At 45.0% G+C, this 121,655-nt stretch overlaps 2 protein-coding genes across 7 annotated transcripts; both read left to right on the forward strand.

Moving 5' to 3' along the window:
* Positions 1–9,612: 9,612 nt before the first annotated feature.
* Positions 9,613–84,415, forward strand: LOC138640768 (NACHT, LRR and PYD domains-containing protein 3-like). Of its 5 annotated transcripts, XM_069728859.1 has the most exons (10): positions 9,613–9,722; positions 10,576–10,609; positions 12,239–12,388; positions 13,508–13,679; positions 14,268–14,333; positions 56,099–57,794; positions 61,689–61,859; positions 71,586–71,759; positions 80,024–80,194; positions 83,173–84,415. In XM_069728859.1, the coding sequence occupies exons 2-10, from the start codon at positions 10,607–10,609 to the stop codon at positions 83,258–83,260; spliced, it is 2,691 nt and encodes an 896-aa protein (XP_069584960.1). In that variant the 5' UTR covers positions 9,613–9,722; positions 10,576–10,606; the 3' UTR covers positions 83,261–84,415. The 5 variants fall into 5 exon arrangements, with proteins under 5 accessions (XP_069584960.1, XP_069584963.1, XP_069584962.1 ...); XM_069728862.1 differs by lacking the exon at positions 80,024–80,194; XM_069728861.1 differs by lacking the exon at positions 61,689–61,859.
* Positions 84,416–84,564: 149 nt separating this feature from the next.
* On the forward strand, positions 84,565–88,751 carry LOC138640825 (uncharacterized). 2 transcript variants are annotated; one of them, XM_069728866.1, is made up of 5 exons: positions 84,565–86,744; positions 86,824–86,898; positions 87,223–87,415; positions 87,583–87,745; positions 88,503–88,751. In XM_069728866.1, the coding sequence occupies exons 1-5, from the start codon at positions 86,700–86,702 to the stop codon at positions 88,732–88,734; spliced, it is 708 nt and encodes a 235-aa protein (XP_069584967.1). In that variant the 5' UTR covers positions 84,565–86,699; the 3' UTR covers positions 88,735–88,751. The 2 variants fall into 2 exon arrangements, with proteins under 2 accessions (XP_069584967.1, XP_069584966.1); XM_069728865.1 differs by having other exon boundaries at positions 84,565–86,898.
* The last annotated feature ends 32,904 nt before the right edge of the window (positions 88,752–121,655 follow it).

Here is a 121,655-nt window from a genome sequence, read left to right on the forward strand (position 1 = left end):
AGCATTCTCATTTTGTGTACCAACCTCTTGTGCGGCACGGTATCAAACGCTTTGGAAAAATCGAGATATACCACGTCCAATGACTCACCGTGGTCCAGCCTATAGCTTACCTCTTCATAAAAACTGATTAGATTGGTTTGACAGGAGCGATTTCTCATAAACCCATGCTGATATGGAGTTAAACAGTTATTCTCATTGAGATAATCCAGAATAACATCCCTCAGAAACCCTTCAAATATTTTACCAACAATAGAGGTTAGACTTACTGGCCTATAATTTCCAGGTTCACTTTTAGAGCCCTTTTTGAATATTGGCACCACATTTGCTATGCGCCAGTCCTGCGGAACAGACCCTGTCGCTATAGAGTCCCTAAAAATAAGAAATAATGGTTTATCTATTACATTACTTAGTTCTCTTAGTACTCGTGGGTGTATGCCATCCGGACCCGGAGATTTATCTATTTTAATCTTATTTAGCCGGTTTCGCACCTCTTCTTGGGTTAGATTGGTGACCCTTAATATAGGGTTTTCATTGTTTCTTGGGATTTCACCTAGCATTTCATTTTCCACCGTGAATACCGTGGAGAAGAAGGTGTTTAATATGATAGCTTTTTCCTCGTCATCTACAACCATTCTTTCCTCACTATTTTTTAAGGGGCCTACATTTTCAGTTTTTATTCTTTTACTATTGATATAGTTGAAGAACAGTTTGGGATTAGTTTTACTCTCCTTAGCAATGTGCTTCTCTGTTTGCTTTTTGGCAGCTTTAATTAGTTTTTTAGATAAAGTATTTTTCTCCCTATAGTTTTTTAGAGCTTCAATGGTGCCATTCTGCTTTAGTAGTGCAAATGCTTTCTTTTTACTGTGCTGCCGCATTTTTTTCTTCGTTGTATTCATATTGGAATGCCTGTTTTTCCTCATGCGAGCACCTCCAGCTACTGAAGTCTAAACACCCACAAGTGACTGCAGTTTATCAGTATCTTATTCACGGGCTGTGCAGCGCCACAATTTTCTCTTCATTGCCTGAGTATACTATATGTGGGCTGCATTATACTGTATCGAGGACTATGGGGAATACATTATACTATATGAGGAACTATGGGGTGCATTATACTATGGGAAGTGAATTGTACTACATGGATGACAATGGCAGGGCATTATACTATATGGAGCACTATGAGGAATGTATAATACTGTTTGTAGGACTGAGGAGTGTATTATACTATATGGAGGACTGTGGCAGTACATTATATTATATGGAAGACTCAGGAGTGTATTATACTATATGGAGGACTGTGGCAGTACATTATATTATATGGAGGACTGAGGAGTGTATTATACTATATGGAGGAATTGCAGTGTATTTTAATATATGGAGGACTATGAGGAGTGTATTATACTATATGGAGGACTATGAGGAGTGTATTATACTATATGGAGGACTGAGGAGTGTATTATACTATGTGGAGGACTGAGGAGTGTATTATACTATATGGAGGACTGAGGTGCACATTATAATATATGGAGGACTATGGGGTGTATTATACTAAACAAGCAAAATGCTATCTATTCATCGAGTGATTGGATTGTTTATGTGGGAACAGAAATCCTTGTTCTCAGCAGCACATCGCCGCTGTAAACTGTAGTTGTGCTGCTGATAACATGATACTGTATGGGGACATATTGATGTAATTGTGATTGTTCTGTTCCCTTCATTCTTTCTCAGATGGTGTAAAGAGGCTGGGAAACAAACGAACGACTTCAGTATTTACACCAATAGATTTCCTCAAACATATATTAAGGATCCCTTCAACTTATATAAGTAACAATCAATAAGAGAACATAGAAGGACCACTGATCCAATGTATAAAAATATATAAACAACACCTTTTATTAATCAATATAGTACATATAATGAGACAATAACAAAAAACATATACAAAAAATACATAAAATATGGATACTTGACAGATGGGATAGTGCATAGGCCAATGAGCGCACGGAACACCAACTGTCACCATGTAGGTAAAAGGAGGACAGCAGTATATAATAACAACGACAATGTCTCCCTATAGAGCATGAGTAATATAAATATGTCCAGATATAATATCAATAAATAACCACCCACCGCTCAAGATAATAAACCTAACTTGCTGCCCACCTCAAAAATTAATATCGAAGGTACAGTGGGCTGCATGTATGGTTGTAACTAAATAACACTATACACTCGGTGAACCAAAAAACGACCTGCCTCAATGAAAGAAACAGCCCCAGTGAATGACGCTATAATAGAACCGTACCTGTAGACATGGTGCCAGAGGAGTGCGTGCACAAAGCACCTCGACGCGCGTTTCGCTTTCTACTATAGCTTCGTCGGGAGGTCGACTTCAGTATTGTCGATCACACTTGTTTAGCGGCTTGAGATCAGCGCATGTAAATACAGCAGAAATGCTTCGCAGGGAGACCAGGCAAGGATGATGACAGTTGTAGTTAGCACCCGGCACCTGGGAATAGCGCTAACTCTATGGCTTTTCTCAGCCGCCAGAGCATTTAATTCTGGTATGTGTAATGATTTTTAGGGTTGATGTCAGCTGCGTAATGTCAGCTGCTATGAATCCCTGGTGCAAGTAATGGAGAGGAGTCTATCAGACCCCCCACTACTAGCCCAGACCTGGCGAGATCCAGCGACCCTGAAGAGTGGTGACGGTAGTAACAATACCACTGTAAGTACTCGGGCAGAAATCAGAGAGTGGACCCTCTGGGTCGTGACTCTAGAGCCCCCGGGGTCGAGCGGACCAGATGGAATCACCCCCTATACAGGGAGTGTTAGGAGCAGGACCTCGAGGGAATGGAGACACAACAGCTAGAGCCAAAGGGGCGACCCAAGATAAAGAAGGAAACCACAGGCTATAAGGATGGCAGGGAATAATAGGAAAACAAGACTTAACTGAAAATGACTGGAACACGGAACGGCAGAACACAGCAGGAGCACGGACTGGCAGGATACAGCAGGAACACGGACAGGCAGGATACAGCAGGAACACGGGCTGGCAGGACACAGCAGGAACACGGACTGGCAGGGTACAGCAGGAACACGGACTGGCAGGATACAGCAGGAACACGGACTGGCAGGATACAGCAGGAACACGGACAGGCAGGACACAGCAGGAACACGGACTGGCAGGATACTGAGACAAAGTAAAGACTGGGCTGAGAAAAGACACTGGTACAGGGGAGCCTAGGGCATAGGGACACTGACGGCAGACAGTGCACCTACAAAGCAAAGGCGTCTTACCTAGGAAGACGCCGGGAAGAAATAGCCGATGGGCGCCGCCATGTTGGGGCGGAGCTATCGGGTCGCGACCTCCCAGAGGGCTCAGCGCTGGAGGAGACGCGACCGCGCATGCGCAAAGACGCTGGACGCCGGGAGCCAGAGAAAGAAGCAGCAGAGCGGCGAGGAACGGGATCGCAAGTGCGCCGCTGGATGGAAGAAGATGGTTAAGTATGTGCGGGCGTGACAGTACCCCCCTCCTTAGTCCCCCTTTTTTTAAGGCTAGAAAGGAATCTTTTCATGATAAGGGGAGCATTGATGTTCTCTCGAGGCTCCCAGGACCTCTCCTCAGGACCAAATCCCTCCCAATCAATCAAAAAATAAGTTTTACCCCTAACTACCTTTTTGGCAAGAATATCTTTAACGTTAAAGATTCCATCAGAAGTACAGAGCTGAGGAGAGGGAGAGGTAGCGGAGTGAAAACGATTAAAGACTGCGGGTTTGAGAAGAGACACATGGAAGGCATTGGGAATGCGCAAAGAGGCAGGTAGCTTCAACTTATAAGAGACATCATTAATGCGACTCAAGATAGGAAACGGACCAATATAGCGAGGACCCAGTTTGCAAGAGGGAATTTTAAGCTTGATATAGCGAGAGGAGAGCCAAACTTTATCACCCGGAGAATATGGCGGAGCATCCAAACGCTTCTTGTCAGCAAACTTTTTCATATTAAGGCTAGCTTTCTCAAGAGCCACTTTGGTCTCATTCCAAATTGTAGAGAATTCCCGGGACAAGAAATCCGCTGCCGGTACCCCCGAGGAGAGAGAAACAGGAAGAGGAATGTTCGGATGTTGACCATAGACTACAAAAAAGGGAGATTTGGAGGAAGACTCGCTGGGAAGATTGTTGTAAGAGAATTCAGCCCAGGGGAGAAGAGAGACCCAGTCATCTTGGTGTGCATTGGAGAAATGTCGCAGATATGTAGTCAGAACTTGATTAACTCGCTCCACTTGTCCGTTGGACTGAGGGTGATAGGCGGAAGAGAAGTCCAAGTTAACCTTTAATAGACTGCAGAGAGCTCTCCAAAAACGTGAGGTAAATTGTACTCCACGGTCAGAGACGATATGATGTGGGAAACCATGAAGACGGAAGACTTGGTGTAAAAAGATCTTTGCCAACTCAGGAGCGGAAGGCAGACCAGGCAATGCGATGAAGTGAGCCATTTTAGAGAACCGATCTACAACAACCAAGATGACAGAACAATTCGAGGAACAAGGTAGATCAGTGATGAAGTCCATAGCTATAAAACTCCAAGGAACGGAAGGTACAGGCAGAGGATGCAGGAGACCGGAAGGGGGCTGCCTAGGAACTTTATTCTTAGCACAAGAAGGACAAGAAGCGATGAATTTGGTGACGTCTTGTCGGAGAGTTGGCCACCAGTAGTGCCGAGAGATAAGAGAAAGTGTTTTCTTAACTCCTACATGTCCTGCAATTTTGGAGGAGTGACCCCAACGTAAAATTCTCTCCTTGTCTTGATTAGCCACAAGAGTCTTGCCAGGAGGAGTTGAGATCACTCTTAGTGGAGCAAGAGTGACGATCTTCGTAGGATCAATGATGTGAGCCGGAGAATCCTCAATGTCCTGAGGCTGAAAGGATCTCGAAAGAGCATCTGCTTTGACATTCTTATTTCCGGGTCGGAAATGAAGCTCAAACTCAAATCGTCCGAAGAATAAAGACCATCTGGCTTGTCGTGGATTTAGTCTTTGGGCTGACTGAATATAGGCCAGATTCTTGTGGTCTGTGTAAATGGTGAATGGATGAAGAGACCCCTCAAGAAGATAACGCCATTCCTCCAAGGCTAGCTTGATAGCCAATAGTTCCTTATCCCCTATAGAGTAGTTACGCTCAGGAGCGGAAAAAGTTTTAGAAAAGAAACCACAGGTCACCAAACGTCCGGACGAAGATCTTTGCAAAAGTACTGCTCCAGCTCCAATAGAGGATGCGTCGACCTCAAGGACAAACGGTCTATTAGCATCAGGACGATGAAGCACAGGGGCCGTAGCGAAACTTTGTTTAAGGGACAGAAAGGACTCTTCAGCCTCAGGGGTCCAAAGACCGGAATTGACTCCCTTGCGAACTAGGGCAGAGATAGGCTTGGTCATGGAAGAAAAATGAGGAATAAATTGTCTATAGTAATTGGCAAAGCCAAGAAAACGTTGGATTGCTTTTGTTCCAAGAGGACGAGGCCAATTCAGGACAGCCGAAACCTTCTCTGGATCCATCTCTAAGCCAGATCTTGAGACAATATACCCAAGGAAGGGAAGAGAAGATTGTTCAAAGACGCACTTCTCAATCTTAGCGAACAGATGATTCTCTCTTAGCCTTTGCAGAACTCGGCGGACATCTCGCCTGTGAGTGGAGAGATCCGGAGAAAAGATGAGAATGTCGTCAAGGTAAACCACGACTGAGGAGTAGAGAAGATCCCGAAATACATCGTTCACAAATTCCTGGAAAACCGCGGGGGCGTTGCAGAGACCAAACGGCATAACCAAGTATTCGTAGTGACCGTCACGAGTATTGAAGGCAGTCTTCCATTCGTCGCCTGCACGAATACGAACCAGATTGTATGCGCCACGTAGATCTAATTTGGTAAAAATTTGCGCACCCCGCAGATGGTCGAAGAGTTCCGGAATGAGTGGCAGAGGATATTTGTTCTTCACCGTGATGTTGTTTAAGCCTCGATAATCAATGCAGGGGCGGAGAGAACCGTCTTTCTTCTTCACGAAAAAAAACCCTGCTCCAGCCGGTGAAGAAGACTTGCGAATGAATCCTTTAGCAAGATTTTCTTGAATGTACTCAGACATAGCTTGAGTCTCAGCAGGAGAGAGAGGATAGATTCTGCCCCTGGGCGGATTAGTTCCTGGCACGAGATCTATGGGACAATCATAGAGACGGTGAGGCGGAAGGCCCTCAGCCTCCTTCTTGTTGAAGACATCAGAAAAAGCGCTGTAGACACAGGGTAAAGCGGGAAGAGAAGAGGAAGGAGAAGAATTAGAGGAAGACCCCACAGGACGCACCGGCAGCAGACAACACTCCCGACAAAGCTCACCCCAGCGCAAGATATTGCCATTGCGCCAATCTAAAACGGGCTCGTGGAACCGTAACCAAGGAAGACCTAAGAGCATAGGATGAGACAGACCCGCTAAAACATAAAATGCAATTCTCTCCTTCTGCAGAGCCCCAACTTGAAGTTCCACCTCAAGTGTTACTTGAGTAATGGTCTCTTGTAAAGGTTTACCATCCACAGATGCAAGAACCACAGGAGCCTCTAAGGTTTTGACTGGAATGGAAAATTTCAAAACCTCTTCCAACCTGATAAAATTCCCTGCTGCGCCCGAATCCACATACGCATCTAGAGAAATGCCCTTGCCCGCAATATGCAAAAGAACGGACAAAGTAAGGGGTTGAGAGGAATCACATACACCTAGGGAGGCCTCTCTTACCTGACCTAGGCGGAGGAGTTTTCCGGACGTTTAGGGCAAGAGCGCAATAAATGAGCAGAACTTCCGCAGTAAAAACATAACCCCTGAGTGCGCCTCTCTTTACGACGTTGTTCGGACATCTTAAGACGGTCCACTTGCATAGGTTCTGGTGCGGACGCCTGAGAGGAGGTTCTAGGCTGAGGACTGAGTGGCTTACGGGTGGCAGAAGAAGGGCGAAGAGATCTCCGCTCGCGGGCGCGTTCTTGGAACCGAAGGTCAATACGGGTAGCTAAGGAAATTAATTCCTCCAAAACAGTAGGGGTGTCCCGACCAGCTAACTCATCTTTTATGCGCCCAGAGAGCCCCCGCCAGAAAGCACCCACCAACGCCTCATTGTTCCAGCCCAAGTCAGAGGAGAGGGTGCGGAACTGAATAGCGTACTGGCCTACGGATAACGATCCCTGATGGAGAGAAAATAGAGCTTCAGTTGTAGAGGCCAGACGTCCAGGTTCGTCAAAGACAAGACGGAAAGTCTCCAAAAATTCAGACAACCGGGAGACTAGGGGATCGTCTCTCTCCCAGAGTGGGTTAACCCATGCCAAGGCGTCACCCTCCAGATGGGAAATCAAAAACGCAACTTTGGACCGATCCGTCGGGTAATGCTGGGGCAGAAGCTCAAAGTGAAGACGGCATTGGTTTAGAAATCCTCGGCAGGACTTAGGATCCCCATTGTACCGAGGCGGTTTAGCCAAGCGGGGTGGAGGGTGGGACGCAGGAGCAGACGTAGAAGCGGCTGTCTGGATGGAAAGCAGCTGGTCGTCAATAGAAGACATATAACTAAGTATATGGGCCTGGGTGTCACGCTGCTGAGCTAACTCTTGCTGTAAGCCAACGAGTAGAGCGGCGTTGCCAGGATCGGAGGACTGGAGCGTGGACCAGCGAGAATCCATAGCTTTCATGAAAGACATCATGCGGGACTGATTCTCTCGCAAAAAGAGTAGCTCTTTCTGCGCAGCAGAGGCCCCAGCAGGGTCCATGGCCTTTGCTTACTGTAAGTACTCGGGCAGAAATCCGAGAGTGGACCCTCTGGGTCGTGACTCTAGAGCCCCCGGGGTCGAGCGAACCAGATGGAATCACCCCCTATACAGGGAGTGTTAGGAGCAGGACCTCGAGGGAATGGAGACACAACAGCTGGGGCCAAAGGGGCGACCCAAGATAAAGAAGGAAACCACAGGCTATAAGGATGGCAGGGAATAATAGGAAAACAAGACTTAACTGAAAATGACTGGAACACGGAACGGCAGAACACAGCAGGAGCACGGACTGGCAGGGTACAGCAGGAACACGGACTGGCAGGACACAGCAGGAACACGGACTGGCAGGATACAGCAGGAACACAGACTGGCAGGAACACGGACTGGCAGGATACAGCAGGAACACGGACAGGCAGGATACAGCAGGAACACGGGCTGGCAGGACACAGCAGGAACACGGACTGGCAGGGTACAGCAGGAACATGGACTGGCAGGATACAGCAGGAACACGGACTGGCCGGATACAGCAGGAACACGGACAGGCAGGACACAGCAGGAACACGGACTGGCAGGATACTGAGACAAAGTAAAGACTGGGCTGAGAAAAGACACTGGTACAGGGGAGCCTAGGGCATAGGGACACTGACGGCAGACAGTGCACCTACAAAGCAAAGGCGTCTTACCTAGGAAGACGCCGGGAAGAAATAGCCGATGGGCGCCGCCATGTTGGGGCGGAGCTATCGGGTCGCGACCTCCCAGAGGGCTCAGCGCTGGAGGAGACGCGACCGCGCATGCGCAAAGACGCTGGACGCCGGGAGCCAGAGAAAGAAGCAGCAGAGCGGCGAGGAACGGGATCGCGAGTGCGCCGCTGGATGGAAGAAGATGGGTAAGTATGTGCGGGCGTGACAACCGCTCTTCACAGTCGCCGAGCTCAGCGCAAGACCCAGAATATCTGAAGAGCGGTGATGTTACTAATGTCACCGCTCTTCAGAGTCACCGGGTCTCGTGTTGCGCAGTGGAACCAAAAGTGGCTGTAGGCAACGTTTATGGAGCATCAAATTGAGGTTTCATAGCCTTTGGTCGTCTCAATTCATTCATTATCTACGAGATACAGTTATGTAGGTAAAGTAGCGGCTTTTCTTGGTACTGCAACTAAAAGCAATAAATAGGACTGAGCTGTAATGCTGGCTACAGCTGTGATTATGTGTTATATAGTCGTGTGACACTCCCCTCACTTCTTGTAACCTACAAGTGTACAAAGATATTATACAGTCACCATGTGGCAAGTGGGCCTGTGTAACTTCAAATGCCAGGGCTGAATTTTAGTCCCAGTCCGGCCCTGCTCACTTATGTACTTAGATCAGATATTATTTCATCAACTAAGAAATTAAAATATCATTTGACCATTTCTGGATATTGCACCAGTTTCTTATCTCTGGCAGGGTCTTTATACTTCTCCGCCATAATCCTCCGATAACAGATAATCAGAAAATATTCGGATCATCGCCTTCTGGTCAGATACAGCAGCTGAGTAATGTGAAATCATGGCAGCTTTTCAAGGCGCCTCGGAAAGTATGTGAAATGTTTTTTTACATATTTATATAGTGGACTTATCAGCAGGCACATCAGTGTGGGGGGCAGCAGTGGTTTACAAGGCTGATTTTACGCTTACAGTATATTCCCTGAAGTAATAGTTTTCCAGGATTGATAATTTTTTGTTTCTTTCTTGTGCTGGAGATCAGCACGCATGACTGCCACCCCCCCTTGTAATAAACATATAAAAAGTTATTGGGTGAAAAACACCGACTATGACTATATAAATCTCAGGGTGAAACCGCTAAGGAGCGTCAAGAATGTTGCTTGTCCAGTTCAAGTCTTTCCTTTGTACCCGCTTCGTTTTTCACTTCTCTTTGTACACGCTGAGCTCGGCGTCCAGGTAAGACCTTCTTCTCTGTTGCATATACAAATGGGTCGCTTGTTTTTACCGTGGGTGATATTACACCGATTGGGTCACAAACTTCCAGACAGATCCAAATTAGGCCAAGTTCACACCGTTTCTTTTAACTGTAGACAGGACAGGTGGCGGATATATTACCATACAGTGACCCAGGACGCACGCAGCGCTAACGCAAAGTGTGAACGAGATTCTCCGACAACTCGAGAACTTATTTAACCTTGTACATAATTTCTCCTTACTTAAAATGGAGAAAACAGCAGCACAAAAAAAAGGATAATTTTAACCCTCTAAGCACTGTGACGGCAGCATTTACCGGATACGGCTGCAGTTTTGAGTCACTGGTCAGTTTTTCATATAGTCAGCTGAGCAGCGAAATCAGAGACTTGTTGGGCCTTCAGGAAAAAGTGGCTTCTTTGTTTTTTTACAAATGTTAAAATTCTTTTTTTTTTTTTTTTAACTTAAATGCAAGTTTGTTTTTTTGTTACTGAAGGCATTTTAGTTTTCATTGGAGTAAAAAGCTTCAATTTTGCCATAATTTTTCACATTTTTAATACCAAATACTATAAATATATTTATTTCATGCGTTGGGATGATTGTGATCGCCAGGTTTAGAGAATTTCTTAGAGAAATGCTGCAAGAAAAACTCTTCCAAAATACTTTAAAACCAGTTCAGGAACCATAAAACGCATCCAAAATCTCAGAGAAATCTATCTGACACGTTTCCAGACTAGTTGACTCTTTATTGTAGTCGACTAGACCCGAAAAATCTCGTAGGTACACTAAGTGTGATGATTTTATTTTCAGGAATTGTGCTAATTGTACTATTTTATAGGACCGAGGAATAAGCTTCAGAACTCCCAGGGATGGTAAGGATGCCTTTCTACATTATCACTGTATCTGGTGAATACTGCACAATTTCCATATAGGACATGGCTCCTATAGGTGAATACTGCCCTATAGCTGCTGTGTAATTTCCTGGATAGAGTCACATTATGGGTTTCTCCAGCGCCACTCACTTTTGCATTGTGAAGTGAGCAGCATGGACGACCTTGTGCCTGTATATACCTGCACCATATAGTAAACCCTTTAAGCAATAACAAGCCAATTAAGCTATTCTTTATGACTTGAATGACGTGACCAAGGACACGGCACAGGACTCCACACACATAGTGAGTATAATTATGAGGATATATAATTTTTGCCCTATTTTAGTTCATTTTTGGTCCTAATGGACTATTGGCTACAACACAGAGAGTGGTTATACCCATTAATACATGATATAGGCCTATGTTATTGCCTGATTATTGGAATATTTGTGTTTTGGGCTGACAAATCTTCTGGTATTAGCACAGAGCACTTTATTTAAATGATATGGTGAGCCTTCCTCTCAATTACAGATTCGTTATTTACTCAACAGTGTGTTTAAAGGAGCCAGCAGCCTTATTGTGTCCCTCACATCTGAGGTTACTATAGGTTTATTTTATTGTTTGTGTATTGAACTAAATAAAAATTGTCTACTTATTTGAATTTTTTGGATTTGTGCTAATTCTGTTCACTTCCTAATTGCTATAAGGATAAATAGTGTTACAGATGGGTATTTCTAAGCTTAATAAGCACATTATATATTTTGGATCATTAATTGATATAATAATCTGAATCAGCCAAGTCTGAACGTAGACCGAATCTGTGTCAGTAACTATTCTGTAGAAGTGCCAAAACTTACTAGTCTGAACGGAGCCCTAGTCCTTAGTTAGTGTCAGCGAACCTGACCCCTGGGGTCAGCAGCTGCAGTACCGGGATCTGCCTAGGAGGGGTACTTGGTGGCTACCTGCAGCCCAGTCTGTCTCCACCATCAGGAGCTCCAGTAAACACCTTGTAGCCGCTTAGCTACGCCCCTTCCTAGGCAGGCCCAGCTGGTCCACAAATCCACGTGTCCCACCGTTGGGCATAACAGACTTTGTCCTGTTTGTTTTTCTGTGGATCTCAATCTACTCCTGTCCTGCATCTGCCTGCGTTGGTTTGGACTTTCCAGTGTCATTATTTCACTTGTGTGTGGCCTCCAGTGTGTAGAGTCCTTGCTCCACACGTGTCATCTAGCTGCTGCATCAACTCCCAAGATCCATGTGCCCACCTGGACCTCAAGCTTAGAGTATCCACCTCACCAGGTGAGCCTCAACACCGAAGCACTGAGCATGGTGGCAAACAGGAGGAGGCTCATAGGACGAATCTTTTTGCTCTACTCTAGTTGTTTGCATCATGCAGGACAGGACAATTTCTCCATTAGAGGAAAACTCCCCAGCCCTTCTCACAACTGAATGGTCTATCTCTCATGTGAATACATCCTATTTGCACATGTAAATTATGTAAATTACAAAGAGTTATGGAGTCCTCATTGTTGGATCCTGTCAAGCGACAGGAAGGGCAGGAATATTCTACATAAAACACCGTCCATCTTCTGCAGGTTCTAGGAGATTTCATTCTTGTGTCTCCTTCAGGAGTTTCACCAGCAGCTTTGTCAGTATGAAGATCATGCTCTGCGGATGATACACGAGTATTTCCAGGATGATCTGCTCCATATCTTAGAGAACATGCATATTACCTCACTTCTGAGCGAGCTGCATGCCCGAAATCTCCCTGATGTTACGGTAAGACATGACCTGCCTCTGTTGTTTCCTAGAGCTTCATGTGTTACTGGGAAAGATTAGTTCATATTGCCATCTTGATGTTTCTGATGGACTGGATTTTATTTGTACTTCATATGAAGAAAATATATCCAAATGTACTTATAAGGTCAAAAAGTCAAAATTATCAACATGAAAGACAGATATTAAGATAAAACTTAACTTTTAATATGCCTAAAATTTAGGACACTACCATACATAGACCAAACAATCATGCTGGCTATCAACACCCTATATATTTGTTACCTATTTTCACATGCCTACCTATCAGCGGAGATTGGCACCCTAAACACAATACGAAAATGACGCCCCCGCTCCTCGGTGGCTGACCCTCAATCTCCTAGATATCCCTATGTTGGTGAATCACATGGTCACCCATTAAAACAGACATAGAAAGGAGTCTATAGGGATTGCCGTTCGAGGATTAATATTGAGGTAGGCAAAAATAGAATGTGCAAAAAAGAAGTGAGCTTAAAAACACAATAAAGTGACAAGTGCATACAACTTACCGGTAGTATCTTGCTATACTGTTCCCTATTTCTATGTAGCCTTCCTAAAACAGAGGTTGGCACCCTACTGGTCAGCGGAATGGCGCCCCCGCTCCACAGCTGTCCCTTGGGATCCCTAATATCACTCAAATAATAACATAAGGACAGCCATTGAACAGATGGTAAGGCAGATAAAACATTCAAAAAATGCCAAAAAGACAGATAAAAAAACCTTAAGTGGCATATATAGTACAATATACTGTAGGTGCTGAATGTTGATAATAGTAAGCTTAAAGGTACTTAAGATTTGTTGATGATCATGAAACCTCAACGCGTTTCTCCATAATAGATCATCAGGAGGTAAGATATAAAGATGCTGCTCCAACGTTCCCATACAATATTTTCCAGAATCTAATGCCCTCTAGTAATATCTGTTACTGGTGGATTCAGGAACGATTTTCTCCCTATTCCATGAATTTATCTTTCTCAGGATCCATTCAATAAGAAGTCAGACATGATATAACTGTGTATTAACCATTTGCTATCATTCATCTTAGTTTAATGACCCTTATGTAGGACCTTGATTTTGTTCTAGAAATACCAGTGTCTAGAAAATGATAGAAAAACCTTGGCCCGGACTTTACTACAGGATATTTATCAGAGAGGTAGGGAAGCTGTGATCGGATTGTGGGTCAGTCTCGATGTATTACGAAGCAGACATGGTTCCCCCATCCTGGACGCTGTACTGGATGAGCTACGTCACAGAGGTAACATTGTTTTTATGTGATGTCAGTCATTAATACTCTACATTACTTCAGTAATAAAAATCTTCATTATTCAGAGCAGTGTATACACATGGAGGATTTGTGCTAGGATCAGAAGAATGGAGGCCAGAAGGTTAATAAGCATTGGCACATTTCTTGTTGGTTAATGTCAGGATGAGACACTGAGCTTGATGGTTACACAATAATAAAAATAGTCTCTAATCTTGAGGCACAACATTTGGAGGTTACACTATGAGGAGGCAGAAGCTGGGCTGTTACTTCACATGAGCACAGTCGCTAGTTGGTTTGCACCGGCAATGACCACAGCCCTGCATGGTTGAATAATCACCACACAACTTGGGTGTAGTTCATAAACATTTTCATAAAAATTGTAGGTCTAGGGCCAAGTATTAATGAGCACAGATCTTAATGGATCAATCACTTTACTGGCTCTGTGTTCAATTCCTTGTGGTTTTTTAACAGTTCTTGCACTTTGCTCTGGTCACTGTATTTCATCATTTATATTTGTACACCCTGCACTGATGATGTGTGTACACTAGAAAAATTACTGAAAACTGTCATTTTTATTAGGTGACACTCTGGTGGAGCAAATCATACTGGATAAATATGGACACACACTTACCTCAGAAATAGAAGGTAAAAATTACAGCATATAAATGTAAAGAAATAATGCTCACAGTTTTCATGACGCTAATCCAATGTTGCCAAAAACAGATAAAACTGATAAAGCTGGTGGCCGGCTGTAATCAGGAGAAGCTGATCCATCTCTTTCATGGTTTCCAATATCTGCAGGACTCTTTCTCATAACATAAATGGATTAACATCCACAAAGTACTACATAGTGAAGGAGCACCAATAAAAAGCTTGCATGGTGGTGGCGGAGAAACAAACAATGGTGATTAAAGGGAACCTGTCAGCTTAGAAATGCTGCTGTGTATGTACTGTAAGGCTATGTGCACATGTTGCGGAATTGCAGCAGAAATTTCCATGGCAATTCCGCAACTTGCGCACATTGGCATGCGTATTCCTGCTGAGCACTAGCATTTTGCAAGCGTAATTAGCTTGCAGAATGCTAGCGTTTTCCAAGCGATCTGTAGCGTCGCTTGGAAAACTGATTGACAGGTTGTGTATACAATAAACTTGGCACTCAAAACGGTAGTAAGGTGAAGTTAATCAGCTTTATTGCAAGTCCCAGATACAGTTTCGACAGTTAAACGTTTTCGGTCCCACCGGACCTTCTTCAGAACAATTTCCAATTTATCTGGTTAAGCTGGTTACAACGTGTGGAAGGAAAAATCACCTTCTTACGCGAAACTGTGGAGTAATGCAATAAATGAGAAAACGAAAGGGCTCTAGGCGAACTAAGTCGCTAATGGAGTCTGTGGCCCATAATCAGGGTGAGGAGCTCAGATATGCGTGGCACCGGATCGCCAGAGAGTGCGTCCCTCTCTGGCGATCCGGTGTTTTGTTTATTTATTGATTGACAGGTTGGTCACACTTGTCAAACATAGTGTTTGACAAGGGTGACCAACCTTTTACTATTGATGCTGCCTATGCAACATCAATAGTAAAAATATATAATGTTAAAAATTATTTTTTAAAAATCGTGATATTCTCACCTTCCGGCGGCCCCCCAGCCTTCCCGCACCTTGCGATGCTCCCGTTTCCCAGTGATGCCTCGCGACAATGACTCCAGATGATGAAGCATCTCGCGAGACCGCTACGTCATCACAGTTCATTGCCGCAAAGCATCCCTGGGAACGGGAGCATCGCGACGAGCGGGAAGGCTGCGGGGGCCGCCGGAAGGTGAGAATATCACGATTTTTTATTCTTTTTTTCACAGGTATATGGTTCCCAAGGCCTGGGGGAGAGTCTCCGCTCCTCCACCCTGGGTACCATCCACACATGATCCGCTTACTTTGTGCATGGTGGGCATGGCCCCATGCAGAAAGTAAGTGGATCAATGCATTCCTATGTGTGCGGAATCGCCGCGATTCCGCACAGACAATGAGCATGCTTCGTATTTTTCCGCAATGCGATTCCGACGCAGAAAAATACGCAGCATTAGTACAGCATTGCAGAATTCCATTGAATTCAATGGGCTGTGTTGTGTATGCGTTTTCGCGGCAAAAACGCATACAATCCGTAACATGTGCACATAGCCTAAGGCAGCAGCGTTTCCGCCAGTGAATTAGCGAGGCAGTGACCCAAGTAGGTTCAACATAAAGGACTTTATTTGCCAACTGACAAAATAAAATCAAAGCTTTATAATCTGGTTCGCAGACAGAACTTCCGTATCCAGTTTGATGCCATGTGCTCCGTAGGAATCTCGGGTGCATAACTACTTTTCCCAAGTCTCTGGCTCTGTGTTCAGCCTCACACAGACAGGCACACACACACAGAACCTCCTTTTGCTGCACAGGAAAACAAACTGACACACCCAACCCTTACCTGCAGGATTTAAATGTGAATCGTGGCCATGGCCCTCTAGCAAGACCTGTACTGGAGGGAGAGATCCATCCCACTACCTTCCTACAGATCCCACCAAAAATAAAAGCCCACGTCAGGTTTTCCTAAATTTGACTTGGTCAAATATATTGACCAAGTCCACACTTACTTTTATTTTGCATTTATTTTGCATTACAATCCTTTCCTGCAGGTTCAGTATGCTTCCATAAACATCCCGGGGGACTCATAATGACCCTCGTATATGACTCCAATCACATCACAGTACTCACAAAGTTTATATATGTGTATTTTGAAGCAGATCTGTTTCACAATCCAAATCAGAAACTGCTTCAAATTCTCTTTGACTATTTTTTTATGTCATCTTTGAAACGTATCTGCTTCAAAACCCATGCATCTTGGACTTAAAACTGCAGAGCTGCATTCATCATGGAGCGGAAAAGATTTGTAAGCTAGATGGCGCCTGAGGTATAGAATGGCGGAGCTGAATCGGATAGATGGCACCTTGGTTATGGAATGAGGGATTTAAGTTTGCATGACTGCACCTAGGAACAGAAGAGCAGAAGCCAAAAATGCAGAGAAACACCTTAGAACAGAAGAGACAAGTATGCAGATAAGCACTTTGGAACAGCTGAGTCAAGAATCTTGAAAAGTACCTTAGAACAGCAGAACCGAGTATGCAGATGTGAGGGAGGGCCAGGGCCATAGTGGTTGCTGAGACTATCTGCTTATCCGCGCCGTGGCCTCCCGCCACATGCAAACAATGTCCCCTTTTTTGCGTACCTTCAGCCACATCTTCTGCACCATCAGGGTCCCATCTGAGCGGATGGAGCTCTACTGCTGGTGTTATTGCACAAAAAGAAACAGAGTTCACGTTTAACTTTAAACATCCTTATTAAATACAACATCAGCATAGAGTTCCAAGCAGTCCTCATTCTCCACTTTCCCTGCACTTCTTCCTACGGCCATCAGTATGTGCCCGGGTCCTACCGCCTCTTGCGGTAACGCAGCATCCTCCCTGTTCAGACTCACTGCACCTAGGAGTTCCCTCATCCCTTTCGCAACGGATCTGAGGGCATCAGCCCATGCAGTGAGCTGCCATATGATGAGCCACCTGCGCCCCCGTACTGCCTGGACCTTCACTGTAGCCTCCGCTCCACCACTGCTGTCATACTGCTGCTAGGCTGTACTTCTGCCCCACTGAGCCCTGGATGGCTGGGTTCCTTGACTTAAACGTTGAGGGGCCCACTGTGTTGCCCCGAGCCTAGGGCCCTCCTGGACTGTCTGGCCTCTTTGGCCCCTCCTGAGCTGTTTCGGCTCCCTGGCTCTTTCTGACTCAATTCAAAAAATGCACACTACCTTACCCACAGTGGCCCCTCCTATATTAACTAGTTCCTATCTCACTGCAAATGTATACTATTGTGTACTAATGTGTCCCCATCTAGTGTCCTAACTAACGTACTGCACTTTCCCTATTTACAATATGCAAATAGTAGCATGAAGAACATAATAGTGTAACAAAACACAACAATGAGTATACACATTGAACATACAGCATTTAGTACCAGCTTCAACCGGGACATGCTTAAAGGAGTGGGGGCATATACCAGTCTGTCACGGATCCCTTCTCCGTGGTGTCACTTATTCGTCACGTGCCTGCTCTCACACGTGACTTGGGGTTGTACCTGCAAGGGTTAATCTATCTCCCCACTCTCAGTCCAGCATTCAACCTCTGTCCTATGCTGTAATGGGAGCATAAATCACACACTGACCCAGGCCACACACCCACTCATACGCGCTGCCACCATTCATCGAATACACAGGCGATGAGTCCCAGAAATAATAATACTAATAAAAATATGTCTATCACTCATAAGGCTCACACACCTTTAGGCTATGGATTCTTTTAGAACATTCAAGGTTCAACTTGTTAAAGTTTTATACTTTAATAGCAAAAGTTCAATGCTTACAATAAGAAAAAGGTTTGCTTTCTGCTCCCTGAGGGAAGGAAGAATGTAGTTGGTGGAACACACCAGCTTCTCAGGCTGCCCTCACATGTGAACACAATTCTGTGCGCAGCCTAAATTTATAACTTTGGTCTGAGGTCAGGTTTCTAGACCGGCCTCCCAGGTTAATATCATAATTGCGGTCTGTTTGATTGGGCCACGACCACTCTACTAATGAATATATATTATTTTCCTCTTGAGACACTTGTGACCAGGTTCCCAGTAATACATCACCTCAGGCCGCAATTTAGCATCTCCCCTCCAAGACCTCAGAGGTGCCAAATGTTGCTTTTCTTCTCGGCCCTAGCTAGACCCCCTGCTGAGATATGGAGACAGAATTTCTACTAGTCCCAAGGAAGTACCTATTAACACCTAGGTGCGACTTGTCTTCAGGACAGATGTTACATTATCACTAGTCACACATATAACCCTAGACATATGTCCCTACACATATATATATATATATATATATATATACATATTTCACCACACCTCCCTCCTTATGAACGTGCATGGGGGTTGACTTGACTTACAGGTCAGCTCCCGAGCACGTATCTGGTTCTGCCCCATCTTTGCGAGAAAGGCCATCAGCATTGCCATGATCAACTCCCTTCTTATGCTGAATTGTGAAATCATATTGCTGAAGTATCAAACTCCATCTAAGCAATTTCCCGTTGTCCCCAACTACTCTGTTGAGCCAACTCAGTGGGTTATGATCTGTGATCACGGTGAAGTTGCGCCCATAGAGGCATGGTTGCAGCTTCTGCAGAGCCCACACAATTGCCAAACATTCCTTTTCAATGGTGGCATAAGCCACTTCTCTGGGCAGGAGTTTCCTGTTTAGGTACAGGCCTCTACTTAATTCCATGATGGTGAGGTACGATGCTTTAGCTAGCTGCTCTAACAGCTCATCTATCCTCGGCATGGGGTAGACCTCACATGTAGTCAGTACATTTAATTTCCTGTAGTCTACACAGAACCGGGTAGTACGGTCCTTTTTTGGGACAAGAACCACAGGCGAGGCCCAGACACTCTGGGATTTTTGTGTCACCTTGAGTTTCAGCATCTCCTCTACCTGTTCCTTCATGTGTGCCTTCACCTCTGCTGACACACGGTATGCAGACTGCCATACTGGGGAATTAGTACCAGTGTCCATTGTTGTGAATTCTGTGGCAGAGCTCCCTCCTGTGGTCACAAGTGGTACTTCGGCTGATTCTCTCTGTGAGCTTCTGTTGGTGGAGGGAAGTGGTACTGCGGCTTCTGAGTTTCCTCCCTCAGGTGATCTGGTGAGGTCGTTAGGTGCTTCTCTACTTAACTCCACCTAATGCTTTGATCCTGGCTTCCTGTCAATGTTCCAGTGTTGGACTTGCTTTTCCCTGGATCATTCCTGTGGCCTGCTGCTCTGCATAGCTAAGTTCTTCTTTGCTATTTGTTTGCTATTTTTTCTGTCCAGCTTGTCTAATTTGTTGCTGGAAGCTCTGGGACGCAAAGGGTGTACCTCCGTGCCGTTAGTTCGGTACGGAGGGTCTTTTTGCCCCCTTTGCGTGGTTTTCTTTAGGGTTTTGTGTAGACCGCAAAGTTACCTTTTCTATCCTCGATCTGTTAAGAAAGTCGGGCCTCACTTTGCTGAATCTATTTCATCTCTACGTTTGTCTTTTCATCTTAACTCACAGTCATTATATGTGGGGGGTTGCCTTTTCCTTTGGGGTATTTCTCTGAGGCAAGGTAGGCTTATTTTCTATCTTCAGGCTAGTTAGTTTCTCAGGCTGTGCCGAGTTGCATAGGCAGAGTTAGGCGCAATCCACGGCTGCCTCTAGTGTTGTTTGGAGAGGATTAGGGATTGCGGTCTGCAGAGTTCCCACGTCTCAGAGCTCGTTCTATGATTTTGGGTTATTGTCAGATCACTGTATGTGCTCTGACCGCTATGTCCATTGTAGTACTGAATTGCCTTTCATAACAGTACAGGAAGCCAAAAGTACTAATGATTCTCAATAGAGGGAAAAAAGAAGTTCTGAGACCATTTTTTTTTCTTTGCACTGTGTTTTGCCTTTTTTTTCCCCTAGACATTTGGGTGGTGCAGTACACAGGTGTAGCGATGGACATTAGAAGTCTGTCTTCATTTGTGGATCAGCTCTCGGCAAGAGTACAAAAGATTCAAGACACTATTGATCAGAAAGCTATGTTGGAACCAAGAATTCCTATTCCTGATTTGTTTTTTGGAGATAGAACTAAGTTTCTGAGTTTCAAAAATAATTGTAAATTATTTCTGGCCTTGAAACCTCGCTCCTCTGGTGATCCAGTTCAACAGGTTTTGATTGTTATTTCTTTTTTGCGCGGCATTTTCTCTTGCGCCAGGAGATCCTGCATTGAGTAATATTGATGCGTTTTTCCTGGCGCTCGGATTGCTGTACGATGAACCTAATTCAGTGGATCAGGCAGAGAAAAATTTGCTGGCTCTTTGTCAGGGTCAGGATGAGATAGAGGTATATTGTCAGAAATTTAGAAAGTGGTCCGTGCTCACTCAATGGAATGAATCTGCGCTGGCAGCTATGTTCAGAAAGGGTCTCTCTGAAGCCCTTAAGGATGTCATGGTGGGATTTCCTATGCCTGCTGGTCTGAATGAGTCTATGTCTTTGGCCATTCAGATCGGTCGACGCTTGCGTGAGCGTAAATCTGTGCACCATTTGGCGGTATTACCTGAGCTTAAACCTGAGCCTATGCAGTGCGATAGGACTTTGACCAGAGTTAAACGGCAAGAACACAGACGTCTGAATGGGCTGTGTTTCTACTGTGGTGATTCCACTCATGCTATCTCTGATTGTCCTAAGCGCACTAAGCGGTTCGCTAGGTCTGCCACCATTGGTACGGTACAGTCAAAATTTCTTCTGTCCGTTACCTTGATCTGCTCTTTGTCATCGTATTCTGTCATGGCATTTGTGGATTCAGGCGCTGCCCTGAATTTGATGGACTTGGAGTATGCTAAGCGTTGTGGGTTTCTCTTAGAGCCCTTGCAGTGTCCTATTCCATTGAGAGGAATTGATGCCACGCCTTTGGCCAAGAATAAGCCTCAATACTGGACCCAGCTGACCATGTGCATGGCTCCTGCACATCAGGAGGTAATTCGCTTTCTGGTGTTGCATAATCTGCATGATGTGGTCGTGTTGGGGTTGCCATGGCTACAAGCCCATAATCCAGTATTAGATTGGAAATCCATGTCGGTGTCAAGCTGGGGTTGTCAGGGGGTACATGGTGATGTTCCATTTCTGTCAATTTTGTCATCCACCCCTTCTGAGGTTCCAGAGTTCTTGTCTGATTACCGGGATGTATTTGATGAGCCCAAGTCCGATGCCCTACCTCCGCATAGGGATTGTGATTGTGCTATCAATTTGATTCCTGGTAGTAAATTCCCAAAAGGTCAACTGTTTAATTTATCCGTGCCTGAGCACGCCGCTATGCGCAGTTATGTGATGGAATCCCTGGAGAAGGGGCATATTCGCCCGTCATCGTCACCATTAGGAGCAGGGTTCTTTTTTGTAGCCAAGAAGGATGGTTCGCTGAGACCTTGTATAGATTACCGCCTTCTAAATAAGATCACGGTTAAATTTCAGTACCCCTTGCCATTGTTATCTGATTTGTTTACTCGGATTAAGGGGGCTAGTTGGTTCACCAAGATAGATCTTCGTGGTGCGTATAATCTGGTGCGAATCAGGCGAGGAGATGAATGGAAAACTGCATTTAATACGCCCGAGGGTCATTTTGAGTATCTAGTGATGCCGTTCGGACTTGCCAATGCTCCATCAGTGTTTCAATCCTTTATGCATGACATCTTCCGTGAGTACCTGGATAAATTCCTGATTGTGTACTTGGATGACATTTTGATCTTCTCGGATGATTGGGAGTCTCATGTGAAGCAGGTCAGAACGGTTTTTCAGGTCCTGCGTGCTAATTCTTTGTTTGTGAGGGGATCAAAGTGTCTCTTTGGTGTGCAGAAGGTTTCATTTTTGGGGTTCATCTTTTCCCCTTCTACTATCGAGATGGATCCTGTTAAGGTCCAAGCCATCCATGATTGGACTCAGCCGACATCTCTGAAAAGTCTGCAAAAGTTCCTGGGCTTTGCTAATTTTTATCGACGCTTCATCTGCAATTTTTCTAGTATTGCCAAACCATTGACCGATTTGACCAAGAAGGGTGCTGATTTGGTTAATTGGTCTTCTGCTGCTGTGGAAGCTTTTCAAGACTTGAAGCATCGTTTTTCTTCTGCCCCTGTGTTGTGTCAACCAGATGTTTCTCTTCCGTTCCAGGTCGAGGTTGATGCTTCTGAGATTGGAGCAGGGGCTGTTTTGTCGCAGAGAGGTTCTGATTGCTCAGTGATGAAACCATGCGCTTTTTTTTCCAGGAAGTTTTCGCCTGCTGAGCGAAATTATGATGTGGGCAACCGAGAGTTGTTGGCCATGAAGTGGGCATTCGAGGAGTGGCGTCATTGGCTTGAAGGAGCTAAGCATCGCGTGGTGGTATTGACTGATCATAAGAACTTGACTTATCTTGAGTCTGCTAAGCGGTTGAATCCTAGACAGGCTCGTTGGTCGCTGTTTTTTGCCCGTTTTGACTTTGTGATTTCGTACCTTCCGGGCTCTAAAAATGTGAAGGCGGATGCTCTGTCTAGGAGTTTTGTGCCCGACTCTCCGGGTTTGTCTGAGCCGGCGGGTATCCTCAAGGAAGGAGTAATTGTGTCTGCCATCTCCCCTGATTTGCGGCGGGTGCTGCAAAAATTTCAGGCTAATAAACCTGATCGTTGTCCAGCGGAGAGACTGTTTGTCCCTGATAGGTGGACCAATAAAGTTATCTCTGAGGTTCATTGTTCGGTGTTGGCTGGTCATCCTGGAATCTTTGGTACCAGAGAGTTGGTGGCTAGATCCTTTTGGTGGCCGTCTCTGTCGCGGGATGTGCGTGTTTTTGTGCAGTCCTGTGGGATTTGTGCTCGGGCTAAGCCCTGCTGTTCTCGTGCCAGTGGGTTGCTTTTGCCCTTGCCGGTCCCGAAGAGGCCTTGGACACATATCTCTATGGATTTTATTTCTGATCTTCCCGTTTCTCAAAAGACGTCAGTCATTTGGGTGGTCTGTGATCGCTTTTCTAAGATGGTCCATCTGGTACCCTTGTCTAAATTGCCTTCCTCCTCTGATTTGGTGCCATTGTTCTTCCAGCATGTGGTTCGTTTACATGGCATTCCAGAGAATATCGTTTCTGACAGAGGTTCCCAGTTTGTTTCAAGGTTTTGGCGAGCCTTTTGTGGTAGGATGGGCATTGACTTGACTTTTTCCTCGGCTTTCCATCCTCAGACTAATGGCTAGACCGAACAAACCAATCAGACCTTGGAAACATATCTTTGTTTCTGCCGATCAGGATGACTGGGTGTCCTTTTTGCCTTTGGCTGAGTTCGCCCTTAATAATCGGGCCAGCTCGGCTACCTTGGTTTCGCCATTTTTCTGCAATTCTGGGTTCCATCCTCGTTTCTCTTCAGGACAGGTTGAGTCTTCGGACTGTCCTGGTGTGGATACTGTGGTGGACAGGTTGCAGCAGATTTGGACTCATGTAGTGGACAATTTGACCTTGTCCCAGGAGAAGGCTCAACGTTTCGCTAATCGCAGACGCCGTGTGGGTCCCCGACTTCGTGTTGGGGATCTGGTTTGGTTATCTTCTCGTCATATTCCTATGAAGGTTTCCTCTCCTAAGTTTAAACCTCGTTTCATTGGTCCGTATAGGATTTCTGAGGTTCTTAATCCTGTGTCTTTTCGTCTGACCCTTCCAGATTCTTTTTCCATACATAACGTATTCTATAGGTCATTGTTGCGGAGATACTTGGCACCTATGGTTCCATCTGTTGATCCTCCTGCCCCGGTTTTGGTGGAGGGGGAATTGGAGTATATTGTGGAGAAGATTTTGAGTTCTCGTGTTTCTAGACGGAAACTCCAGTATCTGGTTAAATGGAAGGGTTATGCTCAGGAAGAAAATTCCTGGGTTTTTGCCTCTGATGTCCATGCTCCCGATCTTGTTCGTGCCTTTCATGTGGCTCATCCTGGTCGGCCTGGGGGCTCTGGTGAGGGTTCGGTGACCCCTCCTCAAGGGGGGGGGGGTACTGTTGTGAATTCTGTGGCAGAGCTCCCTCCTGTGGTCACAAGTGGTACTTTGGCTGATTCTCTCTGTGAGCTTCTGTTGGTGGAGGGAAGTGGTACTGCGGCTTCTGAGTTTCCTCCCTCAGGTGATCTGGTGAGGTCGTTAGGTGCTTCTCTACTTAACTCCACCTAATGCTTTGATCCTGGCTTCCTGTCAATGTTCCAGTGTTGGACTTGCTTTTCCCTGGATCATTCCTGTGGCCTGCTGCTCTGCATAGCTAAGTTCTTCTTTGCTATTTGTTTGCTATTTTTTCTGTCCAGCTTGTCTAATTTGTTGCTGGAAGCTCTGGGACGCAAAGGGTGTACCTCCGTGCCGTTAGTTCGGTACGGAGGGTCTTTTTGCCCCCTTTGCGTGGTTTTCTTTAGGGTTTTGTGTAGACCGCAAAGTTACCTTTTCTATCCTCGATCTGTTAAGAAAGTCGGGCCTCACTTTGCTGAATCTATTTCATCTCTACGTTTGTCTTTTCATCTTAACTCACAGTCATTATATGTGGGGGGCTGCCTTTTCCTTTGGGGTATTTCTCTGAGGCAAGGTAGGCTTATTTTCTATCTTCAGGCTAGTTGGTTTCTCAGGCTGTGCCGAGTTGCATAGGCAGAGTTAGGCGCAATCCACGGCTGCCTCTAGTGTTGTTTGGAGAGGATTAGGGATTGCGGTCTGCAGAGTTCCCACGTCTCAGAGCTCGTTCTATGATTTTGGGTTATTGTCAGATCACTGTATGTGCTCTGACCGCTATGTCCATTGTAGTACTGAATTGCCTTTCATAACAGTCCACATGGTGAATTGCTAAATGTGTCCTCCCAGGCTCCCCTGTGAAGACTTCAGTGAACTCGCTGAGCGCCCCCATCAGCTCAGACCTCTGACTGTGGGATGGCTCAGGGTTAAACTCTGCTGACTCCAGGGACTCCACATACTGAGTCCCGGCCCCCACATCCAGTAACAGATCAGCCTCCCCCTCTTCATGCAGGCTACAGACAGGTATACAGGAATACATCACCTCAGGCCGCAATTTAGCATCTCCCCTCCAAGACCTCAGAGGTGCCAAATGTTGCTTTTCTTCTCGGCCCTAGCTAGGCCCCTTGATGAGAGATGGAGACAGAATTTCTACTAGTCCCAAGGAAGTACCTATTAACACCTAGGTGCGGCTTGCCTTCAGGACAGAGGTTACATTATCACTAGTCACACACATAACCCTAGACATACTGTATGTCCCTACACACATATAGATATACAGTGGGGCAAAAAAGTATTTAGTCAGTCAGCAATAGTGCAAGTTCCACCACTTAAAAAGATGAGAGGCGTCTGTAATTTACATCATAGGTAGACCTCAACTATGGGAGACAAACTGAGAAAAAAAAATCCAGAAAATCACATTGTCTGTTTTTTTAACAATTTATTTGCATATTATGGTGGAAAATAAGTATTTGGTCAGAAACAAACAATCAAGATTTCTGGCTCTCACAGACCTGTAACTTCTTCTTTAAGAGTCTCCTCTTTCCTCCACTCATTACCTGTAGTAATGGCACCTGTTTAAACTTGTTATCAGTATAAAAAGACACCTGTGCACACCCTCAAACAGTCTGACTCCAAACTCCACTATGGTGAAGACCAAAGAGCTGTCAAAGGACACCAGAAACAAAATTGTAGCCCTGCACCAGGCTGGGAAGACTGAATCTGCAATAGCCAACCAGCTTGGAGTGAAGAAATCAACAGTGGGAGCAATAATTAGAAAATGGAAGACATACAAGACCACTGATAATCTCCCTCGATCTGGGGCTCCACGCAAAATCCCACCCCGTGGGGTCAGAATGGTCACAAGAACGGTGAGCAAAAATCCCAGAACCACGCGGGGGGACCTAGTGAATGAACTGCAGAGAGCTGGGACCAATGTAACAAGGCCTACAATAAGTAACACACTACGCCACCATGGACTCAGATCCTGCAGTGCCAGACGTGTCCCACTGCTTAAGCCAGTACATGTCCGGGCCCGTCTGAAGTTTGCTAGAGAGCATTTGGATGATCCAGAGGAGTTTTGGGAGAATGTCCTATGGTCTGATGAAACCAAACTGGAACTGTTTGGTAGAAACACAACTTGTCGTGTTTGGAGGAAAAAGAATACTGAGTTGCATCCATCAAACACCATACCTACTGTAAAGCATGGTGGTGGAAACATCATGCTTTGGGACTGTTTCTCTGCAAAGGGGCCAGGACGACTGATCCGGGTACATGAAAGAATGAATGGGGCCATGTATCGTGAGATTTTGAGTGCAAACCTCCTTCCATCAGCAAGGGCATTGAAGATGAAACGTGGCTGGGTCTTTCAACATGACAATGATCCAAAGCACACCACCAGGGCAACGAAGGAGTGGCTTCGTAAGAAGCATTTCAAGGTCCTGGAGTGGCCTAGCCAGTCTCCAGATCTCAACCCTATAGAAAACCTTTGGAGGGAGTTGAAGATCCGTGTTGCCAAGTGAAAAGCCAAAAACATCACTGCTCTAGAGGAGATGTGCATGGAGGAATGGACCAACATACTAACAACAGTGTGTGGCAACCTTGTGAAGACTTACAGAAAACGTTTGACCTCTGTCATTGCCAACAAAGGATATATTACAAAGTATTGAGATGAAATTTTGTTTCTGACCAAATACTTATTTTCCACCATAATATGCAAATAAAATGTTAAAAAAACAGACAATGTGATTTTCTGGATTTTTTTTTCTCAGTTTGTCTCGCATAGTTGAGGTCTACCTATGATGTAAATTACAGACGCCTCTCATCTTTTTAAGTGGTGGAACTTGCACTATTGCTGACTGACTAAATACTTTTTTGCCCCACTGTATATATACACATATTTCACCACACAGTCTATGTTACCCCTTACACAGACAAGCAATGTAGAAAAGTGCAGTAGAGTATGCAGACACCTTGGAACAGTATCAGTATCGAGTATAAAGACAGCCATCTGAAATAGTACAGTTGATTATGCAAAGCCAAGTGTGTAGATAGACACCTGGCAATTGCAGAATGAAGTGGAACAGCAGAGATGAGTTTGTATGCAGACTCACTTTGTTCATATGTAGTAGAGCGGAGACAGTCTAGAGATACACCTGTCACTTGAGCCCACCAGAATGGGTGAGCTAAGTCTGTTAAGGGACAAACACATTGTAAGAGCAGATTCAAGACATTACGATGAAAAAGGTAATGGAACTAGTAAAACTGTAGTGGTGAAACGCATAACTCCCTGAATACTCCGGCGGATTATTACCACTTAAGCTAAAGTCTATAAGGTTTAAGGGTGTGTCAGCAGAGGTACATGCCAATTCACCATATGCAATAAAAAAAATTACTACTAACCCCCTGCACCAGCGCCATGTCTGCTAGAATTTGCATGATATTGTTCTGCCACATGAGCATTCTGTAATATGCTGCTTATGCAAGATGTATGTATATATACTTTATATACAGTATGTCACAGATAGAAGCTGCACTGTTGACTTAGAATCATCCAGCAACTATAGGGGTTAAAATGGTTATAGCAAACAGGGAATGGTTAGCTCAGTCCCAAAGAATACTGGGAAAGGTGTTATTGTGTCCTGGACATCCAAGATAAAGGTGTGTGTTAGAGAGTCTCCTGAAATCAGACAAGCTGTATAGACCAGTATTTCCAGGGAACTGATTGCTGTAATTATTCTGCCACCGATATACATGGATGAGATGTGTCTGAGGGATGTGATCACGAATCTCTGTATAAACAATGGTGGATAGCGTTACTCGCCAACCTGTGCTCCCAGTCCTTATCAGCTGCGCGTGGTGGTCCAGAAGGATGATGCAATGATGAATTCAACAGGCTTTATTTACAGTACCTTGATGAGAGGATGTGAGATGTCAGGGAAGATGAAGGAATGAAGATGAGGTAGCGGTGAGGACTGTAAGTTAGAGCTGGTATAGAGCAGCACACTGCAGCGCCAAAACATGCAAACTTGAAAACACGAAATTTGAACTGCATTACTGCACTAGAAATATGAAAAATGAGAGCTTTTAGCGCATAAAAATGGCCATATTTATGTGTACCTCGTAGCCACTTTACGGCATCTCTCTTATACGAGGTCCTACGCTTGACCTACCTCACCGAGAATAAACGTCTCCATCTGAATGGGTACGTGTGAAACCTCTTCTTGGACTCAAATTCTCTCTTTCTGTGGAGGGGTATTGGACCTACTATAATTAAAACACCTGTGGCTAGGAGGCGGGGAGTGCACGATCAGAAGGCTAAAGAATACATTTCAAAAACCTGACCTGCACATCCAAACATAGACTGAGTGTGAACAGGTGCTGAACCCAGAGTCGCCAACTCGTATATAGTTAAGTAAAAAGGGCAGCACACTGCAGCGCCAAAACATGCAAACTTGAAAACACGAAATTTGAACTGCATTACTGCACTAGAAATATGAAAAATGAGAGCTTTTAGCGCATAAAAATGGCCATATTTATGTGTACCTCGTAGCCACTTTACGGCATCTCTCTTATACGAGGTCCTACGCTTGACCTACCTCACCGAGAATAAACGTCTCCATCTGAATGGGTACGTGTGAAACCTCTTCTTGGACTCAAATTCTCTCTTTCTGTGGAGGGGTATTGGACCTACTATAATTAAAACACCTGTGGCTAGGAGGCGGGGAGTGCACGATCAGAAGGCTAAAGAATACATTTCAAAAACCTGACCTGCACATCCAAACATAGACTGAGTGTGAACAGGTGCTGAACCCAGAGTCGCCAACTCGTATATAGTTAAGTAAAAAGGGCAGCACACTGCAGCGCCAAAACATGCAAACTTGAAAACACGAAATTTGAACTGCATTACTGCACTAGAAATATGAAAAATGAGAGCTTTTAGCGCATAAAAATGGCCATATTTATGTGTACCTCGTAGCCACTTTACGGCATCTCTCTTATACGAGGTCCTACGCTTGACCTACCTCACCGAGAATAAACGTCTCCATCTGAATGGGTACGTGTGAAACCTCTTCTTGGACTCAAATTCTCTCTTTCTGTGGAGGGGTATTGGACCTACTATAATTAAAACACCTGTGGCTAGGAGGCGGGGAGTGCACGATCAGAAGGCTAAAGAATACATTTCAAAAACCTGACCTGCACATCCAAACATAGACTGAGTGTGAACAGGTGCTGAACCCAGAGTCGCCAACTCGTATATAGTTAAGTAAAAAGGGCAGCACACTGCAGCGCCAAAACATGCAAACTTGAAAACACGAAATTTGAACTGCATTACTGCACTAGAAATATGAAAAATGAGAGCTTTTAGCGCATAAAAATGGCCATATTTATGTGTACCTCGTAGCCACTTTACGGCATCTCTCTTATACGAGGTCCTACGCTTGACCTACCTCACCGAGAATAAACGTCTCCATCTGAATGGGTACGTGTGAAACCTCTTCTTGGACTCAAATTCTCTCTTTCTGTGGAGGGGTATTGGACCTACTATAATTAAAACACCTGTGGCTAGGAGGCGGGGAGTGCACGATCAGAAGGCTAAAGAATACATTTCAAAAACCTGACCTGCACATCCAAACATAGACTGAGTGTGAACAGGTGCTGAACCCAGAGTCGCCAACTCGTATATAGTTAAGTAAAAAGGGCAGCACACTGCAGCGCCAAAACATGCAAACTTGAAAACACGAAATTTGAACTGCATTACTGCACTAGAAATATGAAAAATGAGAGCTTTTAGCGCATAAAAATGGCCATATTTATGTGTACCTCGTAGCCACTTTACGGCATCTCTCTTATACGAGGTCCTACGCTTGACCTACCTCACCGAGAATAAACGTCTCCATCTGAATGGGTACGTGTGAAACCTCTTCTTGGACTCAAATTCTCTCTTTCTGTGGAGGGGTATTGGACCTACTATAATTAAAACACCTGTGGCTAGGAGGCGGGGAGTGCACGATCAGAAGGCTAAAGAATACATTTCAAAAACCTGACCTGCACATCCAAACATAGACTGAGTGTGAACAGGTGCTGAACCCAGAGTCGCCAACTCATATATAGTTAAGTAAAAAGGGGCAGCACACTGCAGCGCCAAAACATGCAAACTTGAAAACACGAAATTTGAACTGCATTACTGCACTAGAAATATCAAAAATGAGAGCTTTTAGCGCATAAAAATGGCCATATTTATGTGTACCTCGTAGCCACTTTACGGCATCTCTCTTATATGAGGTCCTACGCTTGACCTACCTCACCGAGAATAAACGTCTCCATCTGAATGGGTACGTGTGAAACCTCTTCTTGGACTCAAATTCTCTCTTTCTGTGGAGGGGTATTGGACCTACTATAATTAAAACACCTGTGGCTAGGAGGCGGGGAGTGCACGATCAGAAGGCTAAAGAATACATTTCAAAAACCTGACCTGCACATCCAAACATAGACTGAGTGTGAACAGGTGCTGAACCCAGAGTCGCCAACTCGTATATAGTTAAGTAAAAAGGGCAGCACACTGCAGCGCCAAAACATGCAAACTTGAAAACACGAAATTTGAACTGCATTACTGCACTAGAAATATGAAAAATGAGAGCTTTTAGCGCATAAAAATGGCCATATTTATGTGTACCTCGTAGCCACTTTACGGCATCTCTCTTATACGAGGTCCTACGCTTGACCTACCTCACCGAGAATAAACGTCTCCATCTGAATGGGTACGTGTGAAACCTCTTCTTGGACTCAAATTCTCTCTTTCTGTGGAGGGGTATTGGACCTACTATAATTAAAACACCTGTGGCTAGGAGGCGGGGAGTGCACGATCAGAAGGCTAAAGAATACATTTCAAAAACCTGACCTGCACATCCAAACATAGACTGAGTGTGAACAGGTGCTGAACCCAGAGTCGCCAACTCGTATATAGTTAAGTAAAAAGGGGCAGCACACTGCAGCGCCAAAACATGCAAACTTGAAAACACGAAATTTGAACTGCATTACTGCACTAGAAATATGAAAAATGAGAGCTTTTAGCGCATAAAAATGGCCATATTTATGTGTACCTCGTAGCCACTTTACGGCATCTCTCTTATACGAGGTCCTACGCTTGACCTACCTCACCGAGAATAAACGTCTCCATCTGAATGGGTACGTGTGAAACCTCTTCTTGGACTCAAATTCTCTCTTTCTGTGGAGGGGTATTGGACCTACTATAATTAAAACACCTGTGGCTAGGAGGCGGGGAGTGCACGATCAGAAGGCTAAAGAATACATTTCAAAAACCTGACCTGCACATCCAAACATAGACTGAGTGTGAACAGGTGCTGAACCCAGAGTCGCCAACTCGTATATAGTTAAGTAAAAAGGGCAGCACACTGCAGCGCCAAAACATGCAAACTTGAAAACACGAAATTTGAACTGCATTACTGCACTAGAAATATGAAAAATGAGAGCTTTTAGCGCATAAAAATGGCCATATTTATGTGTACCTCGTAGCCACTTTACGGCATCTCTCTTATACGAGGTCCTACGCTTGACCTACCTCACCGAGAATAAACGTCTCCATCTGAATGGGTACGTGTGAAACCTCTTCTTGGACTCAAATTCTCTCTTTCTGTGGAGGGGTATTGGACCTACTATAATTAAAACACCTGTGGCTAGGAGGCGGGGAGTGCACGATCAGAAGGCTAAAGAATACATTTCAAAAACCTGACCTGCACATCCAAACATAGACTGAGTGTGAACAGGTGCTGAACCCAGAGTCGCCAACTCGTATATAGTTAAGTAAAAAGGGGCAGCACACTGCAGCGCCAAAACATGCAAACTTGAAAACACGAAATTTGAACTGCATTACTGCACTAGAAATATGAAAAATGAGAGCTTTTAGCGCATAAAAATGGCCATATTTATGTGTACCTCGTAGCCACTTTACGGCATCTCTCTTATACGAGGTCCTACGCTTGACCTACCTCACCGAGAATAAACGTCTCCATCTGAATGGGTACGTGTGAAACCTCTTCTTGGACTCAAATTCTCTCTTTCTGTGGAGGGGTATTGGACCTACTATAATTAAAACACCTGTGGCTAGGAGGCGGGGAGTGCACGATCAGAAGGCTAAAGAATACATTTCAAAAACCTGACCTGCACATCCAAACATAGACTGAGTGTGAACAGGTGCTGAACCCAGAGTCGCCAACTCGTATATAGTTAAGTAAAAAGGGCAGCACACTGCAGCGCCAAAACATGCAAACTTGAAAACACGAAATTTGAACTGCATTACTGCACTAGAAAGAGAGAATTTGAGTCCAAGAAGAGGTTTCACATGTACCCATTCAGATGGAGACATTTATTCTCGGTGAGGTAGGTCAAGCGTAGGACCTCGTATAAGAGAGATGCCGTAAAGTGGCTACGAGGTACACATAAATATGGCCATTTTTATGCGCTAAAAGCTCTCATTTTTCATATTTCTAGTGCAGTAATGCAGTTCAAATTTCGTGTTTTCAAGTTTGCATGTTTTGGCGCTGCAGTGTGCTGCCCTTTTTACTTAACTATATACGAGTTGGCGACTCTGGGTTCAGCACCTGTTCACACTCAGTCTATGTTTGGATGTGCAGGTCAGGTTTTTGAAATGTATTCTTTAGCCTTCTGATCGTGCACTCCCCGCCTCCTAGCCACAGGTGTTTTAATTATAGTAGGTCCAATACCCCTCCACAGAAAGAGAGAATTTGAGTCCAAGAAGAGGTTTCACACGTACCCATTCAGATGGAGACGTTTATTCTCGGTGAGGTAGGTCAAGCGTAGGACCTCGTATAAGAGAGATGCCGTAAAGTGGCTACGAGGTACACATAAATATGGCCATTTTTATGCGCTAAAAGCTCTCATTTTTCATATTTCTAGTGCAGTAATGCAGTTCAAATTTCGTGTTTTCAAGTTGCATGTTTTGGCGCTGCAGTGTGCTGCCCTTTTTACTTAACTATATACGAGTTGGCGACTCTGGGTTCAGCACCTGTTCACACTCAGTCTATGTTTGGATGTGCAGGTCAGGTTTTTGAAATGTATTCTTTAGCCTTCTGATCGTGCACTCCCCGCCTCCTAGCCACAGGTGTTTTAATTATAGTAGGTCCAATACCCCTCCACAGAAAGAGAGAATTTGAGTCCAAGAAGAGGTTTCACACGTACCCATTCAGATGGAGACGTTTATTCTCGGTGAGGTAGGTCAAGCGTAGGACCTCGTATAAGAGAGATGCCGTAAAGTGGCTACGAGGTACACATAAATATGGCCATTTTTATGCGCTAAAAGCTCTCATTTTTCATATTTCTAGTGCAGTAATGCAGTTCAAATTTCGTGTTTTCAAGTTTGCATGTTTTGGCGCTGCAGTGTGCTGCCCTTTTTACTTAACTATATACGAGTTGGCGACTCTGGGTTCAGCACCTGTTCACACTCAGTCTATGTTTGGATGTGCAGGTCAGGTTTTTGAAATGTATTCTTTAGCCTTCTGATCGTGCACTCCCCGCCTCCTAGCCACAGGTGTTTTAATTATAGTAGGTCCAATACCCCTCCACAGAAAGAGAGAATTTGAGTCCAAGAAGAGGTTTCACACGTACCCATTCAGATGGAGACGTTTATTCTCGGTGAGGTAGGTCAAGCGTAGGACCTCGTATAAGAGAGATGCCGTAAAGTGGCTACGAGGTGCACATAAATATGGCCATTTTTATGCGCTAAAAGCTCTCATTTTTCATATTTCTAGTGCAGTAATGCAGTTCAAATTTCGTGTTTTCAAGTTTGCATGTTTTGGCGCTGCAGTGTGCTGCCCTTTTTACTTAACTATATACGAGTTGGCGACTCTGGGTTCAGCACCTGTTCACACTCAGTCTATGTTTGGATGTGCAGGTCAGGTTTTTGAAATGTATTCTTTAGCCTTCTGATCGTGCACTCCCCGCCTCCTAGCCACAGGTGTTTTAATTATAGTAGGTCCAATACCCCTCCACAGAAAGAGAGAATTTGAGTCCAAGAAGAGGTTTCACACGTACCCATTCAGATGGAGACGTTTATTCTCGGTGAGGTAGGTCAAGCGTAGGACCTCGTATAAGAGAGATGCCGTAAAGTGGCTACGAGGTACACATAAATATGGCCATTTTTATGCGCTAAAAGCTCTCATTTTTCATATTTCTAGTGCAGTAATGCAGTTCAAATTTCGTGTTTTCAAGTTTGCATGTTTTGGCGCTGCAGTGTGCTGCCCTTTTTACTTAACTATATACGAGTTGGCGACTCTGGGTTCAGCACCTGTTCACACTCAGTCTATGTTTGGATGTGCAGGTCAGGTTTTTGAAATGTATTCTTTAGCCTTCTGATCGTGCACTCCCCGCCTCCTAGCCACAGGTGTTTTAATTATAGTAGGTCCAATACCCCTCCACAGAAAGAGAGAATTTGAGTCCAAGAAGAGGTTTCACACGTACCCATTCAGATGGAGACGTTTATTCTCGGTGAGGTAGGTCAAGCGTAGGACCTCGTATAAGAGAGATGCCGTAAAGTGGCTACGAGGTACACATAAATATGGCCATTTTTATGCGCTAAAAGCTCTCATTTTTCATATTTCTAGTGCAGTAATGCAGTTCAAATTTCGTGTTTTCAAGTTTGCATGTTTTGGTGCTGCAGTGTGCTTCCCTTTTTACTTAACTATATACGAGTTGGCGACTCTGGGTTCAGCACCTGTTCACACTCAGTCTATGTTTGGATGTGCAGGTCAGGTTTTTGAAATGTATTCTTTAGCCTTCTGATCGTGCACTCCCCGCCTCCTAGCCACAGGTGTTTTAATTATAGTAGGTCCAATACCCCTCCACAGAAAGAGAGAATTTGAGTCCAAGAAGAGGTTTCACACGTACCCATTCAGATGGAGACGTTTATTCTCGGTGAGGTAGGTCAAGCGTAGGACCTCGTATAAGAGAGATGCCGTAAAGTGGCTACGAGGTACACATAAATATGGCCATTTTTATGCGCTAAAAGCTCTCATTTTTCATATTTCTAGTGCAGTAATGCAGTTCAAATTTCGTGTTTTCAAGTTTGCATGTTTTGGCGCTGCAGTGTGCTGCCCTTTTTACTTAACTATATACGAGTTGGCGACTCTGGGTTCAGCACCTGTTCACACTCAGTCTATGTTTGGATGTGCAGGTCAGGTTTTTGAAATGTATTCTTTAGCCTTCTGATCGTGCACTCCCCGCCTCCTAGCCACAGGTGTTTTAATTATAGTAGGTCCAATACCCCTCCACAGAAAGAGAGAATTTGAGTCCAAGAAGAGGTTTCACACGTACCCATTCAGATGGAGACGTTTATTCTCGGTGAGGTAGGTCAAGCGTAGGACCTCGTATAAGAGAGATGCCGTAAAGTGGCTACGAGGTACACATAAATATGGCCATTTTTATGCGCTAAAAGCTCTCATTTTTCATATTTCTAGTGCAGTAATGCAGTTCAAATTTCGTGTTTTCAAGTTTGCATGTTTTGGCGCTGCAGTGTGCTTCCCTTTTTACTTAACTATATACGAGTTGGCGACTCTGGGTTCAGCACCTGTTCACACTCAGTCTATGTTTGGATGTGCAGGTCAGGTTTTTGAAATGTATTCTTTAGCCTTCTGATCGTGCACTCCCCGCCTCCTAGCCACAGGTGTTTTAATTATAGTAGGTCCAATACCCCTCCACAGAAAGAGAGAATTTGAGTCCAAGAAGAGGTTTCACACGTACCCATTCAGATGGAGACGTTTATTCTCGGTGAGGTAGGTCAAGCGTAGGACCTCGTATAAGAGAGATGCCGTAAAGTGGCTACGAGGTACACATAAATATGGCCATTTTTATGCGCTAAAAGCTCTCATTTTTCATATTTCTAGTGCAGTAATGCAGTTCAAATTTCGTGTTTTCAAGTTTGCATGTTTTGGCGCTGCAGTGTGCTTCCCTTTTTACTTAACTATATACGAGTTGGCGACTCTGGGTTCAGCACCTGTTCACACTCAGTCTATGTTTGGATGTGCAGGTCAGGTTTTTGAAATGTATTCTTTAGCCTTCTGATCGTGCACTCCCCGCCTCCTAGCCACAGGTGTTTTAATTATAGTAGGTCCAATACCCCTCCACAGAAAGAGAGAATTTGAGTCCAAGAAGAGGTTTCACACGTACCCATTCAGATGGAGACGTTTATTCTCGGTGAGGTAGGTCAAGCGTAGGACCTCGTATAAGAGAGATGCCGTAAAGTCGCTACGAGGTACACATAAATATGGCCATTTTTATGCGCTAAAAGCTCTCATTTTTCATATTTCTAGTGCAGTAATGCAGTTCAAATTTCGTGTTTTCAAGTTTGCATGTTTTGGCGCTGCAGTGTGCTGCCCTTTTTACTTAACTATATACGAGTTGGCGACTCTGGGTTCAGCACCTGTTCACACTCAGTCTATGTATGGATGTGCAGGTCAGGTTTTTGAAAAGAGCTGGTATAGAAGCACCAGATTAAAGATAGTAGAAGCTCCAGGTTAGAGGTAACAAGAGAATCCTTACTCCAGCTCTGCAGCACATGTGTGTTCTAAGATGGCACAGAGTACAAACAGGAAGAGAACGAAAAAGATAGGAGGAGCTATAGACAGAGAGGTATTATGGGTAAGTACCATAACAAAATATTACAGTGTAATACAGTAATGGACAGTAGATGGCAGCAAAGTATAACAAATACAATAGATGATAGCACTAAGTATATTACCATTACATAAATGTCCATGTATGGCTGAAAGTCTATCAGGATAAACTGAACAGCACAGTAATCATAGAAGCAGTCAGGACAACAAAGAGCATCTTTGATACCTCAAGGTATGAGTGAGATAGCTACAGCACCGGACTCATTCTCCTCATCCTACCCCACTGCATGAGGAAGGTACAGTTCTGCTTAGGTTAAGACACTGTGTGTGAAGAGAAGTTATCTGTGAAGAGAAATCTAATATATAAAGCTGAATGTGTGTATGTGTGTATGTATGTCCGGGATTGGCATCTGCACCGTCGCAGCTACAGCCACAAAATTTTGCACAGTCACACGTCTGGACCCCGAGAGCGTCATAGGCTATATTGTGAGGTGAAATTTTAACCCCGCGCATTCCAATTCACCAAACAATTTTGCCCCTATCTACATAATGGGGAAAAAAGTGAAAGGAAAAGTGTTGGAGGCATCAAAGCTACAGCCACAAAATTTTGCACAGTCACACGTCTGGACCCCGAGAGCGTCATAGGCTATGTTGTGAGGCGAAATTTTAACCCCGCGCGTTCCGATTCACCAAACAATTTTGCCCCTATCTACATAACGGGGAAAAAGTGAAAGGAAAAGTGTTGGAGGCGTCGCAGCTACAGCCACAAAATTTTGCACAGTCACATGTCTGGACCCAGAGAGCGTCATAGGCTATGTTGTGAGGTGAAATTTTAACCCCGTGCTTTCCAATTCACCAAACAATTTTGCCCCTATCTACATAATGGGAAAAAATGAAAGGAAAAGTGTTGGAGGCAAATTGACAGCTGCCAGATGTGAACAAGGGGGACGTAAAGAGTGAGAGCGATGGCGCCAAAGAGTATATACCGTACAGTTGCTAAGGTGGGGCCCCGACATGGGATACTCACCACACACGGGGATATGAACACACACACAATATGCGCCACACACTAGCACGTGCTTGAACACATATCACCCTCAGCACACAATTCACCACACATTCTCCAACCTCGCCACATAAAAGTCGAAACACAAAAGTCGCCGCTCAAAACTCGCCACGCGCAGAACTCGCCACATGCAAAAACTAGGCTCTTGCAAAACTCGCCACAAGTGCAAAACTCACCTCATGGAAAACTCGCCACACGCAAAACTTGCACACGCGGAAAAATTGCCACATGCACAAAAGTTGCAACACATGCAAAATTTGCCTCACACAAAACTTGCACATACTCAAAAGGCACCACACAAAACTCGCCACGCGCAAAACTCGCCATGCGCAAAACTTGCTGCACACAAGTTGCTACACTAACCTGTCACATGCAACTCGACACACAAAAAGTTGCTACACGCGTGTTGCCACACAAAACTCATCTCACAAAAGTCGCTACATGCATGTCGCCACACGCAACTCAACACACACAACTTGACAAACGAAACTCGCCCTAAAACAAACACAAGTCTGGTCTTATCCTTCAAAAATAAAAATCTGATTAATAAGCAGACAAACTACAACAAATGTACCATATAGGAAATACGGCAGCTGTCAGTCACATGACCTGTCTATTATGTGTATGTGTGAGCTAATATATACTGCCAGGGGGAGGGCTTCCTGTTGGCTGGGGATTTATCAGGCTGCCAATTTAGCTTACAAATACTGAGGTAAAAATACTGAGCAAATAACGTGTGAACGAGGTCTAAAACAGAAGGAGATGACACACAGGTATATACTATATACAGGGGAGATGACACACAGATATATACTATATACAGGAGAGATGACACACAGGTATATACTATATAGAGGAGGAGATGACATACAGGTACATATATATACAGGAGGAGATGACATACAGGTATATACTATATACAGGAGCAGATGACACACAGGTATATACTATATACAGGAGCAGATGACATACAGGTATATGCTATATATAGAAGATGACATGCAGGTATATACTATATACAGGAGGAGATGACACACAGATATATACTATATACAGGGGAGATGACACACAGGTATATACTATATATAGAAGGAGATGACATTCAGGTATATACTATATATAGGGGAGATGACACACAGCAGGTATATAATATATACAGGGGAGATGACATACAGGTATATACTATATACAGGAGATGACATACAGATGTATACTATATATAAGGGAGATGACAAACATGTATATACTGAGGTGATGAGGTGAAAATGAGAGGTGTGAGGTGAGAATGAAAAGGTGTGAGTGCAAAATGAGAGGAGTGAGGAAAAATAATGGAGTGATCAGAAAATGACAGATGTGAGGTTGAAATGACAAGTGTTAGGGGGGAATGAGAGGAGTGAGGGAGAAAATGAGAGATGTGAGGGAGAAAATGAGAGATGTGAGGGGGAAAATGAAAGATGTGATTGCGAAAATGAGAGGCGTGATGGGAAAATAAGAGAAGTGAGGTGCTATAACTAACCACAGATATTTACTATGCCCAGGGAACGCCGGGCTCTTCAGCTAGTCTACTATATAAAGCTGAATGTGTGTGTGTGTGTGTGTGTGTGTGTGTGTGTGTGTGTATGTGTGTATATCCGGGATTGGCATCTGCACCGTCGCAGCTACAGCCACAAAATTTTGCACAGTCACACGTCTGGACCCCGAGAGCGTCATAGGCTATATTGTGAAGCGAAATTTTAACCCCGCGCGTTCCAATTCACCAAACAATTTTGCCCCTATCTACATAATGGGGAAAAAAGTGAAAGGAAAAGTGTTGGAGGCGTCGCAGCTACAGCAACAAAATTTTGCACAGTCACACGTCTGGACCCTGAGAGCGTCATAGGCTACGTTGTGAGGTGAAATTTTAACCCCGCGCTTTCCAATTCACCAAACAATTTTGCCCCTATCTACATAATGGGGAAAAAAGTGAAAGGAAAAGTGTTGGAGGCGCCGCAGCTACAGAAACAAAATTTTGCACAGTCACACGTCTGGACCCTGAGAGCGTCATAGGCTACGTTGTGAGGTGAAATTTTAACCCCGCGCTTTCCAATTCACCAAACAATTTTGCCCCTATCTACATAATGGGGAAAAAGTGAAATGAAAAGTGTTGGAGGCGTCGCAGCTACAGCCACAAAATTTTGCAGTCACACGTCTGGACCCTGAGAGCGTCATAAGCTATGTTGTGAGGTGAAATTTTAACTCCGCGCTTTCCAATTCACCAAACTATTTTTCCCCTATCTACATAATGGGGAAAAGTGAAAGGAAAAGTGTTGGAGGCAAATTGACAGCTGCCAGATGTGAACAAGGGGGACTTAAAGAATGAGAGCGATGGCGCCAAAGAGTATATACCGATCAGTTGCTAAGGTGGGGTCCCGACATGGGATACTCACCACACATGGGGATATGAACACACACACAAAATGCGCCACACACTACCACGTGCTTGAACACATATACCACCCTCAGCACACATTTCACCACACATACACCAACCTCGCCACATAAAAGTCGAAACACAAAAGTCGCCGCTGAAAACTCACCACGCGCAAAACTCGCCACATGCAAAAACTAGGCTCATGCAAAACTTGCCACAAGTGCAAAACTCACCTCATGGAAAACTCGCCACACGCAAAACTTGCACACGCGGAAAAATTGCCACATGCACAAAATTTGCAACACATGCAAAAGTTGCCTCACACAAAACTTGCACATACTCAAAAGGCACCAGACATAAAACTCACCATGCGCAAAAATCGCCATGCGCAAAACTTGCTGCACACAACTTGCTACACTAACCTGTCACATGCAACTCGACACACAAAAAGTTGCTACACGCATGTTGCCACACAACTCATCTCACAAAAGTCGCTACATGCATGTCGCCACACACAACTCAACACACACAACTTGACAAACGAAACTCGCCCTAATACACACACAAGTCTGGTATTAGCCTTCAAAAATAAAAATCTGATTAATAAGCAGACAAACTACAAGAGCAACAAATGTACCATATAGGAAATACAGCAGCTGTCAGTCACATGACCTGTCTATTATGTGTATGTGTGAGCTAATATATACTGCCAGGGGGAGGGCTTCCTGTTGGCTGGGGATTTATCAGGCTGCCAATTTATCTTACAAATACTGAGGTAAAAGTACTGAGCAAATAACGTGTTAACGAGGTCTAATACAGGAGATCACACAGGTATATACTATATACAGGGGAGATGACACATAGATATATACTATATACAGGAGAGATGACACACAGGTATATACTATATAGAGGAGGAGATGACATACAGGTACATACTATATACAGGAGGAGATGACATACAGGTATATACTATATACAGGAGGAGATGGCACACAGGTATATACTATATACAGGAGCAGATTACCTACAGGTATATACTATATACAGGAGGAGATGACATACAGGTATATGCTATATATAGAAGATGACATACAGGTATATACTATATACAGGAGGAGATGACACACAGGTATATACTATATACAGGAGGAGATGACATACAGGTATATACTATATATAGAAGGAGATGACATTCAGGTATATACTATATATAGGGGAGATGACACACAGCAGGTATATAATATATACAGGGGAGATGACATACAGGTATATACTATATACAGGAGATGACATACAGATGTATACTATATATAAGGGAGATGACAAACATGTATATACTGAGGTGATGAGGTGAAAATGAGAGGTGTGAGGTGAAAATGAAAAGGTGTGAGTGCAAAATGAGAGGAGTGAGGAAAAATAATGGAGTGATCAGAAAATGACAGATGTGAGGTTGAAATGACAAGTGTTAGGGGGGAATGAGAGGAGTGAGGGAGAAAATGAGAGATGTGAGGGAGAAAATGAGAGATGTGATTGGGAAAATGAGAGGCGGGATGGGAAAATAAGAGAAGTGAGGTGCTATAACTAACCACAGATATTTACTATGCCCAGGCAACGCCGGGCTCTTCAGCTAGTACTATATATAGAAGGAGATGACATACAGGTATATACTATATATAGGAGGAGATGACATACAGGTATATACTATATATAGGAGGAGATGACATACAGGTATATACTATATATAGGAGGAGATGACATACAGGTATATACTATATATAGGGGAGATGACACACAGCAGGTATATACTATATACAGGGGAGATGACATACAGGTATATACTATATACAGGAGATGACATACAGGTGTATACTATATATAAGGGAGATGACAAACATGTATATACTGAGGTGAAAATGAGAGGTGTGAGGTGAAAATGAAAAGGTGTGAGTGCAAAATGAGAGGAGTGAGGGAAAATAGTGTAGTGATCGGAAAATGACAGATGTGAGGTCGAAATGACAAGTGTTAGGCGGGAATGAGAGGAGTGAGGGAGAAAATGAGAGGTGTGAGGGAGAAAATGAGAGATGTGAGGGGGAAAATTAAAGATGTGATTGGGAAAATGAGAGGCGTGATGGGAAAATAAGAGAAGTGACGTGCTATAACTAACCACAGATATTTACTATGCCCAAGCAACGCCGGGCTCTTCAGCTAGTCTAATATATAAAGCTGAATGTGTGTGTGTGTATGTGTGTGTGTGTGTGTATGTCCGGAATTGGCATCTGCACCGTCGCAGCTACAGCCACAAAATTTTGCACAGTCACACGTCTGGACCCCGAGAGCGTCATAGGCTATGTTGTGAGGCGAAATTTTAACCCCGCGCGTTCCAATTCACCAAACAATTTTGCCCCTATCTACATAACGGGGAAAAAGTGAAAGGAAAAGTGTTGGAGGCGTCGCAGCTACAGCCACAAAATTTTGCACAGTCACATGTCTGGACCCAGAGAGCGTCATAGGCTATGTTGTGAGGTGAAATTTTAACCCCGCGCTTTCTAATTCACCAAACAATTTTGCTCCTATCTACATAATGGGGAAAATGTGAAAGGAAAAGTGTTGGAGGCAAATTGACAGCTGCCAGATGTGAACAAGGGGGACTTAAAGAGTGGGAGCGACGGCGCCAAAGAGTATATACCGTACAGTGGCTAAGGTGGGGCCCCGACATGGGATACTCACCACACACGGGGATATTAACACACACACAAAATGCGCCACACACTACCACGTGCTTGAACACATATACCACCCTCAGCACACATTTCACCACACATACACCAACCTCGCCACATAAAAGTCGAAACACAAAAGTCGCCGCTCAAAACTCGCCACGCGCAAAACTCGCCACATGCAAAACTAGGCTCACGCAAAACTCGCCACACGTGCAAAACTCACCTCATGGAAAACTCGCCACAGGTGGAAAAATTGCACCCGCGGAAAAATTGCCACATGCACAAAAGTTGCAACACATGCAAAAGTTGCCTCACACAAAACTTGCACATATTCAAAACGCACCACACATAAAACTGGCCACGCGCAAAACTCACCATGCGCAAATCTTGCTGCATACAACTTGCTACACTAACCTGTCACATGCAACTCGACACGCAAAAAGTTGCTACACGCATGTCGCCACACAAAACTCATCTCACAAAAGTCGCTACATGCATGTCGCCACATGCAACTCAACACACACAATTTGACACATGAAACTCACCCTAAAACACACACAAGTCTGGTATTATCCTTCAAAAATAAAAATCTGATTAATAAGCAGACAAACTACAAGAGCAACAAATGTACCATATAGGAAATACGGCAGCGGTCAGTCATATGACCTGTCTATTATGTGTATGTGTGAGCTAATATATACTGCCAGGGGGGAGGGCTTCCTGTTGGCTGGGGATTTATCAGGCTGCCAATTTAGCTTACAAATACTGAGGTAAAAATACTGACCAAATAACGTGTGAACGCGGTCAGGGGCAGACACAGACAGCTTGGGGCCCCTGTGCAGGAAATGTGCCTGGGCCCCCCTCCTTTTAAGGTGACAAAGCTAAGGGACTGTGCTATACATAAGTGAGTACACTTTATACTAAGGGACTGTGTTATACATAATAATCGATAATAATGTCTTCCTCCACCTCCCCCTGTTCTTAAACCCATTATAAAATCCCCGCATCCCATTATTGCCCTCTCCCCCACCCCCATGATTTCTCTCTTCACAACCTACATTATTGCCTTCTCCCCCACCACCCCATATCATTGCCCATTCCACCACCTCCATCATTGCCTCCTCCCCACCACCCCCATCATTGTCTTTTCCACTGCCACCATCATTTCCTCCTGCCCCACCACCCCTATCATTGCCCTCTCCATCAACCCAATCATTGCCTTCTGCCCCGTCACCATCATTGCCCTCTCCTCCACCTACACACACACACACAGCACCATTCATCTCTCTGCACACACACACACCTCACCTCTGCTCGCACGGTATCCTGAAGCCGCACCATCGCTGGCAGCTTCCTGTCTCACACAGCCACGGCGCTGAATGATGATGTCATTTAGCCGCTGCTGTGTGGCAGGAAGCAGGATGGATCCATTCCCTGCAGCTCCGCTCCACTGCCTTTTTCTCTTGCAGGCAGTGGAGCTGCAATCCCATGATGGCAATCTGGCCAGGGGCCCCCGAAGCCGGATAAACTGACCAGTTTGCCCTCATTATTAGCCACCCTGCAGGCAGGGCCTGTTTTAGGCAAAGTGGGGCCCTAGGCAAAGTTTAAAATGGGGCATCAAATCCTAACATATCGCACATCACACAGAAGCATTTCGGTTGTATTTACAAGCGCTGAGTTCAGGCCACTAAACGAGTGTGATCGACAATACTGAAGTCGTTCAACGCTTGTTTCCCGGCCTCTTTCCACCGTCTGAGAAAGAATGATGGGGACAGAACGGCGCAGCCTCATAGTATACAGCACTGCCCGCGTAGTATACAGCGCAGCCTCATAGTATACAGCGCAGCCTCATAGTATACAGCGCAGCCTCATAGTATACAGCGTAGCCTCAATATACAGCGCAGCCTCATGGTATATAGCACCCAGCCTCCTGGTATACAGCACCCAGCCTCTTGGTATACAGCACCCAGCCTCATGGTATACAGCACCCAGCCTCATGGTATACAGCACCCAGCCTCATGGTGTACAGCACCCAGCCTCATGGTATACAGCGCACACAGCCTCATGGTATACAGCGCACCCAGCCTCATGGTATACAGCGTACCCAGCCTCATGGTATACAGCGCACCCAGCCTCATGGTATACTACAGCACCCAGCCTCATGGTATACAGCACCCAGCCTCATGGTATACAGTACCCAGCCTCATGGTATACAGCGCAGCTCCCCCACCCCCCCAGAATGGCCCCACAGTCCAGTACTCACTGTTATAGAGTAAAAAAAACAAACAACACATTCCTCACCTCACCTCGTGCCCGCGCTGCTTCCACTTCCTGCTCCTGTCGGCACACAGTGAGTGCGCGGCAGTGTCTGTCAGAGCAGGCAGAGCGGGGAATGATGGGAGAGGGAGCATCAGGTGACGTTCTCTCCTCCATCATTCATTGCTTTGAACTCTACCGGCAGACGCCGGTATAGTTCAACGTGGCGGGGGAGTCGGCGCTGGCGGCAGGCAAGCCCCCCTGCCTCACAGGGGCCCCATAGCAGCTGCGTGATGTGCCGCTAGCTGGGGGCCCCTGGGGGAGCGAGGACCTAGGCAGCTGCCTGCCCCTAACGCCGGCCCTGCCTGCAGGGGCCCCCTGGAGCCTCCGGGCCCCTGTGCAGCCGCACAGGTTGAACAGGCGGTATGTCCGCCCATGAACGCGGTCTAATACAGGAGGAGATGACACACAGATATATACTATATACAGGAGGAGATGACACACAGGTATATACTATATACAAGAGAGATGACACACAGGTATATACTATATACAGGAGGAGATGACACACTGGTATATACTATATACAGGAGGAGATGACACACAGGTATATACTATATACAGGAGAAGATGACACACAGGTATATACTATATACAGGAGCAGATGACACACATGTATATACTATATACAGGAGGAGATGACAACCTGGTACATACTATATACAGGGGCGATGACACACAGGTATATATTATATACAGTCGAGATGACACACAGGTATATACTATATACAGGAGGAGATGACATACAGGTATATACTATATACAGGAGGAGATGACACAGGTATATACTATATACAGGAGCAGATGATACACAGGTATATACTATATACAGGAGGAGATGACTTACAGGTACATACTATATACAGGATGATATGACACACGTATATTCTATATACAGGAGGAGATGACATACAAGTATATACTATATAAAAGAGGATATGACACATAGGTATATAGAGGAGGAGATGACATACAGCAGATATATACTATATACAGGGGAGATGACATACAGGTATATACTATATACAGGAGATGACATACAGGTATATACTATATATAGGAGGAGATGACATACAGGTATATAGTATATACAGAAGAGATGACATACAGGTATAAACTATATACAGGAGGAGATGACACATGGGTATATACAATATGCCGGAGGAGATGACATACAGCAGGTATATACTATTTACAGGGGAGATGACATACAGGTATATACTATATACAAGAGAAGACATACAGGTGTATACTTTATATAAGGGAGATGACAAACATGTATATACTGAGGTGAAAATGAGGGGTGTGAGGTGAAAATGAAAAGGTGTGAGTGCAAAATGAGAGGAGTGAGGGAAAATAGTGGAGTGATCGGAAAATGACAGATGTGAGGTCGAAATGACAAGTGTTAGGGGGGAATGATAGGAGTGAGGGGGAAAATAAGAGTGAGGGGGAAAATGAGAGGTATAAGGGAGAAAATGAGAGGTGTTAGGGAGAAAATGAGAGGCATGATGGGAAAATAAGAGACGTGAGGTGCTATAACTAACCACAGATATTTACTATGCCCAGGCAACGCCGGGCTCTTCAGCTAGTTATCTATAAAGAGACTTTCATATATGGTGATGAAGCATTGCATGAAGAGAAGTGATTCTGTGTAATGAGAAGAAGCTTGAATAAAATCTCTGTGATCAATTCCAGCTCAGAACTGTGTCATAGCTGTGTGCTTGCATAACGTTACGTCCCCCCTACTGTGAGGAATTATAATTAATGGTTGCCCTGAGTAAGATTTCCCCAAAATTCAAAAAAGAACTCATGTTTCCTTTGTATTGCCTTCATATACTAAATGGTATGCATGCAACATACAGTATACACTGCTCAGAAAAATAAAGGGAACACTTACATAACACAATGTAACTCCAAGTCAATCACACTTCTGTGAAATCATCCTGTTCAGGTACGAAGCAACACCGATTTTATATGTACAGTTATATGAAAAGGTTTCGGCACCCCTATTAATCATAAGCTTAATGTTTTATAAAAATTGTTTTGTTTTTTTTGCAACAGCTATTTCAGTTTCGTATATCTAATAACTGTTGGACACAGTAATGTTTCTGCCTTGAAATTAGGTTTATTGTACTAATAGAAAATGTGCAATCTGCATACAAACAAAATTTGACAGGTGCATAAGTATGGGCACCCCACCAGAAAAGTGACATTAATATTTAGTAGATCCTCCTTTTGCAAAAATAACAGCCTCTAGTCACTTCCTGTAGCTTTAATGAGTTCCTGGATCCTGGATGAAGGTATTTTTGACCATTCCTCTTTACAAAACAATTCCAGTTCAGTTAAGTTTGATGGTCGCCGAGCATGGACAGCCCTCTTCACATGATCCCACAGATGTTCAATGATATTCAGGTTTGGGGACTGGGATGGCCATTCCAGAACAGTGTAATTGTTCCTCTGCATGAATGCCTGAGTAGATTTGGATCATTGTCTTGCTGAAAGATCCATCCCCTGCATAACTTCAACTATGTCACTGATTCATGAACATTATTGTCAAGAATCTGCTGATACTGAGAGGAATCCATGCGTCCCTCAACTTTAACAAGATTCCCGGTGCCGGCATTGGCCACACAGCCCCAAAGAATGATGGAATCTCCACCAAATTTTACTGTGGGTGGCAAGTGTTTTTCTTGGAATGCTGTGTTTTTTGGCCGCCATGCAAAACGCCTTTTTGTATGACCAAACAACTCAATCTTGGTTTCATCAGTCCACAAGACCTTCTTCCAAAAAGAAATTGGCTTCTCCAAATGTGCTTTTGCATACGTCAGCCGACTCTGTTTGTGGCGTGCTTGCAGAAACGGCTTCTTTCGCATCACTCTCCCATACAGCTTCTCCTTGTGCAAAGTGCGTTGTATAGTTGACCGATGCACAGTGACACCATCTGCAGCAAGTTGATGCTGCAGCTCTCTGGAGGTGGTCTGAGGATTGTCCTTGACTGATCTCACCATTCTTCTTCTCTGCCTTTCTGATGTTTTTCTTGGCCTGCCACTTCTGGCCTTAACAAGAACTGTACCTGTGTTCTTCCATTTCCTTACTATGTTCCTCACAGTGGAAAATGACAGGTTAAATCTCTGAGACAGCTTTTTGTATCCTTCCCCTGAACAACTATGTTGAATAATCTTTGTTTTCAGATCACTAGACAGTTGTTTTGAGGAGCCCATGATGCCAATCTTCAGAGGAGATTCAAACAGGAGAACAACTTGCAAGTGGCCACTTTAAGTAGCTTTTCTCATGATTGCATACACCTCACTATGAAGTTCAAAGCTCAATCAGGTTAGAAAACCAAAAAAAGTGATTTAGTAAGTCAGTAAAAAGTAGGTAAGAGTATTTAAAACAAGAAAATGATAAGGGTGCCCATACTTATGCACCTGTCAAATTTTGTTTAAATGCAGATTGCACATTTTCTGTTAATACAATAAACCTAATTTCAAGGCAGAAACATTACTGTGTCCAACAGTTATTAGATATATGAAACTGAAATAGCTGTTGCAAAAAAAACAATTTTTATAAAACATTAAGCTTAAGATTAATAGGGGTGTCCAAACTTTTTCATATAACTGTATATGTATCTCATTTTCCGCAAATAAATACAAAATGTATTGTTTGTAACTTTGGAGACATTTATTTTCTGAAAATGAGAAATGGTCAAAATAACTAAAAAAATGCATTCTTGCTGACCTCAAATAATGCCAAAAAAACAAATTCATAATCATTTAGAAACAACAATACTAATGATTTAACTCAGGAAGAGTTCAGAAATCGATATTTTGTAGAATAACCATAGTTTTTAATCACAGCTTTCATGCGTCTTGGTATGCTTTCTATCAGTCTTTCACACTGCTTTTCGGTGACCTTATACCACTACTGGTACAAAAATTTAAGCAGTTCTTATTTGTTTGATGGCTTGTGAATATCCATCTTCCTCTTGATTACATTCCAGAGGTTTTAAAAGGGGTTCAGGTCTGGAGATTGGGCTGGGTATGACAGGGATTTGATATTGAGGTCTTTCATCCACACCTTGATTGACCTAGCTGTGTGGCATGGCACATTGTCCTGCTGAAAAAAAAACAGTCCTCAGAGTTGGGGAATATTGCCTGAGCAGAAGGAATCAACTGTTTTTCCAGGATAACCTTGTATGCGACTTGATTTATACGTCCTTCACAAAGATTAACCTGCCCAATTACAGCCTTGCTGAAGCATCCCCAGATCATCACCATGATCCTCCACCAAATTTTACAGTGGGAGCAAGACACTGTGGCTTGTATGCCTCTAACCATTAGATGACCAGGTGTTGGGCAAAGCTGAAAATTAGAGTAATCAGAGATTATCCTACTCCAGTCCTCTATGGTCCAATCCTTATGGTCGTTGGCAAACTTCAGCCTGGCTATCCTTTGCTTCTCATTGATGAAAGACTTTTTTCTAGCTTTACATTCTTTATTCTTTGTTTATTTTTTTTATATAGCGTTAACATATTCCGCAGCGCTTTACAGTTTGCACACATTATCATCGCTGTCCCCGACGGGCTCACAATCTAAATTCCCTATCTGTATGTCTTTGGAATGTGGGAGGAAACCGGAGTACCTGGAGGAAACCCACGCAAACACGGAGAGAACATACAAACTCTTTGCAGATGTTGTCCTTGGTGGGGTTTGAACCCAGGACTCCAGCGCTGCAAGGCTGTAGTGCTAACCACTGCGCCACCGTGCTGCCCATACATGACTTGAGTCCTTACATGACTTGAGTCCTGCCTCTAGGAGCCTGTTATGAACTGTTCTTGCCATGCACTTCACCCCAGCTGCCATTCCTTTTGTAGGTCACTTGATGTCATCCTGCGGTTGCTGAGTGACATGCGAATAAGATGATGTCATCCCAGTCAGTGGAGAGTCGTTTTCGCCTTCTGCCGGTCTGTAGCTTTGTTGTCCCCAATATCTGCTGTTTGACCTTGTTGTAATGGACTGCCGTCTTAGAAATTTTAAGGATGGAGGCAACATGATGCTTACTGTGTCCCTCTGCTAGTAAAGCCAGAATTGAGCCCTTCTTTTCCTCACTTGAGACTTATTTTTACATCTCCTTTGGCATGGTTCAGTTATTTTTTCATTCCTATTACTTTTGGGATATTACTAGCACTTGTTTTGCCATCGAGCTTGTCCTATTGCAAGAGGATTGTGAACACCGCAGCAGTGTTTTTTATAATTTCCGTCGTTAACTAAGATTTGGTTCAGGTGATCACCTAATCAGAAGTACATTAAGTAGAATGAGGTGTACTCTGGTTGGAATTCAAATGACACTGGAATGAAATGGCTGTCAGACATGTAGGGAAGCTGATTTTTATAAAACTGTGCAGTGGTCTCTTAATTTTTGCCAGAGCTGTATATATATATACAGTACAGACCAAAAGTTTGGAAACACCTTCTCATTCAAAGATTTGTACATTCACACAGAAGGCATCAAAACTATGAATTAACACATGTGGAATTATATACTTAACAAAAAGTGTGAAACAACTGAAAATATGTCTTATATTCTAGATTCTTCAAAGTAGCCATCTTTTGCTTTGATTACTGCTTTGCACACTCTTGGCATGCTCTTGATGAGCTTCAAGAGGTAGTCACCGGAAATGGTGTGCCCTGTCAGGTTTATTAAGTGGGATTTCTTGCCTTAGAACTGGGGTTGGGACCATCAGTTGTGTTGTGCAGAAGTCTTGTGGACACACAGCTGATAATCCTACTGAATAGATTGTTAGAATTTGTATTATGGCAAGGAAAAAGCAGCTAAGTAAAGAAATACGAGTAGCCATCATTACTTTAAGAAATGTAGGTCAGTCAGTCCGAAAAATTGGGAAAACTTTGAAAGTTTCCCCAAGTGCATTGGCAAAAACCATCAAGCACTACAAAGAAACTGGCTCACATCAGGACTGCCCCAGGAAAAGAAGACTAATAGTCACCTCTGCTTCTGACAATAAGTTTATCCGAGTCACCAGCCTCAGAAATCGCAGGTTAACAGCAGCTCAGATTAGGGAACAGGTCAATGCCACACAGAGTTCTAGCAGCAGACACAGCTCTACAACAACTGTTAAGAGGAGACTTTGTGCAGCAGGTCTTCATGTTAAAATAGCTGCTAGGAAACCACTGCTAAGGACAGGCAATAAGCAGAAGAGACTTGTTTGGGCTAAAGAACACAAGGAATGGGCATTAGACCAGTGGAAATCTGTGCTTTGGTCAGATGAGTCCAAATTTGAGATCTTTAGTTCCAACGACTTTGTCTTTGTGCGACGCAGAAAAGGTGAACGGATGAACTCTACATGCCTGGTTCCCACCATAAAGCATGGAGGAGGAGGTGTGAAGATGTGGGGGTGCTTTGCTGGTGACACTGTTGGGGATTTATTCAAAACTGAAGGCATGCTGAACCAGCATGGCTACCACAGCATCTTGCAGTGGCATGCTGTTCCATCTGGTTTGCGTTTAGTTGGACCATCATTTATTTTTCAACAGGACAATGACCCCAAACACATCTCCAGGCTGTGTAAGGGCTATTTGACCAAGAAGGAGAGTGATGGGGTGCAGTCACCAGACCTGAACCCAATCGAGATGGTTTGGGGTGAGCTGGGCTGCAGAGTGAAGGCAAAAGGGCCAACAAGTGCTAAGCATCTCTGAGAACTCCTTCAAGACTTTTGGAAGACCATTTCAGGTGACTACCTCTTTAAGCTCATCAAGAGAATGCCAAGAGTGTGCAAAGCAGTAATCAAAGCAAAAGGTGGCTACTTTGAAGAACCTAGAATATAAGACATAATTTCAGTTGTTTCACACTTTTTTGTTAAGTATATAATGCCACATGTGTTATTTCATAGTTTTGATGCCTTCAGTGTGAATGTACAATTTTCTTAGTCATGAAAATACAGAAAAATCTTTGAATGAGAGGTTGTGTCCAAACTTTTGGTCTGTACTGTATATATATATATATACAATCTATATATTGTAACGTGTCTCCACTATCTGTGGACGGGGAGTACTCACTTCGCTGGTCGTTGAGACACTCAGGGTTAAAAAGTCAATTTGGTTTATTTGCACAGCATAAACCTCTCAGGTACCTGGCAAAATGCAGCACCCTGTGCACCGTCCAGCAACCGTTCAGCTCTACAGTACCCACGGTCCTTGCTGAGCCCTGGTGTCCCTAATACGGTTTAGTGTCTGTTAAGTGTCCATGACGACCGCACAGGTTCCCGATACCTCTTATATCCTTAGAGGCATCCTCTCCGGAGATATATCACAGGCCTCCTCACTCTGGCTCACACTAGCCAGCACTGCCACCCATTCACAAACACACAGGCACCATCTTGGGAGTCCAGACACACCCCCTTGGGTGGGGTAAGTAGGTGACTGGACCCACCCATCTCTCCAAGTCACCTGGAAGCCTTCCCAATGTATAGCAAACCCTCAGCAGTAGATCTGCTGAGAAAACAAGCTCAGACTTCCATCACAGAGCCATCCACCTCTGCGATACATACCACCCATTAACCACATGACCAGTTACTATACCACATACGTCGCCCCCTGCCTAAAGCCGCTGGGCTTGGCTCCTTCTAATAACCGACCAGAAACCCTTCTCGGTCGCCTCTGAAAGTCACACCATCTGTCACAATTGGGCCCTGTCACTGGACCCTTTTGAAACCTTCTGTCAGTCGACTATGTCACCTCCTCCCCTTTGACAGACCACCCCCATCACTTGCAGTAAGTACGGTGTGATGATTCCCGGGCACCATATCTTCTGTCTGGACTGACCCTTTGTCACCACGTCTGCTATGGGGTCTTCCGCCTAGGTCACTCAGCACTGAGCTAACAGAGGAGTCAATACTTCTACCTCCTCCATCTAGCCATCTTCGATTGTCTCTCTGTTGGCCATTTCTCCTATTGTCTTTATTAGCCAGAGAGCAGTCATTCAATTTGTCTATAGTTTCCATTTTAGCCTCTGGTTGAACACTTCCACCCTTTAGAGAATCCCTTTGTCTCTCCATAACTCGGATTGACAGTGGCTGCCATCTTCTTTGCTTTTCCTGCAGCTGTTTATTGATCTGCAGCCTGTCAAGCCTTAGCTGCTCTACCTCTCTTAATTACGCCATGCGATATTCCAGGAGTATTTGAATATTTTTAAGGCTCTCCATTGGCCCGACAATGAAGAATGAAACCATCCTATATTCACCAGCTACCTGGGCTTCGGTGTCAGCTGGGATCCTCACACTCCCCGCACCGGACTTATTCACAATTTCTTGCATCACCTGTCCAAGTCTCCCAATGACTTTCCTCACCAAATTTCTGGGCACTTAAACGATGTCTTCCACAAACCCCAGCCGACTTTGAGCTTTCCTTGCATGCTCCAGACGTGGAGCAGCTTCCTTATTCCTCAACAGGATTATCTGTTTCGTTCGGAGACAGTGTAGGTGCATGTCACTCAGGATAGCCATCTACTTCAGTGTGTCTTTCCTAGTCGACAGTATAACCAACTGCTGAGTCTCTGGCACCCAGTTTACACTACATGCCTTCACCGCCTTTCTAAATACCTCATGCACAGCCTCACTGGCACACGCTTCTCGCACGTTCTCGGATACCTCTACCAGGTACAGGAAGAGTAAAATCTCATCATCTTCATGAATGGAAGGCTCCTGCTTTGCATTGGATATTTCCATCAAGTCATCTGCTTGTTCAGCTTTTAGCACAAGCTCTCCCTGAGCTTCACACCCTTCCAGACTCCACGCCAAGATGGGCATCTGCAGATCCGCCTCTTTACTACTCTGGCACTGCGGTTATAAATCTGCGACCACCATCTCCTTCTCCTGTAAAAGTCCTCTTAATGCTTCTCTGATCACCTCCATATTTTCCAATACGGCCTTGTTCACGGTTTGACACGTTGACAGGTGACCTCTGAGCTCAGAGACTGCCTTTTCCAGCTCCTCCACTTTGTACTCAGCGGCTTGTCTCAGGACCTTTTCTCGCTCGACATGGTCTCTTACTTTCTCTTTAAAGGGAATCTGTCACCCCAATTTGGCCTATAAGGTTCGGCCACCGCCATCAGGGGCTTATCTACAGCATTCTGTAATGCTGTAGATAAGCCCCGGATGTAAACTGAAAGATAAGAAAAACAAGTTAGATTATACTCACCCAGGGGCGGTCCCGGTGCGGTCCGGTCCGATGGGCATCGTGGTCCGGGTCCAGTGCCTCCCATCTTCATGGGATGACGTCCTCTTCTTTGCTTCCTGTCGCGGCTCTTGCGCAGGCGTACTTTATCTGCCCTGTTGAGGACAGAGCAAAGTACTGCAGTGCACAGGCGCCGGGAAAGGTCAGAGAGGCCAGGCACCTGTGCACTGCAGTACTTTGCTCTGCCCTCAACAGGGCAGATAAAGTACGCTTGCGCAGGAGCCGCGACAGGCAGCAAAGAACAGGCGCTGGACCCGAACTGCGAAACCCATCGGACCGGACCGCACTAGCAGAGGGACACAGTGAGCGTCATGTTGCCTCCATCCTTAAAATTTGAAAGATGGCAGTCCATTACAACAAGGTCAAGCAGCAGACATTGGTGACAACAAAGCAACAGATCGGCAGAGGGCGAAAACAACTTTCCACTCACCGGGATGACAGTCATCTTATTCAAATGTCACTCAGCAACCGCAGGATGACATCAAGTGACCTACAAAAGGAATGGATAATGGCAGCTGGGGTGAAGTGCATGCCAAGAACAGTTCGTAACAGGCTCCTAGAGGCAGGACTCAAGTCATGTAAAGCTAGAAAAAAGCAAAGGATAAAAAAGCATAAGGATTGGACCATAGAGGACTGGAGTATGGTAATCTTCTCTGATGAGTCTAATTTTCAGCTTTGCCCAACACCTGGTCATCTAATGGTTAGACGGAGACCTGGAGAGGTGTGCAAGCCACAGTGTCTTGCACCCACTCTGAAATTTGGTGGAGGATCGGTGATGATCTGGGGATGCTTCAGCAAGGCTGCAATTGGGCAGGTTAATCTTTGCCAAGGATGTATGAATCAAGCCGCGTACAAGGTTATCCTGGAAAAACAGTTGATCCCTTCTGCTCAGGCAATGTTCCCCAACTCTGAGGACTGGTTTTTCCAGCAGGACAATGCGCCATGCTACACAGCTAGGTCAATCAAGGTGTGCATGAAGGACCACCACATCAAATCCCTGTCATGGTCAGCCCAATCTCCAGACCTGAACCCCATTGAAAACCTCTGGAATGTAATCAAGAGGAAGATGGATAGTCACAAGCCATAAAACAAATAAGAACTCCTTACATTTTAGTACCAGGAGTGGCATAAGGTCACCCAAAAGCTGTGTGAAAGACTGGTGGAAAGCATGCCAAGACTCATGAAAGCTGTGATTAAAAATCATGGTTATTCCACAAAATATTGATTTCTGAACTCTTCCTGAGTTAAAACATTAGTATTGTTGTTTCTAAATGATTATGAACTTGTTCTTTTTTTGCATTATAATACACACACATATAAAACTATCCTTATTTTTTTCCAGCTCACTTGGTTTTGTTAATGTTTCTTACTTTGATCTTTATTTTCCTGTTTTGTTTAGATGTCAAGAACAATCACAAGGAACATTTATATAGTAAAACTAAGAAATTTGTCGAGTGCCAACCTCTAGGATGTAACCAGAGAGAGGAAAGTTTTCCATTCAATACACATTATGTGAACTTAATTATTCTCTCCGCCGACCACTTCAGGGAACACTCTGAGAATGAACTTATAGTAACCGGCGAAAGACAAGTTGAATATTTAAAGAAAAAGAAAAATGAACTCCAGTGCATTTTTACCAACAAGTTATTCCGCTGGTGTCACCGATCCAGACTCGTGCCACAAATGGTAATGGTGAGTGGAGTGCCAGGTGTAGGGAAGACCACCCTAATGCAGAGGATTGTCTATGACTGGGTGAAGGGTGATTTCTATCAAAGATTCTCCTTTGTTTTTTTCTTCAAATTTCGGGAACTGAACAGACTAGATAATCTGAGTCTGGAGACCATGATCCTCCACCAGTATCCACATCTGGCACCGCAGCTCGTGTCCATTTTACAGGATCCAGAGAAACTTCTGTTTATATTTGATGGCCTAGATGAAAGTCTTCATACAATGGATTTCTCATCCAATCACTTGTGCTCTCATCCTAAACAGCTCAAACCTTGTGGTCAGATTGTCGTTAGTTTGGTGAGAAAGTCTCTTCTGAAAGGTTGTTCTGTTCTGATGACCAGTCGCCCAACCAGACTGGCATCAATTAATTGTAATATTTTCGAGAGAAAAGTAGAAATCATTGGATTTTTAACAGAAGAACGACAGATGTACTTTGAAAATTTCTTCTCTAGCCCTGAACTGGCAGAAAAGGCTTTTAGTTATGTGAAGCAGAATGAGACGTTGTACACGTTCTGTTACCTCCCGTCCTACTGCTGGATCATCTGTACAGTGTTATCCAGGAGCTTCCAGACCACAAGTAGTGATCAGCCGATGTCATTATTACCCAAAACTGTGACACAACTCTTCGCCATATTTATCGCCAACATCCTGGCCAATCACAGTCTGCACAAAAGTGACGCTCAGCAGCTCCTGCGCTCCATCGGGTGGATGGCAGAACATGGGGTGATGAATCACAGGGTTATTTTTGAAGACCGAGATCTGGATTCTTTCCATGTGGACATTAAGTCAAAACTTTTATCAAGTTTTCTGATGGAATCGGACGAACCAGTGTCCTATTCCTTCTTACATCTCACGGTGCAGGAATTCTTTTCTGCCTTGGTACATTATGTTGATTATTCTCCTGAGAAGTTACAGAAATCACTAAAAGACGCCAAATCCTATTCTGATGGACGCGGTGAAATATTCCTCCGGTTCCTGTGTGGTCTATCAGACGGCTCCACAAGGTCAATACTAACTTCGTATCTGGACAGACTACCAGTTCAGGCTTCCATAGATGTCATCTCTTGGGTGAAGGACTTATTTTCAGAAGAGCAGAGATTGATGGAAATTCAGGACAGGCGACATCTTCTCAATATATTCTTCTATTTATTTGAAACCCGGAATAAGATTCTAATGCAGGAATTATTAAAATCACACAGAAGATTGGAACTTTGTTGTGTTCACATGTCATCTCTAGACTGCATGGTGTTGGCATTTATTCTGAAAAGTTGCAAAAATCTAGAAGAACTCATTCTATATGGATGTACTTTAGACACTGAAGGATTAGACAGACTTTTACCAGCGTTACACAACCTGCATAATCTAAGGTGAAATGCTAATTATATTTAATCTTTTGCAGAATTATGGGTCTGACAATCATCTGATAAACTTGTTTTATTATAAATAATCTCTGCCATGATCCCTTTAGATGGATTGATCCAGGCTATTTAACGACCCATCGGCTATATGCAAGCCAATCAGCAGTCATTTACTGACCTGTGTAGACAGATCAGTGAACTCTCTATGTGCTAATTAATATGATCATTCTGTGCCCATATAATATCATGTTTACGCACCAGAGAAAAGACAGAAGCAGTTTTAATCACTTTTGTGTCCCCTGCTTTACGATATACAGCCTCTGTCTTGGTAACTTTGTTGGCAGCAGATTCATTTCTGTACTGTCCAGCCTTTCAACAGTCAATATATATTTACTCAGGAACAAGGATGACACAGCTTACAACTGGTATTTCTTATAGCTTATGATTAGTGATTATTATTATTTATTATTATGATGTGATGAGCGAGTATGCTCGTTACTCGAGTTTCTCCGAGCATGATCGGGTGGTCTCTGAGTATTTCGTCATGCTTGGAAATTTAGTTTATGTGGACGCCTTCCCGACATGCACTGTGTATATACACGGCACCGTAGGAGCTGCGTACCTACAAATCACCATATAGGTATGGCGCCATGATCGCGATGGCTCACGCTCAGGGCCACCGCAATCAGGTGCGGGTGTAAGCACTATGTGAGAGCTGACACCTTGTAGCAACACCCATTATCGGTGCTAGCACTGATCGAGGACGTTTAACCCTTCTGATGCCACTGTCAATAGTGACAGCGACATCGAGAAGCATCGTAGAGAGAGTGTCGATGGGTCTCCATGGTGACCCAGGACCGCAAGATGACCACGGGGTCCTTCAGGGTCCTGCAGGGAAGGTGACCCGTGAGCACATGCTAAGAGCAGGAGCTGACACGCCTACCAGACACTGCTCTGAAAGTATAAAAAACAAAATCCCCAAATAAAGAGCAAAAAAAAAGAAAAATATTTATCCAATAAATACATTTATCCAAAACAATAAAAGTACACATATTTGGTATTGCCGAGTCTGGAATGACCCGACCTACAAAACTGTCCCACTAGATAACCCCTTAAGTGAAAAATAAATAAAAAACGAGGCACAAAAAACTATGCTTTATCATCACACCACCAAAAATGCAATAAAAAAAGACGAATGTAAATAAAAATGGTTCTTCTGAAAACATAATCTTGTCCCACAAAAAACAAGCCGTCATACAGCTCCATCAGTGGAAAATTAATAAGTTATAGCTCTTAGAATAAAACGATGCAAAAATAATTATTTTTCTATAATATAGTTTTTATTTTGTAAAAGCGCCAAACCATTAAAAAACAATATAAATGGGGTATCACTGTAATCATACTGACCCGAATAATAAAGTTTCCTTATCAATTTTACCATTCGCATAACAGCATAAATAGCAAAATCAAAAATTGATTCCTGAATTGATGGTGTTTGTTCATTAACATCCCAAAAATAGAATAGAAAGTGAAAAAAATATGTCATGTGCTCGAAAATGGTACCAATAAAAATGTCAACTCATCCAGCAATAAAGAAGCTGTCAAATGACTCTGTCGGCTGAAATATGGAAAAATTATAGCTGTCGAAATACTGTATGATGAGGCAAAAACTAATTTTTGCAATAAAAAGAGTATTTTAGTGTGTGAAAGCAGCCAAACATAAAAACTTGAAATAAATCTGGTATTGCTGTAATTGGCCTGACATGAATAATAAATTTGCGTAATCGCTTATACCGCACAAGGAACGGTGAAAAAATAAATAAAATCAATTCTTCACCTGCTGCTGATTTGTTAATTCTGCCTCCCAAAGATCGCAAAAAGGCTCGGCTCACATTTATCCTGCACTATACGCTGAGCGCTTACATCAGGGTTTCCATTTAAATCTCAGAAATACATGATTCAGATTAAATCCCCGGCAGAAGATTCCCTATGATGAGGCAGATGGAGGCACTGTGGATTCCATATGACCTGTGCATAATGCATAACACACTGCAGGGCTGGGATTCACAAGCTGGGTGGCCGCACAGGCGCAGTCTGCGAGACTGCATCTGAGGTCAGACGGGCAGTGCTCACTGCGCCTGCCCCAGGCAGAACAAAATAGTGCATGCGCCGGATTTGATTTGAAAACAGCGCAGAGGGGGCGGCGTCCGGCTCCGAAGAAGCCTTGAGTGACGGCAGTGTGGCGTGTGCAGCAGGCGGTTAAGACCTGCCTCCAAGACTAAAGACAAGTATTTTTGCGAAATTATAAAACGCTTTATTTCTGCTTTGACTGCACGAATAACTAAAAGAGCCACCTTGTCAGAATGCAGCATTACTGCTGCACAAGGTGGCTCTTTTAGTTTCTAACGGCTGGAGGGGGTGACAGAGTCCCTTTAAATTGTCTCGAAACTAGGATAGAACGAAGATACTTAGCTTACGATTGTTAATTCTTATAGCTTAGCATCTTGTCTGTCAGTTGTAAAGTGAAAGTAAAAATGTGAGCTCCAGATACACACATTGTGAACAGGAACTTCTTGTTTTTTTTTTTTTTTTTTTAACAATGCATTATTGTCAATATAACACTTTTTCTGGAGACAGAAACTCATGCACTATTAAACAGTATTAAATAGTAGTTGATGCAATATATACAATAATAAGCATTATTCCAACAAACTTTATTACGGGGATGTCAGTAGTAAGAAGCTGTTGTCCACCTAGACCAAACTCAATAGTAACAATATTCACAATAACAGGACAAATTTAGCTGATGACCCGTGACATATCAGCTTTATGTCTATTGTACATTACATGTGCTGCAATAGTCACTGATTTACAACATGCCATTAAATGAAGATATTGCTCAGGCATTCTGGAATTCTAGAACATGGATTTGGTGTCAGTGGACACATCTTATTTCTGCTGGCAGCCCTGACATCCACAGCACACAAGAGGCGGCATCGAGTGTGTAATGAAAATGCCATCATCCCTGCGTGGTCCCTCTCCCTTCGCCAGCAGATACACTGACATACTCATCGCCCTGGCCGCACAGCGGTGTCCTCGTTCCCTGCTGTGGCTTCCTGTCCTGCACACACTGTGTTGGTCTCCCAGCATCATGCCTAGTGCGCACACTCCCCAATTCTTAAGGAGGCAGAGCAGGCACTTTGGAAATTTCCCCAGCCAATAGCTGGGAGACATCAAGTATATAAGGCACGCTCCACAGTAGAGAGGTGCCTTAGCAACGCCTTTCGTTTGGTTAGTTAGTGTTGTACAACTAGTCAATTGCCCGGTTTCCCATGTTGTCTGAACAAGAACCTGTCCCTGAAACATGTGACTGAACCAGATCCTGTTCTAAGACCCGTGTTGACTGAACCTGAAACCACTCCGGTGGTACCCGTGCCTGAAGACGCTATGGTAGTACCTGAATCTAAAGCCTCTCTGGGGGTACTTGAACCATTACCAGTGTGCATCCTGTCTTGTGTTCCAGAATCTGCACTGTCTGAAACAAAACCAGTATCCGAATCCAGTCCTACCTGTGACTCTGAGTCCGTGACTGCGATCCTGACCTTAGAGTCAGTTGCTGCTGTAGCGAGGACTAACCAGGAATAGTACCTGGCGGCTACCCGCAGCACAAGCCTAGCTCCACCATCAGAAGCTCCAGCGAATAATAGGTATCGGTAAGCCATGCCCCTCCTGGGTAAGCCCGAATCGTGGCACAGTGGGTCCACGATCCACGTGTGTGACATAGTGATGACATTTATGGATTTTATTAACAGCAGAGGATAATTTATCTCCACATTCACAATCTACAGATTTTATACAAACATTCGGTCGATGCGTCACCAACATCTCATCTTATTTTTATAGTTTGGCTGAAAATAATCTACCTGAGAGTTTCTGCAACAAGTTGGCATCTGTAATAAGAAATAACCAGTCCCTGAAGACACTTGTCCTGTCTCATAACCGTCTGTCTGGTCATCAGTTCAGTGACTTTGTGGTGGCGCTGTCAAGTCCTTCCTGTATAATAGAGGAGCTACGGTGAGTATAAGAGACGTGTACAGGACGGAGATGTGTGGGTATAAGAGACGTGTGAGTATAAGAGACGTGTACAGGACGGAGATGTGTGAGTATAAGAGACGTGTGAGTATAAGAGACGTGTACAGGATGGAGATGTGTGGGTATAAGAGACGTGTACAGGACAAAGACGTGTGAGTATAAGAGACGTGTACAGGATGGAGACGTGTGAGTATAAGAGACGTGTACAGGACAGAGACATGCGAGTATAAGAGACGTGTACAGGACAGAGACGTGCGAGTATAAGAGACGTGTACAGGACGAAGATGTGTGGGTATAAGAGACGTGTACAGGACAAAGACGTGTGAGTATAAGAGACGTGTACAGGATGGAGACGTGTGAGTATAAGAGACGTGTACAGGACGGAGACGTGTGAGTATAAGAGACGTATACAGGGCAGAGACGTGCGAGTATAAGAGACGTGTACAGGACGGAGACGTGTGAGTATAAGAGACATGTACAGGATGGAGACGTGTGAGTATTAAAGACGTGTACAGGATGGAGACGTGTGAGTATAACAGACGTGTACAGGATGGAGACGTGCGAGTATAAGAGACGTGTACAGGACGGAGTTGTATGGGTATAAGAGACGTGTACAGGAAAAAGACGTGTGACTATAAGAGACGTGTACAGGACGGAGACGTGTGAGTATAAGAGACATGTACAGGGCAGAGACATGCGAGTATAAGAGACGTGTACAGGACAGAGACGTGCGAGTATAAGAGACGTGTACAGGACGAAGATGTGTGGGTATAAGAGACGTGTACAGGACAAAGACGTGTGAGTATAAGAGACGTGTACAGGATGGAGACGTGTGAGTATAAGAGACGTGTACAGGACGGAGACGTGTGAGTATAAGAGACGTATACAGGGCAGAGACGTGCGAGTATAAGAGACGTGTACAGGACGGAGACGTGTGAGTATAAGAGACATGTACAGGATGGAGACGTGTGAGTATTAAAGACGTGTACAGGATGGAGACGTGTGAGTATAACAGACGTGTACAGGATGGAGACGTGCGAGTATAAGAGACGTGTACAGGACGGAGTTGTATGGGTATAAGAGACGTGTACAGGAAAAAGACGTGTGACTATAAGAGACGTGTACAGGACGGAGACGTGTGAGTATAAGAGACATGTACAGGGCAGAGACGTGCGAGTATAAGAGACGTGTACAGGACGGAGACGTGTGAGTATAAGAGACGTGTACAGGATGGAGACGTGTGAGTATAAGAGACGTGTACAGGACGGAGACGTGTGAGTATAAGAGACATGTACAGGATGGAGACGTGTGAGTATAAGAGATGTGTACAGGATGGAGACGTGCGAGTATAAGAGACGTGTACAGGACGAAGATGTGTGGGTATAAGAGACGTGTACAGGACAGAGACATGCGAGTATAAGAGACGTGTACAGGACAGAGACGTGCGAGTATAAGAGACGTGTACAGGACGAAGATGTGTGGGTATAAGAGACGTGTACAGGACAAAGACGTGTGAGTATAAGAGATGTGTACAGGATGGAGACGTGTGAGTATAAGAGACGTGTACAGGACGGAGACGTGTGAGTATAAGAGACGTATACAGGGCAGAGACGTGCGAGTATAAGAGACGTGTACAGGACGGAGACGTGTGAGTATAAGAGACATGTACAGGATGGAGACGTGTGAGTATAAGAGACGTGTACAGGATGGAGACGTGCGAGTATAAGAGACATGTACAGGATGGAGACGTGCGAGTATAAGAGACGTGTACAGGACGGAGTTGTATGGGTATAAGAGACGTGTACAGGAAAAAGACGTGTGACTATAAGAGACGTGTACAGGACGGAGACGTGTGAGTATAAGAGACATGTACAGGGCAGAGACGTGCGAGTATAAGAGACGTGTACAGGACGGAGACGTGTGAGTATAAGAGACGTGTGAGTATAAGAGACGTGTACAGGACGGAGACGTGTGAGTATAAGAGACGTGTACAGGATGGAGACGTGTGAGTATAAGAGATGTGTACAGGATGGAGACGTGCGAGTATAAGAGACGTGAACAGGACGAAGATGTGTGGGTATAAGAGATGTGTACAGGACAAAGACGTGTGAGTATAAGAGACGTGTACAGGACGGAGACGTGTGAGTATAAGAGACGTGTACAGGGCAGAGATGTGCGAGTATAAGAGACGTGTACAGGATGGAGACGTGTGAGTATAAGAGACTTGTACAGGATGGAGACGTGCGAGTATAAGAGACGTGTACAGGATGGAGACGTGCGAGTATAAGAGACGTGTACAGGACGGAGTTGTATGGGTATAAGAGACGTGTACAGGATGGAGACGTGTGAGTATAAGAGACGTGTACAGGATGGAGACGTGTGAGTATAAGAGATGTGTACAGGATGGAGACGTGCGAGTATAAGAGACGTGTACAGGACGAAGATGTGTGGGTATAAGAGACGTGTACAGGACAAAGACGTGTGAGTATAAGAGACGTGTACAGGGCAGAGATGTGCGAGTATAAGAGACGTGTACAGGACGGAGACGTGTGAGTATAAGAGACATGTACAGGATGGAGACGTGTGAGTATAAGAGACGTGTACAGGATGGAGACGTGCGAGTATAAGAGACGTGTACAGGATGGAGACGTGCGAGTATAAGAGACGTGTACAGGACGTAGTTGTATGGGTAAAAGAGATGTGTACAGGAAAGTGACGTGTGACTATAAGAGACGTGTACAGGACGGAGACGTATGAGTATAAGAGACGTGTACAGGACGGAGACGTGTGAGTATAAGAGACATGTACAGGATGGAGACGTGTGAGTATAAGAAACATGTACAGGATGGAGACGTGTGAGTATAAGAGACGTGTACAGGACGGAGTTGTATGGGTATAAGAGACGTGTACAGGACAAAGACGTGTGACTATAAGAGACGTGTACAGGACGGAGACGTGTGAGTATAAGAGACGTGTACAGGGCAGAGACGTGCGAGTATAAGAGATGTGTACAGGACGGAGACGTGTGAGTATAAGAGACATGTACAGGATGGAGACGTGTGAATATAAGAGACGTGTACAGGATGGAGACGGGTGTGTTATGATCTGGTGGTTTAGGAACAACATGAGACCAGCTCTGAAGGAGGTGGTATCTGTACTGACCGCAAACCCTGAACCTAGCAGCGCAACTAAAAATAGCCGTGGGGGGTACCTGACGCTCCCTAGACCCCTCGGCACAGCCTAAGATCTAACTTCCCCTAAAGATGGAAACAGGAAACCTATCTTGCCTCAGAGAAAATCCCCAAAGGAAAGATAGCCCCCCACAAATATTGACGGTGAGAGGAGGGGAAAATAACATACGCAGAAATGAAATCAGATTTTAGCATAGGAGGCCAGTCTAGCTTGATAGATAGGACAGGAAAGGATACTGTGCGGTCAGTATAAAAACTACAAAACAATCCACACAGAGTTTACAAAATCTCCACACCTGACTAAAGGTGTGGAGGGTAAATCTGCTTCCCAGAGCTTCCAGCTAACAGAAATAATCCATACTGACAAGCTGGACAAATATAGAATGCACAGAACAATAAGTCCACAACATGTGGACTGAAATGAGCAAAGCCAGAACTTATCTTTGCAGAACTGGTCAGGAAACCAGGAGAATCCAAGCAGAGATGTGAATCCAGCCAGGAAACATTGACAAGTGGCACAGGCTGAAGAAAGAGCCAGACTTAAATAGCGGAGCAGAAGAGACGATAAGTGGAGGCAGCTGATGACAGCTAACTCCAAGGAGCAGCCATACCACTAGAAACCACAAGAGGAAGCCCAAGAGCGGAATTCACAACACGGGTGTGAGTATAAGAGACGTGTACAGGAAGGAGACGTGTGAGTATAAGAGACGTGTACAGGATAGAGACGTGTGAGTATAAGAGATGTGTACAGGATGGAGATGTGCGAGTATAAGAGACGTGTACAGGATGGAGACGTGCGAGTATAAGAGACGTGTACTGGACAGACGTGTGACTATAAGAGACGTGTACAACACGGAGACATGTGAGTATAAGAGACATGTACAGGATGGAGACGTGTGAGTATAAGAGACGTTTACAGGATGGAGACATGCGAGTATAAGAGACGTGTACAGGACGGAGACGTGTGAGTATAAGAGACGTGTACAGGATGGAGACGTGTGAGTATAAGAGACGTGTACAGGATGGAGACGTGTGAGTATAAGAGACGTGTACAGGACGGAGATGTGCGAGTATAAGAGACGTGTACAGGACGGAGATGTGCGAGTATAAGAGACATGTACAGGATGGAGACATGTGAGTATAAGAAACGTGTACAGGACGGAGACATGTGACTATTAGAGACGTATACAGGACGGAGACGTGTGAGTATAAGAGACGTGTACAGGATGGAGACATGTGAGTATAAGAGACGTGTACAGGATGGAGACGTGTGAGTAGAAGAGACGTGTACAGTACGGAGACGTGCGAGTATAAGAGACATGTACAAGATGGAGACGTGCGAGTATAAGAGACGTGTACAGGACGGAGTTGTGTGGGTATAAGAGATGTGTACAGGACAAAGACGTGTGAGTATAAGAGACGTGTACAGGATGGAGATGTGCGAGTATAAGAGACGTGTACAGGATGGAGATGTGCAAGTACAAGATGTGTACAGGTTGGAGATGTGCGAGTATAAGCGATGTGTTCTCAGGGCTGCCACTAGAATTTTTGGGGCCCCATATTGGCAAAATTTTCGGGGCCCCCTTGAGACTCCGCCCAGGCTGCACCCCAGACTCCAGGCTCCACCCCTTGAACTGTCCACAGTCCCACCGCTCTCTCTTGGGAAAATCTCCACTTCTCACCTATCACACATTGACAGTTCCCATCACCAGATCACACATATATCCGGCAGCTTTTGTTTTGGCCAAAAGATTTTTTAAGCCACCACCATAACACGGTAGACACTTTTGGCAGGGCCCTACTCTGCTGTAACCTATTAAATATTTGTTAAAATATGCAATACAATTTAGGTATATTTTTATTTATTTTTCAATTTTTAAAATTACCTATAATACCACATACAAGGAACAAATACCACAGCACTATGACCAGATGACATATTACCACCACAGTGATCGAATAATATCAAATACAAGGAACAAATACCACAACATCATGACCAGACCACATATTACCACCACATAGTGACTGAATACTACAATACTGATCAGTAATAAAAAAAAAAACCACAATACTATCACCATCAGTGCCGTTATACACAGGAGATCTGTACTTAGTATGCAGTGTCTGTGTACAGGTAATACAGTGATCACCGGTGAGTCGGTGACATTATACACAGGAGCTCTGTATATAATGTATAGGTAATACAGTGATCACTGGTGACATTGTACACAGGAGCTCTGTATATAGTATACAGTGTATAGTGTCAGTGTATAGGTAACACTGACTCACCAGTGACGTCTCTAGGTGAAGTCCTTCATCTTTCATCCAGCACAGACTGCCATCACTTCATCCAGCCAGGACTCGTCTCTGCAGGAAATAACACAGTTATCTCGAGTTCTGCTTGTAGAACACATTACTTAATTTTCCCAGCCCTTACATTACACCACATGAAGAAGGCGACATAGTATCACTCTACACAGTAACAGGACTGCCCCCCATTTAAAACAGTATACTCAAAATATAAAATAAATACATCACTGCAATAATAATATCCCTTAATTAGCCCCTATGGTAATATTCGCCATCCTAGCCCCCGTGTGTCTCATTCCTGGCGTCAGCCATATGTTCTCCCATCCTGCCCTCATGAGTATCCATTCTGCCCCATATGATCTCCCCATCCTGCCCCATCTGTCTCCATCGTATCCATCCTGCCCCATGATCCTGCCCCATCTGTCTCCAATCCTGCCCCCAGTGTCTCCAATCATGCCCGTGTCTCCAATCATGCCCCCATGTCTGCAATCATGCCCCCTGTGTCTCCATTCTGCCCCATCTGTTTCCAATCCTGCCTCATGTGTCTCCAGTCATGCCGCCATGTCTTGCATCCTGCCCCCTGTGTCTCCAATCATGCCCCGTATCTCCATTCTGCCCGTGTCCAGCTTTCTTCCCATGTCCAGCTTTCTGCCCCTGTGTCCAGCTTTCTGCCCCCGTGTCCAGCTTTCTGCCCGTGTCCAGCATACTGCCCCTGTGTCCAGCATACTGCCCCTGTGTCTAGCGTTTTGCCCGTGTCCAGCGTTCTGCCCATGTCCAGCTTTCTGCCCCTGTGTCCAGTGTTCTGCCCCTGTGTCCAGCGTTCTGCCCCTGTGTCCAGCGTTCTGCCCGTGTCCAGTGTTCTGCCCCCGTGTCCAGCTTTCTGCCCCGTGTCCAGCTTTCTGCCCCTGTGTCCAGCATACTGCCCCTGTTTCCAGCGTTTTGCCCGTGTCCAGCGTTCTGCCCGTGTCCAGCTTCCTGTCCCTGTGTCCCGCTTTCTGCCCCTGTGTCCAGCATTCTGCCTCTGTGTCCAGCATACTGCCCGTGTCCAGCTTTCTGCCTGTGTCCAGCATTCTGCCCCCATGTCCAGCTTTCTGCCCCTGTGTCCAGCTTTCTGGCCCTGTGTCCAGCATACTGCCCCTGTGTCCAGCGTTCTGCCCCTGTGTCCAGCGTTCTGCCCCTGTGTCCAGCGTTCTGCCCCTGTGTCCAGTGGCCCGTGTCCAGCTTTCTGCCCCTGTGTCCAGCGTTCTGCCCGTGTCCAACTTTCTGCCCCTGTGTCCAGCTTTCTGCCCCTGTGTCCAGCGTTTTGCCCCTGTGTCCAGCGTTCTGCCTGTGTCCAGCTTTCTGCCCCTGTGTCCAGCGTTTTGGCCGTGTCCAGCGTTCTGCCCGTGTCCAGCTTTCTGCCTCTGTGTCCAGCTTTCTGCCTCTGTGTCCAGCTTTCTGCCTCTGTGTGCAGCTTTCTGCCCCTGTGTCCAGCGTTCTGCCCTTGTGTCCAGCGTTCTGCCCCTGTGTCCAGCGTTCTGCCCGTGTCCAGCTTTCTGCCTCTGTGTCCAGCTTTCTGCCTCTGTGTCCAGCTTTCTGCCCCTGTGTCCACCGTTTTGCCCATGTCCAGCGTTCTGCCCTGGGCCCCCCGGATTGCCGCTCTCAATAAAAAAAAAAAAAGTTCTTCTCACCTGGCCGTGCTCCTGCGGAGGGCGAAGTTCTCCGTCTCCACGCAGCTGCAGCGTGCACTCGCCGGTGACTGACAATGATGTCAGACGCCGGCGACATGCACGCACGCTGTGGCTGACGTCAGCTGCCAGCCTCAGATTGGCTGGCAGCTGTTAACTATTGACGTGCGGGCCCGCGCCCGCACGTCAATAGCTTTAAACAGCTGCAGCGTCGGCGCTAAGGGCCCGGTTAGCCTGCGGCTGCCGGTAGGGGCCCGGTGAGCAGATGAGACGGGGCCCGATGCGGGCCCCCTCTGCCCACCGTGCCCCATACGCCAGTCACGGCCGTAATGCCCTGATGGCGGCCCTGTGTGTACTGGACAGAGACGTGTGAGTATGAGATGTGTACAGGACGGAGGTGTGCGGGTTTAAGAGACGTGTGCAGGACGGAGTCGTGCGGGTATAAGAGACGTGTACAGGACAGAGACGTGCGAGTATAAGAGACGTGTGCAGGACGGAGATGTGCGAGTATAAGAGACGTGTGCAGGATTGAGACGTGTGAGTATAAGAGATGTGTACAGGATGGAGATGTGCGAGTATAAGAGAAGTGTACAAGATGGAGGCATGCGAGTATAAGAGACGTGTACAGGATGGAGACGTGTGAATATAAGAGACGTGCACAGGATGGAGACGTGCGAGTATAAGAGACGTGTACAGGATGGAGACGTGTGAATATAAGAACGCGGCGATACCAAATATGTGTAGGTTTGATTTTTTTTATTATTGATATATTTTGAATGGGGTGAAAGGGGGGTGATTTAAACTTTTATATTTTTTTTATTTTTTTTCACATTTTTTAAAACTTTTTTTTACTTTTGCCATGCTTCAATAGCCTCCATGGGAAGCTAGAAGCTGGCTAGATGCTGGAGCCCTGCATCAAAGCGGGGGATCTGACCTCGGACGTACTATTAAATCCGAGGTCAGAAAGGGGTTAATAGCCTAGAGAGGGACCATAGTTATTGGCCCCCCTGGCAAAAAACATCTGCCCCCAGCCACCCCAGAAAAGGTACATCTGTAAGATGCGCCTAATCTGGCACTTAGCCTCTGTCTTCCCACTCCCGAGTAGTGGTGGGATATGGGGTAAAAAAGGGTTAATGTCACCTTGCTAATGTAAGGTGACATTAAGCCTGGTTAATAATGGAGAGATGGCAATAAGACACCTATCCATTATTAATCCAATAGTAGTAAAGGGTTAATAATACACACACACATTATGAATAAAGTATTTTAATTAAATAAATACACATATGGGGTTTTACTATCTTTATTGTACGCTTAATCCACCTGAAGACCATTGTTCTGTAAAAAAATAAAAAATAAAAATCCAACAATATCCCATACCTGTCCACCGTACAGTCATGTCCCATGCTGTAAATCCATCTGAAGGGGTTAAATAATTTTACAACAAAGAGCCTGCTAATGCAGCTGTTGCTCCTGGTTGTAAAAACTGGGGAATTAATGGAATGCAGGGGAATTTAGCTTCTGTTTTTTTCTGAATATTTTCCCACACTACAGTTCATGTGAATTTCTGCCACCAGGGGGCGCATCACCGCAAGTCTACGAAGCTACGTTCCCCTGCATTCCATTCATTCCCCAGTTTTTACAACCAGGAGTACAAACAATAGTAACATTCTTTGTAGAACTCGGTCTTCCAGGATAATTGATTAGGGGTCAATAGATGCTACAAGGAAAGAGTACAAATTAAAATACTTGCTCCTCTTCTATGATTTGAACACAACCTTTATGTGAAGTTAGCCTAAACCTTTAGAAGCAGCTATGACTTCTGCTTACAGTTATACACTTTGGAGGCAGCTATGTCCTCATTGATTCAGTCCCTAGACTGTGAAGTGTAATCCACTTAAAGAAAATATGAATACCTAGGGGTACAAGAATCAAAATCATATATATCTACCCTAAATATAAAAACACTTTTTATTATTAAAACCAATCTGTCTAGTGATAGAGGATCCTCTAGTCTGTGGGTAGAGGCTCTCACTAGTGGCTGCAGGGTGTATCAGGGCCTATAGGGTTAGTCATCGTGGAGCGGGGGCGCCATAACGTTTCCCCCTAGGGCGTCTACCTCCGCAGCCAGGTAGGGGCAGGTATAGGTGTCTCAGCTAGGGTTGTCTAGTTACCCCCATTAGGTTTTGGGTTTGTCTCTCTTTGTTTGAGCACTGTTTTTTTGCTTTAGTGAAGAGCACTGTTTTTTTTGTTTTAGTTGGTCACTATAGGTGGTATAGTTTGCCTTGGTTTTAATAATAAAAACTGTTTTTATATTTAGGGTAGATATATATGATTTTGTTCCTAGATTGTGAAGTGACATCTTATTACATGGCTGATACATAATAATTTTTTGTAAGTAATGTTCTTGCTCATAGTGAGAGATGAGAACATTTACACTGATATGCTACTGTTTTGAATATTTTGATGACTCACGTGCAGGTTTTAAACGAATGCTCTGCGGACATTTCATCCACATGTTGTTATCTTATTTTTAGCTTTGTTGGCAATAGTGGTGTACCAGACACTTCCTGCATCCAGTTGGCATGTGGAATAAGGAATAACCAGACTCTGAAAACAATTGACCTAAAAAATAACCGGCTGTCTGGTCCTCACTTTGGTGACTTGATGGAGGCTTTGTCCAGTGCAGAAAACAGGATAGAGGAATTATGGTGAGTATAAGAGATGTGTATGGGACTGAGATGTGTTGGGGACAAGTCAGTGATAGAATATCTATCTCTTTAGAGTTGAGACTGATTCCATCTGCTCTCCATCTGCAGCAGTGAGGAGTCCATGTCTCAGCGATTGTGAGAGTGATCAGTAAGATATCCAACTTTCGAGCATAGAGATGCCACAGTAAGGGAGGAGACAGTCTAGAATAGAGTTATTTCTAGTCCCTACTGATTTCAGTAATGCCAGTCTACACAATTAATTGGTGAAATAATGGAGAAGATTTACAAAATTTTTGAGATATTTATATTGGAAACAGTGGATAGTTTCTTGGGGAAGGGCATTGACGCGACGCACAAAAAATGTTACATTGAACGTGTTTTGTGACGACGGTCCGCCAAAACACGATGGATCCATCACACGACGGACGATCCGTCGCTAATACAAGTTTATGGGCAAATAAACAACAAAATTCACACTAGTGAATGAATGTCCACCATCAAATATAGAACCAAAATCAAAGTGAACATAGAACAATGATAACAGAACTAGTAAAAAAATATAATTTTATTGAAAAATAAAAATAAAAAATACAAAGGAAAACAACCAACAGTACTACACCAAATTACAAAGAATATATTGAATGAGGAGACCAGATCCATATAATATAAAAGATACTAGAAAAATATATGACCCTCCAAAGTGCAAAGATAGAAGACACAAAATAGGCCATCTATCTCAGTAAAGTGCATATGCATACATAATAAGTAGTCTAACCTAGACCAAAACAAGTGCATAAAACTCTGGAAAAATACTAGTACCAGTGTGAAGATGATCTGTGACCCTCACGGACTCCGACTCCAACGTTTCGCCTAAGTGGCTTTTTCAAGGAGTGAACAAAACACATCCTGCGGGCAAATTTGCAGGATCCGTTTTTTGCCCTAAACAACGGATTGCGGCGGATTGCAAACGATGGAAGTGTGAAAGAGGCCTTACAGTGCATGATGCTCATAGCAAAGTGAACAGTCTCTAATGTAATAATCATAATTTGCAGAAATCACAGAATTCTACAAGAATTAATACAGTATAGACAGTATAGTGGTTAGTCTATAAATATCAGTTCATACACTGATGAGTAAAAGTGTAAAAATTTTTTGAACATTTGACTTTCAGACATCATATGTCACCATCCACTGCTGGTTTCAACATGAGACTACCATCATTTTATAAACAATCATCTTGGCTATCTCATACATAAATTTGACTTACAACTATTTAGCATATGGATAGTTGCAGTGGCATATAAAAATTTGGGCAAAACTGGTCAAAATTACTGTTATTGTGAACAGTTAAGCAAGTTGAAGATGTAACGATCTCTACAAGGCCTAAACTTAAATATGACACATTTTCTTTGTATTTTAGGCAAAAAACTAAATATATATATATATATATATCTATATATATAATTGTCTAAGGGTTTTTCCGTCTGTCTGTCTGTCCTGGAAATCCTGCGTCTCTGATTGGACGGGCACAGTATCGACGTAGAAACCCGCGCCCCTGATTGGTCGAGGCCGCCAGGCCTCGACCAATCAGCGACGGGCACAGCGACGATGATGTCATAAAGGACGTAGACATCCCGCGTCTGATTGGTCGAGGCTGCCAGGCCTCGACCAATCAGCAACGGGCACAGTATCGACGTAGATGTCATAATGGTTGCCATGGCGACGATGATGTCATAAAGGTTGCCTCAACCAATCAGCGACGGGCACAGTCTGCCGCAAATTCTGGAATCATCATTGTCCATATACTACGGGGACATGCATATTCTAGAATACCCGATGCGTTAGAATCGGGCCACAATCTAGTATATATATATATATATATATATATATATATACTGTATATACAGCAGTGGCAAATTAAGAGACCACTGCAAAATGTTCAGTTTCTCTGATATTTCTCTTTATAGGTATATTTTTTAGTAAAGTGTAAATTGTTCATTTATTCTATAAACTTCTGACAACATTTCAGCAATAAATTTTGCATTTTTTTTCTGAAAAGGAGAAATGGTCATAATTTAAAAAACCACCAGTGCTTTCAGACCTCAAATAATGCAAAGTAAACAAGTTCATAATCATTTAGAAACAACAATACTAATGTTTTAACTCAGGAAGAGTTCAGAAATCAATATTTTGTGGAATAACCATGATTTTTAATCACAGATTTCATGAGGCTTGGCATGCTTTCCACTACTCTTTCAAACTGCTCCTGGCACAAAAATGTAAGCAGTTCTTCTTTGTTTGATGGCTTGTGACTATCCATCTTCTTACTGATTACATTCCAGAGGTTTTCAAGGGGGTTCAGGTCTGGAGATTGGGCTGCCCATGACAGGGTTTTGATGTGGTGGTTTCTTAAAGGGAACCTGTGAGCAGATTTTGCTGCTATAAGATGCGGCCACTGCCCTTCAGGGCTTATCTGCAGCATTCTATAATGATGTAGATAACCCCAGGTCCAACCTGCAAGTGAAGAAAAATAAGTTATATTATACTCACCTGGGGAAGGCGGTCCTGTGTGGTCCGGTCCGATGGGTGTCACACGTCTGTGTCCGATGCCTCCCATCTTCTTATGACGCCGTCGGACCAGACTGCACAGGACCGCCCCCCTGGTGGGTATACTATAACTTATTTTTCTTCACTTACAGGTCAGATCGGGGGCTTATCTACATCATTATAGAATGCTGTAGATAAGCCCTGAAAGGCGGTGACCGTATCTTATAGTGGCAAAATCTGCTGAAAGGTTCCCTTTAATTTATGCCAGAGCTGTATTCATTTTTTATATATTAAAAATTACAAAAAGCAAAAATGGGCAGATGCAAAAGTTTGAGCACTCTTGGAGATTTGTGTGCTCAGATTACTTTGACCAAGGTTTCAGACCCATATTAGCCGTATAGCTTGGTCACCATCATCTTTAGCAAAGGCAAGGTGATGCAAATTCTCCAGCTTTATAAAAAGCTATCCTGCTCTAACCTTGTGCTAAAAATCTGAAGGCATGGGTTCTTCTTAGCAGCTGCCTAGCACTCTGAAAATTAAAAAGGTGGAGGCCACAAAGCAGGAGAGGACTATATGAAGATAGCAATGCATTTTCAAGTTGCCCTTTTCTCAGTTATAAATGTAATTAAGAAATGGCAGTTAACAGGAACAGTGGAGATCAAGATAAGGTCTGGAAGACCAAGCTACATTTCAGTGAGAGCTGCTCATAGGATTGCTAGAGAGGCAAATCAGAACTCCCACTTGACTGCCAAAGACCTTCAGAAATTTAGCATACTCTGGAGCTCTGGTACATTGTTCTGCTGTTCAGAGACACCTGCACAAATATGGCCTTCATGGAAGAGTCATCAGAAGAAAACCTTTCCTCGATCCTCACCATAAAATTCAGCTTCAGAAGTATGCAAAAGAACATCTAAACAATCCTGATGCATTTTGGATACAAGTTCTGAGGACCGATGATGTTAAAATTGAACTCTTTGACCACAATAATGAAAGGTATGTGTGGAGAAAAAAGGGCACAGAATTTTGGGAAAAGAACATCTTTACAATCGTTAAGCATGGAAGTGGATCAATCATGCTTTGGGGCTGTGTTGCAGCCAATGGCATGAGGAACATTAGAGGGAAGAATGGATTCAATGAAATTTCTACAAACTCATAGTACAAACATAACATTATCTGTAAAGAAAGCTGAAGTTGAAAAGAGGATGGCTTCTACAAATGGATAATGATCTTAAAGACACGTCAAAATCCACAAGATGACCTCAAAAGGCGCAAGCTGAAGGTTTTACAATGGTCCTCACAGTGCCCTGATCTGAACATCATTGAAAATCTGTGGCTAGATCTCAACATAGCAGAGGATGGAAGACGACCTAGGAATCTCACAGAACTGAAGGAATTCTCCAAGGAAGAATTGATGAAAATCTCTCAAACAAGAATTTAAAGATAGGTACTAACTAGAGATGAGCGAACCTTTCAAGGTTCGTTTCGGTTTGCAGCACATTTTTGACCTTAAGGGGTGTCAAAAAGCTTCCCAAACAGCTAAAATTAGGGGCAGACATCATGGAAAGTGGCATCAATTGACCCAAAGTAGAAATTTGCAAATGAAACAGCAGTAGTCAGCCATGCATGAGGTATCAGGGTCTGACCCAGCATTTACAGCTTGGAATTTAACTTTCAATGAGGACCTGGTGATTAAGGGAGCGTTGTAAGCCTTCTTAGCTGGGAGACCTTATACCTCATGCAACACCTCCAATTTTTTTTAATTTTATTCCAGCCACACTCAGAAGACACAAACATCAGATTCATATAGTACTATTTGTAGAAAAATGTAAGGAATGTAGCAAAGGTTGTTGACTGTTCCATGGGGGGAAGCATCTGGCAAAATGTACTCTTGTACCGTGGATCTAACAGAGTGGCAACCCAGTAATCAGCACTATTTGTAAGAACATGGGCATTATGTTGAAGATAGTGCAGCAAGAAGGCACTCGTGTTGGGCGCTTCCATGAGGTACAAGTCCATGGTATGTTGGTGGCTGGGTAACACTCAAGGTTGTTTCTTCCGTCCCCTCGCACCAACCACGGGCAACAGAAAGGGGATCATTATCCTCTTCATTTCCTGACTGTTCCTCAGCTCCTGCACCTTTACTAAGTTTGCCTGGTACCATGAACCCCCCTTGATCGCTGTAAGCAACCTGCTTGTGCGATGACAGTCTGGAAATTTGAGATATTGTTATCCCTTCAGCATCCTCCTCTTCCACCTCTTCCTCTGGGACCACCTCCTCACACAGACTATTCAAAGTGGGCTCCAGCATGTAGATGACGGCATCGTCAGCGCTAACCATCTTAGTAGCCATTTCAAAACTATGCAAAAGGGTGAAGAGGATGTTTAACTGTGCCCACTCCGCAAGTGTAATTTGCACCACGTCTGGACTGCCTTGGCCCAGGTTATGCAAAAGGCCTGCATAAGAATTGGCCCAGGTTATGCAAAAGAATCTGCATAACTAATCATATGCTAAATAATTGCAAGTCAAAAATTTATGTAGGAGATAGCCAAGATGATCTACTATATAATTGTCTAAGGGTCACTTCCGTGTTTCTGTCTGTCTGTCCTTCCGTCTTTCCTTCTTTCTGTCACGGATATTCATTGGTCGCGGCCTCTGTCTGTCATGGAAATCCAAGTCGCTGATTGGTCGTGGCAAAACGCCCACGACCATTGCCACGACCAATCAGCGATAGGCGCAGTCCGGTGGCAACATGGCCGCTCCTTCCTCCCCGCAGTCAGTGGCCGCTCCGTACTCCCCTCCAGTCAGCGCTCACACAGGGTTAATGGCAGCGCTAATGGACCGCGTTATGCCGCGGTGTAACGCACTCTATTAACGCTGCTATTAACCCTGTGTGACCAACTTTTTTACTATTGATGCTGCCTGTTATGTTTGCTAATGACAGGTGTTATGAAGGCAATCCAGAAACACAGTGTGCTTAGCGATCAGAGCGCACACAGTGATCTGACAAATACCCAAAAATACAAGAACGAGCTCTGAGACGTGGAAACTCTGTAGACTGCACACCTGATCCTATCCTAAACACAACTAAAAGCGGCTGTGGATTGCGCCTAACAACTACCTAGGCAACTCGGCACGGCCTAAGAAACTAGCTAGCCTGAAGATAGAAAAATAGGCCTGACTTGCCCCAGAGAAATTCCCCAAAGGAAAAGGCAGCCCCCCACATATAATGACTGTGAGTAAGATGAAAAGACAAAACGTAGGGATGAAATAGATTCAGCAAAGTGGGGCCCGATATTCTAGGACAGAGCGAGGACAGTAAAGCGAACTTTGCAGTCTACAAAAAACCCTAAAGCAAAACCACGCAAAGGGGGCAAAAAAAACCCACCGTGCCGAACTAACGGCACGGCGGTACACCCTTTGCGTCTCAGAGCTTCCAGCAAAACAAAAGACAAGCTGGACAGAAAAAAAGCAACAAAAAAGCAAAAAGCACTTAGCTATACAGAGCAGCAGGTCACAGGAACAATCAGGAGAAGCTCAGATCCAACACTGAAACATTGACAAGGAGCAAGGATAGCAGCATCAGGCGGAGTTAAGTAATGAAGCAGTTAACGAGCTCACCAGAACACCTGAGGGAGGAAGCTCAGAAGCTGCAGTACCACTTGTGACCACAGGAGTGAATTCAGCCACAGAATTCACAACAGTACCCCCCCCTTGAGGAGGGGTCACCGAACCCTCACCAGAGCCCCCAGGCCGACCAGGATGAGCCGCATGAAAGGCACGAACAAGATCGGAAGCATGAACATCAGAGACAAAAACCCAGGAATTATCTTCCTGAGCATAACCCTTCCATTTAACCAGATACTGGAGTTTCCGTCAAGAAACACGAGAATCCAAAATCTTCTCCACAATATACTCCAATTCCCCCTCCACCAAAACCGGGGCAGGAGGCTCAACAGATGGAACCATAGGTGCCACGTATCTCCGCAACAACGACCTATGGAATACATTATGTATGGAAAAGGAGTCTGGGAGGGTCAAACGAAAAGACAAAACGTAGGGATGAAATAGATTCAGCAAAGTGGGGCCCGATATTCTAGGACAGAGCGAGGACAGTAAAGCGAACTTTGCAGTCTACAAAAAACCCTAAAGCAAAACCACGCAAAGGGGGCAAAAAAAACCCACCGTGCCGAACTAACGGCACGGCGGTACACCCTTTGCGTCTCAGAGCTTCCAGCAAAACAAAAGACAAGCTGGACAGAAAAAAAGCAACAAAAAAGCAAAAAGCACTTAGCTATACAGAGCAGCAGGTCACAGGAACAATCAGGAGAAGCTCAGATCCAACACTGAATCATTGACAAGGAGCAAGGATAGCAGCATCAGGCGGAGTTAAGTAATGAAGCAGTTAACGAGCTCACCAGAACACCTGAGGGAGGAAGCTCAGAAGCTGCAGTACCACTTGTGACCACAGGAGTGAATTCAGCCACAGAATTCACAACAGCTGCCTATGCAGCCTCAATAGTAAAAAGATCTAATGTTAAAAATAATTAAAAAAATAAAAAATCATCATATACTCGCATTCCGGCACCTTTCCCGCTCCTCGCGACACTCCATTGACCGCTCCATGCAAGCGGCAGGTTCCGGTGGCAAGGATGGTATGCGACAAGGACCTGCCATGACGTCGCGGTGATGTGACCGCGACATCATCACAGGTCCTGCGAGAAAGACCTGCCATGATGTCACGGTCATGTGACCGTGATGTCATCACAGGTCCTGCGCCCATACCAACCCTGGGACCGGAAGCTGCCGTGTGCACCGCACAGAGGGCCAGGACTTCAACGGAGGGTGAGTATATGTTTATTTTTTATTTTATGTCTGTATACTACATGGCTCTTTGCTGTATACTCCGTCGCTGTGCAATATACTCTGTGGCTGGGCAATATACTACGTGACTGGGCAATATACTACGTGGCTAGGCAATATACTACGTGGCTGGGCAATATACTACGTGGCTGGGCAATATACTACATGACTGGGCAATATACTACGTGGCTGCGCAATATACTACGTGGCTGGGCAATATACTACGTGGCTGGGCAATATACTACGTGGCTGGGCAATATACTACGTGGCTGGGCAATATACTACGTGGCTGGGCAATATACTACGTGGCTGAGCAATATACCACGTGGACATGCATATTCTAGAATACCCATGCATTTTGTTAGAATGGGGCCACCATCTAGTAATCTATAAAATGATAGTAGTCTCACATTGGAAGCAGAAGTGGATGATGAGATATGGAGCATGAAAGTCAAAAGTTCAAAACATTGTTACCGTTTTGCTCGTCAGTGTAATCCATAGTGCAATTAAAGGGTTAACAAACCAGGCTTGAGGAGCAGTAGGTGCAAATTGTACAAATCAATTCCAAGTTGGCCTTAGAAAGCTTTGAGAGATTATGTCACGGAGGAATGACACATGTAAAGACCCAATGTGGAGCACAAAAAAGGGCAGCAAGCAACTATAGGGAAAAAGAGTGGAGCGGAGCCCTAACAACAGGATAGGTGTGTAACAGTCCAGCTCTGTCGTGTAACGCCCCATGTCTTAGTATCTGCTCCATGCTCCTATGACTTTTTGCGAGATGGTTCTTGTGTGCGCTTTCTAACTGGTGTAGAGATAAGACATTGCTGGAGAAGTCACCTTCATCTTATTCTTACAGTTTGGCTGATAATGACTTACCACACACTTCCTGCATCCAGTTGGCACATTTAATAAAGAAAAACAGTTCCCTTCAGATCCTTGACCTGTCTAATAACCGTCTCACTGGTCCACACTTCAGTGACTTGATGGAGGCTCTGTCCAGTCCAGAATGCGGGATAAAGGAATTACCGTGAGTATAAAAAAAGTGAACAGGACAGGGACATGTGGAGGGGGGCATGGGTAGATGGAGTGACAAAATAGGCATTGACCTAAAGTCAGCCAAGTAAGAGGTGGTATAAGGAAACGATACCTCAAATCTGTCCCACAGATTACATCAAGATAAATTTTAAGTTTCTTCTTCCTCCTCCCTAGACTTTGATTAATAACCCCTTTCTGTCCTCGGACGGAATAGTACGTCCGAGGACAGAACCCACTCTTTGATGTGGGCTCCGGCGGTGAGCCCACATCAAAGCCGGGACATGTCAGCTGTTTTGAACAGCTCTGTGGTGTATTCCTGATGAAGGAGTCTGAGAACTACGAAACACGTTGAATAAAGCCACATCTTATATGACATACGTCTGGACTTTCACTTATTCAGCAGCGCAGAGCGAATCCACATCTACCTGAGTCGCCCACCAGGGCAGCGGGGTATTCGGTACCGGGTCCGGTATTAAAGGGGAAATTATGGTGGCTGCGACCCAGTCCGTGGCCCTGGGCGCCCAATAAAGGGGACGGTCTTTTAAGGGAAAAGTGTTTATGTTTGTTGTGACACCACCTGTGGTGTTCGGTCAATAGTGGGACCGACGCTGCGTTAAAGGGGTCCTCTGTGGGATGTTATTGCAGCACTGATGGTACACTTCCCACAGGTGAACCAGGGTCCCCAGGAGTCTTAAGGTGTATGGTGGTGATGATGGTTGCCGGTAAATGAGTAAAGGACACAAGTTGTAAGTCTTTACCTGGTTTACTGTAGTTGGCAGGCCACAGTCCAGGGCACCGGCAACAGGTACATAGGAGTCCAGGCAGCCTGGAAACAAGCGGAATCCCCTTGGCAAGTCAGGTTAGGAGCCTTCCACTCTGCGCTTGCTAAAGTCCCTTGCTGCCTGAAGTGTTCCAACAAGGTCCTAATTCTTTCAGTTCTTTCTCCTGTCCTAGGACAGGTACCTGTATGGCAGGCAGCTTGAGCCATACTTTCTGAGGTCTCTACACTGTGACCCCAGGCTCCAGGATGCTGCTGTGCCACAAGCTTAATTTGGGCAATGTCTGTATGATCTTATGCCCTCCGGTTCTGCCGAGTGTCCTGTAGTTCCACTCTAGTACCCAGTCTCTGCACACTGACTCCTCAGAGGCCAATTCTCAGCCTCCTTGAGCCCTGAATATCTCCTCTGCTCCTTTTCTGTCTGTCCTCGCTCACAGACTGTCTGTACAAACTGAACTAGCTCCTCCTCCAAACCAGGATCTTCATCCAGGAAAGCTGACCTAAAACAGGGTTTTGAGCTCCCCTGTTGTGAATTCTGCTCTTGGGCTCCCTCCGGTGGTTGTTGATGGTAATGCAGTTATTCCTGAGCAGCAGTCTTAGACAGGTGTTTCTGCTAATTGCAATTCTGACTGGGGTATTTAGCTGTGCAGGATTCATTAGTCCTTGCCAGTAGTCAATGTTCCTTTGGAAGTGTTCGTCCTCTGCCTGGCCTCTCCTGCTTGCTGCCAACTCAGCAAAGATAAGTGTTTGCTTCATTTTTTAGACACACGGCTGTGTGTTTATTTTTTGTGCTGATCTTGTTTCTATTTTGTTCCTGCTAGACTGTGCCTGATGTTTTTCTCAGTCTAGTTGGATTCGCTGGAGTCGCAGATATACTCTCCACATCTCTAGTTAGGTGGTGGAGTTTTTGTATTTTTCTGCTGTGGATATTTTGTAGTGTTTTATGCTGACCGCATAGTATCCTGTACTATCCTTTCCTATCTAGGTAGAAGTGGCCTCCTTTGCTTATCCCTGTTTTCTGTCTGCGTATGTCTTTTCCTCTCCTACTCACAGTCATTATTTGTGGGGGGCTACCTATCCTTTGAGGGTCTACTCTGAGGCAAGAGAGTTTTCCTATTTCCATCTTTAGGGATATTTAGTTTCTCCGGCTGTGTCGAGGTGTCTAGGTCTGGTTAGGCACACCCCACGGCTACTTCTAGTCGCGGTGATAGGATCAGGGTTTGCGGTCAGTAAAGCTACCACTGCTCCAGTGAAGGTCATTTCATGCTGCTCCGAGGCCACCTGATCATAACATTCCCCCTCCTTGGCCTGGATTTGGAAGGTGTTGTGTGTGTGATAACCTGCCAAAGGGAATCTCACTTGTCTCCAGGCATAGCACTACCCTCCCCGAGAGGAAGGCAGCACTACTGTGGTACCCAGACTCCTGGGGTGCCACATACCCATATTAACACACCAAGGAGATGTCTGAATACAAGAGCCCCATCCACACACTGTGCCAATCTGTGACTTATATTATCAGCCAACCTTATGATGGCAGGGCTGACAAAGATGCTGGACAGTGCCAAGAGTCACCTAACCAGGAAGCCAGGCAGGTCCAATGGCTGACCAGCCAGTCACAGGTTCCAGTCAGTAGTCAAATTCCGGAATGTATTTAATAGCCAAAAAGCTCTCTTGGCGCTGTTAGACATTTTTAGTCAGTGGTCTGACCAAGTTGAATGTTATCCTGACTAACCCTTGGATGCCCTCACTGGTTAGATCCTATGACTGTTTGGTTCTGATTAACTTTCCAGACTCTGATTCACTATCCAAAATTACACATACGATCATATTTTTTCTGGTCAACCTCTAGTTTAAACCCGGTTTGGTTTCTTCCTCAGCTGGCTCCACTCGTCAGTTGCCATTTCACAGATACATGGTATTGGGCCCCGTGGAGAAGTCCAGGTCCCGGTATAAGGGTAAAAAAAAAAAACAGAAAAATGATACCCTGCAGTGACTGTAGGAGCCTGCTCTGTTACACAGTGTCTACAGAAGAGTCATGACACCGGGGTAATTGTATTAATAATTCCTCCTGTGTCACCAGTTTCAGAAAACAGAACTTTGTCCAGATTGATTCCTGAAGCAGATCAATTCATTGACTAATGTAAGAGATGTGAAAAAGTCACTAATACTCGGGGGGTCTCTTTCTTTTCTAGTTTATATAACAATGGATTATCTGAAGAGGAGAAGGAAAACATAAGAAAACTGAAAATAGACAAAGCAAATCTGAACATATATTACTGACTGTACAGATCACTGGATTTCTGTCTGTGATGAGCAGATAACGAGCAATACTAAGAGGTTCGGTGTTAGTAGTTTTTCTTGGAGCATTATGGGTAATAATGCTGATCTACCAAAAGATGAGGACATATACAGTTGCGCTCAAAAGTTTACATACACCGGCAGAATGTTTGCTTTCTTGGTCTTTTCCAGAAAACAGCAGAACAAAGTGAAGGTTCTGGAGTGGCCATCTGAGTCTCCTGACCTCAATATCATTGAGCCACTCTGGGGAGATCTCAAGTGCGCAGTTCATGTTAGACAGCCTAGGAATTTACAGGAACTGGAGGCTTTTTGCCAAAAACAGTGGGCAGCTTTACCATCTGAGAAAATAAAGAACCTCATCCACAACTACCACAAAAGACTTCAAGCTGTCATTGATGATAGAGGGGGCAATACACGGTATTAAGAAATGGGGTATGTGAACTTTTGATCAGGGTCATTTGGATGTTTTGGATTGTCATTATGATTTAAAAAGAGAAAACACACAGTAGTTTGACAATAAATGGCTTCACCCAACCACTAACCATGAATGGAGAAAAGGTTTTGGTGTTATCATTCATATTCTATGAAAAAATGAAAGCAAAAATTCTGCCGGGGTATGTAAACTTTTGAGCACAACTGTATGTATATATCAGAAGATAGTCTGATATATGCAGCTCATATGCAAAAGCAGGTGTACTTACGCTATGCCTGCCTAACTTATATATTCCAACACTATGTGACAGCCCAAGGTCGTACCCACAATGCTCTAACCCTGGGAATGACAGCAGCAATAGAAAAGGCTAAGGCGAAATCCTCGTATATATATAGACAAGGTGCGCGTTATATGAGAAGGGGATGTAAAACCAGTTTGTACTTTCTCACGAAGGTTTTGTTTTTACAGCGTTTATTGTACTGTAACAACCTGGTAACACGATTATTCAGGTCAGCACGATTAGTGCGATAATACATTTATATTTTTATTTTTATTTTAAATTGGTGAAAAATATTTCAGACATAAAAAATTTGTTTTGTTTGGCTATTTTTTAATATACGCAACTTTACATACAGTGGGGAAATCGTAGATACACTTCAACTGTGAGAGACAGAATCTAAAAATAAAAACCAGATCACATTGTATGATTTTTACATAATTAATTAGCATTTTATTGCATGAAATAAGTATTTATTCACCTATCAACCAGAAAGAATCCTGCCTCTTACAGACCTGTTAGTTTTTCTGTAAGGCTGGGGTCACGCTAGTGATGAATATGGACAAGTGCTATGTGATAAAACATCTAGTATTCATCTATGGGGCAGCTTACATCACTGTATTTTTTCTCGTCCGTTTTCAGTGTGCGAGTGAATCTGCTGCAATTGTCACAGACACTCAGCCGAGTCTCGGCTCCCGCGCACCCATATAAGCCTATGGGTGCAAGTGAGACAGCGCACATCACTCGAATATGATCCGCTGACCCCGGCAATGGAGGAGATGGAGAAATTCATTTCTCCGCCTCCTCTGCAGCTGTGCTCCGACCCTCTCTGTGCGAGAGTTTTGGAGCACAGACGCATGACACTCGGCTCCCGCTCGCAGCAGAGCAGGAGCCGAGGGTCATTAGCATCACGCATCGGATGCCATACGCTAGTCTGACCCGGCCTAAGAGCCTCCTTCTCTGCAGTCATTACCTGTATTAATTGCACCTGTTTTAACTTGTCACCTGTATAAAAGACACCTGTCTACACACTCAATCAATCACACTCCAACCTCTCCACCATAGCCAAGACCAAAAAAGCTATCTAAGGGTACGTTCACATTTGCGGTTTGCGCCGCAGCGTCACGCCGCAACAAAACGCATGCGTCGTGCGGCCCTATCTTTAACACTGGCGCCGCATGGGGCTGCATGTGCATGCGTTGTGTTGCGTTTTGTTGCGTTTTACGCCGCATGCGGCGTTAGGGCGCACCTGTCTGGGCGCGGCAAACGCAACATGTTGCATTTTTCGGGCGGCGCCGACCTTTTAAAAAACGCATGCGTCGTGGTTGCGTCGTGTTTGCGTCGTCGATGCGCCTTTTCCCCCATAGACTTGTATTGACAACGCAGACGACGCAAGTACCTGCGTCGTGGTGCGTTGTACGACGCATGCGTTTTCCAATAAAAAATGCAAAACATTGTCTAGACTTTGTCTAGACACAAAAAAAACAACCTATATATATAAAAGAAAAAGGGGTTTGCCATTGTCTTTCACAAGTCATCAACCAAGAGAGAATCTGGAGAGAATCTGCTTTCCAAACTTGTAAGTATATATTTCTCTTTGCACATTTTGTATTCTGTGTTTTATTTCTTGATTTTTATTTATTTTTGCAATGTTTGGTCTGTGCTATTTTACGGTTATGGGTTGTTATTGAAAAATTGTTTTTCTGGTTCTGATGTTCTTCTGGCTTTATATGATTGCGTTTATTGTCTTTGGCCTTTTGTTTTTTTTACGTTGGTTTTGGATTGGTTTTGTGTTTTGTTCTTGTGTCATGTGGTTGTTCAATGTCTTGATTTTGGCTCATTTTTTCTTGTAAAATTTCAGGTGCATGTTTTTCTGGTTTCTATTGTTGGTGGTAACTGTGTGGCATTTTCTTGGCTCATGTCTTGCTGTGTTTTTATTATGCTGTTGGCTTTATTTTTTCTTTCCTTGAGTGTATTTTCTTGCTGGTGGGGGGGCTACATTTATGATGTCTCATTTGTATTGTATAGTTCCGTGCTGCTATGCCATTATAGTTTCAATTGTACTTTCCCTTTATTTAAAAAAAAAAAACTCTGATGTTTTTATGTCGTTTTCCGTATGGCATATATCTTCCTTCATTGACTGTTTGCATTGCCAAGTGTGTAGTATAATTTTTTTTTGTTTTATTTTTTTTGGGTGGTGCCCTTTTTTAAAATTTCGTGTGTTTTCTTTTCTATTTGACAATGGTTTATCTTTGGGTTGCTGTATATTTTTACAGCGGTTGTCCCGTAATGTTTATTGCTTATTATCTAGAATGGTATTTATTGCCTTTTTCTGATGTCTTTTGTCACCAGATGGTGTTTTTTTGGATCATGTCTTGTTGCAATTGTAAAGTATGGCGTTCATTATTTTGCTATTTCATTGTCCTTTTTTGTGCTTGTAATGTTTTTTTGGAAAGTTATGATATGTAAAAATTTGGACATAGGTGTCTATTTTTGCTTAATTTTGTTTGGGTCTATTCTTGTATAGTTTCTTCTATTGTCTTCTCTTGCAATGTATGGCGTTGTGGTGTCGCTTTCTGATTTTTGCATTGTACAGTCAACAGTCAATTGTGGTTGTTTAAATTTTTGTGCCTATTTTATTGTATGTGCCATAGTTAGGTTTGGATGTGATTTTTTATTCCATTTTTTCATGGCAGAACAAACTTGCAAGAATGGCGAGTGATTCTGAACATAGCCAATCGGCGCAGGGGAGTGCGGTGAGTAATTATGTCCATTTGCTTACTATTCGCTGTCATTTGTAGTATTGAAAATAATTTCTTTATACAATTTTTACAGGCTTCTTCAAGTGAGGGGGAAGGCAGTCAGCGGGAGCAGCGAGGTCAGGGCCAAGGTGTGGCGTCAGGACGGCGAGTGAGTATTTTTTTTAACAATTTTTTTTTTTTTTTGAGTAGCATCCTGCTGTGCGGAACATTACATTTGAGTAGCATCCTGCTTTCACTAGGGATGATTAGTAAGCTTACATTATAACTTTTCAGGGTATCAAGTATTGGGGGAAGGTAACAAAGGTGAAACTTTCAGAACAAAAACATTCCAAAATACAGGTGTAGAAACCATCAATATACATATATCAAATGGCAAAGGATAGGGCCAAGGGCCAAGGTACATATCATGACAGGTGCTGGTGGTTGTTAATATTTGCATATTTCTAACCTTTTTGGTTTGTAATTTTTCTAGGTTTCACAACGGGACCAAGGAGTAATTGACGTGGAGCTCCTGATCTCCAGCATCCAGGAGCGTGGCTCGTTGTGGGACAGCCGTGACTCCCGGCACATGGACCAGGTGGTGTTGAGGCGTTTGTGGGTAGAGGTGGCAAAGTCGCTGTGGGAGGGCTTTGACATTGCTCCAGCCAAGGACAAAGCCAACTTTGGTGAGTATTGCTGATACGCCGTGCTGATACGCTGCTATGACCCATCTTTCCAGGATAAACACAACCGTGTGTGATGCAATCAACGCCTAAAGTTTGCATCGCACACGGTTGTTTTATCCTTTTAAAATGCTAAATATGTAACCTTTTTTTTTTCTTTGCATTCACAGTTAAAAGGTTGAGGATCAGATGGCGATCCATGAAGGACCGTTTCAATAAGGGGATCCGGGCTGAGGAGGAGCGATCAAAGAGTGGTGCTGCTGCGGCCAAGTCTGTGCCATACAAATACGGCAAGGCTTTACAGTTCTTAAGACCGGTCCTTGGCCGCCGACAGTAAGTATTTTGTCCACAAACCATATTGCACAGCCACATTACAGTGCCCAGCCACATAGCCTACTGCACAGCCACATAGTACATTGCCCAGTCACGTACATTGTGCATCCACATAGTATATTGGCAGGGCACTATATCGCAGCCACATAGTACACGTTCTAGCCACGTATCCACATAGTATATTTCCCAGGCACATAGTGTATTGGCCATCCATGTAGTCAGCGTAACATATTGGCTATCCTCGTAAATTTATCCCTAGTGAAATGGTATATAGGCCATTAGTTATTTTTTGGGTTAAGCGTGAGTCCTTGTAGTCCATGACAGGTTAAGTTCTGAGTCAGCGTAGTTCTGATCGCAGGAATAATGATGAAGTCTCGATCACATGATCCTAACGTCATGGTCGTTCCTGCAATCAGATCAGCGAAATCACTGTGTATTTTTTTTTTTTTATCTTGACATTAAATTTTAGAATATTTTTGCGGCATAGGCAGCGTCAAGAAAGAGTTTTCGATTCCAAAATTTTTTTAACCCACAGTGGTATGCGGTCAAAAGGCTTTGGCAGCGGGAATGTCCATGATTGTTATCGTCAGCCATAACGGTCAGCTGGCGATAACAATCAGCAATTTATTATAGGCCACACAGACTGAGAGACAGAGGATTTGTATTGTTGTGTAATGTAATGCTATTTTTATTCCAGGAGTTGGCGTATGGGATAGGTTATTAATTGAAGACTAATTTTTCCATTATCTTTTCACAGGACACACAGCAGCACCCTCGAGAGAGCTCGCCCCGCTGGAGCGGACCTTCATGAATTGCCATCTGACCCATCACAGCCCTCCCACAGCGACAGCAGGCTTGCACCGCCATCTGGAGAACCGGCAGCCGGTACATCAGGTGTTCCCCTGCCCGAGGCCTCTGGCGCACCTTCAACACAGTGCTTCAACAATTACAAACTCAGAATCTGTCTCACAAGCAACTTTAAACAATAAAACAAATATCGATGCTATTCTGCATATAACCTCCCTGGCCTTTACTACGCAGGCCACACGGCTACCATGTTCTAACTACTGATGCCTGCACTAGGCCCTACGGAACATTTATTGCACATTTACTGGAGAATTACTTTATTTTCATACATTGTTAGCACAGTCACAGTAGGGGTATTATTGGTGTAGTTACAATCAGAACACAGTCCAACAGTAACATTACTACACCATTTGATCTTGCCATGACACACGGCCAACATCTGACACAAAATAGGCCGCAAAACGATCACGCATCTGCGCAATTTCCACACTTGTCCTCAGAGGATGATCATGGTAATCGGGCAATGGGTTGGCTATGGGTTCATCGAGTTCCACATTTAGTCTCTCTTTGGCCATAATGAAATTGTGGAGAACCACACAAGCCTTCACCACCTCATCCACTGTTTCAATTTTAAGATTAATGGCGGATCCTAATATCCGCCATTTGGAGACAAGGATGCCAAAGGCGCATTCCACAGTCCTTCTGGCCCTGGACAGTCTGTAATTGAAAACCCTTTTTGTATGGTCCAAGCCCCGACTGGAGTAGGGTTTCAATAGGTTGGCAGACATTTGGAATGCCTCATCCCCAACCACAACAAATGGCATTGCAGGGCCTTCGGTGTGGGGAAGAGGTTGTGGCTGTGGGAAATTAAAATTGTTGCCATATAATTTTTGGCCCATATCCGACTCTTTAAATGTGCGCGAGTCATTTGCACGCCCAAATGCACCAATGTCCACTGCGAGAAAACGGCAGTCCGCACCGGCAATTGCCATGAGCACAGTTGAAAAGTATTTTTTGTAATTGTAGAAAAGGGATCCACTTTTCGCAGGCTTGGTAATCCGAATGTGCTTTCCATCCACTGCGCCAATACAGTTTGGAAAAGAACACACTTGCTCGAATTTCTGTGCGTTGGCCTCCCAGATTTCGCTTGTAGGGACGGGTAAAAATTCCTCCCGGAGATTATCCCACAATGCGCGGCATGTCTCAGCAATAATTCCTGAAAGAGTGGAGACTCCAATCCGGAATTGAAAATTAAGTGATCTCAACGTCTCTCCGGTAGCCAGGAAACTGCCAAGAAGATAAAGAAATTTAGATTAAAGTACATTGTAATTTATAAAAGTACATTGACCATTACAATTAAAAAAAAAAAATTATAAATAAAATAAAAAGTAAATACATATCACAGTCATTCAAACAGCAACGTACCGTAGAGTCACCAGCAGCCGTTCCTCTGTGGAAATAGCTCTCCGGAGCTGCGTGTCCTGCCTGCTAATGGATCCTTCCACCCGACGCAGAAGATAGCGGAAGCTGTCCTGTGACATCCTGGTATATTCGAAATATTTTTCCCGGTTGTCATTCAGTTCGCCGAACAAGCAATGGTATGCTCCACGGCTCTCCCTGACTTCAACGATAGGGTGTATCCAAAAGCGGCGACGACTCCATCTCCGTTTTTCCCTTTCCCTTTGATTAAAACAGGCAACAGCATAGGCATGAGCCAAGGCAAATTCCATCTCCATATCCATGTAGATACTGTCCATGGTTCGCTCCATCATGAATACCAGCAAAATGGGAGGAATTCATCTCTGCCATGGTATATACACATTTTTAACACCAACCCTCTTCTAGCCATTGGTGGTCCTTATCTATTGTGTAGACACTTTTTTTTGTGGGAGGGGGATGAAGAATGACTCACTGCACTAAAAACGCATGCGTCGAAAAACGCTGCGCTTTTTGGTAAAAACGCAACTGCGTTTCAAAAAAACGCTGCGTTTTGCATGCAAATGTGAACTTAGACTAAGAACACCAAGGACATAATTGTAGACCTGAACAAGGCTGAGATGGGCTACAGCACAATAGGCAAGAAGCTTGGTGAGAAAGCAACAACTGTTGGCACAATTATTAGAAAATTGAAGAAACACAAGATGACTATCAATCTACCACGGTCTGGGGCTCCATGCAAGATCTCGCCTAAATCTTTTTGGTATCAACTCCACTCGTCATCTTTGGAGGAAGAAGGATGAGTACAACCATTATTATAGGAATGAGCCCAGGATGGACTACATTAGTATCGGAAGGGCTCGTAATGAGGAACATTACTAAATAAAGGGCCGAGGATAGGGGACATTATACCAGGAAGGCGCCTGGCTGGAACACATTATTAAATAAAGGGGCCCAGGATTCGAATATGGGAGCGCTAGGGGCTTCATATGGTGCGTGTTATTGCCGTGTACTACCGACGACCTGTCACATTCCTAAAGGACGAGATGGATGGTTTTGCAGGTATATTACAAGTCATTTAGTCTACTTCATTATATTGTCTCCTCTTGCTTCATTCATTGCTGAAAGACTTAAATGGAACCTGTCACCTCATTTTGCCGCTATAAGATGCGGCCACTGCCTTTCAGGGCTTATATACAGCATTCTGTAATGCTGTAGATAAGCCCTTGGTCCACCTGTAAGAGAAAAAAAACAAGTTAGATTATACTCACCCAGGGGCGGTCCCGGTGCAGTCCGGTCTGATGCGCAGGTGTACTGATTTGCCCTGTTGAGGGCAGCGTAAAGTACTGCAGTGCGCAGAAGCTGGGAAAGGTTAGAGAGGCCCAGCGCCTGTACACTGCAGTACTTTGCTCTGCCCTCAACAGGGTAAATCAGTATGCCTGCGCAGGAGCCGTGACAGAAAGCAAAGGACGTCATCGTATGAAGATGGGAGGCCCTGGACCCGGACCTGCGACACCCATGGGACCGGACCACCCCCGGGTGAGTATAATAAAACGTGTTTTTCTTAGCTTTCAGGTCGGACTGGGGGCTTATCTACAGTATTATAGAATGCTGTATATAAGGCTACTTTCACACTAGCGTCGGATTCGGCCCGTCGCATTGCGTCAGGCCGAGATTCCGACGCTAGCGTTTGTTGTGCCACACAACGGAGGCAGCGGATGCATTTCTCCGGCGCATCCGCTGCCCCATTGTAAGGTGCGGGGAGGTGGGGGCGGAGTTGAGGCCGCGCATGCGCGGTCGGAATAAGCGGTCTGTCAGCTGCAAAAAACGTTACATTTAACGTTTTTTGCTCCCAGCGGTCCACCACAACACGGCGCAACCGTCGCAAGATGGTTGCGACGTGTGTCAATACGTCGCAATGCGTCGGTATTGTAACTATGGGGCAAAAACGCATCCTGCAAACAACTTTGCAGGATGCGTTTTTTCCCCTAAACGACGCATTGCGACGTATTAAAAAAAAACGCCAGTGTGAAAGTAGCCTAAGCCATGAAAGGCAGTGGCCGCACCTTACAGCTGAAGCAATGGCCGGGACCACCACTGTGCAGGAAGACTACTGTACACAAGATAAGGTGCAAACAACAAATGGTAGATTTATTGGGAGACAGGGAATGGAAGGGACAAGGAAGGTGCAAACAGGGGTTTACAATAGCAAAAGATAATGCACATGAGTTATATTGTCTGTAAAATAGCACAGTGCTTCAACAATTACAAACTCAGAATCTGTCTCACAAGCAACTTTAAACAATAAAACAAATATCGATGCTATTCTGCATATAACCTCCCTGGCCTTTACTACGCAGGCCACACGGCTACCGTGTTCTAACTACTGATGCCTGCACTAGGCCCTCACTGGTGCACCATACAGGAACAAACGGTGATGTTGGGGACACAGGTCCAGTCCCAGGTGACCCCCCGAAGTCCAACACGGTGGTGCGCACGGATTCCTGTCAGCTCTGCAAAGCGTGGTCTTCTCCTTGCTTCTGGATCCTAGGGATGCTCCTGGAAACTGTAAGTCCCTTTGTCAGTATCCTCGTGGCTTCACAAACTAGCACAGAACAGCCACCTTTGCTGTAACCGGGAAAGTCTATTTCACAAACGCAGTTCGTCTCAAGCTGTGTAATCTTTCTTGCAGCCAAAATTCCACACAGTTCTCTCTAGAAACTTCTCACACACGCTGCTTCAGCTCCACCACTGCACACAGCACAGACCAGTTCATAACAACCATCAGAGCAGGGGGGAAAGCAGAACATACCATCACACCAGACAAGGGGATGCAGCCTCTTAAAGTGACAGCGTGTTTCTTATTGTCCATAACAGCACCACCCTCTTACATGCCTCCCTTCTTAATGATGGTTGTCCTCGGCCATCACAGCATCAGGGTAAAAGTGTAATGGAGGAGGCAACAAAGGTGTAAAAACAGACAGAGCACACTGTTCTACATATCGGACTGGTGGAACCACTGCATTAGACCTCTGAGATCTCTGAAGCTCTTGGCTGTCAGGCAAGGCTTGACTATCTTCCAGAGGAACACTTGTTGCAGGGGACATTGTGAGCTCTTGTCTGGTCTCATCCTTGCATGGCGGTACTGGTACATCCATGGGATTACCATCTCTGGGTGGCTGAGGACCCCCTACTGTGTCAGGGACGGTCCACCACTCATCATCGATTTGGTCATCAGGCATGACAGATTCAAGAAGTGGAGTGGCGCCTTCAGGCGACAATGGCATAGAACAGACCTCAGGCCGGCAAGGCCGCAGCATATTTCTGTGAAGTACTCTAGGGGCGGATGCCCCATCTTCAATCTGTACCTTGTAGACAGGGCTGTTAGCATACACTCGCTCGATAACCTTGTACGGCTGTACTTCCCATCTCTCACTTAGTTTTCCCTTAGGGCGTTTCTCTCTGACCAATACTCGGTCTCCAGGTTGGAGCGGTAACTCTTGAGTCGGTTTGCGGGCCGTATGTTCTTTTTCTTGCAGTTGCTGACCCGCCAATCGCCGTATCGTTTGCAATCGTTGCCGATGCTCTTTCACCCATGAGGTGACAGTTCGCTCCATCAGCTCCTCTGGCTGTTCCAAATTCAGCTCAATGATCTCTCGTCCAGCTCTTCCAAACAACAGTAGATAGGGGGTATAACCCGTGGTGGAGTGGACCCGATTGTTGTAGGTCCAGACCAATTCTGGCAGATAGTCTGGCCAACATGCCTTCTTATCCTCCTCCAATATTCTCAGCATCTGAAGCAAGGTTCTGTTGAAGCGTTCGCAAGCTCCATTGCCTTGAGGATGGTAAGGGGTGGTCCGGGACCGCTCGATGCCATACATGCGATACAATTCTTCTATCACCTTGCCTTGGAAACATGCGCCTTGGTAGGAGTGGATACGCTTTGGGCACCCATACACCCGGATGAAGTCTTGACAGATGGCTCGCGCCGCCGATTCCGCAGTCTGGTCTCTAGTCGGAGTGACTACTGCGAACTTAGAGAAATGATCGGTCATCACCAAACAGTATTGCAGCCCCCAGGCCGAGTGTCCCACGAGGAGATAGTCGATCATCAAGACTTCCAACGGTTCCTTAGTTTGTATGGTCTGGATGGGTGCCCTCTGTTCAGTACTCTTTATGAGGTCACATACTCGACACTGCCGGCAAACCTCTTCCACCACAAGCTCCAACCGGGGGCAATACACATACCGCTGCAACCATTGGTAAGTCTTTGTGGGGCCGAAGTGCGCTCCGAATTCGTGGGCTTCTTTAGCTATTTCTTGAGCCATTCTTCCTGGGATGTGCCACCATACTTCCATATCTTTTGGCTGTTGCCTCTTACGATATAGTACTGACTCTCGCACTTCCAGTCTATCCCACTGGTGCAACACACTCCTCATTTCAGAGTCCAGATTATCTCTCTCTTGTTTGCCAGGCTTCCGCTTTTGTGTTACCCACCATTTCATCTGTCTCAGCCCTTCGTCTTCATCCTGAACGTGTCTCCATTCCTCATTGGTTCTCCCCAGGGACCAGGGAGCTCAGTTCACTAAAATGATGCCGAGGGAGGAAAGAGGAGGATGGAGATGGGGACAGGCGCAGAGATAGATGCTCACTGCGCAAGTGCCAGATTCCAGCCCCGCAGTGTGAATACATCATGATATACTGTTGGGGGAATCTGTGGCCTCCGCTCAACGCAGGCACGAGAGCATTACATCATCGCCTGATGTAAGTTCCTGGGCAGCGTGCACGGCACATGCCCAAGAAATGTTGGCAGAGCGCAGGCACCGGGCATGTAACAGGAACACAGGAGGCAGCGCACAGACGCAAGAGGGAGATGATTGACAGCTCTGAGGCGGTTGACACCGGGGGGAGAAGACATACCTCCGGGACACAATAGAGGTATGGCGGGCAATTTATAAAAGTCTGTATTTCTGCATTCCTAGGGATAAGAAACATAACAGCAACCTTCAGAGAATGTAGCCTTGGTGCTGCTGAAGGTGGCTCTTCTACTTAAAAACGCCCTGGGGGGGGGGGGGGGTGAAAGGTGCCCTTTAAGGCAGGCAAGGTCTTTTTAGAGGGCTGGATAACAAAGGTACATACGTATGTTTGCACATTGAGAAATGACAGAGCCTCTTTTGCCACAGGAAATACTTTTTCCCTTTAGGGGAAATGTTATACTTTGAACCCAGATATATGTCTCAGAAAGAACGTTATTAATATTGGAGTTTGTATTGATTCTATAGTGATGGGACATACATTTTTAGCTTCAGGACGACTCTGGGGAGAAGATACATGTTTTTCATAACTGTAAGCCCTTCCCAGATAAGGATATGGACAGATAACTTACAACAGTCATGTCATGTTTGGTCTCTGAGGAACGGTAAATTCCTGATAACAAATATGGCGATAACTTCACTCCTGACTATAGCAGCAGTTGGGAATTTCATAAAATCCTGGAGGGCTGTGGACATCCCACAAACTGGCCTGTGTGAGGTCGTCCAGAACCCCCCCCCCCCCGGAGTGGATGTAACTCAGGTGCTGATAAGAGATCAAGGCCAATCATGATCTGTGTTCATGTAGAGATACATATCAGCATATGCATGATTCCCGTTCATTGGACTTTTTTCAACTGAAGCACTGTTCTTCGTTAGGCTGAATCATATCTGTGATCAGCGTAGATTCTTTTGTTTTATCCGTTTTATTTTATGTAATTGTATATGCTGTATTGTTTTGTCCCCTTTGCAAAATCTTTTGTATATTTTTATAAACACTGCATATCATTTTGGATTAAATATAAAATGTAATAGTTCTGTTCCTTTTGTTCTGTAACCCGCACCCTGAAGCGATACAATACCAGAACCAGGTCTCCAATCAGTCTGTATAAAAAAAATCGACTGGTGGTGGCCTTGAGTAGTTTTGGTTCGACGTGGAGCTGGCAGTGATTGTATCGGGGGTATATACACATATTTCAAGTGTTGGAATCGGAGGTGTGTATACCATACGCTCAGTGTTAATTTCCCGATAACCAACCTATTAGTGGAAACAGCCTGTGGTCTCCTCTGTTAATCATCAGTCAATCAAGGAATTGTCAGAACGATAGGGGGTAGCAGAGAGGCTCCAAAGATAATAGCGGTTGGATCTGCGCGACCTCCCAGGCTGCGATCTTTGACAATAATGTACGATGACTCCGGGGGTCAGCAATTTAATGTTCTGTAAGGAGATGGAAAAGTGAGAAGACCACACAGTTAAAGTGAACCTGTCAGCAGGAATGTGCTCAGTAACCTACAGGCACCATTTTGGAAGAGATTTTATTTTTTTTTACAAATTTATATCACCAAATAAAATAATTAAATGCATATTATATGTGCGATCATGCTACAGGGCAGGTGCCTGCCTGCTGAATGTGATTTTTTTTTTTTCAAAACATATTATATTCAGTATGTAAAACAGGGGGCAGGTCACTGATCCCTCAGTGACCTGTCATGAGTCATACAGATGAATATCTAATCAGCACCACATGAAGACCCCCCCACAGTTCCACTAACAATACTGCTGTCGATTCCAATGGTAAAATATTCGGCTGCATATAATCTGTCTGTCAGCTTCTAGTTTCCAAAGCTGTTGTGTTGAAGTAATCTTTGGTTAAAGGGAACCTGTCACCCCCAAAATGGAAGTTGAGCTAAGCCCACCGGCATCAGGGGCTTATCTACAGCATTTTGGAATGCTGTAGATAAGCCCTCCATGTATCCTTAAAGATAAGAAAAAGAGGTTAGATTATACTCACCCAGGTGCGTTCCCGCTGCGGTCCGCTCCTCTAGGCGTTGCGGTCTGGGGCCTCCCATCTTCATAGGATGAGGTACTCTTCTTGACTTCATGCTGTGGCTTCGGCGCAGGCGTACTTTGTCTGCCCTGTTGAGGGCAGAGCAAAGTACTGCAGTGCGCAGGCGCCGGGCCTCTCTGACCTTTCCCGCTGCCTGCGCACTGCAGTAGTTTGCTCTGCCCTCAATAGGGCAAACAAAGTACGCCTGTGCCGGAGCCACGGCATGATGACAAGAAGAGGACGTGATCGTAAGAAGATGGAAGGCCCCGGACTGCGACGCCTATTGCATCGGACCGCCCCTGGGTGAGTATAATCTAACCTCTTTTTCTCATCTTTCAGGATACATCGGCGGCTTATCTACAGCATTCCAGAATGCTGTAGATAAGCCTCTGATGCCGGTGGGCTTACCTCAACTTCCATTTTGGGGGTGACAGGTTCCCTTTAAGCTTCCACTGAGTCTTCATCTGCACCTGTTTCCAGTATGGTGACACAGGGCTGACTGTACAGTACATGTGACACAGAGAACAGTTCGATGTGCGATCAATCACAGCGGGAGTAATTCACACTAATATACAGCTCCACGCTAACACTACATACTATTCCCAGAGCAGGTGATCTCCGCACCATACAGGAAGCGCTCTCTTTTTCTCTTTTAACTTAATGCTGCCCTCATTCACCTCAGCACCACAGCCAGTCAGCTCCGCCATTGCAGCGCCTCCTCCTGTATGAGGAGAGAGGTGTCCGGCGTCTCCCCTCACTGGAGGACAGTCCTGTCAGCAGCAATAGCTGCAGCAGCGAGGAAGAGTAACTGCGCCGCCTCCAATCAGAAAATGAGAAGAAAGCGCGGAGGCAAGGAGTGGGCTGAACTAGTGAGAGTCTGACGAGAGTGGGAAGGCTACTTTCACACATCAGGTTTTTTGCATCAGGCACATTCCAGCAAATGTTGGAAAAAACGGGTCCGGCGCAGATTGTGATAAACTGATGCGACGGATCCGTTTTTTCGACGGATCCGACTAGCATATCCATATAATTGGATAAAAAAAAACATTTGGAGCATGCTCAGTTTAAAAAAACGGAATCCGGCGCCGGAATCCGTCATTTTCCGGAACCGGCACCTTCCGGCTCCCATAGGCTTCCATTCTAGCAAACAGCCAGAAGCGCCGGATCCGCCGGAGACAAAAATGTTGCTTTGGACGTTTTTTTCTGAGTTTCCTTCCTCAGGTGTTGAGGTTAAGTCGTTAGGTGCTGCTCTATTTAACTCCGGAAAAACAAAATCCAGCTCACCATACCGACATTCCCAGGAGCTCGGAGCACGGAACCGCTGTGTCAGGGCGTGGACGAACAGGAAAGAGAAGGAGATCCAGCTCAACGAAATAGTGAAAAATCCATAGTTAATTTCACTTAAAATATAGTGAAAGGACAAAACATCAGCATACAGAAAAATTAAAACCAAGGTCATGATTAAGGGTGCTTAGTCACCGGAAACGCGTTGACCTTGGTTTTAATTTTTCTGTATGCTGATGTTTTGTCCTTTCACTATATTTTAAGTGAAATTAACTATGGGTTTTTCACTATTTCGTTGAGCTGGATCTCCTTCTCTTTTCTATTTAACTCCACCTGGTGCTTTGATCCTGGCCTCCAGTCAATGTTCTAGTATTGGTCTTGCTTCCTCCTGGATCGTTCCTGTGGCCTGTCTGCTCAGCATAAGCTAAGTTCTGCTTGTGTTACTTTTGTTGCTTATTTTCTGTCCAGCTTGCTTTTTTGGGTTTGCTTGCTTGCTGGAAGCTCTGAGTGTTATGTTTGCTAATGACAGGTGTTATGAAGGCAATCCAGAAACACAGTGTGCTTAGCGATCAGAGCGCACACAGTGATCTGACAAATACCCAAAAATACAAGAACGAGCTCTGAGACGTGGAAACTCTGTAGACTGCACACCTGATCCTATCCTAAACACAACTAAAAGCGGCTGTGGATTGCGCCTAACAACTACCTAGGCAACTCGGCACAGCCTAAGAAACTAGCTAGCCTGAAGATAGAAAAATAGGCCTGACTTGCCCCAGAGAAATTCCCCAAAGGAAAAGGCAGCCCCCCACATATAATGACTGTGAGTAAGATGAAAAGACAAAACGTAGGGATGAAATAGATTCAGCAAAGTGGGGCCCGATATTCTAGGACAGAGCGAGGACAGTAAAGCGAACTTTGCAGTCTACAAAAAACCCTAAAGCAAAACCACGCAAAGGGGGCAAAAAAAACCCACCGTGCCGAACTAACGGCACGGCGGTACACCCTTTGCGTCTCAGAGCTTCCAGCAAAACAAAAGACAAGCTGGACAGAAAAAAAGCAACAAAAAAGCAAAAAGCACTTAGCTATACAGAGCAGCAGGTCACAGGAACAATCAGGAGAAGCTCAGATCCAACACTGAAACATTGACAAGGAGCAAGGATAGCAGCATCAGGCGGAGTTAGGTAATGAAGCAGTTAACGAGCTCACCAGAACACCTGAGGGAGGAAGCTCAGAAGCTGCAGTACCACTTGTGACCACAGGAGTGAATTCAGCCACAGAATTCACAACAGTACCCCCCCCCCTTGAGGAGGGGTCACCGAACCCTCACCAGAGCCCCCAGGCCGACCAGGATGAGCCGCATGAAAGGCACGAACAAGATCGGAAGCATGAACATCAGAGGCAAAAACCCAGGAATTATCTTCCTGAGCATAACCCTTCCATTTAACCAGATACTGGAGTTTCCGTCTAGAAACACGAGAATCCAAAATCTTCTCCACAATATACTCCAATTCCCCCTCCACCAAAACCGGGGCAGGAGGCTCAACAGATGGAACCATAGGTGCCACGTATCTCCGCAACAACGACCTATGGAATACATTATGTATGGAAAAGGAGTCTGGGAGGGTCAAACGAAAAGACACAGGATTGAGAACCTCAGAAATCCTATACGGACCAATAAAACGAGGTTTAAATTTAGGAGAGGAAACCTTCATAGGAATATGACGAGAAGATAACCAAACCAGATCCCCAACACGAAGTCGGGGACCCACACGGCGTCTGCGATTAGCGAAAAGTTGAGCTTTCTCCTGGGACAAGATCAAATTGTCCACTACCTGAGTCCAGATCTGCTGCAACCTATCCACCACAGAATCCACACCAGGACAGTCCGAAGACTCAACCTGTCCTGAAGAGAAGCGAGGATGGAACCCAGAATTGCAAAAAAATGGAGAAACCAAGGTAGCCGAGCTGGCCCGATTATTAAGGGCGAACTCAGCCAACGGCAAAAAGGACACCCAATCATCCTGGTCTGCAGAAACAAAACATCTCAGATATGTTTCCAAGGTCTGATTGGTTCGTTCGGTCTGGCCATTAGTCTGAGGATGGAAAGCCGAGGAAAAGGATAGGTCAATGCCCATCCTACCACAAAAGGCTCGCCAAAACCTTGAAACAAACTGGGAACCTCTGTCAGAAACAATATTCTCAGGAATGCCATGCAACCGAACCACATGCTGAAAGAACAAAGGTACCAAATCAGAGGAGGAAGGCAATTTAGCCAAGGGCACCAGATGGACCATTTTAGAAAAGCGATCACAGACCACCCAAATGACTGACATCTTTTGAGAAACGGGAAGGTCAGAAATGAAATCTATCGAAATATGTGTCCAAGGCCTCTTTGGGACCGGCAAGGGCAAAAGCAACCCACTGGCACGAGAACAGCAGGGCTTAGCCCTAGCACAAATCCCACAGGACTGCACAAAAGTACGTACATCCCGTGACAGAGATGGCCACCAGAAGGATCTAGCCACTAACTCTCTGGTACCAAAGATTCCAGGATGACCAGCCAACACCGAACAATGAAGTTCAGAGATAAGTTTATTAGTCCACCTATCAGGGACGAACAGTTTCTCTGCTGGACAACGATCAGGTTTATTCGCCTGAAATTTTTGCAGCACCCGCCGCAAATCAGGGGAGATGGCAGACACAATGACTCCTTCCTTGAGGATACCCGCTGGCTCAGATAAACCCGGAGAGTCGGGCACAAAACTCCTAGACAGAGCATCCGCCTTCACATTTTTAGAGCCCGGAATGTACGAAATCACAAAGTCGAAACGGGCAAAAAATAACGACCAACGGGCCTGTCTAGGATTCAAGCGCTTGGCAGACTCGAGATAAGTCAAGTTCTTATGATCAGTCAATACCACCACGCGATGCTTAGCTCCTTCAAGCCAATGATGCCACTCCTCGAATGCCCACTTCATGGCCAGCAACTCTCGATTGCCCACATCATAATTACGCTCAGCGGGCGAAAACTTCCTGGAAAAGAAAGCACATGGTTTCATCACTGAGCAATCAGAACCTCTCTGTGACAAAACCGCCCCTGCTCCAATCTCAGAAGCATCAACCTCGACCTGGAACGGAAGAGAAACATCTGGCTGACACAACACAGGGGCAGAACAAAAACGACGCTTCAACTCCTGAAAAGCTTCCACAGCAGCAGAAGACCAATTAACCAAATCAGCACCCTTCTTGGTCAAATCGGTCAATGGTTTGGCAATGCTAGAAAAATTACAGATGAAGCGACGATAAAAATTAGCAAAGCCCAGGAACTTTTGCAGACTTTTCAGAGATGTCGGCTGAATCCAATCCTGGATGGCTTGGACCTTAACTGGATCCATCTCGATAGTAGAAGGGGTAAAGATGAACCCCAAAAATGAAACTTTCTGCACACCGAAGAGACACTTTGATCCCTTCACAAGCAAAGAGTTAGCACGCAGGACCTGAAAAACCATTCTGACCTGCTTCACATGAGACTCCCAATCATCTGAGAAGATCAAAATGTCATCCAAGTAAACAATCAGGAATTTATCCAGATACTCACGGAAGATGTCATGCATAAAAGACTGAAACACAGATGGAGCATTGGCAAGTCCGAACGGCATCACTAGATACTCAAAATGACCCTCGGGCGTATTGAATGCAGTTTTCCATTCATCTCCTTGCCTGATTCTCACCAGATTATACGCACCACGAAGATCTATCTTAGTGAACCAACTAGCCCCCTTAATCCGAGCAAACAAGTCAGATAACAATGGCAAGGGATACTGAAATTTAACAGTGATCTTATTAAGAAGGCGGTAATCAATACACGGTCTCAGCGAACCATCCTTCTTGGCTACAAAGAAGAACCCTGCTCCCAGTGGTGATGACGATGGGCGAATATGTCCCTTCTCCAGGGATTCCTTCACATAACTGCGCATAGCGGCGTGTTCGGGCACGGATAAATTAAATAATCGACCTTTAGGGAATTTACTACCAGGAATCAAATTGATAGCACAATCACAATCCCTATGCGGAGGTAGAGCATCGGACTTGGGCTCTTCAAATACATCCTGATAATCAGACAAGAACTCTGGGACCTCAGAAGGGGTGGATGACGAAATCGACAAAAATGGAACATCACCATGTACCCCCTGACAACCCCAGCTGGATACCGACATGGAATTCCAATCCAATACTGGATTATGGGTTTGTAGCCATGGCAACCCCAACACGACCACATCATGCAGATTATGCAACACCAGAAAGCGAATAACTTCCTGATGTGCAGGAGCCATGCACATGGTCAGCTGGGCCCAGTATTGAGGTTTATTCTTGGCCAAAGGTGTAGCATCAATTCCTCTCAATGGAATAGGACACCGCAAAGGCTCCAAGAAAAACCCACAACGTTTAGCATAATCCAAATCCATCAGATTCAGGGCAGCGCCCGAATCCACAAACGTCATGACAGAAAACAACGACAAAGAGCATATCAAGGTAATGGACAGAAGGAATTTGGACTGTACAGTACCAATGACGGCAGACCTAGCGGACCGCTTAGTGCGCTTAGGACAATCAGAAATAGCATGAGTGGAATCACCACAGTAGAAACACAGACCATTCAGACGTCTGTATTCCTGCCGTTCAACTCTAGTCATAGTCCTATCGCACTGCATAGGCTCAGGTTTAACCTCAGGCAGTACTGCCAAATGGTGCACAGATTTACGCTCGCGCAAGCGTCGACCGATCTGAATGGCCAAAGACAAAGACTCATTCAAACCAGCAGGCATAGGAAATCCCACCATGACATCCTTAAGAGCCTCAGAGAGACCCTTTCTGAACAAAGCTGCCAGCGCAGATTCATTCCACTGAGTGAGTACTGACCATTTCCTAAATTTCTGACAATATACTTCTATATCATCCTGACCCTGGCACAAAGCCAGCAAATTTTTCTCAGCCTGATCCACTGAATTAGGCTCATCGTACAGCAATCCGAGCGCCAGGAAAAACGCATCGACACTACTCAATGCAGGGTCTCCTGGCGCAAGAGAAAATGCCCAGTCTTGAGGGTCGCCGCGCAAAAAAGAAATAATAATCAAAACCTGTTGAATAGGATTACCAGAAGAATGAGGTTTCAAGGCCAGAAATAGCTTACAATTATTTTTGAAACTTAGAAACTTAGTTCTATCTCCAAAAAACAAATCAGGAATAGGAATTCTTGGTTCTAACATAGATTTCTGATCAATAGTATCTTGAATTTTTTGTACATTTATAACGAGATTATCCATTGAAGAGCACAGACCCTGAATATCCATGTCCACACCTGTGTCCAGAATCACCCAAATGTCTAGGGGAGAAAAAAAAAAAAAAATGATGTCAGAACTTTTTCTTTCCCTCTATTGAGAATCATTAGTTGGCTCCTTGTACTGTTATGTTTGCTAATGACAGGTGTTATGAAGGCAATCCAGAAACACAATGTGATTAGCGATCAGAGCGCACACAGTGATCTGACAAATACCCAAAAATACAAGAACGAGCTCTGAGATGTGGAAACTCTGTAGACTGCACACCTGATCCTATCCTAAACACAACTAAAAGCGGCTGTGGATTGCGCCTAACAACTAACTAGGCAACTCGGCACAGCCTAAGAAACTAGCTAGCCTGAAGATAGAAAAATAGGCCTGACTTGCCCCAGAGAAATTCCCCAAAGGAAAAGGCAGCCCCCCACATATAATGACTGTGAGTAAGATGAAAAGACAAAACGTAGGGATGAAATAGATTCAGCAAAGTGGGGCCCGATATTCTAGGACAGAGCGAGGACAGTAAAGCGAACTTTGCAGTCTACAAAAAACCCTAAAGCAAAACCACGCAAAGGGGGCAAAAAAAACCCACCGTGCCGAACTAACGGCACGGCGGTACACCCTTTGCGTCTCAGAGCTTCCAGCAAAACAAAAGACAAGCTGGACAGAAAAAAAGCAACAAAAAAGCAAAAAGCACTTAGCTATACAGAGCAGCAGGTCACAGGAACAATCAGGAGAAGCTCAGATCCAACACTGAAACATTGACAAGGAGCAAGGATAGCAGCATCAGGCGGAGTTAAGTAATGAAGCAGTTAACGAGCTCACCAGAACACCTGAGGGAGGAAGCTCAGAAGCTGCAGTACCACTTGTGACCACAGGAGTGAATTCAGCCACAGAATTCACAACATCTGAGACGCAGAGGGAGCACCTCCGTACCGATAGTCGGTGCGGAGGGTCTTTTTGCCCCTCTGCGTGGTTGTTTGTAGGTTTTTGTGTTGACCGCAAAGCTATCTTTCCTATCCTCGGTCTATTCAGTAAGTCGGGCCTCACTTTGCTAAATCTATTTCATCTCTGTGTTTGTATTTTCATCTTAACTCACAGTCATTATATGTGGGGGGCTGCCTTTTCCTTTGGGGAATTTCTCTGAGGCAAGGTAGGCTTATTTTTCTATCTTCAGGACTAGCTAGTTTCTCAGGCTGTGCCGAGTTGCATAGGGAGCGTTAGGCGCAATCCTCGGCTACCTCTAGTGTGGTTTGATAGGTTTAGGGATTGCGGTCAGCAGAGTTTCCACGTCTCAGAGCTCGTCCTATGTTTTGTGGTTTTTGTCAGGTCACTTGTGTGCTCTGAACTTCAAGGTCCATTGTGGTTCTGAATTACCTATTCATAACAGTACTGGAGGCCCAAAGTACTATGCTTCTCAATAGAGGGAAAAAAGAAGTTCTGAGACCATTTTTTTTTTCTTTGCACTGTGTTTTGCCTTTTTTTTCCCCTAGACATTTGGGTGGTTCAGGACACAGGTGTGGTGATGGACATTAAAGGTCTGTCTTCATGTGTGGATCTTCTCACTGCAAGAGTACAAAATATTCAAGACTTTGTGGCTCAGAATTCTATGTTAGAACCAAGAATTCCTATTCCTGATTTGTTTTCTGGAGATAGAGCTAAATTTCTGAGTTTCAAAAATAATTGCAAACTGTTTCTGGCGTTGAAACCTCGCTCCTCTGGTGACCCAGTTCAACAAGTTAAGATCATTATTTCTTTATTACGTGGCGACCCTCAAGACTGGGCATTTTCCCTTGCGCCAGGAGATCCTGCATTATGTAATATTGATGCGTTTTTTCTGGCGCTCGGATTACTGTACGATGAACCTAATTCAGTGGATCAGGCAGAGAAAAATTTGCTGGCTCTGTGTCAGGGTCAGGATGAGATAGAGATTTATTGTCAGAAGTTTAGAAAGTGGTCTGTGCTCACTCAATGGAATGAATGTGCTTTGGCAGCAATCTTCAGAAAGGGTCTCTCTGAAGCCCTTAAGGATGTCATGGTGGGATTTCCTATGCCTGCTGGTCTGAATGAGTCTATGTCTTTGGCCATTCAGATCGGTCGACGCTTGCGTGAGCGTAAATCTGTGCACCATTTGGCGGTATTATCTGAGCATAAACCTGAGCCTATGCAGTGCGATAGGACTTTGACCAGAGCTGAAAGGCAAGAACACAGACGTCAGAATGGGCTGTGTTTCTACTGTGGTGATTCCACTCATGCTATCTCCGATTGTCCTAAGCGCACTAAGCGGTTCGCTAGGTCTGCCACCATTGGTACGGTACAGTCGAAATTTCTTTTGTCCGTTACTTTGATCTGCTCTTTGTCTTCCTATTCTGTCATGGCATTTGTGGATTCAGGCGCTGCCCTGAATTTGATGGACTTGGAGTTTGCTAGGCGCTGTGGGTTTGTCTTGGAGCCCTTGCAGTGTCTTATTCCATTGAGAGGAATTGATGCTACGCCTTTGGCCAAGAATAAGCCTCAGTATTGGACCCAGCTGACCATGTGCATGGCTCCTGCGCACCAGGAGGATATTCGCTTTCTGGTGTTGCAAAATCTGCATGATGTGGTCGTGTTGGGGTTGCCATGGCTACAAGTCCATAACCCAGTATTAGATTGGAAATCAATGTCTGTGTCCAGCTGGGGTTGTCAGGGGGTACATGGTGATGTTCCATTTCTGTCTATCTCATCATCCACCCCTTCTGAGGTCCCAGAGTTCTTGTCTGATTACCGGGATGTATTCGATGAGCCCAAGTCCAATGCCCTACCTCCGCATAGGGATTGTGATTGTGCTATCGAGTTGATTCCTGGTAGTAAGTTTCCTAAGGGTCGACTGTTTAATTTATCTGTACCTGAGCACGCCGCTATGCGGAGTTACGTAAAAGAATCCTTGGAGAAGGGTCATATTCGGCCGTCGTCATCGCCATTGGGAGCAGGGTTCTTTTTTGTGGCCAAGAAGGATGGTTCGCTGAGACCTTGTATTGATTACCGCCTTCTAAATAAAATCACGGTCAAATTTCAGTACCCCTTGCCGCTGCTATCTGATTTGTTTGCTCGGATTAAGCGGGCTAGTTGGTTCACCAAGATAGATCTTCGTGGTGCATATAATCTTGTGCGTATTAAACGGGACGATGAATGGAAAACTGCATTTAATACGCCCGAAGGCCATTTTGAGTACCTAGTTATGCCATTCGGACTTGCCAATGCTCCATCAGTATTTCAGTCCTTTATGCATGACATCTTCCGAGAGTATCTGGATAAATTCCTGATTGTATACTTGGATGATATTTTGGTCTTCTCGGATGATTGGGAGTCTCATGTGAAGCAGGTCAGAATGGTGTTCCAGGTCCTGCGTGCTAATTCTTTGTTTGTGAAGGGATCAAAGTGTCTCTTTGGTGTTCAGAAGGTTTCATTTTTCGGGTTCATTTTTTCCCCTTCTACCATCGAGATGGACCCTGTTAAGGTCCAGGCCATTTATGATTGGACTCAGCCGACATCTCTGAAGAGTCTGCAAAAGTTCCTTGGCTTTGCTAATTTTTATCGTCGCTTCATCTGTAATTTTTCTAGTATTGCTAAACCATTGACCGATTTGACCAAGAAGGGTGCTGATGTGGTCAATTGGTCTTCTGTTGCTGTGGAAGCTTTTCAAGAGTTAAAGCGTTGTTTTTCTTCTGCCCCTGTGTTGTGTCAACCAGATGTTTCGCTTCCGTTCCAGGTTGAGGTTGATGCTTCTGAAATTGGAGCGGGGGCTGTTTTGTCGCAAAGAGGTGCTGATTGCTCGGTGATGAAGCCATGCGCCTTCTTTTCCAGGAAGTTTTCGCCTGCTGAGCGAAATTATGATGTTGGCAATCGAGAGTTGCTGGCCATGAAGTGGGCATTCGAGGAGTGGCGTCATTGGCTTGAAGGAGCTAAGCATCGCGTGGTGGTCTTGACTGATCACAAGAACTTGACTTATCTCGAGTCTGCAAAACGGTTGAATCCTAGACAGGCTCGTTGGTCGCTGTTTTTCTCCCGTTTTGACTTTGTGGTTTCGTACCTTCCGGGCTCTAAAAATGTGAAGGCGGATGCCCTGTCTAGGAGTTTTGTGCCCAACTCTCCGGGATTGCCTGAGCCGGCGGGTATTCTCAAAGAGGGAGTAATTGTGTCTGCCATCTTCCCTGATTTGCGACGGGTGCTGCAAAAATTTCAGGCTAATAAACCTGATCGTTGCCCAGCAGAGAAACTGTTTGTCCCTGATAGGTGGACGAATAAAGTTATCTCTGAGGTTCATTGTTCGGTGTTGGCTGGTCATCCTGGAATCTTTGGTACCAGAGATTTGGTGGCTAGATCCTTGGTGGCCGTCTCTGTCGCGGGATGTGCGTTCTTTTGTGCAGTCCTGTGGGATTTGTGCTCGGGCTAAGCCCTGCTGTTCTCGTGCCAGTGGGTTGCTTTTGCCCTTGCCGATCCCGAAGAGGCCTTGGACACATATCTCTATGGATTTTATTCCGGATCTCCCCGTCTCTCAAAAAATGTCGGTCATTTGGGTAGTTTGTGATCGCTTCTCTAAGATGATCCATTTGGTACCCTTGTCTAAATTACCTTCCTCCTCTGATTTGGTGCCATTGTTCTTCCAGCATGGTTTACATGGCATTCCAGAGAACATCGTTTCTGACAGAGGTTCCCAGTTTGTTTCGAGGTTTTGGCGAGCCTTTTGTGCTAGGATGGGCATTGATTTGTCTTTTTCCTCGGCTTTCCATCCTCAGACAAATGGCCAGACTGAACGAACCAATCAGACATTGGAAACATATCTGAGATGTTTTGTTTCTGCTGATCAGGATGATTGGGTGTCCTTTTTGCCGTTGGCTGAGTTCGCTCTTAATAATCGGGCCAGCTCGGCTACCTTGGTTTCACCGTTTTTCTGCAATTCTGGGTTCCATCCTCGTTTCTCTTCAGGGCAGGTTTAGTCTTCGCACTGTCCTGGTGTGGATACTGTGGTGGACAGGTTGCAGCGGATTTGGACTCATGTAGTGGACAATTTGACCTTGTCCCAGGAGAAGGCTCAACGTTTCGCTAATCGCAGACGCTGTGTGGGTCCCCGACTTCGTGTTGGGGATTTGGTTTGGTTGTCATCTCGTTATATTCCTATGAAGGTTTCCTCTCCTAAGTTTAAGCCTCGTTTCATTGGTCCGTATAGGATTTCTGAGGTTCTTAATCCTGTGTCTTTTCGTTTGACCCTTCCAGATTCTTTTTCCATCCATAATGTATTCCATAGGTCATTGTTGCGGAGATACCTGAGATGCCTGTGGTTCCATCTGTTGATCCTCCTGCCCCGTTTTTGGTGGAGGGGGAGTTGGAGTATATAGTGGAGAAGATTTTGGATTCTCGTGTTTCGAGACGGAAACTCCAGTATCTGGTTAAGTGGAAGGGTTATGGTCAGGAAGATAATTCCTGGGTCTTTGCCTCTGATGTCCATGCTGCCGATCTTGTTCGTGCTTTTCATATGGCTCATCCTGGTCGGCCTGGGGGCTCTGGTGAGGGTTCGGTGACCCCTCCTCAAGGGGGGTACTGTTGTGAATTCTGTGATCAAGCTACCTCCTGTGGTCACGAGTGGTACTGCGGCTTCTGAGTTTCCTTCCTCAGGTGATGAGGTTAAGTCGTTAGGTGCTGCTCTATTTAACTCCACCTGGTGCTTTGATCCTGGCCTCCAGTCAATGTTCTAGTATTGGTCTTGCTTCCTCCTGGATCGTTCCTGTGGCCTGTCTGCTCAGCATAAGCTAAGTTCTGCTTGTGTTACTTTTGTTGCTTATTTTCTGTCCAGCTTGCTTTTTTGGGTTTGCTTGCTTGCTGGAAGCTCTGAGACGCAGAGGGAGCACCTCCGTACTGTTAGTCGGTGCGGAGGATCTTTTTGCCCCTCTGCGTGGTTGTTTGTAGGTTTTTGTGTTGACCGCAAAGCTATCTTTCCTATCCTCGGTCTATTCAGTAAGTCGGGCCTCACTTTGCTAAATCTATTTCATCTCTGTGTTTGTATTTTCATCTTAACTCACAGTCATTATATGTGGGGTGTTATGATGAGGTAATTCAGTACCACAATGGACATAGAGGTCAGAGCACATACAGTGACCTGACAATAACTCAAAAACATAGAACGAGCTCTGAGACGTGGAAACTCTGCTGACCGCAATCCCTAAACCTCTCCAACCACACTAGAGGCAGCCGTGGATTGCGCCTAACGCTCCCTATGCAACTCGGCACAGCCTGAGAAACTAGCTAGCCTGAAGATAGAAAATAAGCCTACCTTGCCTCAGAGAAATACCCCAAAGGAAAAGGCAGCCCCTATTCTGACTCATGGATATGTAGAACGTAGTGGTGCCTGGATAGACCCTTCTTTTTAGGCGCTTCCGTATTCACCTGTACTCACGTTCATACCGATTAATCAGACAGCTTAACTCAGCCACGATCTCATGTAAGAAGACTCCAGGAAAAGAGAGTTGCTTTAACTGAAATTCTTGTATCATGATGAAAGTAGCAGGTAAAAAGGAATATTCAACAGAGGACATGTAGTAGGATGCATACAGATGGAGGAATGATGACAAAATGGAGAATAAGGGCGTGAACAAACATACATCACAAGACTACAGTGAGAGAGTTGGGACAAAATACAGGGAAAGGCAAACTTCTGCCTAGAAAGAAGGAACGAACACAAGCAATGCAAATATTAAATGATTTCTCAAGTCGTGAGACATGACACTCCCCGTCTGAAGTCCTTGGATTTCACGATGTCCGTAATTCTTCGAAGTCGTTCGAAGCTGAAAATGAAAAACAAGAGGAAAGAAAACATGCATGCAATAATAAACATCTAAGATTTTAAAGTCCAAACTCGTTGTTGTCGACCTGTAGATCAAACCGAAAGGTAAGTCCAAATATATTAAACCATCTTCAGATTGGGGAAGCCGCAAACATGCCAACTCTTCCACCAACCCAGAATCCAATGGGAATGTTAACAGTTCAATCCAATGGAAAATGTCAATATTCAATAAACTGGGAGATGAGGAGGAATGCTCCCCGCCGTGAGCAACGTCCAGGAGCATGTTCAGTTCATGTGATGTCCTCCTTTCGTAGAAGCAGCACGAGTTCAGTGACCGGGCGGAAGAAGATTTGGGTAGAGCCCCCTTTTGTCACCTTAACTTCTACCTTACGAGTCTTTCCGTCCTCACTGGGTAGGACCTTGGCGATAAGTCCCATTGGCCAGTCATTGCGATGAGCCTCTTTGTCCATTAAGAGAACGAGGTCTCCTTCTGGGAGAGTGGGACTGGGCGTCTGCCATTTGTGACGGTTTTGAAGCAAGTGCAAATATTTAGTCTTCCAGCGATGCCAAAACACATTAGCCGGATGTTGTACTTGCCTCCACTGACGTTTGTAAATGTCCTTGTTATCGAAATTCCCAGGCGGAACTGTAGCAGCTCCAGTCTTCTGTGTAAGAAGTGTAGCTGGAGTAAGGATCGTTGGAGCATCGGGGTCGGATGATACTGGAACCAAAGGTCTAGCATTTATTATGGCTGACACTTGGAAGGTGAAGGTGTCCCGTTTGATATCCCACAGTAGACCAAGGCTGCGCTGTGTTGCAGGAACATCAGAACCCAAGTCGAGGTCTTTTAGGTTTGTGGCATGGTCTTCAGATGGAAACGCGTTCATTACCTCTTGACTGTTAGAGATAATCTTGTGGAGTCTGAGGTTTGATGTGGATAGCATTTCCTGTGTCCTGGAGAGTAGGTCGATTGCATCTTCACTTGTGAGCAAGGACTTGAGCCCATCGTCCACGTAGAAGTTCTTCTCTACAAATTGCCGAGCATCGGATCCGTACTCTCTCTCACCTTCCTGGGCTGTCCGTCTCAGACCATAGATCGCCACAGCAGGTGAGGGACTATTGCCGAAGACATGGACCTTCATCCGGTAGTCTATGACCTGATTGTTGACATTATTGTCTTTGTGCCATAGGAACCTAAGATAGTTTCTGTTGTCTTCTTTCACAATGAAGCAATGAAACATCTGCTGAATGTCGGCCATTGTGGCGACAGGTTCTTGTCTGAAGCGGATCAATACTCCAAGGAGGCTGTTGTTCAGGTTGGGCCCAGTTAGGAGCAGGTTATTGAGAGAGAGGCCTTCAAACTGAGCACTGGAGTCAAACACCACTCTGATCTGATTAGGCTTGTGAGGGTGATAGACACCAAAGGATGGAAGATACCAACATTCTTCTCCCTCCCTCAGTGGTGGCGCAGGTTCGGCATGATCTCTGTCAAAGATGTTCTGCATAAAGTCAATGAAATGCTTCTCCATCTCTGGTTTCCTCTTTAGGGTACTCTTTAAGGATGAGAACCTTGCAGTAGCTTGTTGCAGGTTGTTCGGCAACCTCACTCTTGGGAAACGAAAGGGTAAAGGAGTTACCCAACTGTTGGAGTCATCTTGAGCAAATTCTTTATCCATAACCTTTATGAATTCTTTATCTTCCCTTGTGGGTGCCAACTTGTTGTCACTACTTGTAGAGTCGAACACTGATGACCCGAGGTTTTCATCCCTGGGCTGGTGCGTGTTCATGTTGTTGAAGGATTCCTGTTGCCACTTGGTGTTGCTCACTTTCTCTTTCACCCAGTAGTGATGTGGGCATGGTTGGAAATGGGTGCTGCGACCATTTGACAAGATGTGTGTTTTGTAAGAGGAGATGTTGTTAGGTCTCTTCATCTTATGTATGCAAACATTGCCTATGATTACCCAGCCTAGATCTAAGCGTTGGGCAAATGGTGCATCGTGCGGTCCGTTAATTTGCTGACGTACCTTGTGCAGCCGGAGAATGTCTCTGCCCAGCAGAATCAGGATATCTGCTTTGTTGTTGAGGGCTGGTATCTTGTTTGCTATCCTCTTGAGATGTTGATGATGAAGAGCAGCCTCTGGCTTTGGGATCTCTTCTCGATTGGATGGAATCTGGTTGCACTCGACCAGTGTAGGTAACGGTATCTCGACGGCGTTCTCGAGAGATGTCGCTGTAAGGCCACTGGCCCTTCTCCCAGAAACCTCTGTAACACCACTGCAGGTACCTAAGGTGTAAGGGTAAGCATTTCCCTTTAAGTTAAACATATCAAAGAGTTCTGACCTTGCAAGTGATCGGTTGCTCTGATCATCCAGAAGGACATACACCTTCACGGCTTTCTCTGGGTGACCGTTGGGATACACGTTCACCAGGCAAATCTTCGCACAGGACTTGTCCCAGAGGTCTTCTCCGCAGACTTCTGTGCATGAAGAAGATATTGTGGTATGGCTTGCAGTTTGAGCTGCGTCCTCCCCGCCATGGCTCATGGTGAGGGAAGGAGTAAGTGTAGAGTCAGGACGGAATGGGTGGAGTGCTTGTACGTGGTCCTCACTGTCACACTCCATGCACTTAATTGTAGTTTTACAGTCTTTAGCAAGGTGTTCAGTAGAAGCACAACATCTGTAGCATACCCCGAACTTCTTTAGAAGCTCCTTGCGTTCTTCGAGCGGTTTCTTCCTGAAGCCGATGCACTTTTTTAAGGGATGTGGCTTCTTGTGGATGGGACATTCACGATTTGGGTTCTCTATTTTTTCACCCTTGTTACTGTTGCCTGGGGCTGATGTTAGTAAGGGAAGAATATCCGTCTTCTTCACTGACACTGGACCCCTGCGGTTTCTGTCATTTGAGCGTGCGCTGACGTATTTAGAAGGAGGTGAAGCTGGGCCACTGGATTCTTCGTAGGAAAAGCTTGGGTCGTTCTTACGCTCTGCCACGTCTTTTATAAACTCACAGAAGTAGGAGAATGGAGGAAATGACACTTGATGGTCTTTCTTGTATTTTGACCCTAGTGTAGTCCACCTTTCTTGTACATTGTACGGTAGCTTGGAGATAATGGGATTTACTCCACGAGCAGTGTCCAGGTAGCTGAGGCCAGGTAGGTGGGTGTCTGCCTTGGCCAGCTGGAGCTCTAACAGCAAGTCACTGAGCTCTAGGAACTTTGAACTGTCTTTGCTTGATATCTTTGGAAAACTCTGTAATCGCTTGAACAGTGCATCCTCTATGGCTTCTGGACTGCCAAAGTTTTTCTCTAGTCTTTCCCATGCAGCCATGAGACCAGCCATTGGATTACTGATATGTACAGACCTGAGTCTCTTGACACGCTCTGTGGATTGTGGTCCTAGCCATCTGATTAGCAGGTCCAGCTCTTCGGTAGCAGTGATGCCGAGGTCACTAGTTACGGTTCTAAAGGCATTTTTCCAACCTCTGTAATTTTCAGGTTGGTCGTCAAACCTTGTGAGACCGGTTTTAGTAAGTTCGCGGCGAATCATGTACCTTGCGAAGTCGGACATGTCTGTTCTTTCTGACTTAGGATGCACAAATGTAGGCTGAGCAGTGTTGTACATAGGGGTGGAGACGTCCTGACCTTGAAACGTGAGTAAGTATGGAGTGGCATATTCATTTAGTCCAGCAACTGGTTTGGTGGGTATAGTCTCTGCTACATGCGGAGCTGGCACTGCGCGGTTGTCGAGAGTATAATGACCTGCCGGCATATTGGGTTGCGTGTAGATAATAGCCTGTGGAGTTTGGTGAGATGCGGGGTCTTGGCGCATACTGGAATACAAAGGAAGTTCAAGTTTGGGAGCATTGTACTGACCTTGATTGCAGGGTTCTGTAAGTGGATCGGCATCCTGGTGCCCTGGAGAAGCATGAACGCCACCAGGAGTGTTAGTAATGATCTGCGGTTCGCCATTTTGGCTTAGCACGTAGTCTCTTGTGCGTTCAATAGGGTCTTCTGCCTCCACTTCACACAAACTGATGCTGTCTTTTTGACTCCCACTGATAGCTCGCTCCAGGATCCTTAACTCTGCCATGGCTGTCGCGTGCTCGCATTCCTTCTCCAGAGCTTCCTTGCGTGCTGCATCCGCATCCATTTCTGCTCTCTTTTGTGCTGCGGCTGCATCCATTTCTGCTCTCCTTTGTGCTGCGGCTGCATCCATTTCTGCTCTCCTTTGTGCTGTGGCTGCATCCATTTCTGCTCTCTTTTGTGCTGTGGCTGCATCCATTTCTGCTCTCCTTTGCGCAAAGGCAGCTTGTATCTTAGACGTTTCAGCCTTAGCACGTGCTCTTATAAGCTGCTCGCTGAGAGTGGAATATTTTGATGAACTTGACCTAGATGAGCGTTTTGAGTGCTTAGACAATTTGGATGAGCGAGTTGATGCATCTGGTGTCCGTGCAATTTTAGCCTCTAACTTGGTTTTAATGTCACGTACGGTGCAGTCTCTTTCAGAATTAAGCTGCTGGAAACTTTGCAATTCGATTAAAGTCTCTGGCAGATTCAGTTTTTTCAGGAGAATAATGTATTGGTCAGTCTTCTCCATATACATTTGGTATGCTGTGCATAATTGTTCTAGGACTCCCTCAAGTGGTAACTCATGAGAAGCAGGCCTTGATACAGTGTCTATGTGATTCAGCACTTTCTCCCACAGTGAAGACACATCACTATATACGACACATTTTGCAGTCTCTAAATTCTCCATGACTTTCCATGTAGGTTTGACTGTACGTTTTCCCCTTTCACTAGCTGGTGGATGGGGATCTGGGTCTCTTTCCTGTGTTTGTAAGTCTGGTAGGAACATTGTATTCCTTGCTTCAGACATGATTTGATTGCAGGCAGGAAGAGTGGAGGATGAGGGTTATACTTCTCCCTGTTTATCTGCAGTGTGTGCTTCTATGCACGCTGGGGTCTGGCTGGGAACTGGGTTACTATCTATCTGGGAAATGTCCTTTTCCACTGAGGTTCAGCACAGACCTTGAGTTACTGTCTCTGAAGGCAGGCTATTCCTTTTTACTATTCTGACTCATGGATATGTAGAACGTAGTGGTGCCTGGATAGACCCTTCTTTTTAGGCGCTTCCGTATTCACCTGTACTCACGTTCATACCGATTAATCAGACAGCTTAACTCAGCCACGATCTCATGTAAGAAGACTCCAGGAAAAGAGAGTTGCTTTAACTGAAATTCTTGTATTATGATGAAAGTAGCAGGTAAAAAGGAATATTCAACAGAGGACATGTAGTAGGATGCATACAGATGGAGGAATGATGACAAAATGGAGAATAAGGGCGTGAACAAACATACATCACAAGACTACAGTGAGAGAGTTGGGACAAAATACAGGGAAAGGCAAACTTCTGCCTAGAAAGAAGGACCGAACACAAGCAAGGCAAATATTAAATGATTTCTCAAGTCGTGAGACATGACAGCCCCCACATATAATAACTGTGAGTTAAGATGAAAAGACAAACGTAGAGATGAAATAGATTTAGCAAAGTGAGGCCCGATTTTCTGAACAGAGCGAGGATAGGAAAGGTAACTTTGCGGTCAACACAAAACCCTACAAAAACCACGCAAAGGGGGCAAAAAGACCCTCCGTACCGAACTAACGGCACGGAGGTACACCCTCTGCGTCCCAGAGCTTCCAGCAAGCAGGAAAAAACAAATAGACAAGCTGGACAGAAAAAAAACAGCAAACAAAATAGCAAAGCAGAACTTAGCTATGCAGAGCAGCAGGCCACAGGAACGATCCAGGAGGAAACAGGTCCAATACTAGAACATTGACTGGAGGCCAGGATCAAAGCACTAGGTGGAGTTAAATAGAGCAACACCTAACGACTTCACCACATCACCTGAGGAAGGAAACTCAGAAGCCGCAGTACCACTTTCCTCCACCAACGGAAGCTCACAGAGAGAATCAGCCGAAGTACCACTTGTGACCACAGGAGGGAGCTCTGCCAGAGAATTCACAACAGTACCCCCCCCTTGAGGAGGGGTCACCGAACCCTCACCAGAGCCCCCAGGACGACCAGGATGAGCCATATGAAAGGCACGAACAAGATCGGGAGCATGGACATCAGAGGCAAAGACCCAGGAATTATCTTCCTGAGCATAACCATTCCACTTAACCAAATACTGGAGTTTCCGTCTTGAAACACGAGAATCCAAAATCTTCTCCACAATATACTCCAACTCCCCCTCCACCAAAACCGAGGCAGGAGGATCAACAGATGGAACCATAGGTGCCACGTATCTCCGCAACAATGATCTATGGAATACGTTATGTATGGAAAAAGAATCTGGAAGGGTCAGACGAAAAGACACAGGATTAAGAACCTCAGAAATCCTATACGGACCAATGAAACGAGGTTTAAACTTAGGAGAGGAAACCTTCATAGGAATATGACGAGAAGATAACCAAACCAAATCCCCAACACGAAGTCGGGGACCACACAGCGTCTGCGATTAGCGAAACGTTGAGCCTTCTCCTGGGACAAGGTCAAATTGTCTACTACATGAGTCCAAATCTGCTGCAACCTGTCCACCACAGTATCCACACCAGGACAGTCCGAAGACTCAACCTGCCCTGAAGAGAAACGAGGATGTAACCCAGAGTTGCAGAAAAACGGCGAAACCAAGGTAGCCGAGCTGGCCCGATTATTAAGGGCGAACTCAGCCAAAGGCAAAAAGGACACCCAGTCATCCTGATCAGCAGAAACAAAGCATCTCAGATATGTTTCCAAGGTCTGATTGGTTCGTTCGGTCTGGCCATTAGTCTGAGGATGGAAAGCCGAGGAAAAAGACAAGTCAATGCCCATCCTACCACAAAAGGCTCGCCAAAACCTCGAAACAAACTGGGAACCTCTGTCACAAACGATATTCTCTGGAATGCCATGTAAACGAACCACATGCTGGAAGAACAATGGCACCAAATCAGAGGAGGAAGGTAATTTAGACAAGGGTACCAAATGGACCATCTTAGAGAAGCGATCACAGACCACCCAAATGACTGACATTTTTTGAGAGACGGGAAGATCTGAAATAAAATCCATAGAGATATGTGTCCAAGGCCTCTTCGGGACCGGCAAGGGCAAAAGCAACCCACTGGCACGAGAACAGCAGGGCTTAGCCCGAGCACAGATCCCACAGGACTGCACAAAAGAACGCACATCCCGCGACAGAGATGGCCACCAAAAGGATCTAGCCACTAACTCTCTGGTACCAAAGATTCCAGGATGACCAGCCAACACCGAACAATGAACCTCAGAGATAACTTTATTCGTCCACCTATCAGGGACAAACAGTTTCTCCGCTGGGCAACGATCAGGTTTATTAGCCTGAAATTTTTGCAGCACCCGCCGCAAATCAGGGGAGATGGCAGACACAATTACTCCCTCTTTGAGGATACCCGCCGGCTCAGATAAACCCGGAGAGTCGGGCACAAAACTCCTAGACAGAGCATCTGCCTTCACATTTTTAGAGCCCGGAAGGTACGAAATCACAAAGTCAAAATGGGCAAAAAACAGCGACCAACGAGCCTGTCTAGGATTCAACCGCTTGGCAGACTCGAGATAAGTCAAGTTCTTATGATCAGTCAAGACCACCACGCGATGCTTCGCTCCTTCAAGCCAATGACGCCACTCCTCAAATGCCCACTTCATGGCCAGCAACTCTCGATTGCCCACATCATAATTTCGCTCAGCAGGCGAAAACTTCCTGGAAAAGAAGGCGCATGGTTTCATCACCGAGCAATCAGAACTTCTCTGCGACAAAACAGCCCCTGCTCCAATCTCAGAAGCATCAACCTCGACCTGAAATGGAAGCGAAACATCTGGTTGACACAACACAGGGGCAGAAGAAAAACGACGCTTCAACTCTTGAAAAGCTTCCACAGCAGCAGAAGACCAATTGACCACATCAGCACCCTTCTTGGTCAAATCGGTCAATGGTTTAGCAATACTAGAAAAATTGCAGATGAAGCGACGATAAAAATTAGCAAAGCCCAGGAACTTTTGCAGACTTTTCAGAGATGTCGGCTGAGTCCAATCATGGATGGCTTGGACCTTAACAGGGTCCATCTCGATAGTAGAAGGGGAAAAGATGAACCCCAAAAATGAAACCTTCTGAACACCAAAGAGACACTTTGATCCCTTCACAAACAAAGAATTAGCACGCAGGACCTGAAACACCGTTCTGACCTGCTTCACATGAGACTCCCAATCATCCGAGAAGATCAAAATGTCATCCAAGCACACAATCAGGAATTTATCCAGGTACTCTCGGAAGATGTCATGCATAAAGGACTGAAACACTGATGGAGCATTGGCAAGTCCGAATGGCATTACTAGATACTCAAAATGGCCCTCGGGCGTATTAAATGCAGTTTTCCATTCATCGCCTCGCTTAATACGCACAAGATTATACGCACCACGAAGATCTATCTTGGTGAACCAACTAGCCCCCTTAATCCGAGCAAACAAATCAGATAGCAGCGGCAAGGGGTACTGAAATTTAACCGTGATCTTATTAAGAAGGCGGTAATCTATACAAGGTCTCAGCGAACCATCCTTCTTGGCTACAAAAAAGAACCCTGCTCCTAATGGCGACGATGACGGGCGAATATGCCCCTTCTCCAAGGACTCCTTCACATAACTCCGCATAGCGGCGTGCTCAGGCACAGATAAATTAAACAGTCGACCTTTTGGAAATTTACTACCAGGAATCAAATCGATAGCACAATCACAATCCCTATGCGGAGGTTGGGTATCGGACTTGGGCTCATCAAATACATCCCGGTAATCAGACAAGAACTCTGGAACCTCAGAAGGGGTGGATGACGAAATAGTCAGAAATGGGACATCACCATGTACCCCCTGACAACCCCAGCTGGACACAGACATGGATTTCCAATCTAATACTGGATTATGGACTTGTAGCCATGGCAACCCCAACACGACCACATCATGCAGATTATGCAACACCAGAAAGCGAATAACCTCCTGATGTGCAGGAGCCATGCACATGGTCAGCTGGGTCCAGTACTGAGGCTTATTCTTGGCCAAAGGCGTAGCATCAATTCCTCTCAATGGAATAGGACACTTCAAGGGCTCCAAGAAAAACCCACAACGCCTAGCATACTCCAAGTCCATCAAATTCAGGGCAGCGCCTGAATCCACAAATGCCATGACAGAATACGATGACAAAGAGCAGATCAAGGTAATGGACAGAAGAAATTTTGACTGTACCGTACCAATGGTGGCAGACCTAGCGAACCGCTTAGTGCGTTTAGGACAATCAGAGATAGCATGAGTGGAATCACCACAGTAGAAACACAGCCCATTCAAACGTCTGTGTTCTTGCCGTTCAACTCTGGACAAAGTCCTATCGCACTGCATAGGCTCAGGTTTAAGCTCAGGTAATACCGCCAAATGGTGCACAGATTTACGCTCACGCAAGCGTCGACCGATCTGAATGGCCAAAGACATAGACTCATTCAGACCAGCAGGCATAGGAAATCCCACCATGACATCTTTAAGGGCTTCAGAGAGACCCTTTCTGAAAATAGCTGCGAGCGCACCTTCATTCCATTGAGTGAGTACGGACCACTTTCTAAATTTCTGACAATATACCTCTATCTCATCCTGACCCTGACACAGAGCCAGCAAATTTTTCTCTGCCTGATCCACTGAATTAGGTTCATCGTACAACAATCCGAGAGCCAGGAAAAATGCATCGATATTACTTAATGCAGGATCTCCTGACGCAAGAGAAAATGCCCAGTCCTGAGGGTCGCCACGTAAAAAAGAAATAATGATCCTAACTTGTTGAACTGGGTCACCAGAGGAGCGAGGTTTCAAAGCTAGAAATAGTTTACAATTATTTTTGAAACTCAGAAATTTAGTTCTATCTCCAAAAAACAAATCAGGAATAGGAATTCTCGGTTCTAACATAGAATTCTGAACCACAAAGTCTTGAATATTTTGTACTCTTGCCGTGAGCTGATCCACACATGAAGACAGACCTTTAATGTCCATCGCTACACCTGTGTCCTGAACCACCCAAATGTCTAGGGGAAAAAAAAGGCAAAACACAGTGCAGAGAAAAAAAAATGGTCTCAGAACTTATTTTTTCCCTCTATTGAGAATCATTAGTACTTTGGGCCTCCAGTACTGTTATGATGAGGTAATTCAGTACCACAATGGACATAGAGGTCAGAGCACATACAGTGACCTGACAATAACTCAAAAACATAGAACGAGCTCTGAGACGTGGAAACTCTGCTGACCGCAATCACTAATCCTCTCCAACCACATTAGAGGCAGCCGTGGATTGCGCCTAACGCTCCCTATGCAACTCGGCACGGCCTGAGAAACTAGCTAGCCTGAAGATAGAAAATAAGCCTACCTTGCCTCAGAGAAATACCCCAAAGGAAAAGGCAGCCCCCACACATAATGACTGTGAGTTAAGATGAAAAGACAAACGTAGAGATGAAATAGATTTAGCAAAGTGAGGCCCGACTTTCTGAACAGAGCGAGGATAGGAAAGGTAACTTTGCGGTCAACACAAAATCCTACAAAAACCACGCAAAGGGGGCAAAAAGACCGTCCGTACCGAACTAACGGCACGGAGGTACACCCTCTGCGTCCCAGAGCTTCCAGCAAGCAGGAAAAAACAAATAGACAAGCTGGACAGAAAAAAACAGCAAACAAAATAGCAAAGCAGAACTTAGCTATGCAGAGCAGCAGGCCACAGGAACGATCCAGGAGGAAACAGGTCCAATACTAGAACATTGACTGGAGGCCAGGATCAAAGCACTAGGTGGAGTTAAATAGAGCAGCACCTAACGACTTCACCACATCACCTGAGGAAGGAAACTCAGAAGCCGCAGTACCACTTTCCTCCACCAACGGAAGCTCACAGAGAGAATCAGCCGAAGTTCCACTTGTGACCACAGGAGGGAGCTCTGCCAGAGAATTCACAACAGTGGGGGGCTGCCTTTTCCTTTGGGGAATTCCTCTGAGGCAAGGTAGGCTTATTTTTCTATCTTCAGGACTAGCTAGTTTCTCAGGCTGTGCCGAGTTGCATAGGGAGCGTTAGGCGCAATCCTCGGCTACCTCTAGTGTGGTTTGATAGGTTTAGGGATTGCGGTCAGCAGAGTTTCCACGTCTCAGAGCTCGTCCTATGTTTTGTGGTTTTTGTCAGGTCACTTGTGTGCTCTGAACTTCAAGGTCCATTGTGGTTCTGAATTACCTATTCATAACACTCCTTTGTGTGTGAGCAGCAGATAATAACGTGACCACACTGTGATCGGTGAGGTGG

The sequence above is a fragment of the Ranitomeya imitator genome, chromosome 1 (genome assembly GCF_032444005.1).
Source record: "Ranitomeya imitator isolate aRanImi1 chromosome 1, aRanImi1.pri, whole genome shotgun sequence".
Classification (NCBI taxonomy): domain Eukaryota; kingdom Metazoa; phylum Chordata; class Amphibia; order Anura; family Dendrobatidae; genus Ranitomeya; species Ranitomeya imitator.

Excerpts from the sequence above, each read along its gene's own strand:
- LOC138640768 (XM_069728859.1), top strand. Across the intron at positions 12,389-13,507 it reads GAAATCTCCCTGATGTTACG|AAATACCAGTGTCTAGAAAA; the intron begins GTAAGACATGAC and ends ATTTTGTTCTAG. Across the intron at positions 61,860-71,585 it reads TGTATAATAGAGGAGCTACG|CTTTGTTGGCAATAGTGGTG; the intron begins GTGAGTATAAGA and ends TCTTATTTTTAG.
- LOC138640825 (XM_069728865.1), top strand. The coding sequence starts at position 86,755 with ATGTCCATTTGCTTACTATTCGCTGTCATTTGTAGTATTGAAAATAAT. Across the intron at positions 87,416-87,582 it reads CAAGGACAAAGCCAACTTTG|TTAAAAGGTTGAGGATCAGA; the intron begins GTGAGTATTGCT and ends TTGCATTCACAG. Across the intron at positions 87,746-88,502 it reads CCGGTCCTTGGCCGCCGACA|GACACACAGCAGCACCCTCG; the intron begins GTAAGTATTTTG and ends ATCTTTTCACAG.